General features: G+C 38.6%; 5 protein-coding genes across 9 annotated transcripts; 2 read left to right on the top strand and 3 right to left on the bottom strand.

The window, feature by feature from the left end:
* The first annotated feature begins 20,616 nt into the window (after positions 1-20,616).
* On the top strand, positions 20,617-31,764 carry loxl1 (lysyl oxidase-like 1). Its single transcript, XM_057348585.1, has 7 exons — positions 20,617-22,085; positions 25,288-25,396; positions 25,719-25,856; positions 28,870-29,026; positions 29,124-29,219; positions 29,843-29,958; positions 30,038-31,764. Exons 1-7 carry the CDS (start codon positions 21,050-21,052, stop codon positions 30,042-30,044), a joined length of 1,659 nt encoding a protein of 552 aa, XP_057204568.1. The 5' UTR covers positions 20,617-21,049; the 3' UTR covers positions 30,045-31,764.
* A 5,937-nt stretch (positions 31,765-37,701) lies between these two features.
* On the bottom strand, positions 37,702-44,716 carry scamp5b (secretory carrier membrane protein 5b). Of its 3 annotated transcripts, none has more exons than XM_057347270.1 (7): positions 44,541-44,716; positions 43,651-43,717; positions 43,422-43,541; positions 42,788-42,944; positions 42,593-42,694; positions 42,324-42,441; positions 37,702-41,926 (listed from the first exon to the last, which is right to left on the bottom strand). In XM_057347270.1, exons 2-7 carry the CDS (start codon positions 43,655-43,657, stop codon positions 41,738-41,740), a joined length of 693 nt encoding a protein of 230 aa, XP_057203253.1. In that variant the 5' UTR covers positions 43,658-43,717; positions 44,541-44,716; the 3' UTR covers positions 37,702-41,737. The 3 variants fall into 3 exon arrangements, with proteins under 3 accessions (XP_057203253.1, XP_057203252.1, XP_057203254.1); XM_057347269.1 differs by having other exon boundaries at positions 43,651-43,699; XM_057347271.1 differs by lacking the exons at positions 43,651-43,717; positions 44,541-44,716 and adding an exon at positions 43,319-43,346 and having other exon boundaries at positions 43,422-43,537.
* abcc8b (ATP-binding cassette, sub-family C (CFTR/MRP), member 8b) lies at positions 43,891-70,064 on the top strand. The gene is made up of 41 exons (XM_057347629.1): positions 43,891-43,905; positions 45,746-45,847; positions 46,489-46,648; positions 47,816-47,957; positions 48,104-48,225; positions 48,332-48,498; positions 50,055-50,276; positions 51,046-51,234; positions 52,753-52,917; positions 53,332-53,487; positions 53,636-53,770; positions 53,901-54,063; positions 55,005-55,045; positions 55,210-55,361; positions 55,558-55,660; positions 56,030-56,161; positions 56,645-56,720; positions 56,810-56,915; positions 57,060-57,092; positions 58,581-58,714; positions 58,767-59,011; positions 59,137-59,286; positions 59,371-59,465; positions 60,183-60,281; positions 60,710-60,920; positions 61,018-61,102; positions 61,869-62,113; positions 64,091-64,257; positions 64,354-64,423; positions 64,575-64,732; positions 64,820-64,912; positions 64,991-65,094; positions 66,150-66,262; positions 66,359-66,479; positions 67,152-67,282; positions 67,361-67,439; positions 67,519-67,627; positions 67,836-67,939; positions 68,023-68,156; positions 68,245-68,307; positions 69,707-70,064. The coding sequence occupies exons 1-41, from the start codon at positions 43,891-43,893 to the stop codon at positions 69,842-69,844; spliced, it is 5,229 nt and encodes a 1,742-aa protein (XP_057203612.1). The 3' UTR covers positions 69,845-70,064.
* Positions 70,065-70,245: 181 nt separating this feature from the next.
* mob2b (MOB kinase activator 2b) lies at positions 70,246-111,115 on the bottom strand. 3 transcript variants are annotated; one of them, XM_057348496.1, is made up of 5 exons: positions 110,629-111,115; positions 76,495-76,655; positions 74,074-74,167; positions 73,028-73,152; positions 70,246-71,878 (listed from the first exon to the last, which is right to left on the bottom strand). In XM_057348496.1, the coding sequence occupies exons 1-5, from the start codon at positions 110,643-110,645 to the stop codon at positions 71,607-71,609; spliced, it is 669 nt and encodes a 222-aa protein (XP_057204479.1). In that variant the 5' UTR covers positions 110,646-111,115; the 3' UTR covers positions 70,246-71,606. The 3 variants fall into 3 exon arrangements, with proteins under 3 accessions (XP_057204479.1, XP_057204478.1, XP_057204477.1); XM_057348495.1 differs by lacking the exon at positions 110,629-111,115 and adding an exon at positions 86,393-86,547; XM_057348494.1 differs by lacking the exon at positions 110,629-111,115 and adding an exon at positions 83,821-84,072.
* Positions 111,116-122,033: 10,918 nt separating this feature from the next.
* On the bottom strand, positions 122,034-133,683 carry dusp8b (dual specificity phosphatase 8b). Its single transcript, XM_057348569.1, has 5 exons — positions 132,874-133,683; positions 126,839-127,005; positions 126,143-126,302; positions 125,797-125,920; positions 122,034-125,011 (listed from the first exon to the last, which is right to left on the bottom strand). Exons 1-5 carry the CDS (start codon positions 132,980-132,982, stop codon positions 123,922-123,924), a joined length of 1,650 nt encoding a protein of 549 aa, XP_057204552.1. The 5' UTR covers positions 132,983-133,683; the 3' UTR covers positions 122,034-123,921.
* Between the last annotated feature and the right edge of the window lie 8,566 nt (positions 133,684-142,249).

Genomic DNA, 142,249 nt, shown 5'->3' with positions numbered 1-142,249 from the left:
TTATATTTTATATTTACAAAAATACTGTAGGTATATTTTAGGAGCTGTTTGATTTGGGGTAAGTTTTACTTTTTGATAATATTTGTTTTTCTGAGGGTCTAGACTACATGCAGCTACTATCACTTGACGCAAAAAACAGCGGTGGATGGCGTTATGGATATATCGACATTTTTATCGTTATCGCAAGAAATACCAGAAATTATCGTGATAGAGTTTCAGGGCCATATCGCCCATCCCTAGAACATATCTTGGTGCCCCGAGAAGCCTTTTATTCTGACAGAGATGTAAAGCAGCCACAGAACCACCACTTCTAATTATAGACTGAAATCCTGCACAGATTACACACGTCATATCACGAGGAATCAAATGCTGCTTGGTTTGTTGAGATAAAGTTCTTTGTTCGATACTCAAAATGTTTAGTCATTTTACTATTTTGAAATCAAACAGATGAACACATTTCTATTCATATTCACACATACAGTGAGGGCACACATACAGCTATCAAATGTGTAGCAGCATAGTGAGGCAAGAAGAAAACAGTAGCTACTGTATTATTCTTAAACACATGAGAAAAAGATAATAGATGAATGGGAAGGGAATGCAACTCTCGCAAAGGAAGTTCCACCTTTCTAGTAAAAAACAACAAACGTCATTCAATAAAGACTCCAGACTGTCTCATGAGGCGCTTGCCGCGTGCGCAGGAGATGATTGGTGTAATTGGAGTTTAGTAAACAAAAGTTATTGTACAGTTGATGTCAGGTTTACTTGTCTTGTCTTGTGTGTGTGTTACGTCTTCTGTGGAGACACGTGGCAGTTTGTTTTGACATTGCGCCGCGTGTCCTCCTGTCTTGCAATTCATGACATTACTTGTTGATTTTAGAAATATCAGGACAAATAGACAGGATATAGACTTGGGCTCATAATGGACGTGTGTGTCTGCTCATCCATGCTAAGGATACCAGCATTTGAAAACCAGTTAAAGATAATAACATGCTTGAATATGATAATATAACAGATTGCAAAAGAAACTGTTACTGAATAACGAATCAGTTAAAAGTATAGGGTTTGGCGATGTCATTGACAATTTGGCAGACATCGCCAAACCCTATACTTTTAACTGATTTCAACCTGTGTTGTTATAAAGTGAGGCGCGTGTAGACATGAGCTGCACAGAGACACATCTTTATACAGCATGAGCTTCACAGTTATAAAGTGAGGCTTGATTGTATTGGTATTCTTATGTTATATTCAATAAAAAAAAGTTAGAAAGTGAGGCACGTCTTCTTTATACAACGCGGGCACCTGTCTTGTATAAAGACAAGACACCTGTCTTTATACAACGCGGGCTGCGCAGACACCTGTCTTTATACAACGAGGGCTGCGCAAACGCGCATCTTCTTTATACAACGCAGGCTTGCGCAAACTGCGTGTCCTGATTTGCAGTCCGCAGCACAAATCAGCGAGAGTCACGTGATGAAAGTGAAACATTTGTTGGAATCATCTATCGGCCCAACCCTATATTCTGTTCAAAATGTGGAAAAATATGAGAATGTAGGCCTAAGTGTTCTAACACTTTTGACCGGTATAGTGTCAATAAAAAAGCATCTCAGTTCAATGACTGGGAAAAAGATGGTAAATATGAGCATTTAGTCTCTTGCAAAAATTGTTAAGACCCTAATTAAATGTCATCTTAAAATAGTGGTTGGCATCCTTTAAAAAAAAGAGTGAAATATGTTTGTATGATATACAATTTAATTTATTAAACAGAACATCATGTATGGGATTGAGGGCATTGTCACAGGTTGGAAGACCTACATGAACCTAAATTGACTAAATTAAAGCTGTGATTTCAGGTATGAATTCTATGATATACTATTCATCACTGAATATCATCGTCTTCGTAAAGAAAATCTTGTTACATGAAAAAAACGAAAATGAAAAAACTTTATGAACTTCCTTGGCAGTCATCTACGAGAAAAAGTAAATCCCCATTATTAAGCTTCCCATTTTCAACTTGCCTCTAGACATTTAAAGAGTCGCTCTCGGACAGCTGCGTGAATGTATCGAAATGTGCTCCTGTATCTCACTCCTGCCTCAAAGATGGATGACGTTCATTTCTCACGCACGGGTCCTGCCTTTCTTCACCTCAGGGCTTTAAAATTAATGTATCAGAAATCTGATGAATGTAAGCTGTGAAGGTGATGTGAATACTCTATAGGTATGACCTTGTGTTATATTGTCTATATTGTTGTCTATACTGTCAAACCATGAACCTTCAAGCAAATTTACATTTAAATGTATGCCATTTCAACTAAACAGCTGTAAGTATTAGGGAGATCTGCTAAAACTCTTTTTGTGTTTGAGGTTATAGAAACCCCAGGTACAAAAGGGAAGAGATTCGGTGAATAAAAAATTCAAGTCTCAAGTGTTACTAAAGAATAGACAATCTCCACCTAGGACCCATGAGCCATTATCTGCAGTGAGTTTATATGTAAGCAGCCTGCATCCGCAACCTACAAAAAAGCATCCCTATACCTGTACTACCAACTAGCTCTCTGTAAACAATTACGTTAAAGTCGGAGACAAATGTTTAGTCGGTGAGCTGAGCGCAGTTGGTTTTATCTCAGCTCAGCCACTGGGTGGATAAGATTAGCGTTGGGGCCGCGGCGACCTCGGCTTTGGGTTCTGGAGGACTAAATAAGACTCTGGATGACAGAGCTGCACCTCGGTGTAATGAGTAAACACATCACAGCGGTCAGTGATTTATAACGCAGCTCGTAGTGACATTTTTGCGGCGCTGCTGGGCCAGCGTGCATCATCCTTGATCTCGCTTTTACTTCACCTCTCTCTCCCTCATTTTCTCCAGTACAGACGAGTGTGGAATTCTGAGTGCACTACTTCAGCAGTGAATAAAGGACACTGCCCTTGAGTGTGTGTTAGAGGTGTTGGCAGTGTGTGTGCTGTGGGAGGGTCTGAGAATGCGGTGTGTGAATAGTGATGTGCATTAGACAGTAATAAAGACCACAAAATAAAGGGGAAGAATAACGCTCGTATCTTTGACACTGCCCTCCATCTCTCGTGTCTTCTGAAGGACGTTCGGCTAGCATGTGCGTATATAAAACCACTCTCTCTCTCTCTGTTTTGTGATTGAAAGTATGCTAGTATCTACACACTCTACAGGCACCTTTCCACAAGTCCTAGATTTTCATTGCAAAAAACAAAATCTTGATTTGTGTTTGCATTCCAGCAAAATAGTGATTAAAACGTGATTAATTCATTGATTAAAAAGACTTCAGAAACAAAATACCACACACTGAAAAAAATTTGGAGTGAAGTTTACTTGAAAAAAGCTAGGAAACGTTTTTCACTCAGGAAATGTTAGTAAATTGATCAGAACTGTCCAAGTAAAGGCTAAACCCATGTATAAGTAGTTTTTACTAGAAATTCCCAAGTACGGGGTCAAGTAAATTTTACTCATCCTTTGTTTGTAAATTTTATTTAAGTAATGCTTCTAAATATACTTAATATTTCTTAACAAGAGTCCTAGTTATCTTTTCCTCAGTAGTCTTTACTTGTTTGTTTTTTGTAAATATTACTTGAAATCATATATGAGGTATTAATATGTGTTAAGTAAAATGTATCTGAAGACCAAAAACGCTGACAGGTATTTCACAAAAATACTTTTATTCAATGTTTGAATTCAAATATTTAACAGCTTATTTAAAAAAAAGAGAAACAAATAAACAAAGGTAATCAAATAAATCAATTCAGATCCATTAAACCACCTTCACATTTCCTCTGGCATCAGTTAAAATGTTTTATTGGTGAGAATGGTGAGTCCAATACCTGTGGAACAGATGAACATGGATGTTAATGCCACAATTAGATTATTTGTCATTAATAATTCAAATGAACTTATTGACCTTAATGCATTGAACATAGGCTAACGTTATACCAATTTTTAAATGTTAGAACAAATTAGTTCAAGATCCACCATTCTATCTGTAACAACAACGCCAGTTCAGAGCTAGCGAAGGCAGAGTTAGCTAAGTGTAAGTTAACACTCACATACAGCAGGCTACTGCAAGTTTATCAATATCATATTGGTTATATACGGAGCATAAGCTTGATTTAACTTGATGAATATGCATTACATGGTTAAGTTATTTGTCTAAGTTACGTAATGTTAGACATACGAGACTTGGCACTACGTTGTTTAGCAAACTGAACACTGTCAACATATTAATAGCTTAATTTAGCATCACGTTAATTCTATTATCCATGTGCATAATAAAAAACAACCGCGTTTGCAAACGTTGTCCAGAAATGTTAGCAATACCGAGACTCAAGAACAAGAACTAGAACTCAAACAAACCAGCGAAAATAAAGTTTATTAACGCTGCACTATGCTGCAAACATTACTACATTAATTAAAAAGAAAACATTTAATGACTTACCATAGTTTAATCCTCTCAGCGACAGGCGCTAAAAAAATGTTTTGATGCGCAAGCTTTCCTCAGGCTCTTCGCGCCAGTTGCAATGTTCGAAGTGCGCATGCGCATCTATTATATGGCTGTGTGGAGTATATTTTACTTGCATTCATCAGTTTTATACATCGCTTAATTTAATTACAAAACACCAAGTAAATATTACTTGGCATTTTCATTTAAATTTACTTATGTATTAGAGCACAAATAATTACAAAAGAACCTCAAGTAACGCATTGAATTAAACTCGACATTTTAAAGTAGAAAGACAAAATACAACTTGCTTGTAAAACATACTCAAGTAATGCTAGCTTTATTTACAAACTCAAAAAATCATTTTTTACAGTGCAGTTAATAAGTCTTGTTTAAAAAAATCTGCATCTTTTTATTGTATTTCTAAATCACTGGGAAAAAGTTTTTGCATAAATATAGCCAGGCTTATGCTGCAATCAATTTCCATTTCATGACCGTACAAAAGGTACACAAAGAAATCATTTTGAAATGTATATTTGGAGACAAAGGCAAAGTCATATCGGTGGCACAACTGACGCATTTTAAAGCTGAACACTACTCTATCATGGGTAAAATGATATAACCACTTACAAATGACTTTCATTGATGTTAATTGGTAAATGAAAGAAATAATAACGCTAGATGTGTAGAAGCTGTAGTTCTGTGTTCTGTGACTGAGAACACAGTCATACATATGATGCTCAGTCATACAACTTTCTGTTTACATTCATATGCATTTAGTTTACAGTATTACAATGTACATCCCATGAAAAAAATGTTGATACACACAAAAATTATTAGCGCTACAAACAGAAAATTTCAGTTTAATCCAAGTACATTGTGTTGGGAAAAGTGCAATAATACAATGTTTTAGAATGCAATGTATTTAATATTTCTATTTTAATGTAAAGATGCTTTGCAACAATGAAAAACAACGAAAACAAAATGCTATATAGAAATAAAGGAACTGAACACTTTTTTAGATGCCCAGTTCGAAAAATGTATTATGCGATGCATAATCGTTAACTAATATTTGCTTTACATAATGTTCCCCCTCCACAACACTAAAGCCCAATTTATGGTTCTGCATCGGACCTACACCATAGCCTACGCAGAGCCGCGTACCCTACGCCGTAGCATGACGCCCACCTCTCCAAAAATGTAACAACGCGTCAACTCAACGCAGACCGCAAGCACTGTGACTGGTCTGTTCGAACCCCTCCCTCAGGTCAAAAAACTCTGCGATAGAGTCATGTTTACTCAAACGCATTTCTGAATGAATTATCTTATAAAATTATAGAAGAACCTGGATGTCTAAATGGTTCCATAAAGAACCTTTAACTAGGGATGCACCGAATGTTCGGCCACCGAAAATGTTCAGCCGAAAATAGCAAAAAATGTGATGGCCGAATATGTGAAATGGCAGAATAAATTTTACCGAACATGACTCGTGATACGATCAAACAGCAACCAGCGCAGAGAGAGAGAGAGAAAAATCGGCCTAAAAATCAGCGCGTCAGGTGGTTTTGGTCTGGCAGTGAATGCACTAAAAGAGAAAGCTAGACGTGCGTTTTACGCCATCAAAGGCAGATTCACCCAAACAGATATTCCAGTACCAGTCTGGTGTCAAATCTTTGATAGTGTGATCATGCCTATAGCTCTATATGGCTGCGAGGTTTGGGCTCCACAGTGTCTGACAGATTACTCCAAATGGGATAAACACCCCATAGAATCCCTGCATGCTGAATTCTGTAAAAACATTTTAAGAGTTCAGAGAAGAACACCAAATAATGCATGCAGGGCTGAATTAGGCAGATACCCCTGATAGTATACATCCAAAAACAAAAAATTAACTCAAGTCCTCCTAACACACTTCAATATGAAGCACTTAAAACCCAAGAGCTGAGACCTAAAGCCAGTCCCTTCTGCCAGCTGGCTCTGAAACTTCACACCGGCACAACAGAACAGAACCAAATCAGAATAAACCAAATGATCAAAGAAAGTAAAAAGTCATATTTAGATAATTGGGAAAAGGAAAGTAAAAACCAAAGTAAACTAGAATGCTATCGGACCCTAAACAGAAAATACAATCTGGCAGATTATATCTACACTGTTGGAGATGTGAAACAGAGATGGATCCTGAACAAATACAGACTCAGTGATCAGTCTGGCCGTAGAGAGAGGCAGACACAGACAAACATGGAGTCTGTGCACACTGTGACACTGGTGAGGTGGAGACAGGGACACACTTTCTCCTTCATTGTGATCAATTTAAAGATGTGAGAGAGAAACACTTTCACAAAATGTCAAAGGTCATGCCAGAGTTTGATAGGTGTTCAGAAACAGAGCGAGTGCAGATGTTAATGGGGGAGAAGAGACACACATCAGCTGCTGCTTCATTCATCTATCAGCTGCACAAACTACTGCCTTCATCTGCTACAATCAATGCACATCTACACTCTTGACTTTATTACATTCTCATGTTTCTGCCTGAAATATACTGTTGATATTGAGATTTTATTTCCATATTTCATTTGTTTACTTACATATACTTTATTTTATATTTCATTCTATATGTATGCCTTACTCAGCACCTTAGTTTAAGGCGTGCGTGTGTGTCCCCATGGAGATAGTAAACCAGACATGTGTGTGCGTGTGTGTGTGTGTGTTCCTGTTTGTATATCCCAGTGGGGACCTAAACCTGAATGCACACCAACTCATGGGGACTCGTGTACAATTTATAATGCACACATTATAATAGAATATACAGTTTGTACAGTATACAACTCATTACGCCTATGGACTGTCCCCACGGAGATAGTAAACCAGACGTGTGTGTGTGTGTGTGTGTGTGCGCGCGCGCGTGTGTGTGTGTGTGTGCGTTCATGTTTGTATATCCCGGTGGGGACCTAAACCTGAATACACACCAACACATGGGGACTCGTGTCACCGCGGGGACCAAAATTGAGGTCCCCAGGGGCAAAAAAGCTAATAAATTGTACAGAACAATATTTTTTACAAATCTAAAAATGCAAAAAGTGTTCTATGATCTTTAGGTTTAGGGATAGGGTTAGGGATAGGGGATAGAATATACAGTTTGTACAGTATAAAAACATTACGCCTATGGACTGTCCCCACGGGGATAGTCAATCAGAATCAGAATCAGAAGAGCTTTATTGCCAAGTGTGCTTGCACACACAAGGAATTTTCTTTGGTGTTGGAAGCTTCTAGTACAGACATTCAACACAATGACAATACAATATAATACGATTTACAGTCTAAAAGATTCTAAATTGTGCATATATAAAAAAATATATGCACAAATATACGCACGCACAACCAAAGCGTGTGCGTGCGTGCGTGCGTGTGTGCGTGCGCGCGTGTGCGTGTGTGTGCAGCATTTTAAAGTGTCAGAGAAAGACACAGCACGGTACTTGCCGCACGGAAGTAAATTTCCGAATGAAAGCGTCTTTACCGGTCGGTAACTTTACTTCAGACGGAAGCGGGCTGTCTGACAGTAGCCCCGCCGCTCGCGACATCCTTTGACATCATACAGTGGTCGCGTGCACACAGTTCCCTGTACTAAACAACTTGTCAAAGTATGTTTTTTCTCTCAAATCATTTTGCAATGTAGCCTATAATAATCCAACAGTTTTAGTTTATTCGTATTTTTATCTTATATGCCTAATGTTGAATGACACTTTTTAAAGAACTGTTTTGTTGTAGGGGTACAGAGTAACTTACATTACATTCTTTTAGCAGTCAGTTATAGGCCTAATTAATATAGGCTATTCATGAAGGGAGAGGGCTCAATTTTTTGTTTGAATTTACTTTGTTTTGCTCAATTTTATATTAATAAGTTGTATTGTATTTTATTGAAAAGCAAGACAAATTATAAAAAGCACATTTTGACTATTCAGTTTGTGCAATAGTGAAAAAAATAGCTTAATAAATAGAAATGCAAAAAAAACGTGTTCGGTGTTCGGTATTATTCGGCCTTCGGCCCAGTGTTTCACATCATGTTCGGCTTCGGCCAAGAATTTTCGTTTCGGTGCATCCCTCCCTTTAACCTTGGCATCAGTGTGAAAAACCTTTTAAGCACTTTAAGAGTGTATGGTAATACAAAAGGTAATCAGTCTTCTAAAAATACAGTTACAACACTTACTATAATAAAACCGCGGGTTATTTTCCTCAATGTTCAAAAACCTGTTCAGACCACCATCTATATCTGGACTGGTGTACTTTTTTAACACAACAAAAGTGTTGACTTAACACTGCTGCCTGCAGTATTTCTATGTTGTAGGTGATGTATTGTCCCAGCACAGCACTGCCCAGTCAGGAGAAATCGTACAGTATGAGGAAAGAGCGACATATGGGCTTAATTAATGAAGTGGCACATTGACTACAGGGTAAGACTTTGATGGTTAGTTGTCCAAAGCCTAAGAGAGAGAAATGAGGTGATGCTCTCCTCCTATGAGAATAATAAGAAAGAATTAACATGCCGACATCAGCCAGTTTTAAAGCACTTCAGAGCTGCTCTTTCCTGTCATCTGTACTTTTATTTTCAGAGCAAAGAAACAGCCAGCTCAACACTTCCACATGCAAAGACCAGAAAACGTTGGTCTAAAAGATGCAATGGGGTACTTCAACTGAGGGCATTTTTATGTCTCAGCACTTGACTTTTATTCAATCAGATTATGTTACATAAAGATCACATCAATCAGATTAAACCTGACTTGTTATTTATGCTCATTTATTTTTGCTAAAAATTGCTATTTATATTATTTACATAATATATATACACATGCATGAGTATGTTTTTGTGTTTAAAGTACACAGACATACATTATGTAAACAAACTTTTATTCTGGATGCGATTCAACCGTTTGACAGCCCTAAAATTTGATTAAATTACACTTAAATATAAAAATCCATCATAAAAATCTACATTTAAAAAACAATAGATTAACAATAAGGCATGTGTAAATAAAAATGTAAAATCATTTGTGATTATTTTATAGATTGCATTTTTGGATTATTTTTAGGATTTTAAATGCTGGCTACAGGAAGGAATACGCCTTAGCCAGTAAGAATAAACTGCCATTTTATTAAAAAGAAATTTCCATCATTATACCACTATAGACAACCCTCACAAACATTTTTTTGTGATGTGGAAATTACTTTATGTTGAAAATATAATACTTCATGCTAAAGTGTAAAATGACTCCTATGCTGAAAAAACAGTAAACACCCAATTGTTACTACACACCAGGCAATATATTTAATTTTACATAAGCAAGATAATTGTACTGAGGATATAAAATTACAAAGTACTGTGAATAGAAAATATTGTTGAAAAAATTAAGATATCATTTTATCATTTTAACATCATTTTAGCAACGCTAATAAGTACCAAAAGCAAGACTCTAACTTATAGGACAATATTTTTTACCAAAGAAAAGCTTAGTGGACATTCTTTAAACACCGTGGTATACTCTGAAGTAACTTGGTGTTCCATACCACACTGTACAGTAAATGAATATGATAATCAATCAGTAAATATCCAAGTACCATCACAGTTTTTATAAGGGTTATCTGCATATAGGAAAAAGTGTGTGTTGTGTGTGAGTGTAGGGCGGCTAACAATGTGTTTGAGTATTGAGGTTTGTTTAGCACTACAGATGTGTTTATGCAATTTTTGTGTTGAGCAACTGCACTGTTTACTATGGGTGTTTCCAATGACATGGTTTCCCCTCAAGAGAGTAAAAAACTGAGGTAAACATTCAGCTCAAAGTAGGAATTGCTCTGAAGTCCAAATAGCTGACTGCTCAAAATAAGAGTAAGAACGTCTGTGTGATATCCATTTGTAAAAACTGTGGGTATAGTTATACTTGCAGTATTACTCTTGCCAGAATGTAGGCTATTACAAGCCTGGAGAGAGAACAAGAATAGGGCATTTTTACATGCACAAACATAAAACACTCTCATAAAATACAAACTGCCTTTGGGCAGCATAAGATACTAAAGACGTGTCAGAAACTCTTTTAACATTTATGTTTTAAGAGGCATTTAGAAAGCAATTCAGAAAGAGTGCAGTAAAAAAGCCTTCTGGCGTACATCTCAAACATTGTAGTGATTGTATTGATGAATGGAGAATTAAACGGACAGTTCACCCATCATGACTTGCCTTCATGCCTTTCATGTGTTTTACCTCAATGACTTTTTCGCTGGAACACCCAGAGTTATTATCTAACAGAATGTTCAATCTATACTTTGTTCTATTATATGAAAGTGAATGGTGACTACAGCCATTCCAAGTCCCTATCCACCTCCATTGTATGGAAAAACAGTCATGTAAAGTCTAAAACAATGGCAGCCTAACCATGTGCATTCAAACTAATGACTGTAGTTTTTCCATAAGTATTTCCATAGGAATTTATGGAAGACAGCATTAGGAATCTTGACTGAATCCCTTGACCTTCATGACCTCTTGAGAGTAAGAGAATTTCAAGAAGGGCCACTACATTCAACACCCCCTTGAAACACATGGAATTCATAGAAGCCTCAGACAAGGCAAAATACTGTCGGTGAACCCCCTTGTATAACCTTCCTTTCATAACACGCTGATGTAAATGCTTTTAAATCATTTAATCTGACAATAAAATTACAAATGTGTCTAGGTTGGAACTGTGCCATACTGCATCATATAGGCCATTTAGATCTAAAGCAAAAGGACTTGGGAAATCTGTCTAATCATGTTGGATTTACTTGTATGTACACGAGCCAAAGAATAAGCAGGAGGCATTTATGATTCAGGGGGGACGTTTTGCTTTTGTGAGGTAACCTCCTGAGGGAATAACTAGCTGTGTTTGACTATAATTAGCCATTCGCAGGTCACCAAAGGTTCGGTGCTTGTTGTGTCAACCTACTTAATAGAAAACCACGGTGGATGACTAAAAAACATAGTAGTACGTACCATATTACATTAGATGTACTTTACGTATGGTTTGCTGCTGTAAAATACCAGGGGCCAGTTACACAGTACATTCTTAAGAAAACTCTGCTTCCCTTTCTGTAGGTCTCTCGACGTTGTGTCGAGCCGACAGATGGGGTTCGCTCTTGAGAACCTATCAACTTCTGACTAGTTTAGAAAAAGCCAATGAAATTGGCGAATGAAATTTGCATGCCGGACTCCGCCCCCAGATATCCGGGTATAAAAGGGAGACAGCGTGCTGCATTCATTCACCTTTTGTTCTTCGGAGCCTTCACACTGATCGACTTTGAGACTTCAAACTCTACGCCGAATTACTGCTGGAATCTTACGACGTGGTGCAGCGGACGGTCCCTTCCTGCAGCGACTTCCCCTGGGCGTCTCGGCAGTACCAGAAATAAAAGAGTTTTTTTCACTAAAAGAGCAAATTTCTCCAGCATGGCATGTCCCGCTGTTCTCATGGGTGCAACACACTCATCGAGGAGGGGGACGGACAAGAAGTCTGCTTCCAGTACGCTGGGGCAGACGTTGTGGATACGTCCTGCCCGCACTGCGGGCGGTTGACGATTCAGACGTTGCGTCATGGGTGGCTGTGTTCCCACGGGACTCAGCCACCACCTCGTCTGCTCCCCGTTCCGTGACGGCAGGACTACAGCCCGTCCACTACGGCAAGCAGCGAGGGTGATATGAGGGTTACTGTGAGCATTAATCCGCCAGCCACTGGCACACGGACCGTTCGCACTTTGTCTCGCTCGTCTGACCGTTCCCCAGGAGACGGTCCCACCGTCTTGTTCCTCAACCACGTATTCGGACATGATGCGTGATGATGAGATGTCTCTTGCAGCATAGGGGGGTGACGTACTGCCATCCGACTCCGACGATTCCTCGGGCTCCCTCCCTCGGGGGGTACCACCGTGAGCGTTGGGTTGCAGTGCCCGCACTGCCTCTCCCAGTGCTCGCGGCTGGCTACATGGCGCCTCGGGTTTGAGCGCGGCTCCAAGCCGTTCCCGCCCCCAGTGCTGTTTTTTCCGGAAGTGAATGAGGAACTTAGTAAGACCTGGAACGCCCCCTTTCCGGCACGTTTCACGTCAAACAAAGTTCTGTCACCCTCTCTTCCCTCAAGGGTGAGACAGCTAGAGGATACGTTAATGTCCCCAGGTGGAGTATGCCGCCGCAGTGCACTCATGCCCGCAGGCGGCGGCAGCCTGGGGGGCTCGACCTAGACTCCCGTCCAAAGCATGTGGGGTCTCGGCATCTCTGGTGTCGAGAGCTTACATTGCGGCGGACCAAGCTGCCTCCTCTCTCCACGCTATGACTCCTTCCAGGCCAAGGCATTGAGAGAGCTCCACGAGGGTAAGACCGACCCAGCACTTATGCAGGAACTCCACGCCGCCACCAAGCGACCAAGGTGACCACGCGGGCCCTGGGTCGGTGATGTCCACACTTGTGGTCCATGAGAGACACCTCTGGCCGAACCTTGCACAGATGAGTAACGCCGAGAAGGTCCGCTTTCTCGACGCACCTATCTCGCAAGGGGGGGCTGTTTGGTGATACTGTCGAGCCGCAGTTCTCGACAGTAAAGAAGCAGACAGAGGATATCAAGCATATCCTCCCCCGCCACGACTCGGCCGTCAAGTCCCGTGCACCGTCTGCTTCCCAGCAGCCCTGGTCCTCTTCGACGCCCTCCGGCTCTGGCTCCCCCCACTCAGGCGGCCCCCCCGGAAGAGACATCGAAGAGGAGACCATCGCCCCGTCAGCAGCTGTGGCGAAAGCAGAAGCGGCTCTCATGGGAAGACCCCAGTGAGATCGAGAATACAATCGGGCCCGACCCCAGCCATTCCATCGCTGGGTGGTCGATCCGGGACGGTTCCTGCCCCGTCCCAACAGCCCACTCTCTTAGGAGTTTCCTCTCTCTCTGGGTGTTTATCACAGCTGCTCTCACCCTCTACACGACGGTGTTCGGCAACTCGACATCTCGCATGGCGAGACCCAATGTCGAGGATAATCAGCAGCCCTCAGCACTCTCAGTCGACAGTGCGTTGTGCTGCATTATCGCCAGGCAGGTAAGTCAGCAGAGCCGATCTCCTCCCCGGGAGCTTCCCCACGGCAAGGAATCCGCACCGCCAGCCATCGAACCACCCCCTGGGAGGTCGATGAAGCAGATCGTACCCCTAGCCCCGGTATCGGTCCCTGGGAGCCTGACTAGAGCACCCAAACCGTCACGGTGGCTACGGGATACAATCCGTCTCGGCTACGCGATCTAACTCATCAGACGCTCGCTCAAGTTCGGGGCATCCTCCCAACCTCAGTCAGAGGCTAGGATGCTCCCGTGCTTCGGGCCAGGGTCACCACCCCTCTGGCAAGCGATCGTGCTCGTCCCTCTAGTCGAGATGTTCAACGGGTTTTGCAGCCCGTACTTCATCGTCCCCCAAAAAGGGGGGGGGGTTGCTAGAACTGCATACCCTGAACAGGCAACTACTCAAGCTGCCGTTCAGGGTGCTCACACAGAAGCGCATCCTGGCGTCTACCAGATGTCAAGATTGGTTCATGGCAATTGACCTGAAGGACGCTTACTTTTATGTCTCGTTTTCGAGGGCGAGCATATCAGTACAGAGTCCTCCCTTTCGGTCTGTCCCTGTCCCCACGAGTCTTCACGAAGATCGTGGAAGCCGCCCTCACTCCCCTCGGGGAGAGAGGTGTGCGGGTACTAACTATCGCGACGACTGGCTCATCTGGGCACACTCACGAGATCTGTTGTGTACACACAGGAACCTAGTGCTCCGGCACCTAGATCGGTTGGGACCACAGGTAAACCGAGAAAAGAGCAAGCTCTCCCCTGTGCAGAGCATCCTCTTTTTCGGTATGGAACTCGACTCTGTCTCCATGACAGCGTGACTGACTCAGAGCACGCTCAGTCAGTGTTGAACTGCCTGAAACACTTCAGGCAGTCAGCGGTCCCCCTGAAACTTCAGAGGCTCCTGGGCACATGGCATCCTCGGTGGGGGTGGTCCCCCTCAGGTCGATGCACATGCGACCGCTCCAAGACTGGCTACAGAGTCGGGTTCCCTGGAGAGCGTGGCACACCGGCAGCAGGCGTATGGCCATCACACCTGTCTGCCGACGCACCCTGACCCCCTGGTCTTCAATGACCTTCTTGCGGACAGGGTCCCCTTAGGGCAGGTGTCAAGGCATGTCGTGGTGACGACGGATGCCTCCCTGCAGGGTTGGGGTGCCGTGTGCAACGGGCACGCAGTGTCGGGGCGGTGGACGGGCCCCCGTCTGCGCTGGCATATCAACTGCCTAGAGTTGTTGGCTGTGCTACTTGCACTGAAGAGGTTGCAACCTCTCGTGTAGGGCAAGCACGTGCTGGTCCGGTCAGGACAGCACAGCTGCCGTGGCTTATATCAATCGTCAGGGTGGCATTCGCTCACGGCAGCTAACACGACTCGCCCGACGCCTCCTCAGCAGGTGATCAGCTCCCTGCGAGCCACACACATCCCAGGCGACCTGAACCAGACAGCCAATGTGCTCTCTCGTCAGTCGACGCCTCGCAGAGAGTGGCGACTCCATCCCCGCGCAGTCCAGCTCATATGGGAGCAGTTCGGCCAGGCGCAGGTGGACCTGTTTGCCTCCCCGGACTCCTCCCATTGCCCGCTTTGGTACTCCCTGACCGAGGGACCCCTCGGCACGGATACCCTAGCGCACAGCTGGCCGCGGGGTAAGCGGAAGTACGCCTTCCCCCCAGTGAGCCTCATTGCACAGGTCTTGTGCAAGGCCAGGGAAGAGGAGCATCAAGTGGTACTAGTTGCGCCCTATTGGCCCAACCGGACTTGGTTCTCGGAGCTAAGGCTCTTGACAACAAATCCCCCCTGGCCGATCCCCCTGGTGAAGGACCTGCTTTCCCAGGGGAAGGGGCACGTTACGGCATCCCAGGCAGACCCCTGGAACTTTTATGTCTGGACGGGAAGAGGAGATCCTGCCTCGGCCACTAGGTGGCTATGCGCCCATAAGTGGTGCCTCTTCTCGTCCTGGTGATCATCTCGAAGAGAAGACCCACGGAGTTGCTCGATCGGGAACGTGCTGTCCCTTCCACAAGGGAGACTGGAGAGTAACCTCTCCCCCATCCACACTGGGAGTGTATGTAGCCGCTACGGCCGCTCATCACGACCCAGTTGCTGGGAAGCCTCTGGAACAGCACGACCTGGTCATTAGGTTCCTAAGGGGCGCGAGAAAGCGACCGCCTCATCCGCGCTCCGTACCCTCTTGCGACCTAGGTGGCGGGCCTCAAGAGTCCCCCCCGCCTTCGAGCCCCTTGGAGCTGCTGCTCTTTCTCACCTCACGATAAAGACGGCTCTCCTGATGGCGCTCACCTCCAAGAGGGTAGGGGACCTACAAGCACCCTCCATGTCCACAGATTGCCTAGAACTCGGGCCCAGTGTTTCTCACGCTATCCTGAGACCACACCCCCTAGAGACTAGGTGGTGAACCTGCAGGCGCTCCCCACCGGGGAGGAAGACGCAACCCCATCCGTGTTGTGTCCAGTACGCGCACTGCGCCTCTACTTGGACCGCACGCAGAGCTTCAGAAGCTCTTAGCAGCTATTTGTCTGTTTTGGAGGTCAGCAGAAGGGGAGGGCTGTCTCCAAACAGAGGCTGGCGCACTGGATCGTGGATGCCATCGCTATGGCATACCGATCTCAAGATCGCCCCTGCCCGTTAGGAGTGAGGCACACTCCTCATGGGCACTGGCTCAGGGCACCTCTCTGGCAGACATCTGCAGAGCTGCGGGTTGGGCAACACCTTTGCGAGGTTCTAATACCTACGCGTGGAACCAGTGTCAGCCCGCGTCCTGCAGGGCAACATGTAGGACCGGCAGCCGGTAGGGCGTACGCCTGCGAAAGCCTTTCCCCCTTCCTCTAGGGGGATCAGCGGCTATTTACTCCTCCCTTCTTTCTCCACTGGGTAAAGAACAGGCATTCCATCCATCACTAAGCACCTTCCTGGGGGCAGGCTGAGCAGAGCAGCCCTGCCCCCTTAGGCCGAGGAACAGTTGAGTTTTCTACCACATAGCTCTAATCGGACCTAGTGCTCCAGACGTGGTAAAAATAATGTTATCTCACAAGCAGGCAAGTAAAATTTTAACACAGCTAAGCATATGTTTATTATAAAAAAAATCTAAAGAAAATATTTGAGAACTTTTAAAGAAATGTTCGAGAATCACACTTAGGAACATTCTTAAGTACTTCCTATAATTTATTTTAAGAACAATCTTATTTTCTGTATGAAGAACAGTTTTGAGAATCCGGTCCCTGGTGCCATGGAGTCATTTTCATATAATGGTATTACAAGATAAAACAATCACTGCACCATTAAACCACTTAAGTACATTTTCGTAGAGTATATCTATATTAAAACATACAGCAGTGCCATTTATAAAGGTAATCAAATGACAATATCATACTACTGAAAATAAAATAGTACAGTCGCGTATAGTATTTTCATGACATTCCAAGCTACTAACACTACCACTGCCAGAGCTCGCATTTCAGCAAATAATTTAATGAATTGTGTTTGAGACCATGGACGTTAATAAAAGCTGCCCAAATAAAAAAAGTAGCCACAGTTTACATTAGTGTACAACTCATGCAGCTTCAAGTCATGTCTGGTCAGTATTATAAATTATTCTCAGAGGATGAATTGACATAATAGTTTCTGAGCACTTGTTCAATTGTGTAGAGCCAGATTTCACACCTGCCTCCCATTACCCAACACAATAAATGACTTTAAAGGAAATAAGAATTGCCTTTTTAAGAGCAAACATAAAACCCGGGTACTTGCCGCTGCTGTAAATGAACACTTTTGTCAGCACTAGCCGTGGCCTAGCTGCTAACTAACACAAGCAAATTTGAGGGTAATTGCTTTGGACTTGTGATAGGTTGCGCAAGTGAATGAAAGGTTGTTGGCATTTTAACAGCACGCCGGGGCTGCTCAGAAAATAATGAGCTTTGCATTGACAACAATGGTCTGGAGAGAGAAGTCTGGCCGATTAATCAAACATGTTTTTGGGGCAGGAAATTCTGGAATACGGGAATACGGAAATCACGCTGCGGAGGTCAAAGCCCCGTCTATTTATGTTGTGAAAGCGCTCCTTATGTTGGGTTGATCGGTTGAGAGTTTCCTCGGAGCAGAGCTTCCCCAGGATTTGTTTTGCTGACCTGGGAAATGTAGAACTGAACATTGCTGATGAATATTTCTACCAAACACACAGATAACAGGATGTCGGGACATTTGAAAAAACAGCAGGATATTGTGTCACATTTTCTGTTTCACTCTTTTTACTGTCTGTCCTATTACTGATGAAAGCCACTAACATGTTTAACAATTCCTAAGAGGACTATCAAAAGCATATTCGCACATTTCCTCTTCATTGCACCTAATTCCGTCTCGCCTCAGCTTGTTTTTCTCAATTCATTTTTGTCAACAAACCAGCGTGATTTTAGCAGCACCTGGAACTGATTTGGGACCAGCCAGTGAAGTGTTCGACAACACTGGATGTACTGTAAAAATAAACATCCTCCACATGCATATTGATGCCCTTTGCTGGAAGAGTGTGGCTAGTTTAATCTCCATCTCAACCTTCTCTCCCTCTTTCATCCTAAAAACATCAATATAAAGCTTCACTTTGAAGCACGTTGCTGTGCGTCTGCCAGAAATGTGCTGCTAAACCGGACAGTTATCCCGTACGTGTCTTGGTAAATTGAGTACGATGAGCAGATTTAAAACGATTGCGTGCAGCTCATTAGTTTAAACATAATCTGGCAAGGAATGTTGTTGTGTCCTGTTCTCTGGTACATTCTGGACGATACCCACAACGTGCACGGCCAATGCAAACAGCTTGGCAATTGATAACAAGTGATGGCGAAACGTGATATTTGGGACCGTTTGAACTCGCTGTCCCAGAATTCATTCCAATGTCATGTGGTAATCTGATCCTCTCTGTATCCGTATTTGGAAAGTAGTTACAAAGTAAATGCCTCTTCAGCTCATCTGCCTTCAATGTGTTTTATACATACAGTATATATAACACACAATAAAGCAATAACAAAATAAAGTAGTATATTTTCATATTCTGCAAATATAACCTAATCAAACCGATATGGCTCTGCGAAAGACAATGTTACAACAACTTATGTAAGATTCATAAATGCTGTAAAAGTATAATGTTTATCGTTAGTTCATGTAAGCTAAGCTAATACATTTTTTGTAATGTGTTACCAAATTTTTCTCTTTCATGTACATATAGATACATGCCATATACAGTTACCCAAAATCTCATCGGATGCATAAACTGACCAATCATCATAACAGTCATGCAAATGACAGAACAGCATATATTTTATAACCATTACTAAGATATGAATTATTGTTTAGGAGAGCATGTCTGATCAATGTTCATTTTTACATCAACTTTCCTGGAAAGTTCTTTAACAAGCTGCCAATGCATTCCAGCATGTTTCAGACCTTTTCGCGTGATGTGTCAAATACCGAAGTGAGATCACAGCCAATGGTTTTAAGAGCAAATGCACAATCCTATAACATTTTCTGAGCTGTACAGTTGCCAGTCCACATGATGGTGGTGAACAGGTTTACAAGACTTTCTCTTATGCTTTGTAGATCCCCTAGTTGTAAGCCAATCAGAGCCAGATGAGCACTCATCCCTCTTCAGATGTCAATTAGCAACTCTTGAAGTAAACAGACATTCAGACTAGCTGTTAATTGCAAATGAGACAAAAAAAACCGCATTCACTGTTTCCCAAAATCAGCCACAGATGTGTTCAGAAAACATACTGTACAACATAAAACAAGTGATTGTGTACAAAGAATACTGAAAATAACTGATGACAGTTGTGATGTGACATTGCAACAGGTGGAGCAGTGTTGCATCTGGTGAAAACACAGGGGCAGATTAACATAAAAAAATGCTTCGCCTACATGGCTGGTGAGGACCAAAACTATAAATAACATGGAAAATAAACCTCTTCTAATGTGTTGCAATGTAGCGTCTGTCTAGGTAATGCATTACAGATTGACACATCGAGAGAACAATAAACAACATTTCAAAATCGTATGACTAAACTGAAAACAGTGATAAACATAAGCATTCATCTGTAAAATTACTAATATTTTTTATTTACATTGCTACAAGAAATAAATACAATGCAGCGCTGTATTCACATCATAAAAATAAAGCAAACTTTTCAATGATTCAACTGGCGATAAAAAGAGAGGACATTATAGAAAAGTGAGTTGGATTATTGCCTCCATCCATCCATAAAGCTACATACTGCTACACAAATAGCTTTTCACTGGGGAAGCTTTGTTTTAAAAACAGACCAAAAAAATGTTTGGATAGCAACATCACTGCTATTAGCATGCTAATCAGTTTACAGAAAAAAGACAAATTTGAACTTTCCATCATGCTTATGAATCCTACTAGTACAAATGTTATTGTTTTGTATTGTAACAATGTCATAATATTACAGTATGTTTGTGTAATTAGTTTTCACACATTACAAATACAAATGTACAATAAATCAGTACTCCCTCTGCACACTCAAATAAAGCTGGTAGTGTTTTGTGTTTTTTCAATGTTATTTCACTCATTTAACTCATTTTTATTCTGTGTTTTCAGGAAAGTACTTTTCTATTAAATGGAACTCTTTGTTCTATATTCTGGCCTTTTGGGTCCTCCAGAATTTTTGAATATCCTTCCTTACTGATGCTATGCTGCGGTATGCTTACTAAATGACGATGGGTGCAAACGACACCTGGCTAGGTGAACGTAGGCCATGTACCAGACATCCCTGAATGATCAAAGGAAGTCAACACAGGCACACTAGATATTCTGTAAAGTGCCTTCACAGATGGTGACGTTGACTCTGGAAGCCTGTGTAAAGATCTGGCATTGCTGTAGTTTCGGAAACAGCTCTAGCACTAGGGCCATGTGGGATCTCACTTGATGAAAAAAAGCATATTAGAATGAGTGAGAGAGAGAGAGGGGGGGGGAAAGAGAGGGAGAGAGAGGGAGAGAGGGAGGGAGAAAGAAAGAAATAGAGAAGGAGGGGGTGAGATGAGAACATTTTTCTTTTTTCACGGACCATTGTAAGCAGTCAGAGAGGCAAGCAGAGAAGCGGAGAAGAGAGCAACAGGCAGTCGTGTCCTGAGAGAGCTTGAGAGCAATGCTCAGTCCACTGACAACAGCTCAACATCCGGAGAGTAAGGAAGAGGAAGGTATTTCATACTGCTGTCTGCCCTGGGGCCTCAGAAAGAATCTGCCTTCACAGCCATGTCTGTACCACATACCAAACCAGGGCCAAAGTTTCTCTACTGCATGTAGTATGATTTGCACACGGACCCTGTAGTTCATCTACCTTACCATCTTTAACCTTCTGGATCAAAGGATACTACTTACAGTTCATCACTGTCCAGTCCGCTCAACTTGTGGAAGTCACGGTTGCTGCAATTCCTTTTTAGGACTCTTCCATGCAAGTCTTGTCAAGATGCTACCGGTAGCTTTCGTGACATGGTGGGTGTTTATTGGAACCGCTGGAGGTCAGTCACAATCTCAACAACAGTCTCAGACAGAGGACTCCAGCCCCTGGAGACAGATGATACAATGGGAGAATAATGGACGTGTGTACAGTCTTCTGAACAGCGGGGCTGAATACGTCCCAGCTCGGGCTCAGGAGCGAGAAAGGAACCCCAGGGTACTTTTGGCTGACACTCCCAACCGCAGATCACAGGGTGGAAATGTACGTAGACAAGCACCTTCAAGAGGAATCTCAGAGACTGTGAGAGGACAAGCCAGGCATCCCTTCGGATTTGGGCAGGTGCCAGACAATTGGCGTCAAGGTGCTGTAGGGACAGGTGAAACGAGTCGCTTCCAGTCGCCTACTGGCACTCGTTTTAGACAATCCTCTGGATCAATCTCCTCCTCCTCCTCCTCATCATCCTCTAATGTCCCACCTTATCCACAGTATCCATTGCCTCAACAGCCTTCTTATGGTGCTCCTTATGACCCTGTTTTGGACAGGTCACATGAACCTCCTTTCCGTGGAATAGGGTATTCCACAGGCACCGGTGGTGGCCTTACTGGAGGAGGTTATGGAGGGGGTGGGTACTCTACTGGCAGTTTTGGAGGAGGTAGCTACAATGGAGGGGGTCCCGTGTCTCCAGATGAGAGATATCGCTACTACCCCCCCTACGGTCAACCATACCCTGCCGTTCCTCCCCAACCTGCACAGCAACCATTCTCAGATGGACTGGACCACAGATATAGACACAGTCTGTACAATGAAGACTCTAGAGACTCTGGCAACATTGCAGTACCTGTCCCTAACGGTGCATCAAGCAGCACAGGGTCGGCAGTATTCCAGCCTGCGGTGCAAAGCCCACAGTATGAGCAATTCCCACCCTTCGGAAGGCCCCAACCACAGCCTCCATTCATGCAACCTCCTCCACGGAACCCTCTTGCCTCCAACAATGCAGAGAACCCTAACACCAATGTCGGAAGTGTTTATCGTCCTCAGCAAAGAGGTATGATGTATTTTCACATCACTCACAAATATCTGTATATTTAAGAACATTGGTTTTCTTACAGTATGTGTTATTTAAGTTTGCTTAATAGCTATAACACAGACCAGAAAACCAGAAAGGTCACTTCTCTTATTGTCTTTAGCCATTTCTCATGCCTTAAGTGTCATGTGGTACTATTGAAGTGTATGCTACAGCTAGGTTGAATTACCTAATTTCACTTTTTATTACTGCACCAGACTTACCAAACTTTAGCTCGCCATTTATGTAATGTTACGCTAAGTAAAGTTAATCACAGTAGGTACTTAAGTTCTCACACGAGATTTAGCAAAGTATATGCACGTGTGAAGCTTGTTTCAAAGTCTCCTTTGAAGGAAAGGAATCGAGAAAAAACAGAGCCATCTAAAATATGTAGTTTTTCTGCCATCTCTTTGTGTTTTCTGGCAGTCACAACCCCTTTGGATTTGACAAATGTTAACCCAAAGGACTCACAGCTATGTGCTTGAGCTGCTGGTAATAAGTCTTATTTTATTTAAGCAGGTTTTTTGCTGTTTTTTTATTACAGGCAGCCTGCAGGAATAACTCTCTAATGACATCAAAAGTCACCCCATCATCATTTCTTTCCATCCGTCTTCACATTGTGTTTCAATTTACAATCAAAGTTCAAGTTCATATTTTCAGAGTTGGTGTTATTGAAACCAGGTGTTGTGAAACGTGAAAGTGGTAGTCTGTGTGTGTAGCTCCTATGTACACTCATTCTGCACAAAGAGTGTTCATTGTTTAGAGATTTGGTCTGGTTTTGGTGATGACTTAACTGCGGGGGCTAAGGGGTGAATGATCCCAGGATTTGCCACATAAGGTGGGGTGAAGGGCTCAAGCGACTTGGTTGTTGCGTGCTGGGCCATGTGAGTAGGGAACATAAGGGGTGAAAGGGGGTTTGCACTACAGGGTGTTATTTCAATGCAACTTTGTGGAGTAGGGAGATGGAAAGTTTCCAACACACATGGGAACAGGAAACAGAAAAGATTTTGCTAGTTCCTAATTAAAAGTGTGAGTGTGCATACAATATGTACAAATGTGTGTGGATGAGTATGTTGGTGTGAGGAGAGAGGGTGTGTGTAGAGCCTTAGGGACATTGGCGGTCATTGCCAAGAGTGCAACCTCATTTTGTAACATGAAATGCTCTTTGTCTCACGGCTAACCATCTCAGGTTATCAAATGCAGACATAAGGCAAAAGCTCAATTCACTGGAAGGTACAAATTAGGGCTGAAATGATTCCTTGAGTAACTCGAGAAATTCGAATACAAAAAAATCAGAGGCAAATTTTGTTGCCTCGAAGCTTTGTTTAATCCATTTAACTACAGTACACATGAAGCACTGCGTTTCCCCACGGACCGTTATTACTGACGCACAGCCCGCTAAACTCTATTCATGTTACAGGGCTCTCAAGTCTCATGCATTCACCGTGAGACACACGCATTTTAGTCTGTTCACACGCTCACACGTATTTCTCATGCTGATAAATAAGTGAGAGCTTATTGAAATGGTCAACTGCTATATTACTGTTTTAGTCTTTTTTGCGAGTGAAACTTGTTTTCCGGCTGCATTGAGTTTAAGATTCTGTCATCATTTACTCACCCTCAAGTTGTTCCAAACCTTTGTAAATGTATTTGTTCTGATTAACACAGAGTAAGATATTTGAAAATATGCTTGTAACCCTTGACCACCACCATAGTAGAAAGAATTGCGTTGTAATACTGGTGTTTTTGAAAAGGAAGATATGTTCTTTTAATGACGATTTACCAGTAATTTACTAGTAAATAATGTAACTGTAAAAAATATAGTCTCATTTTAAAGGTGAGCGTTTTTAAATACGCCAATCTATTGGAAGTGATACACAAGGACAGTACAGAAACCTAAGGAATTTCAGTCATGGCTTTCCATTTCGAAGATCTGTTTCACATAAGCTCTCTTTGAGCACGTGCAAATCCATTCTAGTAGGGTTCATTTGGAGCCTCAGTGTCGTGCAGGCAGCCAAAGAACAGAGAAAAGTGTAGATTGTTTGAAGAATTTGCCGCTGGAGAACCACAGCCATTCACACTCTCTTACCACTGTTTACAAGAGCTGACCAAGGAAACTTCCTGAGGCCACAAAATCTACCTCAGAAAGAACTGGCCAAGTACTCAACAAACACCAACATCTCAGTGGAGTGAAGAAGTGGTACTCTAATGCCTGAAATGAGAATGACCAGCGCTGTCATGTTTATAGATTGAAAGTTGCTCCAAACATGCCTTTAGCATAACTCAGATTAGATCTGCTCTCTAGGTTGTTATTTTGAAAGCCTCTCTTCAAAAGTCACTGCATGCAAAGCAGGAAACCAGATAAACAGATTTCTAAAGTGAACACTCTTCCCTTTGAAGAAATGTTAATATCCCCAAAAACATGTGATGCCAGAGTTGCTGTAAGTTTTGTGAACATTAGCCGTCGTCACATCTTCTATTTTTCTTTTTTTATTTATTTATCTGTTTTTAACAGAGTTTGGATCAGGGAAATGAGATCATTTTTATTTCTATGTCACCCCTCCCTCATTCTTTGTACACTCTCTCTTGCAGCGACGTGCAATACTTGTTCTTTTTTCTTATTTTTGCGTGACCTTGAAACCAGATGAGAAGCAACATTTGATCTATTATAATATGAGGCTTTAGCATGACCTCATCAAAAACACTCTTCATCTCCTGTGTATGCTTACAGTATTTGGATCCGTGTTCAAATATATAACTATTACATTCAAAAGTAAGTCACATCAGAACAACTCTGTGATTAAAAAACACATTTGTCCCCAAGACAGCATGTTTTGAGATGTTCTGACCTTGTGATTACCCTGCTGAAAAAAACAGTAAACCATTATGCTGGTTTGCTGGCCTGAGTTCTGAGCACTTGTGTGTTCAGAGAGTTTGGGGGTTGCAAATTGTGGAGATGTGCCATGTGACATATCTGGGAGGGCTTTTGTTTGAATGAAAATCTAGATAAGTTGACCAACCAGCAAAACTAACAGATAACTAGGTTGGCCGAGCTGGGAGGGAGACCATCTTTAGCCAGCTTAGGTTGGGCTTAAAGATTTATGCTGGTTTATGCATGGTCATTTTATGTTGCACGCTTCAGCATCTGGTTCTGGAATGTGACTCACATGAATTCTGTCTGCAGGTTTGCCTGACCTGGTTCCTGACCCGAACTATGTCCAAGCCTCAACATACATTCAAAGAGCCCACATGTACTCATTACGCTGTGCTTCAGAGGAGAAATGTTTGGCCAGGTGAGAACTGTCAACTGTAGGGCCTGTATTATTCAATTTATTAAATGGCTAAAGGAAGCTGGGCAGGCTATATATTACACAATGTAAATCTAACACTCACTTGTGTAAAACACTTTCAGAATTGTTTATACCACAAAATTCAATATCGGTTTAAACAGCCAATGAAAAGAAAGTAATCTGGGAGAAAATGAGTTCTTCATATAAAAATATGGGTGGCGTCTTCTCGCATAAATTCCAGGCTGCTGTTATGAGCTCATTTTATATACAAAGTGTTTCATCACTCAATGCTTCAGTACCTTATTATTTTTTGCCCTATTCTCAGCTCCGCCTATAATGCTGAAACTACAGACTATGACGTCAGGGTTCTGCTGCGATTCCCTCAGAGAGTGAAGAACCAAGGAACGGCCGATTTCATGCCTAACCGACCTCGTAACACCTGGGAGTGGCACAGCTGTCACCAGTAAGTTGAACTTTCAGACCACATGACTCTATAATCTATACATACTATCACTCTCTATGATGTACATGTGGTGACCTAACAATACACAATACACAAATACAATACAATGTCACCTTATCCTTTACAGAAGAACTGAAAGGATCTAAATATAAATCGGAGAACGAAATGAGGAATTTGTGTGTTTCTCAAAACATAAAATAGTACATAAATTAAAACATTTGAGTATAGTACACTCTAAAAAACGTTTTCATATTAATTATTAATATGAAGGAATTTTCCGTATTCACTTTTACAGTTGTTTTACCTGAATTTTACATTTTGCACTGCAATAAACTTAATTTTAGCATAAACAGAAATGTCCGAAAAACAAAGGAAACTGTACCGGTAATTTTCTCCCAGTAATTTACTTAATCCGTTTTTTAACGGGATTTTTTGTTACAGTGTACTTAAAATGGGGACCTACAAACAGTTCATTCATATGGCTCTGTACGTATTGTAAATATAGCTTATATCTTTTGCATTTGATTTTAAATACAGACCTTCAGATAGTGTGTACAAGTGTGTATTGTACATGCCACAAAATTTAGAAGTACACAAATTGTTTAGAATGTCTTAGATACACTTGCTATGCTCAGAAGTCAGGAACAAGTTACAGAAACCCTTCAATGCTGACCCTAAAAAAGCACCAAAAACGCCTACTGTAGAGAGAACAGTAAAAGAAAATCTGACATTTGGCTCTCAAGAACAAAGAAATTGTTACAATACAAACTAGTTTAAGTACGAATGCTCATTCATACACTGCCTACATACTATTCATGTTATTCACTTCTGCTATTATAATAAAATAATAAAAAAGGTGTCTCGCGCAGCAGAAAACAACCACCTCTGACCGCATTACATCCCGTAAGAAAACTTTGCTGTCATGCTCACAGAAGATTTATCTGACAACTTATTTGATTCACCTTGATAATTAATGACGTCGCAATCTTTGCGATCACCAACTCAACGTTTGTCAGTAGTAAACAACAGGCACATAACGCGAATGAATGTAAAATATAAAGTTTACTTACCAGCAATGCGTAATCCATCTTCCGATCCTTTACTGTGACAAATTTATTCTGCATGACGATGTCATTAGTCTTTTAATTTACTTGTTTTGATATCGACATTTGACTACACGCACCTCCTCATTTCTACGCGTTTTCACACCCGTGTATCGATTGCTTTGTTCCGAAACCGGGGGTTAAATCGCTACAATATTAAAATTTATTTTAGTTCGGTTAGCATTCACAAGGCAATATTTCCAAACGGACCAAACTTTGTTAATAAAAGTCACGTGCGAGTAAACTCTCCTTCGATTGGTCAGAGTGCATCTGTTTATTTTCCGGTCGGTAACGCGAGTGATAATGAGCGTCAGCTGCGCGTTGCGCGTCTCTCACGGCGGAGCTCGGGAAGCATAAAAGGAGGAGAAGGAAGAGAGAGAACCAGGCCTTGATTTTATGTTATGTTTTATTGTGTTTGTGTGGCCGGCAGTCGACTGTGAAGGAGCTGTCAGCACTTTACTTTCGTTTTGTTGTTTGTTTATTTTATTAAAAGTTTGGTTAAACGTTCGACGGTTCCCGCCTCCTTCCTTCCTTACTTTGAACATTGTTACAGGGAGCCATTAGCAAAACAATCCCTTTTGCGTCACGCAACTTTACATAATTACCCATCATACATTGTGATACTGTCTGGTTCGTTGGTCCGTTGGTTCGGATGGCATTCACACGTCTACCGAACCGCTCCAGAGTTCGTTTGCAATCGGGTCGAGACCACCTTGTTCAGGCGGTCTCGGAGCGATTGTTTTGGGGCGGATCCTAGCGCGATTGCCGTGTTCACATATGCCTAAACGAATCGAACCAAGAGAGAAAACGCACCAGGTTCCGAAACAAACCCTTATGTGTGAAAACGCCCAAACGTTACCCACGTTGAACAAGCGGTTTGATAACGCGCTGAGTAAAGCTGAAAGCTGATTGGCTTAAAGTCACCATGAAACGGAAGTTGCGATTGATTACTTTGACGTGTTTGATATTTTATATAGATTAAAAATGTTCTGTCAGTTTCAACATTAATGGCTAATATTAAAACTTATATATTCAGCGTTTTTGAAACTTTTTTAATTTGAGCAGCAATAAAACACGTATGTTTACAATATTTAACCAGAACCCAGCTCACATCATTTCTCAATCTCATTTTGTCCTCCTTCACATCATGTCCTGTCCATCATGTCCCATGTCCATTAAATCAACCAATAAAATGTCTAAAAGAACCAAAATATGAGGTGAGTGCAGGATGACAGCAAGTCCTCTGAGCTAGTAACTTCACAGTTACACAGATCACAGATGGTCTTCCCAACATCGTTCCTTTTTTTTACGTTTTCTAACTTAAATCTCTTTGGGAAATAAAGAAGTTTCAGTTACACTAGTAGAAAAAAATACTTGCCTTAAGTGATCAACTGGCCCAATTTCTCTGTGGTTAGCATTCGCCTGTGTGTTCTCTGTCATTCAAAGTGTAGTTTGCTCAGGCTGTTGGGATTTGGCTACAGGCCTCTAAAATGTCTGTCATCCCCTCATCAAATGGGATTTTAATATGGCTGGCAGTAACAGGCATAACTTATGGGAAATATACTATCCCTGTGGAAAATATGAACTCTTTCTCTGTCAGTGGAAAGTACCTGTGTTTTCCCTGCCGCAGTACTTCAGGTATTACCACAGCTTTCCAAGGAAGTGCGTTTGCCAGAAGACCAAAGAGAAGGTAAGGAAAAGCGGTGTAGACTGGAGTTCTGTCGGTCCAATGAAGAAGCTTTTACCTCACCAACTGAAATATCCATTCGGTTAGAAAGAGCTTGATTGAAAAAGAAAGAAAAATTCATGCTGAACTTCGGCTTGGGTCACTGACACATGTGTGACCACTACACCATTCTTGATTTAGATTTAAGATTGATGTTCATTCTCTCTCTCTCTCTTTTTCTCAGACATTACCACAGTATGGATGAGTTCAGTCACTACGACCTGTTAGAGGTGAGCACCGGGCGCAAGGTGGCAGAGGGACACAAGGCAAGCTTCTGTCTGGAGGACACCACCTGTGACTTTGGCCACCTAAAACGATACGCTTGTACTTCACACACCCAGGTGGAGTACCACACACATACTGCCTTTCTGTTTTCCCATACCTGTTTGGAAATTTCTTTTAGTTCATTTATTAGTTTCATGATTTCAATTTTTCCAGGGTCTCAGCCCGGGTTGCTATGACACATACAATGCAGATATTGACTGCCAATGGATTGACATCACAGATGTTCAGCCAGGAAACTACATTCTTAAGGTAACGATCTGCACGAAGACCACAACATTTACAACCCGTCTCTTATTTCAAGTTGATATCAGAAATAATCATTTGCGAAGACATTTTTCATAATCCTACAAAGAGATGTCTTCACAGAGGGTATCTTGTATCTAAGGCATGTAAATACATCATGACAAGTCTTGCAAAAGGTTTGGCACAAGGAGCTTTTTGGTGTTCGGTAAACCATCGTGCAGCTGCATCAGACATGCCATCCAGCTCTTACGAATTGTATTGTTGGTGCTGGTGCAATGTGTTTGGTATGCTTCTGTTTTGTACGGTACACCCTGTACTCATTAATAAAACAGATACAGACATGCCCTACTGCCATTTCAAGCAGACGCTATCTTCGCTTTTTTTGACCCTTTGAAGAAACACAACACAATCTATTGATAGTTTAAAAATGTTGCTTTTTCCTAACGCTAAGTTGGCAAAATACTAGTGTCGGTGATGTTAATGTACTGTACAGTAAAACACATACGGTATACTCTTGACCAAACAAAAGAATATAGTTTAATATGTTTATGTGACTCTACATGTAGTTGGAATCAATGAGAGATATTCCAATGGCGTCTCAATTCTCTGTCTTTTCCGGTTGTATCCAGCTCCAGGTCAATCCCAAATACTTGGTGCTTGAATCTGACTTCACCAACAATGTAGTCCGGTGCAATGTCCACTACACGGGACGCTTCGTCAAAACAACAAACTGCAAAATCTCTCAGTAAGTACTTCATATTTTTTTCTCATTAATCTCATCCATTTGTTTTCTCATTGTATAACGGTACGCTCTGTTGTTGTAGGTCATGATCTGCCAGGTCTGGAGGCACAACGTGGATGAATCTCCAAGCGCTGTTGCATTGCAATGTGAATGGTGTTGTTATGACTGTTTATTGTATTTGTCTTGGTTCTTTTTTATGTGCTGTTCCGGGCATGTGAGTCCATTGTGAATCCGTGCCAAGATGAATAAACACCAACACAGACACACTGAACCAACTTCCAAAGCATATGGCAAACCAATGTCTATTTTCCTTCCAGCCAACCCATTAATAAATAAACACATACACATTGCCCTCAATAACTCTGAAATCTTAAGCATTTTTAAAGTGATTACATCTGGAAATTAATGTAAAACGCTACCCAAATGGCCAGGTATGGTGCTATTGAACTATAGGTCTGTAATTCAAATTTGGAAAAAAACATCATGTACTGTTTTAAGGAGTAAAAATAACTAGAATGCATTCTCTTCTTTCCCCGAGCTTCTCTCCTTTGTACAGTTCTGTACCGCTTTGGCAAAGATACAAAACTGAATAAAGCTGATTGAGAGAAAGACCAACTTGTCAATCATCATCCAACATTACCAAATAGGTAAAAGTGGTTTCAGCAAAATAAGGGATCTGCAAAAACGGATTAGGGAGTAAGGCACTTTGAATAAAAGCCTTGGATTCAAAAGTCTTCAACTAAACCTGCTTCAATTTACATTTGGTTGGAATGTTGCATTGTATCAGTCCAATAATAACCCAATAATGCAAACTAGTAAACATTCAAGTGGATGCTGAAGTGTCAGTATAGCAAAAATGTGGTTTCCATTGATTTCGTTGGGCTTGGAATGAGTTTAAGAGGTGATTAGCTTGTAAATCTTGAGCTATACATCTACTGTGTAAATGTTGACGTCCATCATGTCTGTTGAACTGCCAAAACTGGTCAGATGCCACAAGTCAGCGTTTGTTTTCTATGCTACAGTTAACCCACTGATGCATGCCATTAGCTAAACAAAAGATGCATTTATTTAAACTGATTGAATTCATATACTCCGTTTTTTATGTACTGTGTAGGGGGAAATGCTGTTACATTCCAGGAATTCGTATTTGTATCTGAAATCTAGATGTGTGCCTTGATTTGTTAACTAGAATACAACTAAGATTATACTACTGTTGAAAAGCTAACATTGCATAACTTGATGTTACAGACGATCTTAATAACATCCGTACCTACCTCGGAATAAGAGACATATGACTTCAGTTTAGCATACAGTGAGAAAGATTCCCCTCATATGCTACACTTGAAGGGCATCACGCTTCCATCTCCATATTCTGCATCATATGCTAATAAGTAGTTACTCTATAATCATCAGCTATACATTTGGTGAAGTGTATACAAACCTTAGCAGCAAGTTTTCTATGATGGTCGTCGGAGATATGACGTTCCTTGAACAAAGCAGTTATGTTATTGACTCCACCTGGTTTCTGGAAACAAAGTCAGATCGATTTCCATTATCAAGATACAGATCAAATTCAGAACAGAATTTCGGATTTATATTCTTTTATATCCTGTATAAATGATTATTGTAACATTGTTTATAATGTAGACAGTAAATCGGTGTCCGTCTGATATCTGGATTGTGGTCCAATACAGGTGCACACATCAGACCACACATCGAGCTCCTTGTGCTGTTTTTATTGTTGTGATTTCTTTATTTGTGGAGAGTTCATACGGAATCTTTAAATAAAGACTAAAGTGTATCAATTCATCTGACGTCTGAATCTGTATGTCCATATCACTGTGTTTATTTGAACTATTTACAGTACATGATTTTCATCTTTTGTGATGTAGGAAATCAAGCTGGTTTGTGGAAAACCTGACGATCCATGCTATACCAACGTTGACAGTGTTCCAAAGACATCTTTATGTGCTTCAATGAAAGCAAAGAGTTGTGGTTAGTGTTGCAAATTGGCTTATATTTGTTTAGTGATCTAGAAATGGTCTCAAATGTTTCTTTGTCATTTGATTTAATGTTGTTTCTTATCCAGGATTTAAATGATAGTAGATTTTGATGCCCAGATTTTAATGTGGTCTCAGACTTTTGGACACCACTGAAAAATATAGCGAAATTTGCCATCTGTACAAAACGTGTACTGTACTGTATACCATGCAGTTTGGATAAACCAAAAGAAAAAGTGAAAAACCGCTTTGTGAGCGGTTAAGAATTATGCCAGCAATAGGAACTCATTTGTATCTCAAGACAGAAAACAAGAGAACACTACTGGGTCTCCTCCCTCTACAATCTTAAAAATAAAGGTGCCTAAAAGGTTCTTCACAGTGAAGCCGTAAAAGAACCATCTTTGGTTCCACAAAGAACCATTCAGTCAAAGGTTCTTTAAAGAACCATCTCTTTCTAACCTTTTTATAATCAGAAGAACCTTTTTAGCCACAAAGAACCTTTTGTGAAACAGAAAGGTTCTTTGGATGTTAAAGGTTATGGAACCATTTAGACAAAAAAAGTACCTTTATTTTTAAAAGTGTAAACACACACACACACGCACGCACAAAACATTATTGGTATAGTGATCTTTGTGGGGAAATTTGGAGTTTTCAGGATGGTGAACATGATTTTCTTTCAATTACAAATTAATAACAGATTTATGTTTTGCATCAGTTGGCCTGCATACTAGAATAAACAATACAAACTTAGTTTATGAAAAACATTGATAGCAAAGTTCACAAAAGCAACAGACCAGAACACAATAATATTTTGTGTTTTACATCATTAGCATTCTAATGCTGGCTCAGCAACTCAATATTTTTGGCATGTACAATATTCTAAACTAAAAAAGCGTTCATTGTACTTTTTAATTGGCTTATTTGTGTAAAAAAGTAAGGTTTTTGAACTTTGTCTGAACACATTATTACAGTAATCTAAACGTTTTAGGGAGTGTGAACAGTTCGATTTATAGACTACATGCTTGTAAATTTTCAGTGAGCAAAAGTGGCCAAATAAGAGGGGCAAGATCATAGACCTATTAGTAAATTCCAGCAACATGACATCAGATTTAAAACAGAACGAGGAGCCATATTCAGCAGAGCTTCAAGTCTTCTGTGTGGTATTGAAAAAACACGTGAACAGTCTTAGCGCATGGTTTTACTGTAGGAGAAAAAGAGAGCAAAAACAAGAAAGAGAGAGAAACCGGCACTCATGTGGTGACATGTTAAACAACTAGCTTCTTTCGAGTTATTTAACATTACAGTAAATCGACCTGAAAATATTGGGTAGTCATTTTAAAAGGTCAGATCAAGTAGAAATGCCTCCTTAAGATGACAACAGCACTTATTCCTTATCAAATCACATTCAAACTGCTGTTTTTAATAAAGGAATAGTGCATTTCATGCAAGAGCATGACACATACTGTTCACTTTTTCCATTAAAATAAAAAGTAGGCCTTGAATTCTTGTAACTCAATGTTAAAAATCTTCCATTACGAGTTACTGAAGTGAGGAGTGTGCTATGATTCATTGATTTACCTGACCGAATGATTTATTTAGAAATCCAGTTACTTGTTTGATCTGTTCTTCATTATTTCGCGGAGCGTGACTTAAAATGTTTTGATTTATAGTTAAAGTTAAGGGAAAACACATCAGCAGGCAGTGGACCTGAGATGTTTGTGCAGTGACAAAACACAAGCCTGCCTGTTCTGCACCCAAACAGCAACACGACATCAAAGTGGCGGTGGTCCTGATGTCTCAGTGATTTATCTACAGGCTAGTGCTGTTCTTCACCATTAAATCAAATGATTAACAACGTGCACTCAATAGGAGATTAACTTGAACTGTTCAGATGTGAAGAGGAAAAGCGAGAGGGGGAAAATGATGGAGAACGGAGAGGCCGTCGAGCGCTGTGGTAAATAATTTAACTATCACTTTGCTGTGAAAAACAAAAAGCTTGAAGATATTTCACTTCAACCTCAGCGGCCGGCTTGTTTACTTTAATAATAACGGCTGCTCGCAAACGCGTCTCCTGCAGCGCGGGGCCCGTTCGGCTGAGCTAATGAACTTCTCATCATCCTTATTCTGTGCGCCATTAGATCGAAGTCTGGGAATAAAGGAGGTGAGTTGTCATTTCAGTCAGACTCACACTGCGCTGCCTCACAGTTAAACGCCGAGAGTTCACTTTACATGACATCAGTCCTGTGTTTGGTGAAGATGACTTTACAGTCTCAGCGTTTCGCTTCAGCTCTCGTTTGAATGCAAACGTCAGCTCCTGAGGCAACATGGGAGGCCATACGGAGGCAGCATTGAGGGAATAAATTCTCATTACAGAGGTGCTGCTAAGAGAGGGCAAAACTGTAGCAGGAATACGCTTGTTTATAGACTCAGACAATTGGAACAAATGACTGGGAAAGGGAGAAGAGCGTGCTCGCAGGTTTTTAATCAGTGTCTTGTTAGTTCTGATGACACAAAGGTCTTGAGTTCACAGATGCTGATGCTGACAACAGCGAGGCACTTAATGTATAGCATTAACACCGCTGGACTGCAGTGTCAATCTGCTCACTCGAAAGGGGTGATCAAGAACCAATTCTCACGTTTTTAGATATAAGGTGTAGAGATGATCTTCTGTAGGCTTCTGCATGAATGTTTAATAAGAATAGTGACAAAGGTCCTAGAGGCCTTGTCCAAATCCAACACTGGTCCAGAAGAACTTCAGTCCAAGCTTTCTTTTTTTTAACACTACACAAACGTGTGAACAAAATACAGAACAGAACATTTAAACTGAATCAAAATGTTAAACGAAGATCAAATTAGATTGAATTGTATCTGTAAGATTAAAAAAAGAAATAAGATAAAAATGAAACTGGAGGGCTCCCAGACTACTGCTCACATCTTGCGAAGTGGTCTATAAGGTGTTATTAATGATTTTTTTAGTCTTTCAAGTGAGTCTTTAGTTTTATTGTAGTTTTATTGTTATTTTGAAAAAAATGTTTACTTTTATTCTAAAATATTTGTAGTTTTCATTTTCGTTTTATTTTTAGCACATTTGTTATGTGCTTTTGTCATTGTGTTGTTTATTTTTTATATTGCTCTATATATTTTATTTTCAGTTCATATAAACAATAAATAATAATGAATCATTTAAATAATTTATAAAAATTTAAATAATTTTAGTGTCTCAACAGTTTATTGCTAGGGCTTTTCATAGTTTTAATTTTTAAAATAAAGTATAGTATAAGTTTTATGTATTTAAAAATATTAAAATATTCTGTTTATAATATTTCATTTGATTTCAGTAAACAAAAAAATGTTAATAGTTTTATTTTACTTAACTTTAAGAACCTTTTGTTTTTACTTAACATCAAAACAAAAAACATATTTAACCATAACATTATGTCTGTCTCTAAAGACATGATCACATTCATTTCGCAGGAAGTTATAAACTTCCGGCGACAGTGACTGTTTGTAACGGTGAGTAGAGGGCTATAGAAGCCATAGAAATTTATGTCAGGTTATCCCTGCCAAGTGTGTATTTAGGTTTACTTTTTCCATGGGGACACAAAACAGAAAGACATTATTATTTTTGTGTACTTTCTTATAAAACAGAGTTTAAAGTGTAAATAACATTGATTACTTGCTGTACAGTAAAAATCATTTGACCCCAAACATGCAGAAGTTTCACCATGTTTACTGAATACACTGTAAGCATTTAGCCACATTGGTTTTTATTTGCTGCTTGTAAGGCAGTCATAGCAGTAGTCAATAGCTGGAGTCAGCCAGAGGCATCAGTTAAGAGTTGATGATTACATTATCTGTCAGCAGGTGTTCGCAAAAAATTGATGAGTTTTGTATACGAGTGGGAAATATGAAACGAACAGCTGATGTAATGTAACATTACTACAGACAAACTGTTTGTTTGCAGAGCATGGAGATACCAGATGTCTTGGTCCACCAACTGTAAACAACACAGCGCTTCTCTGGCATCCACTTTAAAACAATATTATGGAAAATGTATATCGACATGAGTAAAGAAACATCAAGGAAAAATCTGTAAATATATACAGCAAATATATTCCACTCAGTATCCCGACACTTAAAGGAATAGTTCATCCAAAAATAAAAATATTGTATTATGTACCCCCCCATGTCATTTCAAACCTGAATGTCTTTCTTGTGTGAAAAACAAAAGAAGATATTTTGAGAAATTTCTCAGTGGGTTGTGTCTATACAATGAAGGTCAGTGTAGGCCAATGTTGTTTGGTTACCAACATTCTTCAAAATATCTTCTTTTTTTGTTCTGCAGAAGAAAGCTATACAGGTTTGAAACGACATAAGGGTGAGTAAATCCTGACAGAATTTTCAAATCACAATGAAAACGTATATACAATACTGTGTGTCATTGGGTTTGATAACAAAATATCATACAAAGTGTCATTTACAAACTAAAAACTTTTCTAGAAACACACTTTTCTTTGGGAATTACTTTTTAACATCTGGTCCCAATGTGATTTTAAGTGGATGTATGAAGTCAATTTCCTGCAGGTTTACACAGGTGCCTTAGATAAGCATGTTCCAGTTATATCCAGTCGACCAGAAACTGTTCCATTTTTTTATTTTTATTATGAAATTACAACCAACAACAAATGCATATACACATATATATATATATATATATACACACACATATATATATATATATATATTAGGGCTGTCAAACGATTAATCATGATTAATCGCATCCAGAATAAAAGTTTGTGTTTACATAATATACTGTATATCTGTGTACTGTGCATAATAATTTTGTAGTTATTAACACATACACATACATGCATATATTTAAGAAAAATCTAAAAAATTATAAACATTTATATATAATTTAAATTATTAGTAAATATAAAAAAATACATGTAAATGTTACCTAAATATTAAGGGTGTGCAAAGCAGCCGGTATTTGTATCTGTATTTGTATTTGTTGAGGGGGGAAGTATTTGTATTTGTATTCCGAGTAAAATTCAAAATAGGCGTAAAAATCCATTTTTTTTGCGTTACACTTCTAATTTACGTTATAGTGTACGTAAACAGAGCGAACATGAGAGCACCCGACTGCAGACGTCAATAATGCAGCGTAATGGAATAATCTCCCGATCAAACTCCGCTTCCCAAAAGTTATAAACTGTCTCCGGAACCCAGTTAAGGTACAAAAATCTATTCAACAAAAATAGTGATGCACGCAGTGAAGTCTTTTTTCGCTCAGCCGAGCCTTCTCTGTTGCTGTGTGGAGCAGCCTGTGTCAGTCACCTCTTTTACCCCCCACCCCCCCGACTCCTGAATGTCACTCACTCACTCACTCATGCGGGCATGCACTGCAGTCTCATGAGAAAACGCAGCTTTTTGATATAAAGTTTTTCTTGTTCCCGAATACAAATATTTTTTTAAGTATTTGTTCGAAAAAAGTATTTGTAAAAAACACGCTATTTGTGCCTTTCCAAATACCGTATTCGGGTTCGGCTCCACCCCCACTAAATATGTATTCATGTGTATGTGTTTGTATTTGTATTTATAAATACAAAATTAATATGCACAGTACATAGACATATATTATGTAAACACAAACTTTTATTCTGGATGCGATTAATCGCGATTAATCGTTTGACAGCCCTATATATATATATATACATAGTATATAGTCACATTGGGACCAGATGTTTATGTCAACTTGTGACCCCAAGAGTGTGTAAATCGCAACATGAAAGAAAATTCCAAAAAAGGTAAATCAAGACAGGGTGCATTAGACATGTAAACCGAAAACAACATAACAACATTCATACTGAGCACACTTCACAGTCATATGGTTGTGTTAAAGAGAGTTTGTAAGTGTGCATGTGTTTTCATAACACAAGGATAAACCTCTCTAACCCTTGAGTGAGAGAATATAAAGCCCCTCTGTGTTCCCTGGGCTCTGGGATGGAGAACTGACTCCCTCTGTGTACCCCGTCGCCCCACCTATTCCTGCCACTACACTCAATGTTTGCCCTTCCTCCCCTATATCTGACCTCTCCGTACCCTGATCACAACCCAAAACCATGTTTACCATGTTTTACCACGATCATGTTAATCACATAAGTAAAGTCGTGAGGGGCAACCCAGTCATTCCAGAATAAAATGTAGTTTCTTTGAGTAATGACTGTTCATTTTAGGTGGTACACGTAATATTCTGGAATGGCCAGCTGTGGTCTGAATCCTCACGTTTGCCATGGTGACCCAAAAACCAAAACAGAGGGATGAAGTCATGTCCCAACCACTCTGCTTTATCATGCGTCCACGCCTGAGTCAAGAATATTATACAGAATGTCTAACGGCTTTCTCGAAAGCCAAGAAACTGCTCTTTAAAGAAAAAGTATATGCTGTCACTTGGCCAACTGATAAGATACATTTATATTTTACAATGTTTAAAAAAAAAGTCAATAAAATACAATGCACTGTGCTGTGTTCTGGGATTCCACAATAGGGAATTTACAAGGGCCCTTGCACTTGAATAATTGAATTTGGATACCAAAGGATGTCAAAATAGATGTTTAAGGCAAAGTTCACCCAAAATTGAAATCTGTCAAAATTTATTCACCTTCACGTCATTCACAAACCGCATATGACTCTTTTTTTCTGTGGAGCACAAAATATTTTCTATCCTTACAATGGAGATCAAAGGGGGCCGATGTTGTTTGGTTACCAACATTCTTCAAAATATATTATTTGAACACTGCAGAAGTAATTTCTTGTCATTCCAAACCTGTATGACTTTCTTCTGGAGAACAAAAAAGAAGATATTTTAAAGAATATTGGTAACCCATTCACTTGTATTGAACAGACACAAAAACAATGCAAGTTGTTCAGTTAACAACATTCTTCAAAATATTTTTTCCTATTTCATTTTTTATGTTGTTTTTAAATGAAAGATGGATCACAGAGGCACTTTTGTAACAGGACTGAGTTTTTAGCAGAATATTAACAAATACATGAAATATAGCCACATGGCGAACATGCTATTAGTAAAAAAAACCAAATAACTTCCAAGAAATAATATAGGTAACTAGACTGTATTTTTAGATTGACCCTCTCCAGTCATATTAAATATCACAAAATATACAAAAAAGAAAATGAGAAAATTAACTTCTGTTCTTCACATGACCTTCATAACGTTTTGCTCTGAATGTCTTGTGCAACGCTTTCAGAGACAAGGATGTGTAAGGGTAACAGGACTGAGTGAAAACAAATGTATAACATATCTAAAATATTAGACTTTTTTTTCAATGAAAAATTGAAGCATGGGTGGAATATGGAATTACACAAAAAAGCAAAAACAAGTTTTTGAGGGATTTAACCTTTAACCCTTAACCTAGGGATGCATAACAAATGCCATTTTTTCAGTGTTCTATGCAGCTTTTATTCATGTTTTAAATTTTAAATTTGCAGTAAGCTTAATGTGCAGGGCACTTTGTTTAATAATAAAATGTATTTTAAAGTTAATATTTATGCATTTTTACACATATAATGGGCTGTAAATGTGACCGATTTGGTGTAATAGCTCAATGGTGATGCAAGCAATTTCCACCATTTGACAACCTTCAGCTATGCCCTCTGCAAACGTTGATTCCTGTGGCAGGCCAATTATCTAAAGCAACTTTGTTTTTACAAGTTATGTAGTTTATTACTCAATGTGCTTCCTTGATAATCAAACTCATGACCTTGGCGTTGGTAATGTAATGCTCCACCACCTGAGCTATAAGCTTAACAAACAGTAGTTCTATCTTTCTAGAGAAATTGCTTTTAGTAATATACAGCACTTTCACAGCATACAACTTTGATAATACACAGTAGTCGGTGCTATAAGCAACATATGTTTCACTGTGATGGTGTTGACTTTATTGGTTATACTCCATAAAACAGTTTGATTTAAGTTGGAAGCTGGAAAATATGTTCATCTTCATAATACTATCTCTGAGTTTTATTACGTCGCCTTTGTGTTAGTGCAAATTGAGTCCCTCATCTTGCTAAGGCGGCGGGCGTCAGCGATGTTTATGGCTGTGGTGTAGCACTGCTTTCTTCTGGGATGCTCAGTGTGTCTAACTCTAATGTGAATGATTATATAACCTTTCTGCAGTGAGAGACAACACGGCGGTCTGAGAAAGAGAGAGAAAGAAACAAATACATTATTGTGTTCAACCATCTGATCTGGATTCATGCATGTGCTCGGCAGATGTCCAAGGTGTAATGGGCTTGCTTAAATTTGTGTCTAACTGAGAATAAAGTTATTATCCCGACAACGTAGTGTTGTTGTCTTACTGCAATCTGCAAGTCAGGGCTATGGGCCCTCTGTGATGTCTCTAGGGAAATCCCAGTTTGGAAAGGAAGAAAATGAGAAGCTATAAAAAGTTGATAAGAGTGTTCTACAGTCCTAACATTGAACAACACTGCACCCTGCTGGACAAAGAAGGGTTTTCATACATTAATACAAGACGCTCAGTAAAAGACAATGGTTTGCTTGTTTTATTTCGTCCTGTTGTAAAATTGTAATGTTCATTACTTTCTATTTGATTCAGTGTTGTTGTCATGAATTTTGTAACATATTTTGGTGTTTCGCAAAAAATGTAACAAATAAACGTTTTTCTTTAAAATGCACTTGCACAATTTACTATTATTTTACAAAAAACATGGTGCATGTGATGTTGCCTTTTTAAATTAAACAGCTGAATCTGTGGTACTACTTTTCCGTTCAGATAAACATTCAGTACTGTATTTATACCAACAAATAATTTCAAGTCGCCCCGAAAAGACAAATGAGTACCTCAAACTAAATACTATATCTATAAATGATACTACACATATTAAATTATATACTACATGAACATTAATTCACTTTACAGCCTGTTTACATTCTGTCTTGCATAGGGTTCCCTCACTTTTCGACTAAGGGTCAAGGTGTTCATGACAGATAACTTGATTACTAAATTAGACTGTGCTCACAAAGTGCCAATTCTAGCAAAAAATATTTTAAAGACGAGCATAACTAGAAAAAAACATTCACTATAGAAATTATATTGACTTGTTTACAAACATTTACAGTACATACACTTCTAACTAAAATATTTTATAATGTCACACAAATGACACAAGTTCCCTTAAAGGAACAGTTCACCCAAAAATACATATTCTGTCATCATTTAATCACGCTCGAGTTTTTCCAAATCTGTATAAGTTGATTTGTTCTGATGAACGCAGAGAAAGATATTTGGAAGAATGCTTGTAACCAAACAGTTCTTTGGCCACATTGACTACCATAGTGGAAAAAACAATGATAGTCAAAAGTGCCCCAGAATATTCTTCAAAATATCTTCTTTTGTGTTCAACAAAACAAAGAAATGTATAAAGCAATGTTCCCAGTCAAATGTTCCCAGAACTTTTGCTTTCCAACAAAAGTTCAAAATATCTTCAGAACAAAGAAATTTATAACGTAATTGATCCTTTTATGGTAGTCAATGGAGGCCAAGAACTGTTTGGTTACAAGCATTCTTCCAAATATCTTTCTCTGTGTTCATCAGAACAAAAAAATTCATACAGATTTGGAACAACTTGACGGTGAGTAAATGATGACAGAATTGTTCGTGTCAGAAATGACATTTTTCAGTTGCATAGTCTCATAACCCAACAAGATGTTTGTTTCATTATGAATTATTCGTACTGTATTACACTGTATTATCATAAGTGGGTGTGGAGTACTGAGGTGACGGAGGGCCCTGCATGGCCCCTGTGGCGGCCCCCAGAGCTGCCTGTTGAGCTGCCTGCTGAACGTGAGGATTCTTCCAGGCCCCAGAAACCCATTCCTCCTGAGCTTTATTCAAACTGCCCCCACTGCCCCGGTAGAAGTTATGAACCTGCCATACACAACAGACAGTCAAGGACAAAACTAAAACAACTAAACGTTTTTATCGATATTTATTTTGCGTTTTCAGATCAAAAACTCAAAGTCAAGAACTGATTACATCAGCCAATCAAATTCTTTTGAGCTTGTCAGCCTCACTGCTTTGGTAAACACTTTCCTAAAAGCTGTTATTTAGTCTCTTATCTAATTAAGAACCACAACATGCTCCAGCATCACAATTAATGACACATCACACGACAGACAGCAAACCAGACTCAGTCTTCTATATACATGTCAGCCAAATGAGCTGTAACTGCTGCCAGACAGGCCGACCGAACGAGCAATGAGGCAAACAGAGGCCTGTCCCGGTTTAATAGATGTGCCTGTGTCAATCGGTAAAGGACTTGTACCTTAGTGAGGACGATGAATGAAATGCCAGCAACTGCGGTGAACATGATCGTGGGGATTAGCATAATGATGGAAGCGAAGATACTCGTGCCAAAGAAGGAGATGGTGCCCAACCAGCCGCTGAAACCGAGTTGGCAGAGGGAAATATATTGATACGTGTGAATAAAGTAAAGTACAGTTTAATACAATTAAACAAACCGTATGTTATTTTAGCATTAAAAGGCATAAATGTATGTGTCATAATGTACATATGGTTTAAAAAGGCTCTTACCAGACGCCCCATCCTGGAATACCAATGGCTTGTATTATGGAAATGAAAAGTTGTGCCATGAAGACAAAGAAGAAAGCCATGAAATAGAACGAACTGTCAGTCCTGAGAAAGCAACAGATCAAATATAATACAAATGTGAATGAAATACACATCAAAATAACAGATGCAAAAATCTACTAGTGGACTGATGCTCACTTGAACGCATTGTAAATGGGTCGGAACCAGCAGACATAGGAACACGGGGTGAAGAGAATGACCCACATGATCGACATGCCAAAGTTAGTCACTCCTCCACCACCAAACATCCACGCCAAACAGCCGAAGAAATTCACCAGCAAGGTGGCACAATACACTGAAGCACAGAAGCAATAAGAAAGAGAGAGCTCTTATGCGTTTGGAAGAAAGCGCAACTGTCAACAAACAGAGTAAAGGCTTCAGCAAGTGGTGCAACCTGAAGACCCGCTGTGCACAACAGCTGAAGTGATGCGTTGCATTTGCACAAAGGTTATAAATGCAGACTGCCATACAAGCTGAAAACGTATTCTTTCTGAGGAGATAAAGCCACAAAAATAAATAAAGAAGTGTTGACAGAAGAAAGGTTAGAAAGTATAAAAGCACAACAACAGTGACATGCAGTCTATTCACGGAAACCACAGAAAGAGGAAAAATAGACTTCATGCCATGGAAATGCAGTTTCACTCAGATGCAACATGTGTATTAAAATACCTTTGGTGGGATCAGCTACAGGGAACATCTACAGCAAGAGACGACAATAATTAAATGGATAAACATGTTAGCTAAATGAACGACTGCTGATTCACAGACTCACAGATCCACAAGTAGTAGAGTCTCTTGCACATGGTGCGGTGCTGGTCGGGGATCTCCTCAAAGTCCTGGTAGAAGCATGGCTTCAGTGGAACAAAACCAGGCAGGGGAGGAAAGTTGTTTTCTGTAGACAAATAAACAAAGCAAGACATACCACCTGATATTGTTGCACCTTTAATGTAATTCATTATACTGTATGTGATATATGCATACGGGTTGATTGGAGGTCTTACCAGCCATTGGGAAACTGGCGGTGATTATTTGTTCTATAAGGATATGAATCTACAAACAAAGAAAACACTTCAAAAAACAAAGAACAGTTGATAAGAGGTGAAGAATGGTATTATAACATAAAATACCCTTAAAATTTAATTTGCCTTATATGCCAGAAAAAAATGGTTAACACTTTACATTTTGATGTTCAAATTACACATATTATATTATAACATAAACGGCTATTTCCTATACTTGGAATGGGTGTGGAGGCTGTTTGTGAATGTCTTTTGAACTGCATGCAGTTTGAAGATATCCTACACTTCTGGAAATACAAAAAACATGAATGTAATGTAAAGTTTGTCCATCTATATTTCACATATTACATTGTTTTAAGCAATTAAGTATAGCTTAAATTTTCTCATTTTAAGTTTGTTCGTTTGTCATGTACACAAAATGTCAGTGACAACTTGCATATTGAAAAGCTTGATCTGAGGCATTCTACAGCAAATCTGTGTAATACATTATAAAAAGCAAAGCAATACAGAATGAACATAAAACAGTAATGTAAGCAATTTTAAGTTACATTTGAGAAAACGTCTTAAGAAAACCCTTTAGAAAAGTATTGTATTAAGAACTCTTGGTTCACGAATTAGGAGCTTTTCTGAGTTCACCCTAATTATGGGTATTTTCTATAACTGACCCGTGTTGACACATTACCGTGCATTTCAACGCTAAACGCAACATTTATCTCTGGAAAAATGTACAATTTACAGCAGTTTTGATGCATTGTCTTGTTTTTTGGCCTTCACTGCAAAAAAATGAATACAAGTGAACAAGCAGCTCGAGCTAAGCCTTTCGGCCTGGCTTTACAAGAGACTTTGAATGGATAGGAAAATAATCGCCTTACCTTTTTCACACCGCGCTCACTTCTCTAAAACACCAAGCCTTTCCAGTGCATGTGCACGCACACTTTGCGAACAATAATCTACTGAATAAAACACATTTACGACTAGATCGCACAGAAAACCAGATATGTTTCTTAAAATTGTTTGTGGTAATCCTTACTGGGTGACAGTTATCACTTCCGACTACCAAGATTTAGTCTCAATGCCGTAATCTCCAATAGAAAGGCTGCGTTGTCCTGTAGACACACCCTCTGCCGTCTCGTAAGCCAATCATCGCTGTGACTCGTGTTGCTGTCCCAGGTGCTGAAGTTCGGTGGGTGTGTTAAGACTGTATAGAATCAATGAGCCATGTGTGGATATCAGAACATTTCCCACCTCATCAATCAAACACTATTCCTTTAGATAACAAAGATTTCTAGTATCGAAGTTAAGGAATTGCGTTGCAAAATGTCACACAAATACGTTAGCCTATATATTCCTAAACACAAACCTTTTTGATGGTTGAACAATTGCAAAAAAAAGGTTAAAGAGATGCCACCACTGGCTACATCAGAGCGATCAATAAATTATTACTCTCTTAAAAACGATGGCGTTATAAAGATTTGAGAGTCAACAATGGAGCTACGGAGCTCTCTTAGGTGTTATTGCGGTTATATTTTTTACCACCGAGGGGCAGAGTTTGCTCACACGAAGCTACAACTACTTAATGGTTTATATTTTATCTATTTATAGCTTTAACGTTTACAACGTACTGTATAAATTCCCGTTTGTCTTTTAGGTTGTTTTACTACACGCACACGCACACGCACACGCACAACTCATATTGTAAAGGTATAAGTGATATGTTAATTTAGTAAATTATCTGGTCAAAGGATCTGAAAGTTACTTTACATACAGAAAGAAGGCTTTGCTTTCATTTCGAAATTATTTGTTTGCTTATGTTGGGAGAAGTATTACCTGATCACAACCAAATACTCTTGAAAAATATCATGGTGGCGAACGGGCAAAAAAAATCACACTGGACTTCTGCGCCAGGATGAAAGGCTCATGCTCATAATCTCGCGCGCAGATCATCTCATGTCAGTCACTGAGCACAACTGATGCAGAGCGCTCTTCCCACAATGTAGACTTTACTACTACAACCCATACAAAATATCACTGGTATCGTAATTGCATAATTTATTTAAAACATTATTTTCATTGATAGAGAAACACAATTTTAGTAGCCTATTTAGAAAAATCCATTTTCGTAAGGAATGTGGGAAAAGCGAAATCATCTCTTTTCAAAATGATGCGAGGATACAGACCGGTGAGTTAATTTTTATTGCATCACCACTATTTAAATATACGCATAATTTTACATTAAACTGTTTTGGCATATCGTCAATATTTTTGCATTATGTTTTAACTTGTTTAGAATTGCTTGTTAATGGAAAATTCAAAACTTTCTTCTTAAACGTAGTAAATGTTTGTTTAAATAAACATAATCATAATTTTACCGATGAAAACCGAGCTTGGATTGATATCATAATATTTGTGTGACAACTAAAGTACAACAGAATACACATCGTGCATAGCTTCAGTTGTTGTACTGATGACGTCATCTCACTGCTAGAGTAAACAAGGTAAATGACATCTAAATAAATACAGATTTTTGCCTCAGTGCACTAAATCAATTAAAAGATATAGCTACGTGTGGACATTAAAACACAAAAATCTATTCTTATACACTAAAACTAATAAAGTGGATGGTGAAGGATGACTTTAAAGACGCACTCGGTGAAAAGGGCAATGCATGTATTTGTAACATGACTTTATATTTGTGAGCTCCACCTCAAAAAACCCCAGCGTTCAGACACAACAAATCTTTTAATGATTGCTTGCATGCCTATACGTAGGCTTGCGACATTTAGTGTTCAAACATCTTTTTTGTCTCTCTTGTTTCTTCAGTCTCCCGTCTCCAACAGCACTATGTCCTTCTGTGGCACTGATAACTCCTCAGCGTATAAAGTTGATAATGGTCTACTGAATAACGGCTGCTTTTTGGATGCTCTAGGTGTCGTTCCACATGTATTCTTACTGTTTAGCACTTTCCCCATCCTCTTCATAGGTGAGATGTTTCTTTTGAAAATATCATGAACATTTCATAATGAAGTGTTATGAAACCTCTTATGTCCAGATTCGCAGTTGTTCAGGAAATGGAAAATACACTATACATTTTAGATGATTACATAGTGTGTTGTTAAATTTGACAAGCACTTTTTGAAATGTTTTATTGGTAAAAAATAAGCAAAACCTAATTGATGATTTATGGCAAAAAATAAAAATCATGAAATATGGAGATACACGGTTTAAGAAGGACAGCAGCGACATGTTCCTGGAATAACATTTATGTTAAAGAAAAATACCCTACCCTAAATCCAAATTATACGATCAAAATAGTATACAAACCCAACCCAGTTTTAAAGGGGATCATATGACACGGCTAAAACGAATATTATGGTTTGTTTTAGATTTAATGCAATGGGTATACACGATTTAAGGTTCAAAAACGTTGTATTTTCCACATACAGTGCATGTTTGTATCTCCTCTTTGCCCCGCCTCTCTGAAACGCGCAGATTTTTTACAAAGCTCATGGCTCTGAAAAGCGAGGTGTGCTATGATTGGCCAGTTAACCAGTGCGTAGTGATTGGTCGAATACTGCAAGCGTGTGACGGAAATGTAACACCTCTTACCATATTTGGAACATCAGGTTCCAAAGCAATTGTGCTGACAGGTACGCCCACTTTACTTGCGTATACATTTGGGCGGTCTTAGTCAACTCATACCACGAAGTGACGTAGATTTGTGGGGGTGTGGTCACACGAGGCGTTTCAGGCAGGTCTGGGTGAGCATTCGCTTTTAGATAGAATGCATCTTTTGTTCCGACACTTTAATTTTTGCAATTTTACGTGTTTAATACATGCATGGGCAACTTATAACACACCAAAGACACAGAAAAACATGTGTTCATATGACCCCTTTAATCCTAACATTGACCCAATGGCAAATCTAATTATGCAATCTGATTGAGATAGAAATGTTATTGTCCTGGATAAAACACATTCACCCATAACAAACACTTGGTCATAATAAAGACTTGGTTGAAAATAGTTCTGTAGCATTAAATAGACCTCTATCTAGCTTCAAGTAAATAAGTACTTTGAGAGAGGATCACAGCTAAATAAGAGCATAAAATAAAACACGAGGGCATCATTCTGTGTTTATGTTGTTTAGGTTGGGGTAGTCAGAGCTCTAAGGTTCACATTCACCACAGTACATGGCTTCATTTGCCTGGACATAACTTCCGCTGGCTTCTCACCACCATTCTGTTGTTCGTGCTGGTGTGTGAGATCGCTGAAGGAATCGTCTCAGATGGGTGAGAACTGTAGTTTACTGATCATTTGTGCATCACTGGGTTACAGACACAGTGGGGTCCACATAGAAAATCATGTTTTGAAAATAAATCGATATTTTTATAACTTGTATACATTAATCTTAATGTAGATATACCTCTTTTACCAGGTTCAATCAGTCCCGTCATCTCCATCTCTACATGTCAGCGGGGCTTGGAATACTGGCTGCTATAACATCGATTGTCTATTACCATAACATAGAGACCTCCAACTTTCCCAAGCTTCTTATAGGTACTGTAAAGAAAAGAAAAACACGCTTCTTTAGCAAAAATCACCGAAGCAAACATGCTTTTCATAAAGTGGTTAATAATCATGAAAGATGTCTCTTTTTATCTAGCATTGCTGATCTACTGGATCTTGGCCTTTATCACCAAAACTATCAAGATCATAAAGTATGATGATCACGGTATTGGCCTGAGGCATATACGCTTCTGTATCACAGGACTGCTGGTGCTCATCTACAGGCTGCTGTTGGGCGTAGAGGTCAACGTTATACTGCGGAGGGTGAGCGTGGGATTATAGGGATGTGTTCATGTATATTTTTAACACAGAGAGAGGATTAATGGAGACATCTATATTGGATACACATTTATTCCTTTTTTCCAAGCCTCTGATATCAGAAATGCACATTCAAACTGGTGAAAATAACAAAGATGTGTGAATGCATCACTGTAAAAATCACATAAAAAAGGGAAATTTTCTGGCATCTGGGGTACCAGAAAAATACTGTAAAATAACATAACGCGAAAAATAACAAATACGTGAAAAATCTGTAAAAAATCTGTAAAAACAGTACAATTTTGTCATATTATTTAACAGTGTACGTGCACTGCATATAGACAATCATTTGTGGTCATATTCATTGTCCAGGAAAATGCTTACTAACTGTTCGACTCCATGTCAAACAGGAACAAATGAAAGTCGCAGGGACAAGCTCATCATGTAGGCACATCATGATTCCCTCTGTCTGTTACATAATAGCATAAATGCTCGGTGGGATTAATATCCTGCAAACTTGGACTATCTGTAGTTTACAGAGGACTCAAATGGCATCACAGTGCACAATGAACTTCTGTTTGTCTGACAGATGTTTGCTACCCTGCGTGAGATCATGTTAGACGGAAAGCCAAATCCCTTGCTTTACTAAGCTGTTTATCGGGGTAGATTGTGTTGTGTAGCTTCCGAGGTGAATAGAGGCTCAGTCTAGAAATTTTTTTGACTGCTCAAAAATAAATATTTATAAATTATGAGGGATAATCTGGTATTGTAATGTGTAGTTTCAGATTATTAGAGTCAAGTTTTAGGCAGTTGCTGGGAAAAATAAAGCAAGAGAAAATGTTTTTAATTTCATTCGATTTCTGTGATAATCAAGAAGTTGAGCAAAATTATCTTTAGTCTCTTCACAAAGCAAACAACTTAATCCCAGTAAAGTTTGACTAAGGTAACAAATAAATTTAAATAGAGTTACTAGGTTGAAGCGGGACATTGAAGCTTGTTTGTAAGACTTTAATTCTTACATCACAGTAAAACCAGATGGTAGGTTTTCAAAAAGACAGATGGTACTAACGGAAGGCATATAGTTCACCAAAAAAATTAAATTCCATCATTACTCACCCTCATGTGGTTAAAAATATAAAAAAAGAATATTTTGAAGAACGTTGGTAACCAAACATTGGCTCCTATTGACTTTCATTGTATGGACAACTCACTGAGACATTTCTAAAATATCTTCTCATGTGGTCTGCAGAGGAAAGACATACATGAGGGTGAATAAATCATGCAAAAAGTTTTGTTTTTGGGTAAATTTGGGTGAATCCCTTTAAGTGAGACCCCATCACTCAACATCAATGCCAGACCTCACCAAAGCTATTGTGTCTGAATGGATACAAATCCTTACATACATTTTCCAACACATATTAAAAGCTTTCACAAAAGATTGTCACAACAGAAATCCAAAGGGGAATTCGAAGAAGAACCAAGGTGTGCAGTGCACTGCAGTACTTACATGTATGTCTCTGTGACGTTCTCTGTTTGGCTTCATCACTATGTGGTTTCCACAGTCCACAGAGGTAAAGCCTCCAGATGATCTTCAGGATCTTGGCGTTCGATTTCTGCAGCCATTTGTGAACCTGCTGTCTAAAAGCACATATTGGTGGATGAACACCTTCATCACCTCTGCACACCAGCGTCCCATTGACTTGAAGACCATCGGTAAGATGCCCATATCCATGAGGGCGCTTACCAACTACCAGAAGCTCCGCAAGGCTTTCGACACACAAGTGGTACATTCATTTGAGTTCTGAATTTTTCACTTCTTATTAGATTGTGTATTTTAATTTTTTTGTGTTAAACTTTTCTTTTATTATTAATTATTATGATTTTCAATAATATACATATAATAAATATTATATAATACATATTCAATAAAAACTCAATGAGGGCTTTTGAAAAAATGAATTCCATTAGATGGCAGATCAATTTACACTAAACACAAAAATATATATTACAGTTCAGTACCCTGTTTCCTTCTATTGTGACCTGTTTTTGGTAAAGAATATCACAAGGTAGCACGTAATGTTCAGATTAATGTAACCAGATATTACGTAAATGCAGTGATGTCTCTTACCCTTTCAAAATCATTTTGCAAACTCAAGGTGCCAGGCTAGAGCTTTTCTGACTTTTAGTGGCCTTTGCTTTAATGCTTTTATTAATTTATTTTGTGGATGATTCTTGCTTTTTTTAATGTAGACATCAATTTAAATTTAGTGTAACCAGAATGAATATTCTTAATTCATCAAAACTGTTTTTATCCCATTTGTCCTGAAAACACAGAGCGGACTTCTTGAAACTCTTCCGATTAATCTCATGTAAAACGCTGCCATGATAGATGCTACAAAATGGGTGTTGCTTTTACATAATCTGAACATCAGTAACTAATTTACCAGATTAAAATTAATTAGTCACCAAATCTCATAATTTTATGTCACAAACACACTGGTCATAAGAGTTTCTCTGGTTTGGTCACTTACTAATCACTCTTTGCATGTGTAGGAGAAGTGCCCTGTCCCACTGAAAGGGTCGAGGTGGATCTGGCATGCACTCAGTCAGGCATTCGGAGGACCGCTGATGCTGAGCATTACTTTCCGCTTCTTTTCTGATCTGCTGGGTTTTGCTGGCCCTCTCTGCATCTCTGGGATTGTTCATCATATCAGCAGTGATAACCACACCGCTCTGCCCTCGGTACAAATGCTTAAATTACATCACACATTAAAGAGTGTTTTTGTAGTGTTGTGATTCAGCCCTCAACCCAGACTAAAGTGATGCTGATGTTCAATATAATGGTCGCTACTGCTCTTATACAACATTTTAAAAATGCATCTTGCTTGAGATGTTAGTTATCAGCATCGCACACTAACAGATTTACACTTAGATTGATACACTGTAAAAAAACAACACGATCTCATGGCAAAACATAACTATTTTACGATGTGGCTAATTTTGGCTAATTCGTATATGATCTTATTCGTACAATTTAGTTTGATTTGCTTTAGCACCAGTGTCATTAGGGTTTGGGGCAGGGCTGGGGGGGTTAGTATTGCTTTTTTCTAGTAATCGTGCATATTTGCACGTTTGCAATTTTTTTTCCGTTTGATTCAAAACGTACAAATTCATGCGAATAAGCCATCTCGTAAAATAGTTATGAATTCCTGTGAGATCAGGTTGAAAAAAACCACAATAAAAACAGTAAATCCGACAAAGCCAGAAAAATGTAATTTAACATTTATGTATTACAAAATTTAGCTGTTTTTTATGTTATTTTACACCCAACATGTAAATTTGCAGTCTATTCATGTAACTTCACAAACACGTTAAAATTCTGTTCTATTTTGCAGCGTTATTATACAGCTCGAACTACAAAGTCATATACAATACATTTACCATACATAAGTAATACATCAGTTTGGGACAGATGTTATTTTTTTAATAACAATAAAAAAATCAAAAAGCAACAGCCGGTACCAGTATGTGATGTCTCACCTCAGGCTCATTTTACGTTCCACTTTCAAGTGTATTATGAATAGTAATAATCAATCACTTGGGAAAAATGCTCTTCTGTTCCTTCATTCTGGGAACTGAATGTGTGCTGCTGCATAATATCTTATCTAATACACCAGACACACATTAGCATATAGAGATCTTGATGATTTGTAGTATTATTATTATATATTGCTCATTATGTGCCTTTATAGTTTTGTATAAATTTTACATGGAAAGAAACACTGTAGGTGTCTTTAGGTTCTTTTCTCCTGGTAAAAACAATACTTCAAACACAGAGGATTGCATGTGCTCCTCACATCCTAAAACCCCGTTAAGAGGCTTAATGAGCACAATAATTGCTGTGATATATGACTTCAGGAGTCGTTTCTGTGCCTTCAGGTCTTGAAGGTGTATTAAATGCTATTAGATGACTAGATGCTCCAGACAGCTTTAATAATGAAATGTGTGGGGGAGAGCAAGCTTCATAATTTCTCTTTTTCTTTCTTTCTTTCTTTCTTTCTTTCTTTCTTTCTTTCTTTCTTTCTTTCTTTCTTTCTTTCTTTCTTTCTTTCTTTCTTTCTTTCTTTCTTTCTTTCTTTCTTTCTTTCTTTCTTTCTTTCTTTCTTTCTTTCTTTCTTTCTTTCTTTCTTTCAGAAAAAAAAATCATTATTTGTCTGGTATAAGACATTGTTTACAGGTAATTTACGTGCTCTTTTACAGGTCATGTTTCTTGGAGTGCACTTTATTTCCTCAGAAGCATTCTTAGCCAACGCATATGTTCTAGTTGTGCTGCTTTTCTTGGCTCTACTGCTGCAAAGGACCTTCCTACAGGCATCTTATTATGTTGCTATAGAGACTGGAATAAAGCTTAGAGCGGGCATACAGGTACGACTAGAGGATTGATCTGTCAATAAACTGTATTTGCAGGAGGGCCGTGTAGACATTTTAAGGGGCAGGTACTTAAACGGGAAATTATGCCACCTATCTCATAAGTTTTTATTGAAAGAAATCACTTAAATATTTATTTACTTGTTTAATTTTATTGTTGTGTCAAATTCTTAAATGTAAGTGTCGGGCAAGCGTAACATTTTTTTATTTATTAAAAATGACTTTTTTAGCAGAAATACTAAATCCTACTAGCGTGGACCAACGACTGGCTGTAATGTAGATTGTATCTGTATCTACCGGTTGAAACAGGATTTGACAGTGTTAGCTCTCATAATCTTCTATTAGTTATAGTGAGGAATGATGTAAACTGTAATCAATGATACTTATACATTTTTCTTTATTTTCTGACAGACTCAGATTTACAATAAGATCATGCGTCTGTGCACGTCTAACATGTCTATGGGTGACATGACAACAACTCAGATCTGCAGCCTGGTGGCCCGTGACACAAACCACCTCATGTGGTTCTTCTTTCTCTGTCCAAACCTCTGGGCCATGCCAATTCAGGTTATCATGACTTTGGTCTAAATTTCACATTTTGGTTTATCAATAGCCTATCTCCTATTATCATCTAATAAAATCTTAAGAAATATCATTTTGGCCCTCTTTTATAAAATGCTTTGTTGATTTTAATGATTTTTTTGGTCTTGAATAGATTGTCATTGGAGTTTTACTCCAGTATTATCTCCTGGGAGTGAGCGCTCTGATTGGTGCGACTGTCATCGCTGTTCTGGCTCCTCTGCAGTATTTTGTGGCCACTCGACTCTCACGAGCTCAGAAGAGTACTCTGGTGAGTTCTGGATATTTGAAGTGTCAAATCTGTAAAGTTGTTGATCACAATAGATTCGTAAAGCTTCATAAAAGCTTTGATGCAAGAGCTTGCAGAATGACTGCACAGTGATGCTGGACGTGTTTTGCAGGAACACACCAGTGAAAGACTAAAGAAAACCAATGAGCTGCTGAGGGGAATCAAACTCTTGAAGCTATACACATGGGAGCACATCTTTAGATCAAGTGTGGAGGAGACACGCAGGAGAGAACTGACCAACCTCAGAACATTCGCACTGTATACCTCCCTCTCTAGTGAGACTCAACATCTTAGTCTTTTATGAAAATGTTCTCTGTCAAGCTGCTTGAAACCACACTGTAAAAAATGTAAAGTTGACTTAACTTAAAATTTCAAGGCAACTCGCTGCACAGCTTTTTGAGTTTACTCAACTTTTGGCCAAGTATTTCACCTAACTCAATTAACTGAGTAATGTCACATGACTGTCAATTGGAAAAAAATAATTGAACCAACTTAAAATAAATATGCAACAATTACATTTCTGAGTTCACTCAACTATGGACTTAGTTGACCCAACTCAAAAGATGTTTTATATAACACTGAGCACATGAGCCTCAAGCATGGTAGCAATCATCAAACATCATTAAACATCATATAGTTAAAAAAGGAACTCTAAATACTAAAGGTTACAATGACAACAAAAACAAAAAAAATAGCCAGCAAACACTAAAATAGCAATCCTTTTAATAATTTTAACCGGCGATTTGAAAATTCTGCAATGTATGCTGGGAACTTTCAAACACTAGAATTGTTTTTTGAGATTACACAGTTGGCAAGTTGGTCAAACTTCTTGACGCGCTTCTGACAGTACAGTCAACAAAATAATCTTTGTTGGTACCACATTTAGACTTTAGAATTTTTAGATTTTGTTCAGCATACTGAAAATAATACATTCTTCTTCTATACTAAAAAAAACTTTTTTTCAAGTTACTTTATTACTTTTGTTGGGAGAACAATTTGAAGATGTATTTTTTACAGTGCAAAATTATGTTTATTTACATATGTGAACATTTCTACAAATAGAAATGAGATCCTCCTGATATTTTAATCCAAAAGTTATCATTAGAAAATTACAAATACAGTCCATTCATTTCCACTTGAACTTTTCCAAAAATCAGGAGACATAATTATTCAGAAACTTAATCTGAAGTTGATTTTTCTTTTCTATTTCCTGCAGTTTTCATGAATGCCGCCGTTCCTATTGCTGCTGTTCTCACAGTGAGTTTGTTACTATGGTAATAATTCTTCCCCCTTGACCCCAAAAATTATGATCTTTAAAACCTAAAGTTACTTTCTTCAGGATCACAAACAAACAAAAACTACTCACACATAAGCAATACTTGTGTGATTTGTAGTCAATTGTAGTATTCTCTACTCGACAGATATTTGTGGTTCATGTGCACGTGCACAGTGCTTCAGACTTCGATCTGTCTCCCGCTGTGGCTTTCAGGTCCCTTTCACTCTTCCACATCCTGGTCACGCCTCTCTTCCTGCTTTCCAGTGTCTTACACTCCACGGTCAAGGCTCTTGTTAGGTGATTGACAGCCCTTGCCCTAACGTCTTTCAATAATCAGCATATGATGCATTTGTATTCAAACACAAGAATACCAAAAATCTGTTTCATTGTTTCTTGTGTTTTTTGTATAGCACATTGCATAGAATTCAATGGAGTTTAAATGAAAGGATAGACGTAATAATCACGGATATTTCCTCTTTCTACATTTTCTCAGTGTGCAGAAGCTGAGTGAATTTCTTGGCAGCGCAGAGATTGAAATCGAACTCGATCCCACAGCCCAAACTCCAGCGAACAACAACGCCAATACAAAGTCTGTTGTGAGTAAAACAGTACAGTTATAGTTTACACTTGAAAAGGAAAAAATGAATATGCTTGTGTCATTTAAAGAGGCATTCGTACTACACATGATTGACAGAGGATGTCATCAAGGAACTCACTTTTGTTAGACCAACAAAATAGAAAGTGAAATTAAGGACATAGTGGACAAAAACTACAAAATGTTTGGAGTTTATTATTTTATTCATTTAGACATATATTACTGAATTAAAAAGTTGACTACTATAGTATCAAAGTTAGATAAATTTCAAAGCTTGATCATTAACCAAACTTATTTTCAATGGTTCAATAGTTGGAACTCAATACAAGTATTTGTGAATTTACTGAATCATTTTCCACTCCATCTTTAGTATGCGTTACAACTTCAGGCCAATCTGGTGAATAGTAAGAATAAAGCCAAACAGGACGTTAACAGAAACTTTCAGCAAGACGACCAGGAACTGAGACAAACATCTTCCCAAGAGGATAAAGTCTGTATGAAGGTTAGATTTGTGTGACAGTTTCTTTAATACTATTGAAAGATATAGAGCGCTACAGTAACTGTGCAACAAATTGTTGCTGCACTTCTGAAACCTTGTATGTCCAAATTTGCCGTTTTTCAGGAAATGGAAAAACACTGTACTTTTTAAATGATATACAGTACTGTGTTGTCAAAGTTAAAAAGCAGTTTATAATACTTTTTATTGGTAAGATATTTGCAAAACCCAGTGACAAACATAAACGGTGACTAATAATAATGATTTTTGGCAAAAAACAATATCACGAAATATGGCGATACAAGGTTTCAGAATTACAGCAGCATAATGGTAAATAATAGTTCAAATCAACTGGAAAGCAACTAATAAAATAAATTATTAATTGAAATATTTTAGTAACCTTACTGTACAAAGGGTTTACCTTTGTCTTTGCAAATTGCACACATAAACATTAACAGCTGTGTATTCTTCTTGTTTACACTTTGCCAGATTGTAAACGGCTGCTTCACATGGACACAGGGATGCCCGACTTTAACCAATATTGACATTATAAAAGTTCCCTTCGGTGAGGTTCTGTGTTTGAATCTGTATGAATTTTATTGTCATTATATTTGTATTTGTCAAATGTAATTGTTGTCTCTTTGTGTGTATCAGGTCAGCTGACCGTGATTGTTGGGCAAGTAGGAAGTGGAAAATCATCCCTGTTGCTGGCAGCACTTGGAGAAATGCAGAAGATCTCTGGAAGCATCACATGGAACAGGTGAAACAGAGACAACAATGAGCTGTATTTTTACATTATACTCGATCAAATGTATTTGTTAAATAATAAACAGGGTTTTTTTTCTCTTTTGGTAATTTGCATGTTATAAAATCGAATGCTCATACTTTTGCTTTTTTCCCACAGTTTGCCCAAGACTGATTCAGAAGACAACATGAGGTATAAAATAATGTTAATATTAACTTACAACTTAAAACAACTTTAAAGAATAAATATTTTGTAAATAAATTAATGTCTTCTTTTTGTCTTACAGAGCGCACACTATGAATGGAAGACCCACGTAAATGATACTTTAATTTGCATTATGTATTACGTTTAATTTGATATATTTATATTTTAAATATCGTCGCTGTCGGGCGGAAACCTCCTATGTCCACATTTGGTCAATTTCATATTTTTTCACAAATCGATGCTATTGGTCAGTCCCCATGTGGGTCTGTTATTTTTACAAATTATTAACCAATCTAAAGTGTTGAAAATAGCTTGAGAGCAAATCTCTTAACTCCATTGGACACTTCAACTGTCTGAGAAGTCTCGTAACTCCACCTCTTCTTCACTCCGCGGGGCTTCTCGGCATTACGTCTCCTGATTGAACGTTTTTAGACAATTATGAGTGAAAATAGTTAGGTTAGATACATTTGAGTAGGTCTGTTTTGTTAAAAATCGATAGCTGTAATGCTTCGGTGCAGAAGGAAGTCCGTGAGCCACGAAGGTAAGTTTGCGAGCAGATTCGGCTAATTTCCACCTATTAGACAGCCTAGTCAGCTCATCGTTTTTTGTATTACATCACTTATAGTTCTTAAACCTTTAAAATAGAGTTTATGAAGATGTATGTAACCACAGTCGTTAGCTTTGGTTAACTATTGAAGCCTTTTCTCTTGTCAAGAGGCTCAACGCGACCGCCGACTTTATTTGCGTGCAGATTAACTTCCGCCTATATTAGACAGCCTGTTTAACGTTTTATTTTGGTATTGCATCACTCATAGCTCTAACATTTAAAATAGAGTTTAAGAAGATGTATGTAACCACAATCATTAGCTTTCATTAGCTCTTAAAGCCTCGTCTCTTGTCAAAAGGCTCAACGCGACCGCAGACTTTGATGAACACTGCTGGCAGCAGCGACGTCTGTGTCCGTACCATTCTTATCAATAACAGCGTAATCTCGTATCTCCCTGCTCCCAAGTCATAAACCTTGTATCTCCGATTAAACATGGTTTTGGGGAAATGTTGTGTTAATGTTGGTACACAACAGTATATGATAGCAATATAAGGTATAATACCAACTTTAACGATACAATTTAATAATTGTTTAATAACTCAAAAAATAAGCAGTTTTTTTAACTTCCTGAAAAATAATGGTTTTGGAGATACGAGGATTCCGCCCGACAGCGACGATATATAAAATGAATATACATCTATAAATGTATATACTGGTTAATGCTAACCAGTATCTTTTTTTCATGATGGCAGTTTGAAGTTGTAGCTGCACTCAGTTACATAATGCCTCTACATTATCCCTGCCTAAAACAACCCTCTGTTGTTTGATATCGGTTGCAAAAGCAGTCTTAATAAAATCAGACTTAAACAGCTTCAAACTAATATAAATTGAACAGATGCCAATGGGGTCCCCCAAGGATGTGTGCTTAGCCCCCTCCTCTACACCCTGCTTACCCACGACTGCACACCGTCACACGACTCCAACCTCTTCATCAAGTTTGCGGACAACACGACTGTGGTGGGTCTCATTAGCAACAGAGATGAGACAAACTACAGGAGAGGAGGTGAGCCATCTGGCCATGTGATGCAGTGACAACAATCTCTCTCTGAATGTAGAGAAGACAAAGGATATTGTTGTTGACTTCAGGAGAGTACACACTCAGCATGCTCCTCTGACAGTCAATGGTGCGACTGTGGAGAGAGTGAGCAGCACCAAGTTCCTGGGGGTGGACATCACTGAGGATCTCTCCTGGACTAACAACACCACAGCACTGGCCAAGAAAGCACAGCAGCTTCTCTACTTCCTCCGCAAACTGAGAAGAGCCAGAGCCCCAGCCCCAGCCCTCACACCTTCTACAGAGGCACCATCGAGAGCCTTCTGACTAGCTGCATCACTGTGTGGTATGGCACCTGCAATGCGTCCTGCCACACCACCATCCAACGCATAGTGAGAGCAGCTGAGAAGATCATTGGTGTCTCTCTCCAGGACATTTATGGAACCCATATCACCAGCAAAGTTGCAGGTGATCCCACCCACCCGACACACAGCTTCTTCAGGCTGCTACCATCAGGGAGGAGACTGCGGAGTCTCCAGGCCAGGACCAGCACACTAAAGGAGAGCTTCACCCACCAGGCAGTCAGGAAGCTAAACTCCCTCCCCACCCTGCCCCCCCTCCCCTCTCTTGCCCCATGCACCACTGAACTCTGACCTCATCCGCAGGTCCTTCCACAACCAACCCCCCCACCACAACATACACTGACCCGCACTAGTCACTTAGTGCAGCATTGGACTGCTCACTACCTCATTCAGCATAGGTCTGCCCCTCTTCAACTACCTCTTCTGACAGGTTAAAGAAACCCTGCTACTGTTATTTGTATGCACCATGCGTCTGAGAGTAAAGCAATTTCAATCCTCTACATGTATGTACAGTACATGTGGGAGATTTGACAATAAAGCAGACTTGGACTTTAATTTGCCTTTGACTAATAAGATCTCCTCACCAATCAAAAACATTTACTCAGTAACTTTTAGTTAAAGTAACTGAGTGCAGCTGTGACAAGTCAGAGGAGACCTGGCCCTCCAGGCTGAGACTGGTTTCTCCCAAGATCTTTCATCATTGGAGTTTTGGTTCCTCACCACTGGGCCGCCGTGTTGGCTTGCTCACTGGGAGACTGCTGATATTAGATGAGCTCAGGGTTCTGTCAATTGGTCGAATGGTCTTACTATTTCTACACCATGTACTGTACTGTATTTCACCCTTTTCTGTGTTTTTCTTTTTTGTTTTGTTTTCTTCCTGTAGTGCTTATTTGTAACATTGTTAAAAGCGCTTTATACCATGGTCTGTTTGAATACTCGATTCTGATTGGCTGGAAGGCTCCGCTTCTTGTCGGGTGGTTCTTGGCCTCCACATCGTGCATTAAAGTCCTTTAATGCACAGCTAGCCATGGATTATCTCTTACATATAAATACAATTGAATTGAATTGAATATATGTTTATAAATCAAAAATAATTTTGTATTGTTGATTTTCAGGAAGAGAGGTTCCGTCGCCTACGTTTCCCAGAGGCCTTGGCTCTTAAATGCCACAGTTGAGGAGAACATCCTCTTTGACTCGGCTCACAATGAGAAGAGGTATCCTGAAATCAAGTATAGCTCCGTAATGTCCTGAAATCTTTGTACAGTCATGTGAAATACACATATTTTTCTAAATACATTGTATTGCTTGAAAGTGAATATGAATTTGCAATACTTTGCAGAATTTGAGGTCTCGAAACTACAGAGCATCTTTTCTGTTAATTTGACATGTTTCTTCAGTTTTCATTTTCTGCAAATAAATGCTAATAGAAACAATATTTGTATATGAAATTTGGGCAAAATATTGTTAATGATTCACAGACCGATCGTTTTACCTAAACCCATGCCCACAAGTAGTACATTTTAAAATCAAGTAAACAGATTTTGAAATGGTCTCTTAATTTTTCCATGGCTGTATATTAATATAAATTATCCATAAATTTGGATTGTCAGTGCATCATTTAGTGTTGTATTGCATTGTTAAGTATCGTGATACAAAACAACTTGGCCAATTGTGCATTTCCATTTACTCATTTAGCATATCATTTTATTCAAATTCATGAAACTATTATGATGTCTCAGATTATAGCCATGCGAGATGGGACGGTGCAGACACAAGAGAGCTTAAAGGACATCCAGTTTGCCGAGCCTGAACTGTTCGAACAGTGGAGAACGCTTATGAACAGACAGAACAAAGTAAAACTTCACTTCTTTTGTATTTAAAAATCTACTTTAGGAATGCAGGAGCATTCACGTCTTCATATTGCGTTGTGCTTTTGAAACATCTTCACAGGAAAACAGTACAGAACTGAAGAGAAAGAGTTTCAGGAGGGCCATGTACTCTAGAGATACTCTGGCCACGGAGGATGAAGAAGAAGGTAAAACATCTCAGGCATTATTCCAATTACATTAATAATTCATTGACAGTGCTTTGGATGTTGTGATATCACACAGTATTCTGTTCGGTGTGATGGATGGTGACATCTAATCTGGACTAAATGTACATTTCAAAATGACATTGTAGCCTATGTGTAATTGTGTCATGTGATTGCAATGTAACTTCAGATGTTTTTGTCTTCATCTATGGTGGCTTCCTCCTGTGGACTTGTGTGCTTTACCCAGCTGCTGATATTACTGTTAGTGAAGTAAAAAGTATTCTGATGAACAGAGAAAGATATTTGGAAGAACGCTTGTAAGCAAACATTTCTTGGCCACCATTGACTACCATAGTAGGAAAAATGACAATGTTTGTCAAAAGTGCCCCAGTACTGTTTGCTTTCCTACATTCTTCAAAATATCTTTTTTGTGTTCAATTTATCAAGCAATTTTTCCTACCATGGAAGTCAGAATGCTTAAAGGTGAAATGTGTACCTTCTTTGCCTCTGGTGGAATTCCCATAACCTCTCATTTTTTGAACAAACAGTGTCCCGCCCCAAACTCTCTCTCTCTAGCTTGAGCCATGTTCTTACTCAGAAATTCTGTGTGGTGTCACTACAGCAGCTCAGAAATTACACGCTTCACCTTTAAATAATTGAATAGTCGGTTTATTCCGGCCGATCTGAGTGTCCTCTTTGGGCTGAACAGGCTCAGATCTGCTTAACCTTTTCCAGAATGAGATTGGATGGCTTGTAATTGTGTTTGCAGAAGGCTCTACTACAACAGACGAGGACAGCCTCAGTGCGGAGCTGCGTCACAGGACCACTATTCCCTGGAGCTCATTAGCCACGTACCTGAGAGCTGCCGGCCTGCTATTGCTTCTTCTGTTAGTTCTCTCTCAGCTGAACAAACACTCCCTCATGGTCGCCATAGACTTCTGGTTGGCTCACTGGACATCACAAGTCATAGCAGCACAGATCGAAAGTGTGGAGAGGAACTGTACTGTAACACAGGTGAGAGAAGCTGTAAGATGGGAAAAAAGGGCAAAAAGTGAGCTGCTATTAGTTTTAGTATTAGGTATTAGTAACTTTTTTTCGACTGAAAAGTTTAACACTGACACTATGAAAACTTTGTCTGAGGGTTCCTGTATAGCTATGTTTACTCAACCAGTAGTAGGGATGTAACAATATCAAAATCTCACTGTACGATAATACCTCGGTGTAAAGTCCACGGTGCGGTATTTATTGCAATATTTAAAATGACAACTGATGACTTGGAAACGTGCCATAAGCATCCTCTTTTCCTTATCCCCCAATCATAACTGTTGCTTAGAGGTATGAGTTATAGGTCAAATGACCTAAAAATCCCTTTTATAAAATAAAATAATAAATTAAATAAATAATAATTGCACCAGACCTTGACAAAGGTAACGTCTAACACACACAGTGTCACACAGACATGAAAACATGCACACACACACACACACACACACACACACACACACACACGCGCACGCACACGTTTGCGCAGCTATCTTTATGAGGACATACATTGACGCAATGCAATCTCTAGCCCCTACATGCCTGACCCTAACCCTTACCCTAAACCTAACCTAAACCTAATTAAAACCTAAACCCTAAAACCAAGTCTTCACCTTCAAACAGCCCTTCAAAGGGGTCTCTGGAAGTGAGGACCGGCCAAAATGTCCTCACTTCACTCTTCTTGTCCTCACACCGCTGGTCTACAACTCAAACCGGTCCTCACAAATATAGATGTACAAGTACACGCATGCACGCACACGCACACACACGCACGCACGCACAATAAGTCCAAGACTTATTGTTTTTCTTGGATAAGCGTCTTGTTATTTTAAATGATTCAATTTTATATGAATACAACAATTATATTGAATATTTTCTAAATGATGAAATACACTGTAAAAATGAAACCTAAAAACTTTTGAACTGCCTTAAATCTTTAAGACAAATCAAATTAGCTTAACAATTCAATCGATTTAAAATGATGTTAAACTGACTTAAAACATCTAGGCCTAGTTTCACAGACAAGGCAGCCAGGACTATGCCTTAGTTAAATTAGGATATTTAAGTCACTTTTATAAAAATGCCTTAGAAAAAACATTACTGGTGTGAATTTTAAGACAAAACATTTTCACTGACATGTTTTAAGAAATGTCAGGGAACGCTATTTTCTGTTAAGACCGCTCAAACGGTCATTTTAGTCTGGGACTAGCCTTGTCTATGAAACGGTATTAGTGTACAGATATGTTTGTTATCGTTTAAAGAGGTTTTGTTATTTGAAAATGCAATTTGCTTTTGATTTAAAGTTGACAAATTCTGCAGCTGGAGTTCATAATTAGTCTGGCCAGTCACATGTAATATTACATTTATATAATACTGTATTTAGTAAAACAGTATAGAGATTTATTCTACGCTAAAAAAATCTACCGAACTTTGTGCTGTTATAAGCTCTACTGTTATTTTACCTTGTGTAAATTAAAGGGATAGTTCACAGAAGAATGAAAATTCTGTCATGAGTTACTCACCCATGTCGTCCCACAACCGTAAGACCTCTTTTCATCTTTGGAACACAAATTAAGAAAGTTTTGAGATCCGAGAGCTTTCTGATTCCCCCTAGACAGCAACATACTGTACAATCAAAGCGCGGAAAGTTAGTAAAGACTTGTTAAAATAGTCCACGTGACTACAGGGCTCTAACTTTAATTTATGAAGTGATGAGAATACTTTTGTGCACAAACGAAAAAACAACATAACGATTTTATTTAACAATTTCCTATCCAACAAGAGAGCACACAGCACATGCATGACAAATGACAATAGTTTTTTCAAGTGAACCACCTGCAAAATAAAAAAGACATGCTATCATAATGACATTACAGTACATAACAAATGTATGTTATCATGATGACATTAAATGTTATTATGTTTCATCTCTTATGTTTTCTCTCTCAGGACTGTGCGTTCAGTCACTCCTCATACCTTCAGGTGTTTAGTGTGCTGTGTGCTCTGGGTATCGTCCTGTGTCTGGTCACGTCTCTGGCAGTGGAGTGGATGGGCCTGCGGGTGGCCAGAGAACTTCACTGCAGCCTCCTGCGCATCATCGTCCTCGCACCCATGAGGTCTGTGTGTGAAAACCCCTTTCATTACTCAACAGTTTGCAAAACGTTCAGACACTTTTAGATAAAGCTTACTGTTGTTTACTTTTTTATCCTCAGGTTATTTGAGACGACTCCTCTGGGGAACATTCTGAACAGGTTCTCAACAGACACTAACACAATTGATCAGGTAGAGACACATGAACGTTACACTATAACCTAAACTATTGTATATATAAATAAATTCCTTTTTTTAAATAAATCCATTAGATCCCTTTCACTTTTTCTTGTTCCTCACGCTTTTTGTTTTAAAACTCACATTATTTGTGTTATGATTTCAGCATATTCCGGTCACCATGGAGTGTTTGAGTCGTTCCACACTGCTGTGTTTGTCTGCAGTTGGTGTGATCTCTTATGTCACGCCTGTATTTCTCATTGCTATGCTCCCATTGGCTATCGCCTGTTACTTCATTCAGAAGTATTTCAGGGTGGCATCCAGGTTAGCCTTTCACTAAACGATTCTGTTATCCTTCTATTATTATTATTATTATTATCTCAATCTGTAAATGTACCCGGTGTGTTTTAGAGATCTGCAGCAGCTGGAGGACAGCACTGAAACGCCTCTTCTGTCTCATTACTCACAGACCGTAGAGGGACTTACCACCATCAGAGCTTTTAGGTAACAAACACACAGAAATATAAACAACAGAAGCAGTGGTCGGATTGGATGTTAATTTAACTCTTTTTTTAATCTCAGGCATGAGCACAGGTTCAAGAAAAAAATGCTTGAATACACGGATACAAATAATATCTCCTCCCTCTTTCTCATGGCAGCCAATCGCTGGCTGGAGGTTCGCATGGTAATAAAAAATCTCAAAATTGATCTCTTTTGGCATGAACATAAACAGTGTACATGATCAACATCAAATTCAAACATATTGACTTTTGACTGTTAAATGTATAAGCATACTTGCAATCTTAAGTCTTAGTCAGATATCTAGATATTTATCTTATTTAATCTAAAGATGCGCCGATATATCGGCCAATAATAATCGGCATTGGCTATTGGCAGGTAGTTTTAAAACCGCATCGGCAGATATCGGTCAGAATAATCAGCTATCAGTATCAGTGGAGAAATATAGTATTGTGCATCTCTAATTTAATATATTAATTATGCATAAAACAATGTAACACAATTTGTAAAAATGTATCGCTTACATTTTTACTGTTTCTTTATGAAGTACTTCACAATAAATATTTCCACACATTTATACATTTCGGTATCATTACTCGTACGCAGAAATTACAAGATACTGTCGTAACGATGAGCTCAAAACAGCAGTTTAACATAACAGTTAGTAAAAAGGAGTCGTCCAAAACTTCAGAAAAGTATGGTTTTTGTCTTTTATGTCTAATACTGTCCCCACGAACCAAGTTCCAGACGTAGTCACCCATCATCGCTTCACCCCACCTTCCCTGTGCTACAGATATTTTTAGAATTTTCTGACAGCGACAATTGGAAAATAATTTTTTAAATATGTGAAAATTTGTACAGTTTTATTAATTTAAAATATACCGATATATCGTAATTAATGAGATAATGATATAAGCTCAACATTTACTTAAGCTAAATAGACACTAAAACATTGATGCTATATGAAAATAAATATCACCACAATAATTACCACCGAAAGAATTGTACAAGAACTATAAAAAAGGTCGGGCAAAACAGCAATTTGTACAATGTACAAGTGTTATTTGTACAAAATAAAAAATAATTGGGACTCAAATGTGTATAAAATAAGAGGAATTAAACTATATTTAGTATAAATGGTATAAAATATATATATTTTTCACAATACAGCACACCGTATAATCCCTCCATCTATTCTCTTTACAAATTTGTTGTATTATTTTGTACATTGGGGCATTTATTGTTCTCATAGCCGCTGTGGCCTCTATAAGCAATGCATTATACAGACAGCTTTCAGCAGGACTGGTCGGGCTGGGGCTCACATACGCGCTCATGGTAAACTAACCATCCAAGCACCTGCTCGCCAGGGCGCTTAACAGTCTTCAGTAGTGTGTGCAGATGCTGAATAGTATTTCACTGATATCTGTACAGGTGTCAAACTACCTCAACTGGATCGTGCGTAATCTGGCAGACATGGAGGTGCAGCTGGGCTGTGTGAAGAGAGTCAACAGTCTGTTACACACACAGCCAGAGAACTACGATGGACTCATGAGTGAGTGAATGATTGAAAACTTCACAGCTGGGCTAAAAAATTGAAGAGAACCGGTACCACAGCAGAATACAAATAGAAAGTTTTAATGATACTAGATAAAGAAAAATATGCACTGTAAAAAAAATCTGTAGAAAACTGAAATTATGTGTCAGCTGGAGCGACAGAAATATACCGTAAAATAACGTCGTTTTCCTGTAAAATGACAGGATATAAGGATATATAATAAATTGTTTTCCCCGTTTTCTTGTAAAGTTGCTGTCTTTTTCTGTAATTTTACAGTTTTTGACCATATTTCAAAATAAAATGTAAAAAATAAAATCCTGTTAAAAGCTGGGGCGCCAGAAATAAACTGTAAAAAAAGTTTTTCTGTAAAATTACAAGTTTTCCACGCTTTTCTTGTAAATTTGCTGTCTTTTTCTGTAATTTTACAAAAAAGTTGTAAAAAAAGTTAAAATTCCCCCCCCAAAATGTACATTGAAAATCTGTGAAAAATGACAGAAAACTCAACTTTTACAGCGAGGTTATCATTGTTTAAGGAAAACCCAGAAAGGAGGCGTTTTTTCCCTGCCTGTTCTAAAATATTATTTCTTTTCCTTATTATTCTAACGTCTATATCTTTGTATTCTTAGCAGTGTTTTCATTAGCAGATTTAATGTTGCATGTGATTCCAAGCTCCAGCTCAGATTCCCGCAGGTTGGCCGAAATACGGAGAGATCCAGATCAAGAATCTGAGCGTGCGCAACGATAGCACCTTAAAACCTGTTCTAAGACACGTCAATGCGCACATTAAACCAGGACAGAAGGTAATACTCAGCAACAAAATTCAGAGTTGCTTATGGACTGACACATTTTTCTAGACCATAATTTACGTTTTTATTTAGGTGGGAATATGCGGGAGGACAGGAAGTGGAAAGTCATCCTTTTCTTTGGCACTCTTCAGAGTGCTGGACACGTTTGAGGGTAACTAAACATTTCAAAATGATAAGACGTGTATGTTCAGTTGCTTTGCAGGTTTACGAGTAAATGTGTTTTTTTCCAGGGCAAATTATCATAGATGGTATTGATATCGCCAAGCTGCCTCTTCAAACTCTCCGATCAAAGTTTTCCATCATACTGCAGGATCCGGTTTTGTTCAGTGGAACGATTCGGTAAGGCCCTTCATTTTTTAAACAATTTTTCTTTTTTGATGATCAAAGTATGAAAAAAAGCGTGTTTTTACTTATTGTAGGGATTACATTATTACAGTTTTTTTATCTAAACTTGCATATTAGATCATTTTAGACAAAAAATGTTGTGATTAGATGCGTGTCCTAGTGAAACCTCAACAAGGATTCACGGACTCATTCGTTCTCTTAGGTTTAATCTGGATCCTGAGAGAAAGGCCACAGATCAAATGCTTTGGGAAGCTCTTGAAATTGCTCAGCTATTGTCTGTTGTTAAAGCTTTACCCGGTGGTTTAGGTGAGCTAGATTTCTGTCTGTTTTAAAGAAGCTGTAGAATTTTAGGGGTTGTGGTATTCACAAATATTCTGTCCTCTCTACAGATGCCATGGTCACAGAGGGAGGAGAGAACTTCAGCCAGGGGCAGAGACAGCTGTTCTGTCTGGCCCGAGCTTTCGTGAGAAAGAGCAGCATTCTCATAATGGATGAAGCTACAGCATCTATTGATATGGCCACGGTGAGAACAACATCCTGTGCATATTTAAAATGTCTCTTTTTTTCTCGTCGATCTAAAGTTGACTTAAGATCTTTGTGCGTTCTTACAGGAAAGTATTCTGCAGAAAGTGGTCATGACGGCTTTTGCAGATCGAACAGTGGTCACAATAGCAGTGAGTATGCACTTGTCTTATGCGTCTAATTTCTGCGCCGTGAGTACAGTATTCGAAGATTGTATAAACAGCATACAAAATACTTAGATGCATTTATGTAAGAGTTCATAGTAAAACAGGCTGTCAAGCTCCAAAAAGCACAAAAAAATAAAAAAAATAAAAAAAAAAAAATATATATATATATACACAGAACTATGCAAAAGTGCAATAAATGTTTTACAAAAAAATCTCCAGTTTTCAAATATAAAAATGTTTGCTTTAGTGCGACACTCTAATGTCAAAATTACATGGAGAAAAAAACGGAGACAGCATAAATCCAGAACAACTGTGGCAAGATTTCCAAGTTGCTTAGAACAAACTACCTAGAAACTATTTAGTAATGTAAAGATCAGATCTCTGTGTGGGCCATACTGTCTGTTGTTTAATACTTGACTTTTATAGTTAATAGCAAAGAATGTTTGGAAATATATTTTGATATATCCACTCCAAAGCAAAATATTGAATTATTAATATTATGTATTAAAATAGATAAAAAAACATTTAATGTGCCGAGACTAATATACAGTACTGTATGATACTGTAAGATTTTTTCCGAAATTCTCCCTCAAAAAACAAACAAATAAACAGCATCAAGGAGTGGAATGACACAAGGGTCAGCAAACAAGAAGTTATTATTCCTTAAAAACATGTTTTAAAGCTCTTAAGAAGTGTATGCATTGCACTACAACTAATGCTATTATTAATGACAGGAAGTGATCAGATTATCTCAAAAATGTACTCCAGCAAAACTTAATATATTTAAAGCTTAAATTACATTTCAAGCCACGTGTAATGTTGCTGTGTGTGAATGTAAGCGGTCTGCCAAGTTGTAAAGCCGAAACTGAACGAATAACAAAGTTACTGGCCTGGGAAAAAAGGAGTCGACTCTGAATCAAGTGAACGAGTCATCTGTCGTTCTAATTTCAGTTCCGTGTCAGATTTGCGTCACTCCATGTAATGCCCGCCTACATTCCATTTGCGACACTGCACGCGGTAGACCAATCACAGCAGACTAGACCATCTGACCAATCAGATCAGAGTGGGCTGACAGAAAGGAGAGGATTAGACAGATGAATCGATTCAATTCAACGAATCAATTGAGAGTCAGTCAAGTGAGGTAATAATAACTGCCTATTAGAAATACTATTATTAGAAAATGAGTATGTACATAAACTTGTTGTTGGACACTCCATAAACCAAAGTAGGACCTTAAAAATCACAAAATATTTACTCTTTAAACTTACATAAACCTCATGAAATCCATCCGTGTTGATCTTCAGAAACAGAATAGATAGTGATTTATCTAAAGACTCATTGGCATCTGTGAGAGTGATGGTCAATGTCTTCTGGTGTTCTACAGCATCGTGTTCACACCATCCTGGGCTCAGACGTGGTGATCGTGATGAAGCACGGTGGCATTCTTGAATATGACGAGCCAGACGTCCTATTGGAGCAGAAGGACAGCGTTTTCTCTGCATTTGTCCGAGCAGACAAATAGGATAGACGTTTGGATAGAGACATTAGGTGTGGTTTATATGGCTTGTATAATATTTGTATAATACATTTATTGTAAAATAATAATCAAATTCTATTAAAATGAATTATAATATATACTAGAGGTCGACTGTGCAAAGTGTGAATTTGATGTGAATAGCATTCATAAAATGTCCCATCTACCTGACACATAGTAATATGAAATCACACCAGTCTTTGCGACCGCTCCAGACTGTAAAAAGTAAAAAAGAAAGTGTCAGGGAATCAAGCTTGCGCTTCTTCTCAAATCTGAAAACTAGCCCAACAAGCCAAATGAGGCCAAGTTCATTTACCATAACCCAACAAATGACATTTCTATTGATATAAAAAGATACAAAAAGAATTCCACAAACAAGACCTTTTTGTGACTTTTAAATATTTTATTAGGTTATAATTTGCAGAGCTTAAAATATTAAATCGCTTTTAACTTAAGTATTATTAAAATACATAAAACAAAAGCCAGAACCGAGGAGCCCTGAAAAACGTCAACTAAAACCAAAATGGAAAACAAGAGAAATAAATTAAAAGGAAAGAAGGTCCAATCTTCTCAAAAAGAGGTCAGCCTGGCATTACTCTCTTAACAGTGATGAAGGGTGAACTAAAACATCTTTTGCTCTGTCTTGCACGCTTCGTCTCGCCTGCTCAGTCACTCCTACATAATAATCTTTGCCATCAATAACATAGAGACTAAGTTTACATTCTTTTCCATTCAGAAATGGTCTTTTCAAAATAAGTCTAGACATGATTACAAGCCCACGTTCTCCTGCATTCTACTGCACCCAAGACACTTTACTCTTCGAAACGTCAAAGCGTTTGGACTTTTCAATGGGACACATGGCTTCCCGAGCCTGAGTAGCAGCGTTTCCATTCAAAAAATGCTTCAGCAGACAACACAAATGTCTTTGTCACTCGAAAGAAAACACACGAACCCAGGCCGTGAAGCCACTGTGCAACCCTAGGTAGAATCAAAATGGCGGGCTATTTTTGTCTGAGAGTGACCTACGACCATCTCCAGTGGTTAACATGCTTATACGCAACAGAAGTCTATGCCGTAAGTATACGGACGTGGGCCAATGGGCTGAAAGGATTGTGTAAGGATGAGTAAAGTGACACTGAGAGGCTTATGGGTAAGCAGGTAGCATTGACAGCTCTCTCAGTTCCTGAGTGCAAAAGCCTTTAACACGCACGCACGCAAACGCAGACACACCCCTTTTACCCTATAAAATAAAAAAAGAGAAACCTTTATATCATACATGAGGCTCTGAAGAACCAGGCCAACATCTCACCCTTATAAGAACCAAGAGGGGAAAAGTGCTGCTATATTACGATAGATCTAGCATCTTTGTGTTATACTAACAACAAACGCTCATAAAAGGTACTTATTGTCCTACGGGGCCGGACATGAGGGAAGACGCAAAATAAACCACGAAACGGCTTTCTTTCGCTGAACGAAACCACTTGTGAAACGAAATCAAAGAGGCTAGAAAGAAAATAATCGTGTTCTTTGTTAAAGGGTTAGGCTCACAGAACGGGCAGACACAGCTAGTGCTGCCCCCTGCAGGCCTGGCTGACCACTCCTTACTGGGTCCTAAAGAGAACAATGTTCTGGAAGGGTGGAAGGTCTATGAGTCCCAGCAGCATTGTGACTGGTGTAGTCCTTCTCACCTCCCTGTCAGGGGCAAGGGTGAACCCCGGCTTGGCAGGTGCAGAGAGCGTGACCCTGGGTCTCATCTCTCGGTCACGTGGTTCTGTGGCTGAGGAGGAAGCGGGGTGCAGAGAGCCTCCGTCAGGTCGTCCATTATGGACGTCTCCTTGGGGTCCATCAGATTGAATTCCCTTATAAAAACCATGAAATGTGTGTACAGTGTGTTCAGATGTCCGTGCAGGTCCATCGCCACCGTTTCCTTGTTGTGGGACCAGTAGATGTGGCCCAGCACGTGGAAGAGATACTTGCAAATTTTTTTCACCAGTGAGTCGAAAGTGTTGGGGAATTCTTTACCTGCACGGGGAAGCAAACAAGAGAGAACTGTGAAGTGATGCACAATGGATATTTATCAGTCTGTACTGTGTATTTGTTTACAAAGCAACATGGTCTCACAAAATAAAGCAACGTTGGGTTTGTACACTTCTTGCATATACAGGGATCGAAATCAGTTTAACAAATTCATTTGAACAACTTTTGATGTGGCTAATGATCACTATTTTTATGTTGCCATTTAGCCATATACAGCCATTGGGGACATATCACCTTATTCACATACAGACACAGACAAACATAAATAAATAAATGTACAGTATAAATGCAAAAGTAAATGTAGAATTTCAAAGTATTTATTTATTTGTTTCTGCATTTATTTATCTATTTTTGCTTTATTTCTGTATTTATTTATTCATCCATTTATACTCAAGTAATAAAACACAACAGCAAAACAACTGAAATATATATTATTTCCTAAAATGTATTTATTATATAAAGATAACATTATATAATTAATATGATAATATAATGTAATAACTATATATCATGTTTTATTATTATACATGTAAATATGTTTATAATACATTATAATAATACTTAAAGCATTTTTGAAATAATATATTAAAGTATTCATTTATAATTAATATATTAACATTTATAACTTAAGAATTAAATTCACATATTTTTTTCTAGGACTGGAAAAGTTTTTTTTTTTACAATATATAACATTTTTTAATGCCCGTAGGAACTAGAGGAAGGTTGCAACACAGAAATGTTGCTGGTTAAATAAACAGACAGAATTGTGAAAAAACAATTTCAATTTCCAACACATATGACTGTGTCTTGTGCACCTGCTAGCCCAGCCCAGGCTGTTTATCACTTATTTACTGTATGACTGTCAACTTGCTCAAATAACCAAAACAACATATTCAGATTCGCTTAATAGGACTAGTTGTTATAATCCCACTATTTCAGCACAATAGAATTGAATTGCCCAATAGGACATTTCCCACGCCTTATGCAGGGGAGAGCAGTCAAGAATATGAATAGAGGAAACACACATATTCTAAACATATTTATTTTAAACTAGCATATTGTTATATACAACAAACTTGTCGTTTCATTAATGCAGTTCACATATTCGTCCACTAGGTGGTAATAAAGACTCACCATATTTTGTGGGAAAGATGTCTTCATCAGTCACAAGCTTCTGAACTGAGCTCATGACAAAGTCCACATACTGTGGTGCTGTGCATTTCGTCTTCTTCCCTTTTTCATCATACCAGTAGTATATCCTGAGCAAAATAAAGAGATTATTAGCACAAAGCCTCAATTTAATCTGCTCAGTTTTAGCAAGTTCTAAAGTATTAAACTTTCACAGGAATGAAACGTCAAATACTTTTCTAAGTGATCAAACTCAAGAGTTTCATTACAGATTTACAATGAAGAAGACGTATAAAGATACAAGAATATCATTTACTTGAGGGTTTTATTTGAACACCGGTTATTTTCCCAATGCAAATATAAACTGCAGACGTGACATGTTAAATAGCAGGTGATTGGTGGAGAGTTCAACATCCGAGTGTCACAATGAGTTCACAGCACTTGTCTGACATGCTTTCAGCTCTGTGGTTGTTCATTAACCAAACCGTCAGCCCGAAGCAAGATATTTATCATGCGTTAACAGTTATTTACTGTCTGTAAACAGTGCTTCTGTCTTTTCCCACCAGTCAACAGGTGACCCAGATCTAGTGAACATCCACTGAAAACCTCATCATAAACCAAATCATCACAACAGCCTTTTATAGCCACGTGATACTAATAATATTTTGAAAAATAAAAACTCATAGAAATTCTCTTTTCCACCTTTAAAGCCCTCTGTCAAACAAATCGGCAAGCCATCTTCATAAGGGTGAGACTTGGAGTAAACTTTTACTTTCATTTGCAGGACCATGTGGTTGTGAAATCAGCCATCACAACATTTCTAGTAGTATTAATACTCCCGTTGCCCTCATCCAAAGAAAAAAAACGACACCTCTCGCCTCATCTTCCTGAGGTCAAACACGACTGCGGTCTGTGACCTCAGCCTCAGGACGGACCCCTGAGAGTCACCTGTCAAAGGACAGTGTCGAGTTGCCGCTCTGCATCTCTCTGCAGGTTCAACAATGGATAACAGAGCCAGGACGAATAAAAGATCACACATCCGCGCTACTTACGTATTGCAGGCCGTCATGGCAGGACACGTTTCGCCCGTGCAGAACTCTGAGATTGTGCTGTACTGTAGGTTGATGAGATTGAAGAAAGTCGTGGCTGGAGAGAAACAAAGATGAGAAAGAAGGTTTTTGGCAATCGTTGAATAGTGACATGCATTTAACAAAATAACTTTATAATATGTTACTATTATATATTATATTTTCCAAAGCATTGCAAAATGTTTACTCTTAAAAACATCTGACAGAATGTGTGCAGATGTCTGTCATCCATGAAAACATAAAGAATTAATATTAAATTACAAATATTGAGTCCGAAATGCTGTTTTAATTCGAATAAATGAATGCTGAAGAGTTAAGCAACATCCCCAACTATATAAAATAACTGTTCATCAAAGGGAACACATTAAAAATAAAGCTGTAAAGTGAACTGGATTCAGATTAACAGCTTCAATTATTAGAGCTGTGGAAAAGAATCGTTTTTACGATGCATCGCGATGAACGATTCTGCATCGATGCATATAATGAAATAATCGATTCTTAAAAATGTAAATAAAATATAACACCACACATTGTTGTTTCTGTTAATTATAAAGTACTTTTAAAATATTAAAGTAACAAGGACAAGTAACTTGAAAAAAAAACAACAACAACAACACTGCGACATACATGTAGAATAATAAGAATATGTGCGTTACACAGAGCTGTGTGTTTGTGTGAAGTGCGTTTGTTGTGCTTGTTTGTGTGTGACAAAAATCAATGGTGCACCGCACTGAGTCCATGTAACTAAATGCGGACGCGTAATCCTGTTATTTAAATGTCATCTGGCTGTTCTGAGTGTCTGAGTGAATTACGTGCACAGTTTAACATACAACACGAGTGATGGTCAAGGATTTATCTGCGTCTGCACTGTATGAGGATGTGAACACATGAACTTCATCTCCAGAGTTGCTCTGAGAGTTTATTTTACGAGCGTTTTACTGTTTGAGTGAAGCTATCTGCAAACACAAAAACTGAAGCGTCTCCCCGAAGACCCGTCAAAATAAAAGTCCTGTTAAATTGAACACTCAGACAAAAAATACAGTAGTGTACTATAGTTTTAATTTTTTAATGTATTTTTATGATATTAAAGTATATTTATAATGATCATGTTTGACGATGTTGCTTTTTCAAATGCACATTATAAGCGACTCAAACTCAGGCACCCAAAGCGCACACTAGTTAAAATGCTTAGAAGCAAACTTGACCAATCTAAATCCGAAACAATTATATTGATTATATTATATTATAATTCAAATGAAATATATATATTTTTTATCTTTGGACAAGTATTTTTTGTACTCGGACAAGTGAATGACAAATTCACTTGTCCGAAGGACAACCTCATGACAATGCTTAATGTCAACACCCTGCACGATTAAATACGTTGAAAACACAACAAATATGAGGAATCACATCTCCCGTTTTCACTCAGAGCTATTAGCAACACAGCAAAACAGAGCCGTGCATTTTATGTTCATTAGGTTGAAACCTTTTTGATAATATATTTACTTTGCACTATAAAGAGGTTTTGTGTTTACATACTGTTACAAACAAGTTGTCATGTAAGTTGACATTGTTTTGTTTCAAAAGCTGCTAAATAAGATAAATTGTAAGAGAAAGAGGTTCAATTTTTAATAACAAAAATGGCGGACAAGATGCATCGAATCGTGACCCTCTGAATTGTAATCGAATCGTGAGGTAGGTGAAGATTCACAGCTCTATCAATTATCCAGAAAAAAACAGCAATTTAGTTTAAAAGGTGTTTATGGCATTTGCAAGAGTAATAAAGTTTTCCAAATGAACTGGTATTTTATAGCTTCTCACATGTGCTTTCTTTCAAGATAAAATCGAAAGAAATGCAAACAATGGTCTGATGTGTGGATTCATGCATGAATGTTATTTTAAACTCAATCATTCCACAATTATATAACTTTAAGGTGATGTCATGCATTCTCTATAAAGGAAAGAAAGGATGTTTTCAAAACACCGCCCAAAACTAGACACAACAAGAACAAAACAACCAGATCACTTTTCCCAGGCTAACAACAAACCTCCCACAATATGACAATTCTACAAAGCATCTAAATGAAAGACTTGGAAAGTAAGTTAGTTTCCATCTCTCTACATTTCCATTTAATCCTTTGGTAAAAAATGACAAATACCGAGGCTTTTTTTGATTAATTTGCACAGATTAAAAGTGCTGGTCGTTTAGATTTTTAGGATTAACTAACTGGTATTGATTGTGTATATTTATCATATGCTTCTAATGCACAAAGATGTAATTTGCTATCAAAGAGCGAAGACTACAAACACCAAATTATGTTTCATACAGTCTCATTCTTAATCTCATTTAATAAAACCAGGATGAGACCACGAGACACCTACTGTTGCAGGCGAGCCATTCATTCAGGTCGATCTCCCTCGGTAACACCACTAGCTCCTTGAGGTCAAAATCGACGACTCTTACTTTGGTGTACTCTGCATCCAAGTAATGCTTTTTCTCTTCTGTAGGTGGCTTCTTTCCATTGGGCTTCCCTTTGCCCTTCCTGTTTCAGGAAGAACACAAGAAAACAGAGGTTAGCAACACTGCAAAGTTGGGAAGTGTCATAAAGCAAATCATTGGAAAAGGTGCAACTCTAAATGTTACCGGACAAAATCCAATACATCGTACCAGGTTGGAGGGCTAGGTAGCAAAAAACCCTGCTACATATATTTACGTATTAAAACATTTGAATATATAAAGATTGCATTGTAGACACCTTTGATTTTATTGTAGTGTGATGATGCAAAAATGTTAAAACAATGCATTACTTAATTGCAAATAAGCAAGTACAAAAAAAAAACTTGTAAATATAACAATCTTTAATAGAGTTAAAAAACTGCTCTCTAGATAAGCAAATCGAACTGTAACTATGTAATAATGCTTTGAGGGGCCCCAGTACAGGGCCGTGTGGTTCAATTTGCTATTTCTCACATAATTTTGGTTTTATAGTTATTAAATAGTTACAACTGTCCTCTGTTTCACCTAGTTACAACTGTCCTCTGATACCTTGGATTTTATTTGCATGGTGATGATGCAAAAATGGTAAAACAATGCATAACTTAATCATAAAAATCAGCAAGTAGAAAAAAAAATAGAAACTAACTTATAACTAACTAAATATAAGCTTAAAGTAAAAATGTATAATTGAATTGAAGCAGTCGAGCACAATTTTTACATGAAATGTCAATTTGACGTAATTTAACAATAAAAATAAGTACAAAAAGTAACCTGCACTTTCATGTTTCAAACAGAGATGGCAATATAGAGGCAAGTTACAGATTGCAGCTTTAAATCAAAGTTTGAAATGCTAGTACAAGTTACTCGGTTACGTAACCACATGCGAACACCTCTTGTTGCTGACTAACTTACAACAAACTCTCATTCTGCACACATCCATTTTTCCACTGCAGGTCTACACACTTGCCCTGTAATTAGCGAAGCAGACCACAGACATCCAGGCTTTTCCTTCCACGTTTATTTTTAGCACATGCGGGTTATATTACCAGCAGGCCCACCGCCCATTTCCAGTCGTCTGCACCACACCCGCTCCCAACATCAAACGCTCCACTGAAGCCCACATTCTGGAGGGGGAAGTAATACATGTAACAGTCCAATAGTCTCGCAACTAGAAAGTACAAGAGCTGTTTTAATGGAAAACCAGATCTTAAGCCAGCAGTTACCTCACGCTACCTTCAAAACACATGACGATTTCTGTGACGATGTGTGAGACGTTTATTGTTTAAGGGAGCACTGTTAACGCCAACTATTTTTAGGACTTTTTCTGATATCAGCTTTGCAATGAACAATATTTGCCTTTGGTACAGAAAAGTTTAGTTTGTTGGTTTTAATTCCACCACACACCCATCCAATAACAGCAAGAGAAAATAAAGCAGCGTCTGTTTGCTTCTGAAAGGACTGGCCGTGCTCTTTAGCCAGCTGCTCCCATGTTGTTTGACTCTGGGGCCGTTGGCCAGTTTATCCTCTCCGCACAGAGCCCGGCCTTGTCACTCCAATGCCAAAGAGGCTGGCCCCAAAACCTCTGCCGGAGGCCAATGCTGCAAAACACACAGGACCCTACCATTGAGCCCTTTAGCCATGCTTACCACTAACTACCACCATCAAAAACCCTTCCAAAAACCTAGCGCTAAGAGCTGCAAGTCGCTGGATCCTGCCAAGTTCTCCTCACACAGTTGTGTCTGTAATAATGGCGGAGGAGACCGTTTCTGTGCAAGTGTTTTACGAATCACTTCACTGCTTACACCAGCTGGTCCATTCCGATTGCAGGTTCAGAGGTCAGATATAGAGTAAAGGAGAAGATGGGTATAATATATAGAACGACTGTGTTTATCAAGCCAGCATGTGGCTTACACAAATGCATACTGTCTACACAAAGACACTTCCCTAGAATGTCCTTAGTTTAGTTCCATTTTTCAGACCTTTTGAACAAACTGTTCCCGATTCCTGGAAAACCATGGCATTAAAGCCAGGAAGTGTAGTCTAAAAACTGCTTTTTAGGAAAGGAAACTGAACTGAAGCTGTCTCGTTGGAGTACTCGAGTAATCGTGCCCATCCCTACTACATATTATTCTGATTAATGCTGCAATTTATAAGTACATAAAGCACGGCCATTGCTTATGGGCAAACACCACAACCACCCCCTCATACTACCACATAAAGTGAAACAGAGGACAGTTGCAACTATTTAAAAACTTTAAATCCAAAATGACATGAGAAACTGCAAACAGTTGGGATGTCCCGAAACAAAAAGTTTTTATGTTTAATCTAATCCTGCTATTTGAATAAATTGAAAAACCAAATTCTGTCATTCATGTTTGTTACAATATGTTGAGCTATTAGTTTTAGTATAATGCAGGATAAAGCTGAACTGTTAAATAGTCATTTAATAACTAATATACCTGGAGCGTGCACCTAGCACTAGGAAAAAAACAAGTATCCAATCGGGACTTGGATCGGCAGATGCTCAAAATTAAATCACTCGGATCAAGGGCACAAAAAAAAAGTGATCGGGACATCCCTAGCAATCCGCACCACATGGCCCTGTGTTGGGCCCTCTCACAGCATTATGAGCTAATTACAGTTCGATTTGCTTATCTAGAGCAGATTTTTACACTACAAAAGAGTTACTTCTATAAGGTGCATAGCCTGTACACTTCCACATACGTCCTATGCCACACAGTGGTGGCCGAAATGTATATACACAGAGGTGGCCAAAATGTATATACACAGAAATTACAATCACTTGAAACAATGTTTCAAGATTTTAAATATTGATTGTTGAAATTCATACAAAGCGGACAGAGAACAAAATTAGTTTTCCAAGTCAATTTTTAACTAACTGGTTCAAACTGAACCATCTATAACATGTCCAAGCATATCAACACCCTCTCAAGACAGAAATCTTAATAAATATGAAAAAAAAGGAAAACAACTATACTCGTAAGCAAAACCATTTTGCCACTGACACAAGCACTCAGACCCGGCCGATCCATTCCACACTAATGCGATTTTGTTAGAAACACATATTTTTCTCTCCGTTTTGTCCTTTTGTCCACAATGAGAAGGCGTTTTTGTCAACGAAAACCGAGCTTTTCGAAAACACACTCGAAAGTGGATAAATTTGAAAACGCCGTTTTCACGTTGTAGTGTGGATGCAGAAAATGGAGGGGTTTAAAAACGATGACACGTTTTTCGTCATGTGACGCAGTTGTTTCGGCTTCTCTCCTGTTTGATAGCATTAATGTCTGTTCATGCATACTTTAGATTGCATTTTAGGAGACGGAATATTTAATCACTCGCAGTTATTGTTTGGCAGTGGAGCGCGAGATAAGTTTTACTTTCGTAGATTTATAGTCTTTATTACCTGCAGCAACATCAAGTTACCTCATTGTCCGTCTATTTAAAAAAACTGCGTCTTTGCTCCACATTGTCGCGACATAATAAGGCAGAAAGTAAATAAATGCCTGACAGAAATGAAATATGCTGACGTGTCTTAGGTTTTACTAATGGGCAGTACATAGATGTAAGCATTTTCAGACGATTCAGTGTGGATGGGCAGCGTTTGGGAAACACTTGAAAACACGAGTGTGGACGAAGAGCGTTTTGAAAAAGAAAACTCCGTTTTCAAATGAAAACGCACTAGTGTGCAGAGGCTTTCTCCTCAGATTTAAAAAGAAGAGTTTTTCCACTGAACAGGAAAGCACAATAAGCAATTAGTAGATAATTAGTAACACATTTTCCACAAAATTCTAATCCTAAAGTTACGCAGTTCATTTGTACAATACATTCTAATATATTGTAATTTCCTGTATTCATAAACTGTACTGTTCATAGGTTTTCAGTTTTTTACCCAGTACTCAGCATTCCTGAAAAAGCCTCTTTTAATGTCAGAAGATTCCTGCTTTACCAGAAACAGACATGCCTCTTAAAGGGACAGTTCACCCAAAAATGAAAATTCTGTCCACATTTACTCACCTTCGAGTTATTCCAAATCTGTGTAAGTTTCTTTGTTCAGGTGAGCCCCCCATTGACTCCCATAGTAGGAAAAATAACTTTGTTCTGTTGAACATAAAAGAAGACATTTTGAAAAATGTAGGACAGCAAACAGTCCTGGGGCACTTTTAACTACCATTGTAATTTTTCCTACTATGGGAGGCAAAATCTGTCTGGTTATACGCATTCTTCCAAATATCTTTCTCTGTGTTCATCAGAACAAAGAACTTATACAGATTTGGAACAACTCAAAGGTGAGTAAATGAAGACAGAATTTTCATTTTTGGGTGAAGTATCCCTTTAACCTTAACGACTGCTTATAAAAATCCTTCGAAGCATTTGGTCGAGCAAATAAAAAGGATAAAATTGAAAAGTCACTTTCCTACAAGAAATACAGAGAACCAAGGAACACAATACAGTGTAATACAATCAACCCTCTGATGGTTAAATACCCACAGCAGGCCGAGTGCAGTACAACCACAAGTGCTAGTATACAGAGCAAAATTTAATTTGAATGAAGAAGCAGTTATTGCACAGCATCCATGACTCTACTGCCCAATTCAACCACCGTATCTGCTTACTGTGGTCGGATTACTGACCTGGCGGCATTTTACTCCATTTAAGGTTAATAAAAGAGGGTGGAGAACGTCAGACCATAAAGATACTGGCACAGATGTTTTCTTTTCCTCAGAATAGTCTAAGCCATGCCAGTGGGTTGCAGAAAGGTGAAATGATGCAATGTACATGCTTAATAGCTGCAGTCTACTTGCTTTCTGAATCTAAAATGAACTACAGACCGCCAAAAGAAAGTTGTAGATTGCAGCTTGTTCCTCAGTGGATACTACAAAATCCCTAAACTAACCCCACCCCTCAAAAAATTATAAAATAAAAACAAAAAAATCCCAAACATTTAACTCTTAAAATCACTTCTTTATGGTATAAAACTTTTTTATCTCAGCGAATGTTGTTTGGCAAAAAAGTAGAATCGACATGCCTTGTGCATTATGGGCCAGACATGTTCAAAGACATTTCACCAACATTGCTGACGCTTTTTCTTACTTTTTTTTAATCAAGACGAAGAAAAAACTAATTCCTACGCTTGTATATGCATTAAGTAACTTAAAAAAAAAATGACAACCCTCTAAAGCTAACATATAGAATGTTGATGTTTGATTTTCATATGTTGACAAGTATGTGTGTGTGTGTGTGTAGTTTAAATTAAACTGCAAAAATCTGAACCACCTCTTAGGCAGAATGTTAACTATTTTAGCTATTCAAAAATAGTAGCATGCTACGCATGAGCTGACCTTTAAGTTCCAAAACGAAGTAAAAAATGCAAACACATTGATATCCTGACAGAAAGGGTAAAAATACAAAAAGCAAAATGAATAATAAAAAAATTACACTTAACATACCTAACACTTTGGCTAAATTTACAATATATACATTAAAAAAAAAAGATGTTTTAAGAATTGCTTTGCTAACTGTCAGCTGGGTTTACTTAGAAAGCCATCCTTTTGCTCTGTCAGACGCCTTAACAGTCAAACAGTTTAAAATTAGCAAGTCTTTACATATTTTGCTTAAGGAGCCGATCCCGACATATTAATAAATATAGGAGACCGAGTTTAGCATGCGAGCTAAAGAAACACTATTTTGTGAGTGACTCCAGACTGGCTGACCAGCCACCAATGCGTCATGGCATTGAAACTGCCATTTAAATGACTATTTTAGAAACAAGAAATTATCCCTTTCTCTGCAAAGCCACAGTCTGTGGGAACACACAGCCAGTAAGACTGTTTTTAGAGACTAAGATTAGATGGACAACGTACAGCTCCTACCTGTACTACTATTAAGGAAAACAGCATTTTAATTCACCTGTTATGAATGTCTAGTAGTTTAAAGAAACATTATTTAAAGTCTGCAATGTTGATATATACACATTACACATACACGTGTATGAAAGGAGTCTAGAACTGCATTCCGGGGCGTCTTTACACATACACACACACGGACACACAACAAACAACACACATATTCACCTAAAATAAATGGACTGCAAGAGCTGGGGAAGAATTAACGGCATTTATCGGGTACTTCATAATCCCCGGCGTTATCAAGTGTCTGTGAAAGACTGTTGGGAATGTTATTAATAATAAAATGAATATAACCGATTATGTATACTATATGCAGGGGTCCATCATATCATGAGAAATACGCTAATGACATAATTGATAGGTGGTTATATCTTCCCCATAACAGTCCCTATTTACATACGTTTGTACATGGGCCAACAGACCCTTAAGGTTGTTAAATGATTAACTGATAGGAAAGGAAGAGCAGTGTTCCTCTAGTAGGTGACTTTACAGTTTACCTGAGGCCACAGTCCATCTTCTCAATCTCTATCCACTGTGGCCATAAATATTAATAAATACGTTATAAGCCAACACAGTAATACAGTTGAACCAAAACCTCACAGTAGCCTCTTTAACCTCCAGAGAGCTGTAAATCACAATCACACTCTCTCTGTAAAAACGTAAATAATACAAGTTTAAAGACAAAGCCTTTGACATTTTATGCATGCACAAAATAAATATTTAAATACAGTGGGTTCACTTAAGTCTGTGACAAGACAGAAAATCTAAGACATGGATACTGTAGAGCTCCAACGCATGCTACGTTTTTAAATGTAGTTTTAAAATTCATGACGCAAAATTTAGAAGGGCTATTCATGATTTTACATTATTTTCCTCATGTTCTCTGTATTGTACAAAATGTCAGATTTGCCTGCTTCCGTTGAAGCACACACGATGCTTTTTAGAGCATTCTCAAACCATGCATCACAAATGCTGTCTAGGTAACTTGGGCAGCTCACGAGGTTTTGACACACGGCCTGCTACCCCAGTGAAGGACCACCGGTACAAGAATAACACTGTTATTTACCGCAACAATTCCTCTATGAGGACATCGCACGAGGAGATATGATCACAGCTTTGAACACGCACACTGAAGCGCGCGGTCATAAAGTTCAACATTGGTGGAAACTTCCATTCTGTCAACGGACTCGCGCACATTCCTCTGGCAAATTTAGACTCGCGTCTGACGCACACGTCACGCACTGTGGAAGACTTGAGTAAAAAATCGTTACAGCAGACAGTTACCTCAAAACTTTCCCGACCGCCTGAAGCACCCTTTTACAGCTCAGACCGTTTTTAGGGGACCTCGGCGATATCGCGCTCTCGCCGCTTACGCTGTGATCTCCGACCATGTTGTCAAACTCCCGGTGTCAACGGTGGTAAAGGACCCGTCCGTGAACGCGATCATCGGTTCTGATCAACTGAATCCAGATTCTGCTGTAGTGCTGCTGCACGCAACACAGTCACGCTGCTGTGTTTCTCTCTCAGCCCAACTTCCAGCCAACGGCAGAGCGGGTGGGCGGGGCCGAGGTGAAACATTAGGAATGTGAAAAAAGAACTCCATCCTCCCCATGTGACTCGCACTGTACACTGGAGATGTGCTTGATTGAATTGTGTACAGCATTCTTGCATTTCCCCCTAAAACAGTCTCACAGTTGACACTTACACAGTGGAACAGACTTTTAATACTCAAAAAGTTGTGTTGTGTATACTTTTATAAAACTAACTGTTGCATTCTTTTTTTAGGTATACATGATCTATAGCTTTTCTCCAAAGCAAAAACATAAAAAATTTAAAGGGACATTACATACATTTTATTATGTATTGTCTATTATGCAACATTAACTTTTTTGTCAACAAGTTTTATCTAAATGCATCATGAGACTATTTTTTTCAGCATTTTAAATCAATCAACGTTTACCTTTACAAGACGTACAATATGAAAAATTAAAGTTATTTCTTTTTTCTTTTTTAACGCCATGTCAGCTTCTATGGCTATGTTCATGCAGAGAGGCGAGTTTAAAAAAAATATTAAAAAGTATTCATTTGCTAAAACTCTAAGACTACATTTGGATTAACTTGATGAAAAACCTTCCAAAAGTTTAAACTGAATAAACCAAGTTCCTCACAGGGCTAGAAATAATACAGTCTATGCTTAACGGATCGTGCGTTCTGATGAACACTTTGGGGGGTTTTCTCCTGATAATAAAGACTTGTTTGTAAGTTTTCAGTGACGAGATCGTGTGTAATTGACTTGATGTCTATCAATTATTATGAGGTCATATAAGCTCCATGTATAACTTGACAATGCTGTTACAGTAGTTTTTTCTGTTATGACAAAGTAATGTACATTGGAACAACGGACTTGAATTTTCCTGTAAAGCTTGCAGGCATGTTCAGACTTGACACTGGACGGTCGGTCTGGCCTCAAGACTAGTATTTTCGTCATCTCTTAACAGCATGCCAAGACAGACAACACATGGTGGAGACTCACAGGCTGCATGCATGGGCCCTCTTTAGAAATTCAGTTTATATATACATAGGTTATATATATATATATATATATATATATATATATCAGAGTGTGAATAAATAAACACAGAGAATATATATAAAACCACCATAGCACCTACACATCCTCCTGTTTTTAGGTCTCCGCAAAACATATTAAAAAAGGTCACAAGGCTCAATGGGTTCTTTTGCTTTATCAACCACCCCATTACTTTATGGGTTCGGTTCTTCTACCAAACACCAGCACAAGGCATCAATCATTACTGTATGAGCATTAAAAGGTCAGCGTGAAATAAGTGCTGGAAAAAAATCAGAAGACAGACTGCAAAAAGTGCTTTCTAAATTGAGGTCTGGACGTCAGGTTATACGTGGGAGTGATGAAAATAATGAGGGGCTGTGTAAGCGGACAGGACGGGTGGGAGTAGATGGGTCTAACACTGACTTAGAGCCTTCACAGACTCAGGGTCCAAAAAAATCAGGGGCAGGGAGGTAGACCGAGGCGAAACAGAGATTTCTTTCATTGCCTCTACAGGTGAAAGAAAATGAGAAGCTTGCTTGCGAAAGCATTGACGCAAAAGCGTGGATGGCATACGGGCCGAATGTTTTCTTAGTAACTCTAATGCTTTAGGAATTTGAGATAACTCCCTGCCTTTAGTCCACCAAAAATATCTTGATTGGATATTTTTAGTCAAAAAGGATGTTTAATTCTGACGCAGTAGAAAATCGTATAAGGACAGGGCAATCAAGAGCAATAGATTTAAAGGAATAGTAGTATACACCTTAAAAAAATCATTTAGTCATCCTCATGTGATTCTAACTCAGTATTGAAGCACAAAAGGTAATGCGAGACAATGCTCAAGCTGCTCAAGCAGCTTGTTCATATGAAAGTGGATAGTGATTTTTACCACCAAGCCCTAAAACTAACAATTAAAACAGTCCATACAACTAACAGTGCTATTTGCTAAGCATGGTGTGAGGACCAGAGCAGAATTTAACTTGTTACTTAACAAACCTTTTACACAAAGTTATGGCATGACTTGTACTGTAACACTTATATACAACTATGGCAAAACAAAACTAAACAAAACTACCATTTTCTCTCACTGTATAGAAAAATAGAGGAACATTTTTAATATGAGCGAACTATTATTTTTACAACAAAAGAGGAACCTGTAAAAATACACAACTAAATCTATAGCATTGTTAACATAGTGTCTAAAAGAGCTGACCCCACTGAAACCAAAATTTTCAGCAGGACAAATTCTCCTTTGCAAACATGCACGCATGTATGAACAAAACTTAGTACCTGTGGAAGATGTTCCAGAGGCGACCACGAGGGTTATCAGGTAAATCAACCGCTGGATCTTCCTCGGTCTCCGCCATGTTGAATAGCCCTCAGAACATTCCTCTAACACGGAACAAGAGGTTTCTCACCCTACCTTTCTTAAGACTTTGTCAAAAATAAACACAGTGGCAAACATCAACACAGTCTGTCAAACCAGCAATACGTTCTCTGAGAACTACACAGCGCTGGGGTAAAAGTGTTTGCTGTGGTCTCTGGATAAGTTCCTGTCTTGTCTGGTGGAGCTGATAAGAAGGCCTATAGGCAGCCAAAACCATGTAGATTACCATGCCCTTGACTAGATGATGAAGAGTCAATGTTGCACTCCGCCCAACATGCAACATGATGGACAGCAATATCCAACCGAGGAACAACAAAGTGCGCAAAAGTTCTGTTGAGGGTCAGCAGTTTTTCAGACACTTGAAGGAGAAACAAGAAAACTGTGAAACTGTAATTGCAAGGTTTACCACAGTTGCTATACTCTGAGGTTTGACTGGAGATGAATGAATATTTGGCAATGGCAACAAATTATTTCACAACAAGATCCATTAGGTAATGCAATAGTTAATATGAAACAGCTAATAATCTTTGTTAATATCAATTTCTACGTACACTACCGGTCAAATGTTTAGGATCACTTGAAAAAAATGTTTCTCATGATCTTAGAAATCTATTATTCTGAAGGTGTGCATTTTAATGCTTGAAATCAATTTTGTAGACAAAAATATAATTGTGCCAAAATATTAATTTATTTGATTAGAAAAACAAATTTGATTAGTTTTTATGGATTATTTGGAACAAATAATAACTCAAAAGCAGTCAATAAGAGTCCAGCTAGATGGACATTCCTTCAGTGCTGTATAAAAAGTAGGGGTGTAATGGTTCTCGGTAAAAAATTGAACAGCACGGTTCTCCACCAACGGAAGACGCATTTATAATATGGTTCGTTAAAAATGATAATGCATAAAACAGACTGACAAAGTTCAGCTAATGTATGTTTGTCGATCGATACACATTTAATACCTACAACAAATCAAATAACGTAGACAAATTTCAAAAGGATTGACGTATGCTGTAATATGACCAGTCATTTATGCTTTCATCACCCGGGTGTTGTGAGCGCGCGAGTGCAGGTGAGACCTGAACAGCAGATGTTGCTGTTTAAACTAAACTCATTCAAGCCTTGCCAATTTAAACATTTAAGTGCAAGATGATGCACAAGAAAACTCGCTTGCGTGCTGTGAGAAGATCCGAAGCGCGCATAAGGAAAGTCTTGAGACATGGCGCAAATATTGAGTTGTCTTTGAAGCGCTTAAACGGACAAATTCACACACGAAGTAGGTCAACATGCCCCTCTTGTCGACTACCTTAACAAACATAGTAGGTTATGTCTTAAGTGAACGGACAAAACAGACGAAAAACAACGCATGTGTACAGCATCAGTGTACTGGATCGGTTTCATTCCTCTTAAAGTGACAGCAGCATATTCCTGCTGTCTGTTAAAAGTCAAGGAAATCACTCACTGCTTGTGACTCAATAGCTTCTGTAATTTCAATTATGATTCATCTTTATTTAATTTGTACATATGCAATGTTATGTTTTATTTGATTACGTTAATCCATTTCTAGCTTGAAAGGTATACAGTATACACAGTATCTTATTTTATTTTCTGCTTTGCTCTGTTGTTTTATTGGTGCTGTTACTTGTAGCTTGATTATTTGTTCCTTTTTTATTTGTCAGTAGTCCCTTTTCCCTGAACATAGCACAAACCGAACCGAAACCGTGACCCTAAAACCGTGACACAAACCGAACCGTGAGTAATTTGAACCGTTACACCCCTAATAAAAAGCTTTCCAGGTAGAGACCTGAATGATAAAATGCGAAGTTCACGATTCTAGTCAAAGTGTGGCTACTTTAAAGATGCTAAAATATAACAAGAGTTCATATATTTTATATGCTTTTAGTCACAACATAATTGCCACAGCTACATTTGTGATATTTCATGGTTTTGATGGGTTTATTATTATTATAAACAGTGAAAAAATATGAATAAAGAGTGATCATAAACTTTTGACCGATAGGGTATATTAATATATTTCCCACAAATCTCTAATTGCAACCATTGTATTACAAAGTTCATGACCCAATGCATTTACTTATTAACCAGTTGAACCCCATTGTAGCGTTAGCGAACATTGTTGTGTAACATTGTTCTAAAATCACTAGTACATATTTTGTGAATTATATAACATGTCCCTTACTGTTGTGGGAATATTTGGGGTTAGAGTTTGTCTTTTGAGGGTCTGTACTTTCACTACTTCCTGTTCCTTAAGAAAAAGAACAGCAGGAATGTGCCAATACATTGTTTGGGCCCCACGGAGCCATTTCCCGATACTCTTGCAAGAACACGAACAGCTTTCCTGTGTTTATGTGCTGCCTCAATAAGACGCAGCCAAGCCTTTCTGTTTGATGGTAAGCCTCAAGCACCTTCCTCAAATATTATTGTTAATGAAACGGGTGTTATATGCTGTCTGGGAATGGGATGGTTTACTGAAGGAGATTAGGCTGATGGGATGGCGCACCTGTGTATCGAGGATCTATTTGATTCTAAATAACTTGAAACGTGATTCAAAGTTTATATATAGCAATACTTTCAAAATTTCTGTTTTACTGAAAATGTATAAACTCCACAGTGGGCGTGTAGCCATAGTAAAACCAATGTACCTTAGTAAAAATGTATTTTATTAGGGAGCATGAAATCAAAATAAACTCAATTTACATTCCTCAGATACCACATTTCTAATTCTTAATGTGCTTGAGTACACAAACACTACCACAACTAATAAGGAATATTCCTTTAGCTTTCCTGTGGCTCAGTGGTTAGAGCATGGCGCTAGTAACGCCAAGGTCATGGGTTCGATATCTGGGGATTGCACATTGTCAGAAACAAATGTGTAGTAGAGTGTAATGTAAATCGCTTTGGATAAAAGCGTCCGCCAAATGCATAAATGTAAATATTTCACAAATGAAATTAAAATGACCTAGCGCACCCTTTTTTAAAGCTCTAAAGAGTGCATCCATCCATCACAAAAGTAATCCATAGGGGTTTAATGTCTTCAAAAAGCAAGATATGTTTGCCAGTAAAAATGTTTACGAGCTTATTTAGAGAGCTATTCATTGCATTCGAATGTAAACGTGACACACGACTGAGGTGCACCCAAAATGGCGAAAATTTATCTTAACTTCAAATCTCATTGGTTCATGCACATTTCATCATATGTGGTTAGTCATGAGACATGCAAGAACTAAATAGATTTAAAATTATCGACCCGTCACCATATCTGTATTTAGCGTTCGGATGTGCTTTTATTGGTTTCAATTTCCATAAATAAGCTCAAAATATTGCTTTCTGACATATAAGGTTTTGTTTAAGAGGATATTTATTAACCCACTGGAGTCATTTGGATTACTTTTATGATCCATGTATGTGATTTTGCAGCTTCAACATTTTGGATCTAAATATGTAAGGTATATAGACCACTTACGATGAAGCAAACAACACTGGTTTAACGCTGGTCCAGAAGAACTTCCTGTTTCACTACACAAACGATTAACGATTAAACAAAATACAACCACTAGAATATTTATAACAGATTTAAAATGTTAAACAAATACCTTTAGGATTTAATAATATTGGTAATAAATAGAATAAATACTTCTGGTCCAAAGTTTACATCTAGCAGAGTGGTCCATAAAGTAATAAATATTACTTTAAATAGGGAATTAACAGTATCAAAATATCACTGTACGGTAATACCTTGGTATAACGTCCACGGTACAATATTTATTGCAATATTTAAAATGACAAATGATGACCTTGAAACGTGCCATAAGCATCCTCTTTTCCTTATCCTCTAATCATAACTGTTGCTTAGAGGTATGAGTTAAAGTATGAGATGGGTCAAATTACCTAAAAATTTATTTTATAAAATAAAATAATTGCACCAGATAGACCTTGACAAAGGTAACGTCTATTATTTTTTCTAACATTCTATATGGGCGTTTTCACACATAAGGGTTTGTTTCGGAACCTGGTGCGTTTTCTCTCTTGGTTCGATTCATTTAGGCATATGTGAACACGGCAATCACGCTAGGATCTGCCCCAAAACAATCGCTCGTCTTGGCCCGATTGCAAACGAACTCTGGAGCGGTTCGGTAGACGTGTGAAAGCCATCCGACCCAACGGACCAACGAACCAGACTGTATTACAATGTATGATGGGTAATTATGTAAAGTTGCGTGACGCAAAAGGGATTGTTTTGCTAATGGCTCCCTGTAACAATGTTCAAAGTAAGGAAGGAAGGAGGCGGGAACCGTCGAACGTTAAACCAAACTTTTAATAAAATAAACAAACAAAACGAAAGTAAAGTGCTGACAGCTCCTTCACAGTCGACTGCCGGCCACACAAACACAATAAAACATAACATAAAATCAAGGCCTGGTTCTCTCTCATCCTTCTCCTCCTTTTATGCTTCCCGAGCTCCGCCGTGAGAGACGCGCAACGCGCAGCTGACGCTCATTATCACTCGCGTTACAGGCCGGAAAATAAACAGATGCACTCTGACCAATCGAAGGAGAGTTTACACGCACGTGACTTTTATTAACAAAGTTTGGTCCGTTCGGAAATATTGCCTTGTGAATGCGAACCGAACTAAAATAAATTTCAATATTGTAGCGATTTAACCCCCAGTTTCGGAACAAAGCAATCAATACACAGGTGTGAAAACGCCCTATGTTAGGCCCGGAAGACCTATCGTTTCATACAGTCATGTGACCACAATAATATTGAGACAATTGTGCTATTGCGATAAAAGGATATCGATAATATTGTTACATCCCTCATTTTAAATAATTAACAAAAGTAAGTTCAGCCGAAGAAAGGAAGTTTAGATCCGGGATGGCATGAAAGCTAATAAATTATGCGGTTTCATTTTGGGAGAACTATTCTGTTAAGCAGAGGCGAGCTACAACCTGAAGAATTTATCAAGAGTAAATTTCCAGGGAAAAGTTTTTTTTTTTTTTACCGTTTCCTGGCAGTCCATCAGAGAGATCTCATCAGGAAGTTATGCAACTGTCTAGGTACTTTCAACGTCTATCAATAGCTGCAAAGCAACACCCATGGGTGTAGCTGGATGTTCTCTTACTGTGCAACACAGAGCACAGATACTGTACAATACCACATTACAGTAGTTACTGTTTGGGCTGTAATACAGTGTTTCTGTTTTATACGTAAACCAAACCTTATCTAATCACTGAATAGGACCACAACACCAAGCATCAATGAAGCTACATGAAAACAACAAATTATTTCTTTTGAATGTAGCACAGATTCTAACACAATCAAAACAATTAGTCAGAATATCAATGAATAATCAGTGGGGAAAGTTGGCAAGGCAGTTGTTTCCACTACATCCAACAGTCTTAACACAGACTTATACACACTTGTAGCTCAGTTCACAAAAACAATCCAATTAAGATCATTAATATCACCGTCTGTATTGATTAGACTCAAACGCCTATGTGGTTATAGCAAAAGTTTTATGCAGATCTTTGTGAAACAAATTAAACAAACTTAAATATTACAGTATGGTACATATGTGTTGAGCTATTGCAACAGTCAATTTCAAAAAGTCCAACTCAAAGAAAATAACCTTTCAGCTTTAAAAGAAATCCATGAAAGTACAAAAAGGTTTTTCTGGAGGTGTTGGATTTTTAATACTTATTATAAAGGAGCTCTGAATATGGGACACACAGCTCACTTTGTTCTCACAAGTGAAAGGGAGAGGATGAGGTTTAGAGGTGTGGGCTCAGAAAGAGCTCCACCCAGACCAACTCACTGCACTATAAAACTAAACATGGCCAATTTTAGCATCAGCACATCCCAAACACCCACTGGAAAGACGTCTACACTGACTGGCAAGGAACTGCAAGAACTGAGCACTGACGTGCAGAAATCTGATTGGTTGAATGGAAGAAAAATCTTAGATAACTCAGCAGCCCTGCAAATGAACCTAAATTGAATATCGGTCAGGGATGTTGTTTAACTTTGCTGCAGATTATTTTAGACAAAACATGATATGAATCAAACCATCAGCCCATCTCTGGGTCTCGGCTAGCACGTCTCTCATTCTCAGTTTATAACGACACAGATTCCAAAAATAAACCCATGTTAATGAATTCCACACCCTGGAAAACAACAGAGATGATTTGACTACAGTGCGCACACTTTGTGGTCCACTTAGTCAGAAGAAATATGATTTTGAAGAGATGCAAAGTGATAGCGTCTTCACATCAACACTAAAACATTTTTGCACAAAAATTTTTTTTGATTAATCATTTTAAATTCTAAAAGAAAATCACAATGGATTCTGATTGAGGTATATAATATGAGTGCAGGTCTTTTGACCAGGCACGTAGTAGAGCTTAAACTAGAAAACTACGAAGCTTTAACGTATAGCTTCATAACTGCAGTGGAAACAAAAAAACAAATTCTAAATCTGCTTTATAGCATGGCGCTAGCAACGCCAAGGTCATGGGTTTGATCCCAGGGATTGCACATACTTAAAAAAAACTAATGTATAGTACAATGCAACTCGCTTTGGATAAAAGCGTCTGCCAAATGCATCAACAAAAAAAAATTCAGCTGCTAATACTTCTGTCCCACTTTGATGACATCACTGGAGAGGTCAATGGCTGCACACTGCACAAAAGAGTAAGACGCCTCTCTGAATTTATGCTGACAGAATTTAGATATGACAAATGAGCTTCAGTGGTCATTCTCCCAGAATGCTTAGCGGCTCTTCATTTCCATAACATTGAGAGGAGCATCCTTCATCCTGATATAAAATCTCTCTGCACTTCATCCATCATTCCTGCATTATGATTCTCTAAATGCTGATCTAGGTTTTGAATCTTCATGGCTGTATGGCATACAGCCATACAGTGTATGCTGAGTATTTTATCAGAATGTAAGGCTTTCTGAGAATGAAAGGCAAACCCCATGAAATCAGTATTAAAAGCTCTGTAATATTATACAGATTATATTTAATCTGGGATAGAATGCAAATGCACATATACAAAAAATACATGTTTGGTGTCTTTTTAAACGCTCTCATTGCTCCCCAAAAATCTCACAGGGAGGGAAGTGTAAGGCCTCCCTGTTTCACCCCCTTCCTGCCATCATGACGCGCCCACTCCAAAGCCACAGCGGAAAAGATGCAGCCTTTTATCAGCAGTTTGGCTTGTTTGAACAAGCAGCATGCATTTTTAAAAGAACTGTAATTACTTACCACCATGAAAATAAAAAACAAATGTTACAAACTATATTATAAATATGCACCCTGTGACAAGTAAACCCAGGGCTCATTTCGCTTATTTTCACAGAATGATAACTACCAAACCAACATATGGAAGAATGTGGGTAAGAGTTTCTATACCCAAAAGGGCAAAGATTATGTCTCAATGTTAGAGCGCCATCTGCTGGGTAGGGCCCAAAGTACATCTGCTCACAGCAAAGTTGTTGGAAACTGTAGGAAAATATCTCGTGGTTTTCCTCATCCATGTACAGGTCTGTTAGGAATGGCATACTCTCATTCTGTTTTGTACATTGTGCACAATATGCTCGATTTTATACTACATACTGCCAAAATGAATACATAAAGTATCTCACAATGCAGAGTGGTTGACTTGAGCCTCCATTTCAAAATGCAAAAGACCAAAGATAAAAAATTAAGCTTACAATATACTGAGGTCATGTCACGTGACATATTGCTTGAAACGGTCTCATTAATTTTACATTACTATTATCAAATAAATTATTAAATAAGCATTATACTATTATTATAAAAATTACTGTATATGAGAAAGCCTGAATTGGTAAATTATCTTGTTAGACTCATCGATTGAATCAATTGGATGCTGGACGTGATGCTGTCTGCTGTGTCATTAATTCAAGGTAACTGACCAAAAGCAAAGCAACAGCACTGAAACCTGCACCGACCTGAAAGCCTTTTATATAGCTTGAAGCTGTACGAATCGAGCCAACTGTAAAACACGTGTTGGGAAACACCAACAGCCAATGACGTTCCAAACCCTATTAACAGCCAATCAGCGATGACTTCTCTTCCTTTCTGGCAGGTGGCTGAGGGCATGTTGCCGAGACAAAAGCACAAGAGACTGTGTAGATATATTCCTAAATAGCAAAACAAGCTGAACTTGAACAGGGCGAGGACACCATATGTGTCTTAGCATGCCCAGACAGGAGCAGGGAGTGTTTATGGTGGAATATCAGAAATAACAACGACACTAAATGCAAATTAAGCATATCATTTTGATAGAATAATTTAGGATAAGGTTAGGTTTCCTGTATGTCTGCAAGATACATTGAAATTAATGAAACCGCAATTTGCATACCGCAAAATGTATAATAATTAGAGATGCATAATAATCGGTATCGGTCGAAAAAAGGCAAATAGTTTAAAAACAGCAGATTATCAGGGCCGATATATCCAGTCAATCAAAAGCGGGAAGGAAAATGCATTGAATTTGTACTCTGTATATAGAACATTTTAAAAAACATCACCAGTTTGTTAATAGTCATTAAATGAATTAACATTCGGAAAGTTAAGAAATATTCATTTAATCGTCAGAATCGGTATCAACATCGGCAGATATCACTCAGAATAATCGGCTATCGGTCTCGGTGCATCTCTAATTATAACTGGATGATTTAATACTTAATACAAAAAGTCATAGCTTCATGAATCAAAAACAAATGTATGCCTTGGGGAATGCCAAGAAAAGCATGAATACGACCACTGCCTCTTTAAATCTATGCAAATAAGCTGTTATGACTGTTGATGTGCAAAAGAGATTGTGACATCATACCCATGCCGATTTTTGAATGACCTGCTTTGTGTCCATAAATGATGTTTAATGGACCGGGGAGGAGCTTGCATTGTGAAACTTGTTTTCCATGACACACAAAAATCACAAAAGCAATGCCGTGCTCATGAGGAAAAAGAGCAAAGTCAGGGGGACTGAGACACAACGATCATCAAGGGAGCACTTCGCTCGCGGTATTGTAGTGCTGGGGACTGCTCAATTCACTAATCCTTCAGTAAAAGTGTTGGCATGGGAGCTGTGAGGGTCGAAAGCTGGAGATTGATGAAAGAGGAGAGCATTCTACATGAACATCAACAGCAGCGGTGCTGGATTACACAGGCATTAAGTGGAGTGCATTCCACAGCTGGCTAACACTTACATAACATTCATATGATGCTGCGCTCACTTGGGGGCCCTGGGTCAATATACTTAGTATGGAACAGTCACAGTGATATGCACAGTATATATACACACAGTGTATTTGCATTCTTGGTGAGTCACGCAATGTGCAAATACTTCACAAGAATTATAAATCCAAGTTTGGCATGTGTAACGCTAATGAGGGGATCCTAAAGTGTGTAAAATAATTTTGGAGGATCTATTCACAGAAATGTAATATAATGACATAACTATGTCTTCAGTGGTTTATAAAGACCTTACATAATGAAGTGTTACAGTAGGTTTTTATTACCTTAGAATGAGCTATTTCTATCTACATACATTTCGGGTCCACTTACATGGAATTCACCATGTTGATTCTACAGTAGCCCTAAACTGCTCTACAGAGCGCGTTTCTTAAATACGTCATCTCCTTCAGCAAAGAAGCAAAAACGCAATGACATCTTTGTACTTTGAGAGCAGCCGTAGTGCTTCGAAAGGAGGGGTGGAGTGAGCCGTTGGTTGCAATTCGCAACCTCACTGCTAGATGCCACTAAAATCTCCACATTGCACCTTTAACGGGTTAGTCCACCCAAAAATACAAATTTGGTCATTATTTATTCACCATCATGTAATTCAAAACCCGTAAGACTTTCTTTCTTCAGTGTAACACACACGAAGATATTTTGAGAAATGACTTTGTGTCCATACAATGGAAGTCAATGGGGGACATGCTGTTTTGTTATCAGCGTTCTTCAAAATATCTTCTTTTGTGTTTTCCAAAAAAAAGTAATACCGGTTTGTCATAACATGAGGTGCGGATGGCAAAGCAAAACTCAATACTGACACAAAATGTAGACTGTTCTCTACACAAACATATCGTCTCAATTCATATCACTGTTTACATCGAATACAGTTTACTTTCTTACCGAGAGCCAATAAAGCCAAAAAAACGGAAATAAGTTCCTCTCACAGGCTGACTGTGAGGAAAGTGCTCAGCACAAACGCAATGCAGAGTACACTGACGGTAGAGATAGCCTACATAAAACCTTGTTTTCAGTAACTCTAGTTTCTGGGTCACCCCTTCCTGACACTCACCCTGAAACCTTTGTGTCAGCAGCCCAGGTCCTTTACCATAAAGAGCGGCCAGCCACACTTACATCTTATATTTCCTCGCTGTCCTTCCAAACCCTCAGATGTCCAAATTTGTTGTTTTCTCATGGAAATCACGCTAATAAAGAAATGATATCACCCTGACTAAACCAAAACAAAACTTCATTATTTACAGTCCAACCAAATATTCAGACACCTTCAACATTTCTCACATGATCACAGTTTATTCGCTAAACTTTAGAAATGATAATAAATATGACAATTCATCTTGATAATGTTAGATAACCTTGATAGGAAGTTATGTAATGGATAAGGTTGAATAGCTGTCAGCAGTTAAATTTAAATACACAATAAGATAATACCAATTTAGGGCAACCAATTACCAAGCAATGCTTAATTTTGTTCAGTCTGTGGTATTAAAAAGGTCACAAAAGCAAATAAAAAAAACACTTGGTCAGGTCACAGTGTTTGAATAATTTGGTCCCAAATTTTTATCAATTTACTGGTAGTCCACTGTATAAAGAATTTTGGGGTATAATAATATGTTTCCTTTATTTCGCTATCCTCACTTACATTAATTAACTACAGTCTCCTGCACCTACTAATAAAAAACATCAAAAATAATATATGGTGTCTGAATTTTTGGTTTGACTTTAAATGCTTACTTTATGAGAGAAAACCAAATTACATGTCATAGAGCCAGTCTTATTCAACTAAAATACATGAGGTTTTTAAAACTGCAGTAATATGACATTCTCGGAGGGCCAGGTTGAATTGGATGAAAATGCAAACCAATCAAACTGCATTGCAACACTGAAATACGGCTGATCCCTGAACAGCTAAGTGAGTGATTTTTACAAGAGCTTATTTAGTTCCCTTTTTCCGTTCTCACAGTGAGAAGTCTACTAAAGGTCAACAACTTGTCCAACCTTCCTGCCTCTTCTTGACACAGTCACGATAATCTTATTTAAGACAGTTCTGAACAGTATGTGCATGTGTGTGTGTGTGCGTGGCTTACTTCAAATAGACAAGAATTTTAGTCTATGGTTAGCACAGATAGATTACATCAATACAAACAGCTTTTAAATCCTGGCCGTGACCTCCAAGGTCATTCGGTAAGAATTACACACAGGCTTTCTTGATGCACAATTATTTACAAACGATTAAAGCAACATAAATACAGACAATATGTCAAAGAATAAATATTTCTACACTGAGGGTTCTTCACAGACATCCATTGATCTTCAAGAGCACTTCTGCCACCTACACAATGTTTAATTGGTGTTACTGGCCAGAACAACCATCACTGCGTTTCTGCTTCAGGTTAGAAACCTGAACAAAGCAGAAGTTTTGCATGGACTGGCACAACTCCCATTTTCATCAGGGAATGTACAAATCGGGTTTTTGCATCTTTTGTGGGAGTGCACCAGGATTTGCACAGGTAAATGCTGAGAAAATGCTGTTCATTATTTGGGTGACTCTTATCCAAAGTCATGTAAATGTTTTTTCCCCACCATATGCAAGATTTAAACAGGATCTTTCAATTATCAGACTCAAACTGTAACCAACGAGCTACACAGAAGTACCCATAGTGTGTGCATGGCTGCGTGCACGTGCAACGAGGCGCTCCAGGACCGGTGGAGCTTTCCTTCAAATTAAGCTGCACTCCTGTAGAGAAAGACAGGCCTAAACTTTGATTTAAGAACTTTTGAGATGGTGCCAGCGAGCGAAGAAACCCGGTCTTAACCTACTGGCTGCTCACGGTGGATCTGTGGGGTACAGGGAAAGCTTGCAGGAGGCCTGAATAGGGCTGGGACAGTCAACGGTGGTAATGGACAAATGAACCGCGGTGGTTGGGAAATATATATTATTAATATAAATAGTAAAAAAAAAAATTTATATTATTATATTTGCATGTAGCAAACACATGACGAGTGGAACAGAAATATAGACCTTATTTAAATACTTTTTGAAATATGATATCTGAAATAAATGACGATGAAACATCCGTCCATTTTTAATGCGCAAATCCATCAGTGAAACTGCACACTGACTAATGCAAATAAAACATTTAAATAAACATCAGTAAATAATGAAAACTTAAATAATATAAGAAAGTTAAATATTAAATAAAAAAAGCTATTCGCGTATTCCAGTCGGTCGCGTATTAAACCTTACAGTCCTTAACAATTCCATTTGAAACAAACTGTGTAAACCTACATTGGCTTTCCTATTCAGATTACCATAAAAATCTTACTTTTCCTCCTCATTGATGGAAAACTAACATGTTGACATTGTCAAGATTAAGTATTGCACGAAATGCGCGTTCAGAAGATGTGCTCATAGCGTAAATGAATACATGTCTCTCCACAACTGCGGCAAAACCTGCGCACGCTCCTACACCATGCAAGCGGGTCATAGCCGGTTGTATCTGTTCATTTCACAACAAGCACAATCGCAGAACCCGCAGAATAACCTGGGTTTTGCCGTGCAGGCCCGCGCTCGAACGCACCAACGGAAACAAATGCCAATAATTTCTGTGTTAAAGCAAATTTTTTTAAATAAAACCAACCACAAAGGAAAAACTGCAAATAGCAATCCTTATCGCAACTGCCATTTTTATTACACTTAACGTTGTATTTGTCACAGTGACGTGCACTACCGCCGGTGGCAGGTTCATGACCGTCATGTCACTTTACCACCGCGGTGGTGCGGTTGTCACAGCCACCGTCACAGCCCTAAATAATCCAATTAAACCCATTGCAGATCCATACAAGGATTTAGTTGGCCTTGTCCGTTTCTGTCTCTCACACATTTGCTTCGCATTTTCCTCAATGCATTTAGTTATGCAAACCTAGACCTAGTGATAGTTCACCCAAAAATGTTCTGTCATCATTTACTCACCCTATTGTAATTTCGAACCTGTATGACTTTCTTTCTTCCGCAGAACACAAAAGAAGATATTTTGAAAAATGTTGTTGACCGAACAGCGATGGCAGCCATTCTCTTGCATTGGTTTTGTGTCCATAGTAGAGGTCAATGGGTGCCACCGCTGTTCTTATATCAACATTTTTCAAGATATCTTCTTTTCTGTTCTGTGGAAGAGAGAAAGTCATTCAGGTTCGAAATGACCAGAGGGTGAGTAAATGATGACAGAATTTTCATTTTTGGGTGAACTATGCCTTTAACTGTGCCAAACCTAGTTAAGCAATGCTACAGTAAGACATTCACTTGCAATAATCCTGTCACACCAAAGCGCAAGAAACAAACTGTAGTGTGCGGGGCGAGAGAGGAAAGGGAAGAGGAAAAGACGAAGAGAGAAAGAAACTGTCGCTTCTGCCTGTGCTGCTTTGAGGATGTAATGTAGGTCAGCAGAAGCGGTAGGAACTGAAGAACATGTGAGAGGAAGGAAGGAGGAGTGATATAAATGCCACCTATACTTAAAGTCAAAGACTCTGTTGACTTGACTTGCACAGTTTTTTCTCTATTGACACATTTCATACTGAAATAAGTCTGGGTGGGACTACACTAAAGAGCTTATTGGGGGTGCCAACAGGGCTGAGAAAATTCATCCATTTTATAAATATATTTTTAAAACCATTTGAATTTAAGAAATATTTTGCTATAAAGTAGAGGCATTTTGTATTCTAGATGTTACACACCTAAACACTAAATAGTTTACAGATTTTGTTTGTTTATAGGTCCAGTTTATGAAATTTAGTGCCATCTAGCGGTGAGGTTGTGAATTGCAACCAAGGGCTCACTCCACCCCTCCCTTTCGAAGCACAATGACGGCTGACACAGAACTAAGATGTCGTCACGTTTCCGCTTCTTTGCCGAAGGAGAGAACATAAAAAACGCGCTCTAGAGCTTTTTGGCCGTTTAGGGCTACTGTAGAAACAACATGGTGAATTCCATGTAAGGGGACCCGTGGTGTGTGTAGATAGAAATAGCTCATTCTAGGGTAATGAAAACATAACGCTTCATTATGTAAGGTCTTCATAGTTCATACATGTCTGAAGACAAAGTCATATATATTGCATTTTTGTCAATAGACCCTCCAAAAATTACACACAGCACATTTAACCATAAAAATGAATTCTGCAAATTTTAAATCTAAATGTGAATTTTGACACTTGCATATAGGTGGCATCAAAGCTCAAAGCTAACATACATAGACCACACAGGATATTACATAACCAAATTAAAAGCAATTTTGACTCTCTCTCTCTCACGTTATACATGCAGTCTGTTCTATAGTTAGAAACTTCCTGTCGACAACAAACTCAGAGTGAAGCACATCACTTTAACAGACAGAAGAGGACAGAACAAGAAACACATTTTTATCCTCCCGTCTCATCCTTCACCAGCATCTCCAGGACTCTTTTTTTAAACGGTCTCAGTTTAGCTGGCTGTTCTATTAAAAGCACCCGGGCCTGCAGGGAGGCCTGAGCTGTGTGTTGATCTCCTCCTCTGTGCCCTGGCAAAGGGGACACATGTTCTCCACCAATGGCCACAGGCTGCAAGTGTGACATCACAGAAATGACGTCTGAGCGGGAAAGCAAGGGATGCAGGAACAGAGAGGGAAAAGGATGTCTGACTCACAGGCCAGGGCGTCACCGGCTTACATGAGCGAGATGAGACAGCACATCTCTGTCTGCAAGGCACAATTTTCATCCAGCATGCCTTCATGATACACAATTACACCACATATTGTGTGAAACCCAAATTGTAGACTTGTAAGCAATGCAAATGTTCAAACCGTTCTTTGCAATTAGGAATCCACATGGAGCTCCAAAAATGACGAAAAGTTTATATATTGTAAACCACTGCCTTAAAATAAAAGTTAACCCAAATTTAAAATGATCTTAAAATGATCTCACCCTTATGCCATCTCAGATGTATATGGCTTTCTTCAGTTAAACACAGACTCATTATTTTATGTTCAAATGTAATGCAGGCTGTACGTTAACTTTTTTTTGCACATAGCAGGCACCGGTGCTACAGAGGCTTAACGTTTGTAGCACAGGCCAAATAGTTTCAGCACAAGTATAAAAAGTGCAGTTCATTACAAAATAAATAGGCAGGTAAATGACAATTACATACAGATGGATAAATTAGGGCCATATAATTTTAAGTTTTTCCCAAATTCGTTTTTTTTCCTTTTTAATTGTTCCGAGTTCTGTATTTTGAATGTTTTGCAATACAATAGTATACTACAGTTTTTTATTACTATAGTATTTATAATATATAATCATTATTTTATTATAGTGAAACTCTTGGGCACTAAAAGTATTGTTTAACCGTAGTATAGAACATATTAAAGTATACTATAGTGTTTACTACAGTTTATAAATTTACTGCAAGTAAATCATTTTTTTCAGCTGACTTTTATTTTGGCGGGTCGTCGCAAAGACGCTTGAGGTTGAACAGTGAAACGCTTGTAAAATAAACTCAGAAGAACAGCTCTTTGGATGTGAAATTCACGTGTTCATGTCCTCGTATAGATACAGACAAACCCACAAGTGTCTGTCCCGCTTGTAACATTTTAAAGGCACAGTTCTTGATTAACAGCGGCCACTAGCGTTGTATTATAGATTTGCCACGAATCGCTCAGTCCAAACATGACGGTGGCCACCACAGTACAAAAAGATGTCGTTCTCATGTTGACGTAGGGAAGAGATTTTGCGGGCATTAGAAAGACTGTAGAAAGAGCTGTCTTATATGTATTACATAAATAAAAGGTTTGTGGATTTTAAGTTTAAAAAAAAGGATAAAAGTCAGGCAGGAGCTAGGACCTGCGTTAATATTATAAAGTCTTTCCAGCAGAGACACGTTAGGACCCCGCGGTATTAAGGCTTTTAGCAGAGATACTCACAGATATCTATGGAGATACTTTCCAGCAGAGAGAGAGAGATCGTCTAAAAATCACCCCCGAGCAGGTTGCTTTGATTCGGATCAGTATGTGACAAAGATATGTTGTTGTTGTAATATTAGCTGTGTGACGGAGCAGTTTTGAGCATACAAAACTTTTGGGCTGCTTTACAAAACATGGCGGCGAATTCAATGTATGTAGGGCCGCTATGTATGTAGATATAAATAGCTTATTCAAACGTATTACAAACTTAATGGTTCATTATGTAAGGTCTTTATACACCTCTGAAGAAGTAGTTTTGTATATTATATTGCATTTCTGTCAATAGATCCTCCTAAAAATGCAGTATTGTTCCTTTAAAGTGTGCAGCTCATTCACTCGTACACACGCAGATAAAGCAGATGACATATTTAAATAGTAGGATTACGCTAACGCTATTCCTTCCATGTTTTCCGAGATCGCGCAGATCAGGGCTCTAGATAAATGGACTCAATGCAGCCGGAAAACACGTTTTAATCGCAAAAACTCAATAAACGAAAATAAATAGTGGTGCGCCATTAGTTAACCTCACACACGTACAAGCAGAACGACAAACGCACTTCACACAAACAAGCGCATCTGTCTACTGCATGTTCAAAACTGTATCGCATGCGTGCTACACTATTACATTTATTCTTAGACCAAGTTTTTCGTAGCACGTGCGATATATGTCGCACTGTACAGCCCTGCACTTATAATAATGATTTTCTTGTATTCTTACAGTGTTCTCAACAGTGTTGATAACCATACATCCATCATTTAAGTAATCCAAATGACTCCAGTGAGTGGACTATAAAATCTCCAAAAAATAAATTCTTGACATTAATAACTTTATATCTCATTTGTCCTCCTGTGTTGTGACTAGTTTGTATTGGTTTGTATTGATTTGTGTTTTCTTTTGGGTCTCTTTCACTAAACAAGCTTTATTTATCATTTTCTCTCAAAAACAGTTTTTTTTTCAGAAGACATTTAACGCACTCAAGTCATCCGTGTTACTTTTATGATGAATGTGTGTGATTTTTGGAGGTTCAATATCCTGGGTCTTGATAGAATTTAATATAAAATGATGTGTTCAGCTGAGGAAAAAAGTCCTATGCATCTGAGATGGCATGAGGGTTAGTCAAGTATGGGAGAATTTTCATTTTTGGGTGGACTATCCCTTTAACAAACCTACATCTCGAGAAGAGCAGAAAGATTGAATCACAAAGTGCATTCGAACCCATCTAAAAATCTTTTTTACATCCGAAAGAAAAACTATCTGTGAAAATACGAGCAACAGCCAGAGAGGAAAAGAGATTCTAGCCACACCTAACTGAAGTTGTTTGCTTTTACCACAGGCACAGATAACCAGAGGTTGTGTGTTTAGATTTGGGTATGGCAAGACTAAATCAAACTTTGCATCCAAATTTGCACTTTTGTAATGGCATGTGTAGGTTTTTCAGGAACTGTTGAAAAAAAGGTAGCACAAGATAAGAGTTATTCTGCACATATTCTATAATATGAATAGGAAATGTCGAAATGGTATACAGAATGCTATTTGTTCTGTTGTCAACATGGCAATTCAAACATATGAAGATAACAGAGAAGGGACAACTTTGCAAGTATAATTTCACTTTCAATACAGTACACACAAGCCATAAAATCTTTGCAAGGCCGTTATTTAAGTTATGAAATGTGAACTGATGTAGAACTTCCTGGTTTATAGGTTAGACCATAAAAACAGATTAAGCCTGATTGACATGTAGCTCTTAAAGGAGTAGTTCATCCAAAAACAAAAATTCTGTCATAATTAACCCAACCTCTTGCCATTTTAAACCGGTATGACTTTCTTTCTTCTGCAAAAGGTAAAAGTTGAAATTTTGAAGAATGTTGGTAATCGAAAACCATTGGTCCCTATTGACTTGTATTGGTTTTGTGTTCATACAATGAGAGTCAATGGGGACCAATGTTTTTTTTGTTCACAACATTCTTCAAAATATCTTCTTTTGTGTTTTGCAGATGAAAGAGAGTCATAAAGTTTTAAAATGTCAAGTAAATGATGACAGAATATTTGTTTTTGGGTGAACAACTCCTTTAAACTAGTTCATCCAACCGATGGTAATGCAATGATAAAAATATGTAGGCTACAGATACAGAATTTAAATGAACAATTGTTTTACACAATTTGTACATAAAATAACCTAAAGTATATGAAAAATTGTAATTTACATTCAACATCAGTCTCTAGAACTAAACAGGAAAGCATAACTCAATCTTGTTAAACAATAAGCGGGTTTCCATCACTCTAGTTTTATTCGCATTTTGAAGTTTCGCATCAGAAACGAGTGATGGAAACGCCAAATTTCGAATTAAAAACCCTTAATTGGGCTTGCGCAAGTATTATTCTATATGAAAATCATTATATTCTGTGGCTTCTCTTACTTTTCTTACTGATATTTAGTGGCAGTTTATTAGGAAGTGACGGTTGACTATTTGGATGGAAACGATGCTTATTCGAAAATGTTTTATGCAATATTCCAATTTTGCGCATAAGCTAAATTCGCAACTTTGGATGGAAACCCGGCTAATTACGCATACGCACTACGCAGAAGATGTATCTAGGCATGTGTAAACCACAGCTGTCATAAGAGCACCTCAGGCCCTGACTCTTGAGGTCTGTCATGTCCGGCTCACCGCTCCAGACCACGCTTTTCCCTTCTTTGGCCAGAACATGGGTGCTCCCGCACCTCTTTGTTTTACCTGCTAGTGAAGGAAACTGTCAACTAATACCCATCAGACTTACACAGGCTCGCATCAGAGCAGAACAGACAACAGATCGGATCCACATGAGGACACATGCGGCAACAGTATTCCTTCTGTATCCCTCTCTGAACCAACACTACATCCACCAGCCCAATTATTCAGCCCTAGGAGGGGTGGGACTGGAGACAGGCGCTACCACAGCCATTCAGCTGGGTGCTGAGATGGGAATTGAACGCTCTCAAACTGCAGAATATAAACCTACTTTCTATCAGGGTCAACTGGAGGTACAACTTTAAACTGAGTATTGCATATTGTCAGGTACTGCTGACCATATGAGAGAAATGCCATAAATTTACATTTAGTCATTTAGCAGACGCTTTTATCCAAAGCAACGTACAAAGTAGGGGAAAACAATAGAAGCAATTTGTGCAACAAAAGAACAACAATGCATAGGTGCAGTAAAAACGGGTCTCCGTCAGCCTATCACAGTATACGAAGCTAAGATTTCTTTTCTTTTGGGGGGTAGGAAAGTAGAAAAGAAGTAGAAGACTGTACTTATGGGTCAGATGTTGATGGAAGAGATGTTTTTTTAGACGATTCTTAAAAACTGCTATAGAAGGTGGATGCAGTCCGCTTTTCTGTTAACTGGTGTTTTAAAACATCAGTTTGAACATTAGCTTTATATAAGAGAGAGAGAGAAAGAGGGAAGAAGTAAAACAACTTTATCTAGACATGTAGGTATAATTTCAGGTGTAAGAGGTCCGTCCTGGCAAGCTCTCAATTAACGCCTTGGGTCAATAGTTCTCTAGTGGGTTGAAGGTTCACAGCAAATACGGATCACGGGTCACAGACAGCAGGACAAAAACAGAATAAAATGTAACTAACCATATAATGTGGCATAGTTAAAGGGGTCATATGGCGGAAGTACGTGTTTTTCTGTGTCTTTGGTGTGTTATACAGTAAGTTGCCCATGCATGCATTAGACACATAAAATTGCACAAATGAAAGTGTGGGAACAAAAGATGCATTCTATCTAAAAGCGAATACTCAACCAGACCTGCCTGAAACGCCTCGTGTAACCACACCCCGGCGAATCTACGTAACTTCGTAACATGATTTGACTAAGACCGCCCAAATCTACACGTAGTTAAGGTGGGCGTAATTGTAAATCTCATTGTATCGTCTGTCAGTACAATTGCTTTGGAACCTGATGTTCCAAATATGGTAAGAGGCGTTACATTTCCGTGAAATGCTTGCAGTATTTGACCAATCACTACGCACTGGTGAACTGGCCAATCATAGCACACCTCGCTTTTCAGAGCGATGAGCTTTGTAAAAAATCAGCACGTTTCAGAGAGGCGGGGCAAAGAGGAGATACAAACATGCACGGTATGTGGAAAATACAGCGTTTTTTAAACTTTAAATGGTGTATACACATTGCGTTACATCTAAAACGAACAATAATATTCATTTTAGCCGAGCAATATGACTCCTTTAAAGGTGCTGTTGTGTGTAATTTTGGGGGGTATCTATGGACAGAAATGTCTGCGCTCATCTTCGCAACGCAAATGAAAAGTTTTGACGGAGTTCGGGAGCTTTCTGACAAGAAAAAAGCTCCCGAACCTCGTCGAAACTATGTTAAAGGAGTAGTTCATTTTAAAATAAGCCTCCATTGACTAGGGATGAACCGAAACGAAAATTCTTGGCCGAAGCCAAACATGATGTGAAACACTTGGCCGAATAATACCGAACATGTTTTTTTTTGCATTTCTTCTATTTATTAAGCTATTTTTTTCACTATTGCACAAACTGAATAGTCAAAATGTGCTTTTTATAATTTGTCTTGCTTTTAAATAAAATACAATACAACTTAATATAAAATTGAGCAAAACAAAGTAAATTCAAACAAAAAATTGAGCCCTCTCCCTTCATGAATAGCCTATATTAATTAGGCCTATAACTGACTGGTAAAAGAATGTAATGTAAGTTACTCTGTACCCCTACAACAAAACACTTCATTAAAAACTGTCATTACACATTAGGCCTATAAGATAAAAATACGAATAAACTAAAACTGTTGGATTATTATAGGCTACATTGCAAAATGATTTGAGAAAAAAAACATCCAATGCAAGCAATTCTGACTGATGCTGACTGACAACCATTTCAGTTCACGTCTCTCCTCCAAACTCCGCCCACAAAAGCTGACAGTTCTCTCAGAAGGTGTACAGAACATACTTTGACAAGTTGTTTAGTACAGGGAACTGTGTGCACGTGACCACTGTATGATGTCAAAGGATGTCGCGAGCGGCGGGGCTACTGTCAGACAGCCCGCTTCCGTCTGAAGTAAAGTTACCGACCGGTAAAGACGCTTTCATTCGGAAATTTACTTCCGTGCGGCAAGTACCGTGCTGTGTCTTTCTCTGACACTTTAAAATGCTCCACGCACGCACGCACACGCACGCACTCACTCGCACACACACGCAAGCAATGCCAAAATGTTTGCGGAAGTAATAAAGCGCACACGTCTCTCTCTCTCTCTCTCTCTCTCTCTCTCTGCGCTGGTTGCTGCTTGATCGTATCACGAGTCATGTTCGGTAAAATTTATTCGGCCTCTTCACAAATTCGTTTGTGATCTCGTTGACATAGTACATGCCATATACATTTTTATTAGGGATGCACCGAATGTTCGGCCACCGAAAATGTTCGGCCAAAAATAGTAAAAAAACGCAAGTTTGGTGTTCGGCCAAACATTTTCGGTGGCCGAACATTCGGTGCATCCCTAATAAAAATGTATATGGCATGTACTATGTCAACGAGGGTTTATTTTGAAGTGAACTACTCCTTTAATTTGTGTTGCGAAGATGAACAGATGTCCTAGGCTTGCCGAAGGAATTGAGGGTGAGTAATTAATGGCATTCAATTTTCATTGTTCGGCAGAGTTCCCCTTTAAGGGATTTGGGATACATATTGGTATTAAAGGGATAGTTCACCCAAAAATGAGAATTCTGTCATTATTTACTCACCCCATGTCATTCACAACCTGTGTGTGTGACTGACTTTCTTCAGCAGAACACAAACGATTATATTTTAAAGAAGGCTGGTTACCAAACAACACTGGCCTCCATTGACTTCCATTGCATGGACACAAAACCCCTGAGACATTTCTTCAAAACTTCTTCTGCGTTCCACAGAGGGAAAAGTCATCAAGCTCTGTTTTACATGAGTGTGAATAAATGACTGTTTTTTGGTGAACTATCCCTTTACCCCATTTAAATGTTTACACAAATTTTGTAAAAAACACAATTGGACATTAAGTGTTGACCCAACAATGTAAAGTCTTTTTTTGTCTCTAGAAGTACCAAATTTTAAAGTGTGATGTTTTAGACCAGTTCCCTGTAAAACATACAGATTATTAGTATTTGTTTTTAAACCTGCACACATTCTTGTTGAGGAGCACTGAACTGCCCAAACCAGTGCTCGCTGGAGACACACCCTAACATCAGAGTCGAGTTCTGAAGAACTGATAGACGGTCACTCGTCTGTGCCAGGAGTGGGAGGAATGAAATAATCGCTCTGCAATTCTTCTACACCAGCGGACAGAGGGAGACATATTTGGGCATGGCAAGCACATACTCTATGACCTTGCACGTGCCTTCATGCTAACAAAAAAGACAAACTTATCTTAGTTGTATTACAGCCAAAAAAAAGCTGTTGCCATAATACTCGAGCAAGGTTTCAGACAGGCAGGAATGGTTACAATTTGCTAATAGTTTCCAAACTGCAGGTTGAATGCTGCAACTGGAAGATGTATTTCCTTAATTAGTGCTAATTTGCTAAAAGACAGAATCATTGCTGCTTTTTGGTGTCCATTTGAGAGCTTACTGCCAGGGTGTTTGAAGGAGATATTCACAAATGGATTCTCATCAGCCGTCTGGAGACAGATACAGCGAGCGAAATACCACAAGACATCGTCATGTAACAGACATTATCGGTCATCCGCCAAATTATGATGCCAAATTATGATGCGGGCTGACACAGGAATGTAAAGCTTGGTCATACTGTTGTCTGGTGGCATTCCAAATATGTTGTGATTGTGAAGTACAGAGGTTTCTAGTACAATGTGCTCAGCTCCATGACACAACCACTTGAGTAGATTTTTGAAATCACCTCAGCTTATCGGTATTACCGACAAAAGCCTAATGAACGCTGCAGTGCAATGCGCAAAAAGTCTACCATTAAATCCGAAGATACATAACAAAACATGAAATCTAAAGTTAGGGTCAAAAAGCATATTTGATTTGAAAGACCAGATCTAACTGATCCAAGAAAGAGTTGCAATTTTACAGATTTCATAGCAGCCAAACTATGGTAAAAGTTCATTTAAACCATTGTGAAAACTTGCACAAGGACTGAGACCTAACTGCTCTCCATACTTTGGACCACACACCTAGAATATGACTAAACTTTATTTACAGAATAGTTTATAACGCTAAGAAATAAAAAAAACAACACAATTCATCAGATTTGGCCCAACAGAGGCACAATGTCCAAATCAACAGCAAATGCAAGCTCTTTTTTTCTGATGTAAGGTCAGCACAGAAGTAAACACAGGCCACGGCCATCTGACACCCCCACAGATGTCTCTTCAGATGAAGGTTACAGGTCAAAAACTGACGAACATTTATGCGACATCCAGACGCATGTCATGCAATAAAGAAATCCCTTGATCGATTACTTTGCATTATGTTTAACAAATGTTACAGATTAGGTGCATAAATGTCGCACTGAAGATAATGATGCTGACAGCGCGCGCTTCATATGGCACGCGATCGGTTCAAACGCGTTGATACTGTGTAACGTCATTGCGTCACAGTAACTGTAAATGCTACATACTTTAAACGTATTTTAGCTACTACCTGCATGCAAAACGCAAGCGCTACATTAAAAGCTCAGTTAGATTTGTTTTGTGGTGAGAATGGGGACAACAAAATTGTCTCGAACATCCCCGTATAGGTTTAGCGTCAGTGCAATTGGTCACCAAATGCAATCAGAGTAAACACAGCGAGCCGACTAATCGAGAATTATCGCCATCATCATGTATACTCACCCCATTAACCACTCCATGACGATTGAAAGTGATAAATCCAGCAAGAGTCGCCGTCCCCCTCTATTTATCCGGGTAGCCCGAGCTAATAGTCCGGATCTGGTCTCTTTATTCGGGCTGGGAGGTGTTTAAGCGTCTTTTGCGAATGAAAGTGTGTTAATAACGAGCGTATGAGAGGTGACGGCGGGTCCGGTGGATCAGCTCCAGCTCTCTGATCGAGGAACGCATTGACTTTGACGTTTGGCGAAGGATACTTTCTGTCTTGAATGGTCGTCTAAAGCGGCGGTAATCTCTCTGCCGATGTCCTGGAGTATGGCCGCTCTCCGGTCACCAAACCATCAGGCTTCGACGGAGAGAGGCTCGAATCAGCGTTTTCTGGGCATGGAGCTCTCGCTAAGGTTGTAGGGCAACTGTAGTGGCTGTTTTCAAGCTCTGCCATATACAGGAAATCCGGAAGTAAACACAGGTTAGACGCCGACCCCTTCTCTCCCGAGATGTGGTAGGTTCAGAGGGGCATGCTGGGATATGTAGTTTACCCGGGAGCTCTGGACTACACGCAGACGTAATGTACCCGTACGTTCTGCGCAATGGCGTAAGACGCACTGACTGTTGAAAAAAAATCATCAAAAAAAACACAGCGTCTTTCTGTTCATTTATTTTTTTTGTAATATTCATGTTTGTAAAATTAAAATTTGTTGTTTAATCACATTCTCAAGAAAGTGACGTGTTTTTTTTTTGGCGCAAAGACCAAGATCATCGCACTGTATGCTGGTTTGTCTCACTTATTATACAAATAAATTCACACTGTAGATTATACGTAATTTTGCTAACGTCTTAAATAAATAAATGAATAAATAAATATATATTCTGTGGAAAAAAACAGCTCAAGCTCCTACTGCATAACAGGACCGTATTCTATAAATACGAAAATGAGTTTCTTTGCGTTCCTGCGCAAATGTTCTTTACTATGTTATTACAAATACATGTATTTATATACTTTATTTACACATACATTTTCATTTGTTACAGAAAGATTTAAAATTAAGTTTGCAGTTCACATGTAAAGCTAGGTACGACACTCCATACAATCCACCAGAGGGCGCTGAGTGTCGTAAAAAAAACTCGTTTCTCAGTAAATTGCAAAGGATGAAGCATTGCAGCAAATGACTTGTGCTTTTTAAGTAAACATTTACGCCATAGCTTAACTGTTTGTTGTGAACATTTTCCAAGATAAGACAACTTCTGGGCACAATAAGTCAAAAACTAAAACAATTTGCCTCTGAAGCTTAACAACATAAGTAAAGTTTATCTGTTAGAAGCTTAGTTTAGTCTAGAGCAGACTGCTTCGTGTCTTTGCTACACACCACCTTTTGACCTCCCCTGTTCCTGCAGGATTTCATAACACAGCGTCTGAGGACAGAACTGCTGTTAAGATTCCCTCGGGGGGAATGATGACACCAGGGCCTTGGTGCCAGGTTGGTGCACACAGGCAGCACAAACAGCCTGTTTGGAATGGCATAGCTGAATATAACACCTACAGGGCAGACAAGGTCGTTCGTGGGAGCCATCTCACTTCGGATCGATAAGAACACATCTGAGCCAGCAGAGTGAGGTAACTGTTGATTAGAGCTCATTCAGATGTATGACCTCATCCCGTCTCTGCATCCGATCTGTCCCTTTCCGTCATTCATAAACATTCAAAGACATGCACACGCACAACTGCATGCTTGCTCAAATAAACGCAATCATTGTAAAGAAAAAATGCTTTTATATGAAAAACAGATATTAGAAGTGGTTCAGGAATTAAAAACAAACAAAAATGGAATAAACAAAGTTTGTCGTACGTAATGGAAAAGCAATGGAGTGATGGAAAAGTGAGATTCCTTTCAATTGTTCTAGGGTGAAAACACTTTAAAATGTAGTTTATAAATGTAGACTTATTCAAATATGCTGTGGTCTCTTCAGTAAGGGTGGTGACCCAACGATGATGTCTGACTGTGCATGCCAACTATTGGTCTCCACTGCGGAAGCTACAAATCGTTGAGCTAAGCTCCTACATTATTATTTATTCATAAATGGTGGTTGTTGTGCAGGGCTCCATTAAAGGACATGAGACTTGAGATAGCATTGCATTACCAACTCATACATTATGAATGAAACAAGGAAAGATCACTCTTTGCTGTTACGGCAAAAAAGAGATGCACTTTAGAAGTGTGAAAGTGCTGTTGTGAATGATTTAGGGCCTGTAACAGACTCAATCTGAAAGTGAGAGCCAAATATGATCAATGTTGCCCAACGTGTTCTGTAAGGAATCGGATCTTAAGTCTACATGAAATCAAAACGGGCCTGTTTCTTGGATAAATGCACACTCTTGGCAAAGCACAATATTCCTAAATAAAGTAAATAAAGAACAAAATGTTCATGTTTGTCATCTTTTATCAAAGTGAGGACAAAAACACGCACATCAATCTCAAATGGGTGTATAAGGTAGGTATAAATTGGGGTTCATTAGTGTTGTTGAATTGTCTGATGAAGACCTTGTGTGCTCGAAACGTCACGCGCCATGCGAAAGGTTTTTAAATAATAAAGTATTTTTGATATTTTTGGAGCTCTGGTGTGCCGACTTTTGTCATCTTTTATCAGTAATATTTATTTAAGAACTTGTTCCACCTCTGGATCAGCTGTCAATTTAGATGATGTCATACAGACCAACATTTATCCTCATAGAATATTCTGTTTCACATGAAAATATGTTGTAATGTGGAAGTGGGTTGCGATTTGTGTCTTACTTTGACATTGCTGACAATAATCCGATACAGATCTGATTTGTATTTCATGTCTGATCATTACGACTGAATGTCAACACTTTCTTTTTGCAAGTGCTGCAGTATGATGCATTAGTTCAGAATGTATGTGCTTACATATGACATATTGTGTAATCAACATGTTAAAGTACAATAAATGAAAGAAGCTGACTGTGTGGAAACAGAACAGAAAACAGCTCATGTCTATCAAGACATCTTGCCGCAAAGAAAAATAAGCCACAGGTGCATTATATTCATTCATGCATATATTGTGTTTAAAAATCTTTTAGTAATTTATTATTCACCACACGGAGACTGTCACATAATATGAAATGTGAGAGGAGAGTGCGTAAAAATGTGTTTATTGGAACACAATTTGAGAAAATGCTTGGTGGAATGTACTATAGCCTACCTACGTGGCATGTCCTAAATACAGAAGTCAGAGAACTGGGTTTTAAACTACATCTGGTCTGGATCTGGTTTGTGCTGTTCACATTGCAAAAAACAAACAAACAGACAAACACGAAAGTCATTTGAGTTGGACGCACCACCAAAAAAAATAGTGAACCGTGTGTGTAACGTCATAAAACTCGAAAATATGCAGAACGTTGTTATAGTCCTCACATCACAATAACAAAAACAATCTGATACTTTTCACTTCGAGTCGACTCAGTCATTACATGAGGACAAAGTGGTAAGATCTAGAAACTGAGCCAAATCATAATTTACCTGTTGAACTTCATGGGCCTTTGCAAAAGTAACAAACCCAAACTCCAAAATCATCTCCCAATCTATTTTCATTTTAAAAGATTTTTTGTGAAATATTGTGAAATGTATACAGATGCTTTAAATTAAGTATTCATTCATTTACAAATTAATATTTTTGCACTCTCTATCCTTTGAAAGGAAAGTAGAGCACTGAATGATGGTTATGTAAGTCAAACGAGGGGTGGGGGGGGGTGTGAGAAATGTTGTTTATTTTTAAGGCAGCATTTAGTCACTTGCTCTAGATCATGGAATAGGAAAAACTGGCCTGATGACATAATCATTCTTTAACAGTTTCCATATAGAAGGCCTGGATCTGGGCGCCGGCAGGCCACATTACACAGTCACGTCTGGATGTAATCAAACATTCTCTTTATCTGCTGTTAACACACTCTCACGCACAGGCCCACAAACACATGTAACCTTACACTCCGTTTTGTCATTGTAGATTAAACCTCCTGAAAAATTCAAACCCTCTCATGATTTGATGAAAAACTGTTCTGTGAGTCTGAGTACTGTACATGAAGTAATGTACTTGATTTTTTAAGCAAAGCAGATAACGATAGCAGTAATAATACATTTTTGAAACAATAATCAGCAAAAATGTATTTTAATGTATTACAAAATCATTTTCGAAAATCATGTTTTTTAGTGTGCATTCCAAGTAATATGAATCAATCTGCAGTTGGGTTGTTTTGATTAAGTAATAATAACTAAAAAATACTGCTAACTAATACAAAACACAATAAAAACACGATAACACTATAAAAACATGTTTTTGAAAATAATACAATTTTACATATATATATACAAGATATCGTCGCTGTCGGGCGGAAACCTCCTATGTCCAAATTTGGTCAATTTCATATTTTTCCACAAATCGATGCTATTGGTCAGTCCCCATGTGGGTCAGTTATTTTTTACAAATTATTAACCAATCTAAAGTGTTGAAAATAGCTTGAGAGCAAACCTCTTAACTCCATTGGACACTTCAACTGTCTGAGAAGTCTCGTAACTCCACCTCTTCTTCACTCCGCGGGAGCTTCTCGGCATTACGTCTCCTGATTGAAAGTTTTTTAGACAATAACGAGTGAAAATAGTTAGGTTAGATACATTTGAGTAGGCCTGTTTTGTTAAAAATCGATAGCTGTAATGCTTCGGTGCAGAAGGAATCCCGTGAGCCAAGAAGGTAAGTTTGCGAGCAGATTCGGCTAATTTCCACCTATTAGACAGCCTAGTCAGCTCATCGTTTTTTGTATTACATCACTTATAGTTCTTAAACCTTTAAAATAGAGTTTAGGAAGATGTATGTAACCACAATCATTAGCTTCATTAGCTCTTAAAGCCTCGTCTCTTGTCAAAAGGCTCAATGTGACCGCAGACTTTGATGAACACTGCTGGCAGCAGCGACGTCTGTGTCCGTACCATTCTTAGCAATGACAGCGTAATCTCGTATCTCCCTGCTCCCAAGTCATAAACCTTGTATCTCCGATTAAACATGGTTTTGGGGAAATGTTGTGTTAATGTTGGTACACAACAGTATATGATAGCAATATAAGGTATAATACCAAATTTAACGATACAATGTTTAATAAATCAAAAAATATGCAGTTTTTTTAATTTCCTGAAAAATAATGGTTTTGGAGATGCGAGGACTCTGCTCGACATCGACTATATGTTAAAAAATGCTTTTAAAAATAAACATTTAAATAGAATAGCACATTGTTAATATATTACATATTACAACATATTGAATAATATAAAACATAAGGGATTGCAGGTTTTCATATTATATGGGAGTAGTTTCCCGGACAAGGTTAGTCCCAGACTAAAATACATTTTAAAGCTGTTTAACTGAAAACTTCTTGCAATGACAGATCTTCAGCTTCATGTTCACGCCCAGCCAAGTTGATAACAAAAGTTAGACATTAACGTTAATAGCGCGGTCAATGTGGATATTTCTCTTAAACAAATGCATGGAGCCGTGTCGAGCAGTTCTTTGATGGATGGATGCACTTTTTGGAGCTTCAAAAAATTGCCCCCCATTCACTCCCATTCTACCACTTGGAAGAAAAATGATACTTATAACTCCGACTGCATTATTCTTCAAGAAGAAAGTCATATTCATTCAGGATGCCTTGAGGGTGAGTAAAACGTGGAAATTTTGTTTTGCCTCTGAAATATCCCTTTAAGTACATCCACAACAGACCGCACTCGCTTTTGACTGCCCTGACAACGTTTGCACAATCTCTCTATTACTTAGTGTGCCTTTGCCAAATGAAGCCAGTGGATGATGAGTGAATTATATCTCTCATACTCTCATCATTATGTCCTGCTCCTAATTACACTCTAACAAGGAATCTGGCATGCAAAAGACAATTAGGACTCATAGATTTTAAACCACTCAGTCAGTCAAGTGCGGCTATAAATTTCAGCGCCAATGGTGTGTGTGTGACATCGGATCATTATCGAGTGATTGGTCACCTTCGGTAGTGCTGAGCTGTCTGCATGCACCCACAGTTAATGATGTGAAAGTCTTTTCATCGATTGCACAAACACGCCTATAATGATGAGAACAGACACACATAAACACATCCAAAATTAGATTCTGCACATATAGCATACAGAACACAAATCTTCGCCTGTCAAGTCTATAAATGGATAGTCTATAACAAAGCATCACAAATCAGTCTAGCCCAAACAACACCTACCACAGCAGTCTCTAACACTTAGCAATGAACGTCACTTATACACATTTAGATTTAGATGTTGATTGCAATGTTAATATTGGAAAATTAACCTCAGTGCTCTACTCTGGTATTGGTTATATTGTTGTTCGTGTCTGCTTTGAGTGATTCAGTAGCCGTTCTTTGTTCGGTTTTTAGTGTATAGGCTACTAAATATGTAATCTATAATATTTGGGGGTTAAAAATAAACATAACATAAGTGTTTGAATAGTGTAAAGCTCTTGGGGGGTCCTCTAACCAGCCCTCAAAAAAATCATGATAGTTTGCGTCACAGTAATTTGATCACATTACATGCATAGATGTCCTTAAAATGTTGATAATCCATTAAAAGAGATCCACATGAGGGAGAGATATATCTAGAAATATATCTTTCTTATTTTTTTTGCAGTGACCATACTATCGATCTTATTGTTATTTTTTATTGTAAGTTTTTTATTCACAAGATTTCGCTTTTTGTAAAATCTCTTAAATTTATTGATAACAATAAGAATAACAAGTTTTTCCAAATTTATGATAACATTTTTCTTACTAATTGAGATTTTCCTTCACTTCACTTTTCTTTTCCTTTTTTTAATATTTCTTTTCCTTTGTTTCTTGTTAGGGGCCAAGCCCCGTAGGGGTGTTGGTATTATTATTATTATTCTTAACCGATGGGAGTCTATGGCAGCCCTATGAACTGTACATAGGAAAATGATGAAACTTGGCACACTCGTAGAGGTGGTCCTCAACAGTCATGTGACCAAGTATGGGGTCTCTAGCTCTCACTCTACAGCACCAACAGCAGTTCAAATATTCACTTTTCAAACGGCTGTAAATTTTGAACCCATTGATCTACAGAAATTCTACTCAGCACGTCATTCACTCGTCACGTTCATCGCATTGCATGCGTTACACTAAGACTCTCGAAAAGTACAGTATTGCGTTTTCTCGCTACAGACTCAGACGATTTTTGGACTGAGCCGCACAGACATAGTTCTACTGACTTGCGATTTTCGTCGTTGTTTAAAACTTATGAGCTCGCAAACATTTCGAAGTTGACCCAAAAATGGACTGGAGGCTTTAACTCGGCCATTCTTTGATCTATCGGCATGAAAATTTGTACGCTTCATCAACAACTTGGACTGGGGGTCCTTGCCAAAATGGGGAACAGCGAGATTTGAAAAATGCCTATTTTTGCTTGTAACTTTTGAAATGTTTGTCAGAAAATCGAGATCTCTGTGTCTGGGGTGATTTTTCGAGAAATACCTCTGCAAAGTTGACTGTGCCTGTGACATTGTATCTTTCTCGTATTCAACTGTTCTGACGGTATGTAACGTTTTGTGCATTACTGATGATATTCTTGCATTCATTGTCACTTCTGATATTGTTTTTGTTATTTTTGCCCTACGCTCCAGTTTCAGCCCCTTGGAGATTGGCTCATGTCAATGTTTGAAGCTCTGGAAGCTCTCCTCGGGATGCTGGGTCTAGCATGCCAACTGAGTGGCACACCTGATAAACCGCAAGCCTCAGGTCCAAGAGGTTGTGGGTTCAAACCTTGTGTTGTGCATTTCTATTCAACTTGATATTCTTGCTTTCATTGTCACTTCTGACATCTGGTTCTCCTTTACATTGTATTTCCCTTACTTATGCTCTACTGTGTCATCTCAGCCTCTTCGGGTATTGGCCTATGTCGATGCTTTAGGCTCTGAAAGCTCTCCTCTGCAGGCAGGGTGCTCTAAGTCAACTGAGTGGCTCAACCTAATGAAACCAACCCCCTGAGACCACAAGGTCGCAATGTTCTTGGGGAGAGCAAATATTTAAAAATATCTTTACAAAAAAATATTTTGGGTTTTTAGTAGTCTAGTTTTAATTAAAAAGCAGGGGACCCTCCAAGTTCATTATTTTAGACCTTATAAGAGGTCCCTTAAGGCTTATGAGGGGTCCGGGACCGGCCCAGCTCCCCCTCAATTCAAACCCTGAACAAAACTCAGTTTTGAACCCAGATTTTTATGTATGCGCTCAATAATTATCTCCTTACCTATTTTCTTAATGATAAGATTATAATATCCGAGAATGCACTGCTCTCAGTCATCAAAGCCCTGACACTGGCAAGAGCCGCCTCTAACTCATCTGTACTTATCCTACTGGATCTGTCTGCTGCCTTTGACACTGTTAACCACCACATACTCCTGTCGACCATCAAGGCTATGGGTGTCTCTGGAGTGGTGCTACAATGGTTCAGGTCTTACCTCACAGGTAGGACATTTAGAGTATACTGGAGAGGAGAGGTCTCTGAGTCCCAACATCTCGACACAGGGGTGCCTCAGGGCTCAGTGCTTGGTCCGTTGCTATTTTCTGTATACATGACATCCCTAGGCTCTGTCATTTGGAAACATGGCTTTTCCTATCACTGCTATGAGGATGATACACAACTCCACCTGTCATTTCATCCTGACGATCAGACTGTTTCTGCATGCATTTCAGCATGCCTAGCCGACATCTCGCTCTGGATGAACGACCATCACCTGCAGCTGAACCTTGCTAAAACAGAACTGCTTGTACCCGGCCGACACAAAAAGTCATCACAACTTCTCCATTCAACTGGGCTCATCAACCATTACATCTTCCAGAATGACAAGAAACCTGGGAGTGGTGATCGACGATCAGCTTAACTTCACTGATCATGTTGCCAGCACGACTCGGTCCTGTAGATTCATCCTCTACAATATTAGGAGAAATAGACCTTTCCTTTCTGAGCATGATACGCAAGTTCTTGTCCAAGCTCTTGTCCTGTCCAGACTGGACTATTTCAATGCTCTACTGGCTGGTCTTCCAGCTTGTACAACCAGACCTCTTCAGATGATCCAGAATGCAGCGGCAGGAGTAGTCTTCAATGGGCTGAAGAGAACGCACATCACTCCTCTCTTCGTTAGGTTGCACTGGCTCCCTATAGTCGCTCACATTCAATTCAAATCTCTGCTCTTGGCCTACAAAACCACTGGTTTGGCTTCACTCGGCTTCACATAAATTCAGATTTATGTACCCACCTGATCCCTGCGCTCTGCAATCGAACAACGTCTTGTTGTGCCATCCCACAAAGGGAAAAGATCACTCTCACGCACTTTCTCCGGATGTGTTCCACGACACATGTGTTTCGTCGTGTTTCCTATCCCCCCCAAAAGAAAAAAATCTAAGCTTCGTATACTGTGATGGGCTGACTGAGACCAGTTGTACTGCACCTGTGCATTGTTGTTCTTTTGTTGCACACATTGCTTCTACTGTTTTCCCCTACTTTGTACGTCGCTTTGGATAAAAGCGTCTGCTAAATGACTAAATGTAAATGTAAATGTAATAATAGTTTATAATTTTACCTCAGGTATGATTTTGCGAAAAATGTCAGTTTGATGTCATTTGATTTTAACAAACAAAAAGAAATGTATGTAAACAGTTTTCAAACAGAGATGATAATGCAGAGGCAAAAGTTAAGATTTTTTTATAAACACTTGAATCTACTTATATTTAATGGCAGGTTTCCACACTGGGGCATGTTGTCACAAGTCTTTAGCATGTGCAAATTTAGAAATTGACTTATAGACTTATTTAGAAATAAACCCACCCTGAGAAATATTTAGAGTAAAAGTGTAGTATAAACAAAGTCTGTTCACGGAAGTCGTGCCACTCGGCGGCCATGTTTGCAATGCGCCTCCAGGCAGTTATTACATAATTCAAGCAAGACGTGAATGGGGAATACTGATTTTCCACAATCGCCGGCTAAATTCCCAATTAAATGACATATTTAGAATCACCATTAAAACCTACATGAACTGTACCGTAACATTGGTTTCATAAGCCTGGATGGCACTAAAAAACATATTTTTCTAGGTCGATTCGGTTACTGCACAGCATGCGCACAGGCTGACAAGCGCCTCAAGAGAACCCGCTCCAGAGAATCGCCATCTTTGTCGATTGATGATTGGCAGTTTTTACTGGATGGCTGGACTTCCTTCACCGGAGTGACCATATTGAGCGTTGCATTCCATCCCCATTCATTGTAATGGCAGTGGTGCATCTTGTTAATATTTATTATCATTTGTATAAACAAGCCCCAGTCTAGGTCCCTATTAGTACAGTATACATGATTTACACATGTTTTTTTTTAGTATTTTTCATGGCATTATCTCTAAAGCTCTACCTCTAACAAATTGTAGTGCATATGTCTGAGCTATTTTATTCATTAAACCATACGGTTCAATAATCATTTTATGACTTCCTGCAGTGTGGTGAACTATTAGCATGAAAATTTCTGATGTGAATCCCTGCAGGGAAATAAAGATTTACAACAATCTCCAAACTGCAAATCTACCAAATTGCCATATGCATTTGAACTTCAGATATCCAGACTTTCAATGGATAATTTAACTGTTTTAATATTGTATACACTGTTTTATTCTTATGCATACATACTTAAGTATGAGAGAAATACATAGGGCCAGATTTACTAAACATAGCGTGAGAGCGCAATTTAAAAAAGCGCAGATGGGCGCGGAAATTTCTGAAGGTGATTTATTAACAAGGCGCACATTAAAAAACACAAGCGCATATCTCATTCCCATAATGACCAATGCAATCTACTAAGAGCAGTGCAAATTAGTGCAGTGTTTAAGACATGCTCTTTTTGGGCATTAAATAAAGCTGCAAATACCAGTACAATGATGAGGGCAAACCTTAGAAAATCCCATAAAGTTTGCGTCCGAAGAGGTAACTCCTACAAATGCATATGCAATAAGGTCATTTGCAAAAACAGCTGTGTTCACGTCTTTTCAGCGCTTACTTTAACTGTGTGTCTTTAGCAAATACAGACAGTAGGTTTTTTTCTACGCCAAAAGAGGCGTTTGCGCTGCCGCAAGCTGTTAGTAAATCTGGCCCATAGTTTTCATTTATGTAACTTTTTTGGTGACTCTTATAATTCTATTTATGCTGTTTCATAGTTTTGATAACTGTAATAATAGCAACAGTTATAGTTCTGGATGAAAGGACATTATTATGTTATGTTTATTTCATGTGTGTATACGTTGTGTTTTAACCAGACACTCAAACACAGGCAAAAAACACAGACTTCTTTTTCAAATAATATATTATTGCTCATTGCCAGAATGAAACCCATACAATAAATTAAAGCAACAAATGCGTGGAACTTTAAATAAACCATTAAAATCAAAGTAAATTTCTTTTACACATACTGTATATATGCAAATATGTCTAGATTTACAGCTTAGTACATAGTGCTGCTGAATGCAGCTTGTCTTGTAGGTAGCCAGCCGTTCTGAGCATGCTCAGTGCACAGTAGTGGTGCTGAGAGTATCTCAGCTTGAACACACACTTCATATTTTCACTCAATTATATAACACTGAATAGTGACGATATTGAATGCAAATGCCATTTATACTCAATTTATAGCTAAATAGAACATCGGGCAATTACATAAAATAAATGTCGCACAGCAATTACATCATCTTGAAATTGGGCATACTGTACATGTACAGTTTCACCTCAGGCAGAAGGTAAGAAGTTTAAGTGTCGTTGCCCTAATTTGCAATCAAAGCAACATGAATACACACTCATGTCATTCATTGATTTTTATTGTCTTTGTGTGGTCATGCTAGAAGAATAATGTGTGCTTTTATGTCCTTCATTACAATCGTACAAGTGCATGACAATTCAGAATAAGGTCGCTCTGTGAGGTCTTTGGTGTGAGTGCATATCTCGCAGTCAGTCTGTCTAAAATTCACCAGTACACCAGCTCCATAATCACAAACTACATCACTAGGGATGGGCAATATGGCCCTAAAACTAAAAATCACGATAATTCCTGGTATTTGTTGCGATAACGATAAAAATGACAATATATCCATAACACCATCCACCGCTGTTTTTTGCGTCAAGTGATAGTAGCTGCATCTAGTCTAGACCCTCAGAAAAACAAATATTATCAAATATTATCAAGTAAAACTTATCCCAAATCAAACAGCTCCTAAAATATACCTACAGTATTTTTGTAAATATAAAATATAATAGTGAGATTCGACTTCAAAAGGCTGTAGTAAAGAAAAGTTAAATGAACTAAAGCTCAATAAACACAACATGTCATACCTAAAACTGTATATATTCTATTGTTGGGTGGAAACGATCGATTCAATCACGCTGTCAATCACTCTCTCTTGAACTGTGTGAACCTTCTCTTCTCACAGCAACATACACTGAATCTATCTATGACTTGCTACAGAAAGAGAACAGAAAAATGCGGATAAAAGAAATCTAATTAAATAATCCATGCTTTTATACGCTCATAAACGTATTTAAAATAACGTAATACAAACTCGCATTTGTACTGTATGTAAACAGGCAGCAGTGCTGTGCACGCTGTGTCGCTATGAAAGCACATGTGGGCGCGAGCTGCGCACGGGACGCTCCGTTCATCCTGTATATAGGCAAGAAATCGTATTAAACAATTTGCTCACGAGCGCATAACATCTAACGAATGTTTAAATAAATACTTTTAGCCAAACTAAGTGTTGTGGTGTAACGTATTATGACTATCAACGAATACTTAACAAACGAATGAAATAAAACGAAAGTGAAACTAAACATAAACTCGGATGCATCTACAGTGCCAACCTAAACGAGATTTAGAGCTCGTCTTTTAGTGCAAACTCTTTCTCAGCTTCACGTCCGCCCTCCGCTATACCCGTTTTCGCTTCACATATGAGCTGTGAATGGGTCTCACAAAGAAATACGTCATCAAGTAGAATTTATCGTTTGTATCGCGGGAAGACTAATTCCTATCGTGTGGGGAATTTCTACCGGTGTATCGCAAACGATATAATATCGCCCATCCCTATACATCACACAGCAGACTGCTTTTCCACAACTGCACTGTCCTCAGTCATGTCACTCGTGTTATTGCTTTAGTGTCGGCCAAGAGCGATTTCTTCTCATCTTTGTCACGATACCTCAATGACCTCCATGCTGCCGGAGAAACTGGACTGCTTCCCCAGCTTCCCAAATTCCTCATTGCTTTGTGTCGTGTTAATACCCTCTTCAAACTCCATCTGGCAGCTGCTCCGCTTGTACTTCGTGTCCACTTGCGATACGCTACACACCACCACTTTTCCTTCCTCCAGCCAGCTGTTCTGAAAGTCCCGTTGCTCCTGCGTTTTGTCTCTTTGATGAACGCCGGAGCTGGAGGTGTCAGCTTTGCCGCCGCGGCTAAAAGCCACATAAGCAGGACTGCTGCCAAAGTGCAGGGAGCTCCCCGAAGCCGTTCCAGATGGTGCCAAATTAGAGCCGAAGAACCAAGGGCAGTCGCCCGTGGGTGTGATGGGGGTGGTGGCCTGATTCGTGCCTCTGTGCGTGGTCCAAGTACCAGATGTACTCAACGGCAAGCTGAGAAAAGAGGGGGTCTTTAAGTTGGTCTCACAAATGGAATCTTGGGGTCTTGGCCCCTGGTTCAGATTCAGTGACATCGGGGTGGCTGATAACCTCTCAAAGCCGCCGGATTCTCGCCTCTCTCTTTGCGGGCTTATTCTAGACTTGCTATACACACCAGTGCAGTGTGACTCCGTAGAGCTTTGAAAGTCCGCCGTCGAAGGGTGTCGACACACATTATTGCTGTTCTTTAAGCTGTTGAGTCTGCACAGCTTGTTCTCAGAGTCCGATGTTGAGAGATTAGCAGAAGATTGCTGGTTTTGACTTGAGGAGTAGACAGACTTTATGTCGAGGGAAAAGGAGCACTTAAGCCTTTTGTTTTGAAGGATTCGCTCTGAAGACAGGTGAAGTGAGCTCAGGTCTTTCTGCAGTGAGGTAGGCGATGGAGGCTTTGCGGTGATCTTTGTAGGTTCGGGAGTCCTCTGCTCAGAGTGATCGGTCTTCTGTTGCTCCGTGCTTCTGACGTCCACCTCCTCATCGTGCTTCACTGCTAACCTCATGGGGTCACAAGGTACTGTCTTCATCTGCAAAGCTCTCTCGAACTCCAAAAGCTGACCGAGGAAGTTGAAGTTTGGAGATATCGTTGGCCGACGATCTTTCACAAATCTGATGAACATCAAATATAAGCAATTATGCCTCTGTTGAAGTCTGAGTAAAGATTATTAGTTATATAAAAATTCATTCTGTGCTGATTTGCGCTGGATTTTGATTACTAACAAATGCACTCTCGCTATACTTTAAATAGTACTTTAGTGATTAATCGCAATTAATCGATTCCAAAATAAATGTTTGTGTTTATATAATATATGTGACGGCATGTACTGTATATGTATATTTATATGTATATGAATACACACACACACGTGTATTTACAACAAATATTTACATAAATATAAATACATTTATATTTAAATATAAGTTACATTATGTATAAATATAACTCATATTTCTTAAATATATACATATACAATGTATATGTATGTTTATATACCTATATATAAATATGCACATATATTATGTAAACACAAACATTTATTTTGGAATCGATTAATCGCGACTTATCGATTTGACTAATCTTAAACCATACGGCATAGGCCTATGTGCAGTTAAACTGTAATAATGTAACAGCTAAACATGGTTACAGTTTTACTTTCATAACACAATGGTTGTTTTTCATAAGGGCAGCATAGTAACAATGCTTCTTAGCACAACATTTCTATTCAACTCTGTCATTCTGGTGAAACTAGTTGAACAAGGAAATCTTGAAAGAATAAGCTAGTTATAAAAGCCTGGCATCCTATGCTAATGCTAAAGGTGAGCATCCAATATGCAACAACAATGCTGTTTATTCAACATCAATTGTGCTCGAATGTCAATAGAAGTGCAGTTACCTATAGGCATCGTCTGATGACAGACCCATAGTTTTCATTATGTAAGCGATGGCGATGGTTGCAGAGCGGGATATGCCAGCCAAGCAGTGGACGATGACTCTGCAGTTTGATACCTTGGCTTTATCTGTGGATAGACAGAAATGGCAAACCGGTCAAAAGCAGCTCGGCTGTTAAGACAAAGCATGAGGTGATCTCATTCGCACACCTCAAATGTTGACATAACTCAAACCTCACTGCACACTGCTGATGCACACATGGTTTGTGTTTAGCCAGCTGGCTTTAATCACAACCATACGCTAAATAAGGTAGAGGTTTATCGTAAAGAGTGTCAGTACGGCATTCTTACCAATAAACTCGTTGGTTTTCTCCAACCACGGAAGCAGCTTCTCACAGTAGCTGTCGTTGACGGGAATGCGCAGGAAGTGGTTGTCGCTGATGAAGTCAGGTTTGGGACAAGTGTTACTGGCATTCAGAACGTAGGTGATTCCATTTTGTTCCATCAGTTCCTGTGAAAAGGTTTGAAGAAATTCCATACATCAAGAATATCTAAAAACTAAAAATAGACAGATGTGGAAAAAACCCAAACAGATCGTTTCCAACACACATTTTTTTTGTATCCTCCTTTACCCCAGATTCCAACTGTATGTGTGTCTGCTTGTCATGCGTGCCAAAGCTCTTTTAAGTAAGAGAGATAAGGATATGTCATGAAAACATATTTTACCGGTGAGTCTCATTTCAACTTGACAGGGCTAACATTTAAGTCAAGCTGACATCAATGAAAATGTTTTTCTGGAATGCGTTCGATTGCCTGTTATCTAACGTTGAGAGATATGATACATCTCACTGATTCCATGGTATGCGCAAACACCCTCCAGGTAAAAGAAAAGTATTTTCAATTATCTAAAGATGCCATGTGAGTTTGTTATGTCTTCGCGATGAAAATCGTTGAGGAAGAGTGAAAAAGAATGGCCTTTGATAGTTTTATGTGTATGGAGGCAACAGTAACACAACCAGCTTTTTTTGCTGTTGTTGTTGTACTGACCTTATTGAGAACATCTCTTTGGGAGCCCAGGAACAGGTGGGGAAGTATGCGAGTGGGACCAATGTTGGCCACAGGTAGGCAGGGATGGGACAAGCTGAGGGGCACAAGAGTGGCTGGTTTACTCTGACACAAATCGGGAAAACAGGATGAGAAAGCCGCAAAGCCACCTGGACAGAATACAGAGTAGAAAAAAGTTTTAGGACAAATAAAACTAAAGTGAACAAACCGAGGGCAAACAAAGTAACCAGAACATACAGTATGTTGTATTCCTCTTGAGCATTGTATTTTTTTACACACACAAACATGAACGCGCACACACACACACACACACGCACGCACGCACGCACGCACGCACACACACACACACACACACACACACACACAGACAGACTTTGGTTGACTATCCCCGTGGGGACAGTCCATAGGCGTAATGTTTTTATACTGTACAAACTGTATATTCTATCCCTAAACCTAAAGATCATTAGAACACTTTTTGCATTTTTAGATTTGTAAAAAATATTGTTCTGTACAATTTATAAGCTTTTTTGCCCGTGGGGACCTCAATTTTGGTCCCCACGGTGACACGAGTCCCCATGTGTTGGTGTGTATTCAGGTTTAGGTCCCCACCGGGATATACAAACATGAACACACACACACACACACACTTTACTGCAAACTCAGTTACTAAACCATAAGAATGGAAAAATAGCAACAATGAAGGGGGTTTCCAAACATCCTACCCAACTGAATTACACATGAACCCCAAACACAAACTCCACAGGGGCTGAGAAGCCTTTCCGCCGCTGAAGAAACATCCTGTCCTTTCTGTTCTGACAAAACCAAAGTACAGTAGATCTAATAGAAATACAGTACGTGACAACCTCACCAGGTTGAAACATGTTTTGCTCCTTAAGAATATGTGGTCATTTTTTACTCCCTTTAATTGTCCGAGGAAACACCACTGAAGTTAAAGTTATAGTTCACCGAAAAATAAAATTCTGTCATCATTTACTCGCCCTCTTGTCATTTTAAACCTGTATGACTTTCCTTCTTCCGCAGAACACAAAAGAAGACATTTTGAAGAATGATGGTAACAGCTGTTCGGTTACCAACGTTTTTCAAAATATCTTCTATTGTGTTCTGCGGAAGAAAGAAAGTCATACAGGTTTAAAATGACAAGAGGGCGAGTAAATGATGACAGAAATTTCATTTTTGGGTGAACTATCACTTTAAGTCCTTTTGTACAAAACCTGCTGTATATAGCTCATTTTCATAGCTGCCTACTTAATGACTTTTAATGCTGGGTTGCAGAGTGCCTAACCCCCTTCACGAGAAGGAAATGGGAAAACCAATGGGCGGTGAAAGACAAGTTCTGCCACTTTACAAGGTAGATTATGTGTCAGTGTCTGGTTCTCCGGTCTTCTACTTCCTGAATGATCTCATCTCCTCTCCCTAGAACCAACAGCCCTCTGCGGGAATAAGGCAGGCCACAGGAACACAGACACCCAACCAGAGAAACACACACTTTATGACACACATGCGCTCACACACATTCATTCTGATAGTTCCAGCTTCTGAGCATTAGAAAGCCAGTGTATTGCCAAAAGGGCACACAAACATTCGCTTGTGTACATAAAAGTTGACCTGACCTGTGTAACAAAATATTTGATAAAAAATGAATAAAACAATACAATATAATATAAAATAAAAGTCCTTTGCTGATCCCGCTCCCCATCTCTGCCCTGTCAGCTCTTGTCTGTCCTGTCACAATAAAAGCATAAAAAAATAAAAATAAATATCAATAAATAAAATAAGAGGTTGGGATATTAAAACTAATCTTCAGACAAAAATGGCTACCAATCTCTGGGTTAACAATCAGGAGTCAACAACATTTCTGTAACTAACAGATTTTTCTGTAACTAATTTTAATTTCATGTAACATTTTTCCCATTTGTTTTAATGTGGCACGAAGATATGTTAACTAAATTATACAAAGAAAATTATATAAATGTTACATGATAAATAATATTTAAACTTAAACTTCAGAACTTGACTCAGAACTATATTATTATATATTAATTAAATAATCGTTCACTAAAAACAATTGTTTAATCACTAGCTATATGTACAAATATATACAAGTATAAATATATCATATTTTATTTTGGTGATCAAATGTTGACACAAATGTTACGTCTTCCATGCAAACATAGTGGCTCCTGTACTTTCAGGGGTCTTGCTATTCGGGGGTCTTGCTTCTCTAATGCAGCCTATTTGATCCCAGCTTCTTTTCATTAGCCACAGATTACATCAGACCCCAAAACAGCATCATGCAAATGCACATTCAAATGACTCACAAAGAATCTTTGTGATTCTACTAAATGAATGTCAAGCCAAATAAAGACAGCAAAGGAACCTTACTAGTTCTAATCACGACCAAGAGTACACATGGCAATTGGTGTCATTTTAAACGCTTATTTAGAATCCCTACTCGTCTCAAAATCTGGGTCACGTTACCTCACGCTCCATGAAAGGACAGCAGGCAGGGCAATGACATCATTCTGGGTTAGTGTATGAGTTTGACTGGATCATTTGTCTTACACACACAGCTGCATGCAAAAACCGAGGGAAACATTTGGGAGATGACTATATTATGAAACAGAAAGAAAGGATAAAGTGACCAAAGGGGTGAAGTTAGGCAAGCAGATGAGCTCAGAGACATGAGGTAAGCGCCTGTAAGCAAATGCATGTGACTGGAGAGTGTTGACACAAAAGCACACTTATTCATACATTCCATTCCTAATTTATTAATTCACGGATGCATTCGTTTGCCCAGCCATCCATCCATCTAGTGTACCCAACCAATTCAAATATTTACTGTATTATCTCAAATCACAATCTTTTTCACAAAAGACTGTTCTCTTTCCATGTAACGTTGGCATGACATCATTCGGCGAGGCCATTAGATATGCTGTCAAACCAAACAGACCTGTTTAAAAAACCTTTTTCACACACTGACTCACAGATGACATCACGACATGGAAAAAAGTGTCAGTGTTACTCAAATGACACCGGTGTAACCTCAGGGCATTGGCGTCATTCCTGGAGTTTAATGAGCTTCCTCAGACTAGTAAGAAGGTGAGCTTCCATTCACTCGGCTTGGCGAAATAAATCATTGTGATTATATGAAAGAACCCCAGAAGACAGAACGTTAAAGGATATTCAAATCAGTGCTTTGCTTAAGAGAGCCCAATGTTCCAGTTGTGTGCATGGCCCTTTAAGGCTCAGCTCAAGGGTTGTCTGTTTCCAGCTATTAAAAGCAACCGTCAAGCAGGATGACATCATTGCTCAGCACGCGGGTGGCCAGCAGCCTGTCTCTGGGCTGCTACACTTTAAGATACACACGCACATGTGCCAAACTCTGCACACTACCAATTTTAACTATTATTTGGTGCACAGGCAGTATAGCAGGCTACCACGCTCTGAGCTGAGGTCCTGTGAAAATATTAGCCAGTTTTTGACATCACAGGTCAAGGTGAAAGCCATTTGCATGTCCAAATGAAAACAGAGAGTAGCAGAAAGGTAACAGAGAAGACTCGTAGCAGAGCTAGCATTAGCTTTAACTGAATTAGGGCAGACCGGCCTCGCGGTCCTTATGGCTAACATTCCAGAAGTGCGATGTCACTGTGTTCTAGTGTACAGGGCTGGGGCTGACGGAAGGCCAGGAGGATCTGCTTTGAATGAAGAGGTGCATTACATGGGGCTACCTCGCTGTAACAAAAAGTATTTTATTGTTTTCGTTCATTTTTGTTGCGTATAGCTATACTTAGGTCAAGTGAACATTTCAGAGGAAGCAATTTCCACACAATTTGAACAACCCCCATACAGAAAGCATATATTTTGTATATGCGACTTATGCAATCATATGCAGTGACATTAAATATGAGTATAGAAATCCTTGCTCAGTTTACCACAGTTTAACATATATTGCACATAGTATTGTTTTAAAATGTATTGCAAGGGTATCATTTATATAATACATTTACGTATAATAACTGTCGCCTACTCTTGATACACAGTCTAAACCGGTGGTTCTCAAACTTTTTTGTTGTAAGGCCCCCTTTGTGAAGAGTGCATCGCTTTGCGCCCCCCCCCCAAATAAAGACGTACAATCTTAAACTTAGAATTTTAATGAAACCAAAAACATATTCAGTTATACAATGCAGGAACATTAATTCTTTTGGGTGGTTGTCTTTTTATTATTATTGATGTTTGATTGCATAAAATTTATGATCAATATCTATATTTCATAAAATGACATCAAATTTGAGGCCCCCCTGGATCCATCTTGGGGCCCCCAGTTTGAACACCACCGGTCTAAACAATGCTACAAGATCAACAAATGAAGTAGCGTATTGCATACTTGAAATTTGCGAATTCAGCAACATCACAAAAATATGCTTATGGTCACACACAAAAATATGCTTTGCTTGGTTGTGTGATCTGAACTGTCAGAATTTCCGAATCTGATACTTTCTCACTAACCTCTCTAGGGTGCTCTGACATCCACAATTTCATTCCCAAAAAATATCTTTATTGCTCTGCATGGTGCACAAGAGTTACACTAACCCACTGTTTTCAATCAAGAGTAAAACAGGTCAGTACAACCCTGCACTATACTCTCCTTCAGAACGCTTATACTGTACTGGGGTATTTCTTCTTTTTCTTTCTGGAACCATTATAACTGTGGGATACGGTTAATTTTAGACATTCCTAAGTTAAGTTTGAAATAATCAGTATACTGTAGCATTTGGGGGTTAAGTAAGCTTGGCAGAATAAGAAAAAATGACCGGTTCCATGAAAGAACAATTTTAGAACAGAGTAAAAGTCTGACAGTCGGGTAGCATTAGCAATGAAACAAAACCAATGTGCAACTGTGGAAAGTGCCCATTTACCTGCCCTAAGAAAATCAGTTCAGAGAACTCCTGGAAAGTACAATGTGTTGCTTGATCAATATTCATGAGGCACACCCTACACACTTTTAGATGGTTCATACAGTACACTGTAAACAAAATGCTGTTTTACTTTTTTTTTTTTAAGTAGGCCTATAATAATATTGGGTGTACAAGCCATTTCATATGTTGTGTAGACTTATTGATCACATTATTTTTTACATTGTACACCCTAGAAAAGAAGAGCTGTGCTATGGTGTTTACAATGAAATATGCATTAGCCGTGTGTGTGTGTGTGTGTGGACTAAATACAGATCTTTAGTATTTAGGGCCTTGCTTTGCAGGGGCTTATGACAAGCATGCTAAATTTGTTCAGGGGGACATGATACTCCAGCAAGTACAGACACTTTCAGGCTGATGGTCCAACACAATGTCACATTTCAAATCTCAATGTCATCTTGTGCAGTTGATGTCAGTGCACGACGCAACTGAGGTCTGCTCAAAACCTTAATCCATCTTTCACTAAACTTACCTGCAATGTTTTTGGAAAAACTCCATATAAAATATGTACTGCAACCAATTAGCTGAGATTATTGGAACGCATTAGGGTCCCACTTAGAGACAAGAGCACATATTCAAAACCACCATTTTTAAATGCCAATGAAGATTAATATGCATTAAAAATAACAAAGACAGGGACAGAGCTCTAAGGCCTATAAACAAAATACACATCGAACAGTTAGAGTGAATGCTATTGTGTATATTGATCATAATAGATTTTCATTAAAACAATACTTTTAAAGAAAAATACCACACATTTTGCATTTACTTTCAGCTCTTTCTTAAGGAGTACCACAGTAAGTTCTGTCTGTGTGAATGGTAAGATCTTCAGTCATTGTGCAGCCATCGCATTAAGCCACATGACACCATATAATATAACTATATATAAATACAGTAGGCTATATGCCACGCATACACATAAAACAAGGGAAAATGTTATGAGTTACCTGACAACTGGCAACATATGAATGCAAAGTACTCACCACCATATCAAACACAAATTCATATCTAAATCACACACACCTCTCAGATCCCGTCCCTCCTTGATGCGCCTGACACGCATCTTCAGCCTCATCTCGCTCTCGTGCATGTCTGTCCACAGCGGAAGAGGGATCACCAAGTCTACGGGCATACAGGCAACACGGGGAGGCCGCCGGTCTATTTCCCACAGCAGAAGATAATTCTACCCGACACGCCTCTCAATCTCAGCCCTGTAAGATATCAGAGGGATAGATGCTTCCTCCAAAGATCAGGGCTTAAAAACCAACAAGGCTTTCTGTCCACGCTCTTTCTGCTTGATGCGTCTGCTCACTTCTGAGTTGAGCCGAGAGTGCTCCTGCCTCTCTATTGATAAGCCACCTCCCTCTCTCACCCTCCCTCTCTGTGAATGAGCGTGCTGGCTGTGCTCTAGTGGGGACTGTGTTCAGTAATAGCTCATGTTTAAGGCATGTAACCACATTCTTGACTCATCAGACAGCTATGCGGCCACTGATGGGGCCAGCGCGGCACTCAGAGGGAAGATCACGCTCCTATGGCTGCTGGACGGCACTGTGCGCCGCGTGTCCGTGAGTGTTTTGCAGTCAACAAAGGAACTAGTTGTTTTGTTAAGAACATGTTCTCTGCTTGATAGTACATCACTTACATAAGTAGCACATTATCATAGGCAAAATCTAGGTCCAGTCACCGGAAAGTCCATGTTGACTCATTCAGAGGAGCATCACACTCTTAAGCAAAGGCAGTGTTGTCCTTGATCTAACAATAATCAGCTTTAATCACGGGTGACATCATAGCTCTTAATCATTCACACTGACATCATCATGAACCCATTTTCACGCTTTAATCAAATTTCATGTCATGTTCTTTCATGATTTCTGACCTTTGATGCTAAATTATAGTATTATCTTGTAGGTATCTTATTAATATATTCTCTTATTAATATTGTATTATCTTAAAACATCTACAGTGAATATCGTTTATATATCGTCTCTTACTGACTTTAATGTTTATTTATAAAAAATAGGGCTGTCAAAGGATTAATCGCATCCAGAATAAAAGTTTGTTTGAATACTATGTCTGTGTGCTATGCATTTTAATTTTTGTGTTTATAAACATATACTCATACATGTGTATATTTCAGAAGAAAAAAATCGGTAAAACGTTTAGAATTTCAATTATTGGTCAAAATAAATCAATACATCTAAATATTTCATATATTTCTATATATATATACATACATACACATGTATGTGTATGTTTTTGTGTTTATAAATACAACATTAATATGCACAGTGCACTGACATATATTATGTAAACACAAAGTTTTATTCTGAATGCGATTGATCGCGATTAATCGTTTAACAGCCCTGATTAAAAACTTGAAAAAAATGATGTACATGCAAACTTTTATGCTGAAGTATCTTTAAAATTATATTTTTAAATGTAATTTTTATATTTTCTTTGAATAAAATCATATTGTCATAAACTATGCTTTCTTTTTTCTATATTAAAAAGCACATTATGTCACACCATTCCATGAAAGAATCTTTGTCAAACTGCAGAATGAACAAAGTTGTTGTTTGTTTCTGACCTTTAATACTAAAATAGCTTATCTTAAAATCTAATTTATAATAGCAATATCTTCTCTTATTTATATCTTACAATATCTAAATGGTCTTATCATCTCTTTAAAAGCACAATCTATTTTCTCCCACTGCCTTTCGTGAAAGAAGGGTATTTATTTGTTTAGTGCTGAAATCTGTTAAAAATGCAACCCAAGGTCAAGTAGCAAAGTAGCTTTTGTTTGTTTCTGACCTTTTATACTAAAACATCTTCTTGTCTAATTTGTATATTCTCTCATTACTATCTTAAAATATCTACATTTTATTTTTATCTCCTATATATTGTGTCTCTCTGCCGTTCATGAAAGAATCGTATATATTAGTTAAAATGACTAAAATCTGTTAAAATTGCAGCCCAATGTGCATGCAAACAAAGTAGGTTTGTTTGCTGTTGCATGCCAACATGCAGTTTATCTTGCCTTATTTCTTCCACCGTCTCCCCATTGGCTGGCTGCAATGGAGCAGTGACATTTTTCAAGGTTGTGCGGGTTGCCAGATCAGTGAAACTGGAGAAGGCAAATTAGGACCCTGTGGGATCATGTTCCAATTTTAATTGAGGGGCTTTTCGCTGACCGACCTGCACGTTTCTGTCCGTCCGGAGATCTGTGTGTGAGATTACTGCAGTGCTGTAAATAGGTGTGTGAGTAAGGTGGCTATTTCAGTATGTGCAGGTGTTGAGGGAATATACCACAACTTTACTGCAGGAACAATGACGCTGAGTGCTGGATGGTTGCCAGAGATCATAACACACCCCATAGACAAAATTCACTCCATCAGTCACACACGTCACTCACACTTTTGCGTGCAATTCTAGGCTGATTCGCACTTCTAAAAATTAAAAAATGTGATAATTGCAAGAATGTGTGCAGGCTTGTGGAAACACAGGTGCTTTTTCACACACACACGCACGCACGCACGCAGGCACGCACACGCACACACAAGTAGGGTTTCTATGTTTTATGGGGACATTCCATAGACGCAATGGTTTTTATACTGTACAAACTGTATATCATATTCCCCACCCCTAACCCACCCCCTAACCCTAAAAGTCACACACAACTGTCTGCTCTTTTAGATTTTCAAAAAAGTTAATTCTGTATGATTTATAAGCTTGTTTCCTCATGGGGACAAAAAAATGTCCCCTCAAAGACAAGGATTTTGGATATTGCCATCTTTGTGGGGAAGCACACACACACACACACACACACGCACGCACGCACGCACGCACGCACACACACACACACACACGCACACACGCACACACGCACACATTGAGAGAGAGAGACGCTGCTTGCTGCCCAGCAACAGAGGACAATAATAAAAAATCACGTGATTATTTTTTCTGCAAACTGAATGTAAAATTCATAATAACCACTAGATGGCAGTAGACTGACACAACTGACGTCTCCCTACTGTAGCAACTGTTGGAGCACTCATGTTCGGTTGTGGCTTTTAAGGGATACAGCTACCTCCACTGGGCATGCGCACTTCAATAACGCATGTATTTTTGTCACACTGACAACAGTTAATTACAATTTTTTATTATTGTAAGGTTTAGGGTTGGGGTAGGTGTAGGCATTAGCTAATGTAATTTATTGTAATTTAATGGCGAGATTTTGCATCACTTCCGGCCGTAGCTGTATCCCTTCTAGCCACAACCCTCAAGTTTCTTGTATTGACTGACTGTGTTTAGAATTGAATTATGGCTCTTTGGCTACTGTGCATCCTTTACTGCTACTACAAATAGTACACTACTATCATTTAAAAATATAGTACATTAAAATAACACGTTTCTTGCTTGCAGCAAATTTAAGATGTATGTTTAGTCAAATCTAAAAGGTCACCCCAAAATGAAAATTATGTCATCATTAACTTACCCTCACGTAATTTTAAACCTGTGTGGCTTTCTTTCTTCTGCAGAACACAAAAGATGTTTTTAAGAATGTTGACTTTGGCATTGGTTTAGTGTCCATACATTAGAAGTGTGTGTTTTTGTTCACCGACATTCTTCAAAATATCTTTTTTGCGTGTTCTCCAGAAGAAAGTAAGTCATACAGGTTTAAAATGATAAAAGGGGTGAGTAAATAATGACATAAGTTTTATTTTGTGGTGAACTGTCCCTTTAAGGTATTCATTCAATGTATTTGAAGTATACCATTACTAATCTGAACATAGCTTATGCCTTTCAAAAAGGAGCTGTGGTCAAAAATAACACAAGGCTATTAATTCAATCCACAGTCAATTAAAAACAGCTCAAAACAAGAACAACCCGGATGTGTGATCTTGTTTATTTCTTGACTATAAGCCGGAGATGTGGGCAGAAAGGAGGTGTGGAAAGAAAGAGTGGAAGGTTGAAGGGAAATAAATCATGCATTCTTACATAGTGAGCTAAGCTCAGTACATCTTTACATGCCTTTGCCAAAGACGCAGCATTCACGCCACCCACCATTTCTTACAAAGGGCATAATTTTAGTCTGCCATAACATTATACAGATTCAGAATGATGCATCTGGTGAGCATTAATGTTCCAGAGAACTGTGTGTTTGTGTGAATGTGTGAGATAGAGCTTGTTTAAAGAAAATGTATTCATCAACCAGAGCAAAAATGTGTGGCGTGTGTCCACAGAGAAGCCATGAAAGCACTGTCACGTCCACCCTCCCTCGCCCCTCATAAGGCTATGACACCATCTCATAATCTTTGCATGATATCAGCACACGGCAAAGCTGCACAGGTTTCGCCGTAACTATCCGTCTAAATAACCAGAGCGGCTACAGTGCTCTGCCGTATCATCCTATGAGTTCTGTGTTGACAGAGTCAGTTGTTAAGGCTCTGGCAAACAAGCCATCAATATGTAATTCCAGCCATGACGTGCTTCCCAGACGCTCTCCTGTCATACCACAGTTGTGATGTAGTATCCCAGAGAAGTGACCCATCAGTTGAAACGTACACCCTCTTGCCCCACTAATAAAACCCTCAACAGCTGCAGAAAAAAAAGATCTGAGCTCCAGTGACCAGTGAGGAGGCCCCTAAGGGTCACTGACTTGGAAGACATTTAAAGTGGGGGAAATGTTATTTTGCTGGCAGCTCTATAGGAATTTTGATGTGTTTTGTTGGGCTCTGTCAGTGCTTGCTGAGGGATGTGGTCATGTTTTGATGTTAGACAGCAGTCACCAACAAAACATGGCCTGAAACATACTGCACGCATGTAAACACAGATGGCGATAGCCGATTCATTCCGAGCGCCCCTGATAAACATATACAGGTACCGTTTGTCACGGAAGCACGGTGAAGAAGAACCCAATTGCAGGCAGCGGGAGTACAGGGAGAACAAAAAAACTTTATTTTAACAATAAACATAAAACAAAAACCCGCGATGGGGTGAAAACAAGAACAAGATAACAATACAAGCAATGGAGACGTAAACTAACTTAACACTAGACTCAAATAAACTTGACAAGGACTAAACTAAACTAAACTAAACTAAACTAAACACTTACTACAACAGACGAAACAGCAACAAGAGGCACAGGCATTACCGGGAACGTAGAATGCACACCATACACATACAATGACCGACACAGGACAATGAAACATGAGGGTATTATATAGGGAAAGACAAACGAGGGATAATTACACAGGGCAGGTGGGAAACATTAGACACGGGAGGAAGGCAATACATGAGACGAGAGGGGCGGGGCCAATGACAAGACACGAGAAAACACATGAGAGGTAAAAACAAACAACTCATGGTTTTCTCACTTAAAACCTAAGGACTCTGCCCCGATCCCGCCACACGACTAGAATTTCATAAACAAGACGGTGGGACCGTGACACCGTTAAAGATGGAGCGTGTCATTTCAATGCCAACCAAATCAATGTCACCAAATCAAATTGCAAAAATAGACAGAGGACACCTACCGTGGTCTGCCGTTGTTCAGAAAGCCCATAATGTACTGTGTTTGAAAATGATGTGTGATATGTTTGAGTTCAAATCTTGTTTTTCATGCCTAAGAGCAATACAACATCTGCAAAAACTTATCCTGTTGAGGTTGTCATAATTCATGCATGAAAGAGTTCAAACCTGAATAAAACTAGGCTTTATTATTAGTCTTTGTCAATAAATGATAATGTTTGTATCATAACCGATGGATATGATTATCTGAACATCAGGACATAACAGAATTTTGAGGTGGGCAGAATCAGGTATTTGGGTTAAAATGATATATTGAGAGCTTGCGTGTTTGTGTACACAGCCCTATTAAATAAACACAGCATCTAGCAACAGTGATAAAGAATGCATTCCTCACACAGGATCCATGCACTCCAGATTTCTGACGCATTGGAACACATGGAAATAATATATATATCACAGTGAGAGGAAATGTGTGTTCAGGCCTGAACGAGTGGACGCGGAAATCTCAGCTTGGAGGGAGAGAGAGAGAGAAAGAGAGAAGAAGACGTTTATTTTATATAGCGCCTTTCCACAAGCTCAAGGTCGCTTTACAATGAGCACTTTCAAGCAAAAATACATTTTCAAACAAACATACAAACAATATACAGGAAAAGATACAAGATTATTCATAATACATTTCAAACAAGTATGTTTTCAATTGTGTTTTGAAGATGGATAGAGAAGAAGAGTTACGGAGAGATGTGGGTAAAGAATTCCATAACCTGGGGGCACTAAATGAGCTTCCACCTGCAGTGGACAGTCTAAACTTGGGAATGCTAAGAAGCCCCAAATCAGATGATCTAAGAGACCGAGTTGGAATATATGGGTGAATTAGGTCTTTGATACAGCCAGGTGCAAGACCGTTCAAAGCCTTAAATGTCAGCAATCAATCAATTCAATATTACAGTAAACTGAATGCGTGAGGAAACAGGTAGCCAGTGAAGACTGTGAGTGTAATACTGTACAGTACTCTGTACCCTCTCATATTGAAAACCAAAGCTTTAATAAATCATATTAATTATTGAGGTACATTGAACCGGTCATTAAAATGAACCCCCTACAGGGTGATCAGGACCCCCGTAAAGTGTTGGCTAATTATGCCGCCTATTGCATGCATACTTTAAGGGATAGTTCAACCAAAAATGAAAATTCTGTCATCATTTACTCACCATTTCATAACTGTAAAATTACTTTGTTCTGATGAACACAGAGAAAGATATTTGGAAGAATGTTAGTCATTTTCAGTTCCGGAACATCATTGACTACCATAGTGGAAAACATTAAATGTTAGTCAAAGGTGCCATAGAACTGTTTGTTTTCCCAAATTCTTCAAAATATCTAATTTTGTGATATCAGAAGAAAAAAAAGATTTTTCTACTATGGTAGTGGATAATGTCCCAGAACTGAAAATGGCTAACATTCTTCCAACTATCCAACTATTTCTCTGTGTTCATCGGAACAAAGACATTTATACTGGTTTGAAACATCCTGAGGGTGAGTATAAACTGATGACAGAATTTTAAATTTTTTGGTTGAACTGTCCCTTTAAGAAAAAAAATGAAATATTGATTTAAGATGAATTTTTAACAAGAACACATTGCTAGAAGAGATACAACTACTGCATCTATAAAGAAAACAGTCTGTTAGGGTCGAAAAAATTCCAGGGTCAAGTATTCCACAAAATATGCCAAAATAATAATTAAACAAATATAGGAAGTGTACATGAAAGACTCCTTCACTAATTTTGCTGAGAAATGGTGGTGAATTTGTAGGATCTGCTTATTCCCCACTGAGTGTTAGCTTTAGAGGTGGGATCTAATTTTTCATGTCATAAGGATTCATAAAAATATATTTTAATTGATACAAAGGTAAAATAAAGATACTGTATTTTATTTTGACTTCTTTGAAATATATATTTTTTCTTATAATTTTTATTTACTATATATATCTTATAACTGGCGTTAGCAACATGACTTGGGTCTGATTAATTTTTCCACACCCTGTATAATTAATACACAACACTACACATTAATAACACCAGATGTGACATTTCGCACAACATTTACAGAAATAAAATGTTACACAATATAGTACTAGTATAATATAGTATAAAATAATATAGTTACTAATAAAGAATCCATTGTTGCGTATCACCTAACATAAAAAAGAAACCTTTTAGTTCTTTGTGAGTCTGGTGTAGAAACTGTAATACTTAAGAATAAAACAGACAACATTTCACATTTCTTCTACATGTTTATCCCATACACAGGACAGAGTAAAAAAACAACAACAGGAAACTAGTAATATAAAACGATTCGCATCTCATGACTAAAATGATCTTTGTATAACAGTGAAACACATGTGATAGACTGAGCTTCTGCAGGCTAGCATCATTATGGCATATAAAACAATACTTTAAAATTCTCCAAAAACTGATGCCAACTAAATGCTCTTTCCCAGCACAAGATAAGTTTTCCAAGACAAGATCCACAAATTGTTGACTTTCACGTCACTTGTTGTATTTGGGTATGATGTTTAACGCCTTGCAGTTATTCAGTGTGGTCTGGTAATCTTGTAAAGAGAAAAGTGTGGCAGGGTGTCGATTTACTTCAGCGCTACCGGCAGCTGTCGGCGACTCTTGATGCTGTTTTCAGACTGATGATAACAGTGTTTGTGTTGCCCGGGCAACTGCCGTGAACGAACAAGATGCCTTACGTGCATCGTGAATGTCAACAGATGCACTTCTATTTCAGGCCAGCAGAGATGGACCAATCCACATTTACTTACACATCATGTCACTCTGGTCTCGACAGTTCAACAACTTGCCCCACATCTATATGAACCAATCACATCAAACCCGGAGCATGATACCTTCGACTTCTCTAAAAATGCATTGGATGTTCACCTCCAAATGAACTTAAATCTGGCATTGATTTCCCTCTGTTCTGGCTTGCTACAAGACTGCTGTATATCGCAAGCTGTTCCTATAATGAACTTATTACACCATGCCACATGCTACGCTGTCAATCAGCAAAGTGACAGAGCTTGGTCAGCATGCTTCCATTTTAAAGACGCAATCCATTTTGATTTCGCTGTCCCACAAGATTTCATTAGTAACAAAATACATTTCATTGCCAGCAAATGCAAGCTTTACTGATTTTCATTTGACGAGTCAAACATTGAACCTTGAAACTAAGTGGACTTTAAAACCACTAATGCGATAGTTTACCCCAAAATGAAAATTCTTTCATCATTTACTACCCTCTTGCCATTTCAAACCTGTATGGCTTTCTCTCTTCAGCAGAACACAAAAGGAGATATTTTGAAGAATGTTGGTAACCAAACAACATTGGACTCTATTGACTTCCATTGTACGGACACAAAACCACCGAGACATTTCTCAAAATATATTATTTTGTGCTCTACAGAAGAACAAGGTCATACACAGGTTTTGAATGACAATTTATGATTTTTTGGGTAAACGTACAATGAGATCTCAACAGTGTCTCCAACCTCCTGCTTTGCCAAAATATCAATGTCTGAACAAATTCTTTCAAGATTAAATCATCTTATAGCTTAATATGTCATAAACGGTCTCATTTCTTATTTCATCAAAAACGTTCAGGTTTTATTTCATTTAAGGACTTCAAGAAATACACCTTAGATATAAAAAAGTTGAGATGAAATAAAAAAGTCAGAACCTCAAAGTAGCCTACCTCTGATAAAATAAAGTTTCTTTGGGATTCACAGTGGCATTTCAAATAAAAAACAGAAATAATAAAATACTAGTCAGTGGGTTTTTTTTTTGTTCTTTCAATTTTGCTTCCCC

The sequence above is a fragment of the Triplophysa rosa genome, linkage group LG12, assembly GCF_024868665.1.
Source record: "Triplophysa rosa linkage group LG12, Trosa_1v2, whole genome shotgun sequence".
Lineage (NCBI taxonomy): Eukaryota > Metazoa > Chordata > Actinopteri > Cypriniformes > Nemacheilidae > Triplophysa > Triplophysa rosa.
The sequence above is the reverse complement of the archived record's forward strand: the minus strand, read 5'-3'. Positions and strand labels throughout refer to the sequence as shown.

Bases quoted from the DNA above. Each gene is read 5' to 3' on its own strand.
- dusp8b (XM_057348569.1), bottom strand. From the start codon at position 132,982: ATGCCCGTAGACTTGGTGATCCCTCTTCCGCTGTGGACAGACATGCAC. The intron at 127,006-132,873 runs GTGTGTGTGATT...TATTCTGTCCAG, and splicing joins GGAGGGACGGGATCTGAGAG to GTGGCTTTGCGGCTTTCTCA. The intron at 126,303-126,838 runs GTCAGTACAACA...ACCTTTTCACAG, and splicing joins AAAGAGATGTTCTCAATAAG to GAACTGATGGAACAAAATGG.
- loxl1 (XM_057348585.1), top strand. From the start codon at position 21,050: ATGCTACCGGTAGCTTTCGTGACATGGTGGGTGTTTATTGGAACCGCT. The intron at 22,086-25,287 runs GTATGATGTATT...TTCTGTCTGCAG, and splicing joins TTATCGTCCTCAGCAAAGAG to GTTTGCCTGACCTGGTTCCT. The intron at 29,027-29,123 runs GTGGAGTACCAC...CAATTTTTCCAG, and splicing joins CTTGTACTTCACACACCCAG to GGTCTCAGCCCGGGTTGCTA.
- scamp5b (XM_057347270.1), bottom strand. The intron at 42,695-42,787 runs GTGAGCATCAGT...TTGCTTTCTCAG, and splicing joins CCCATTTACAATGCGTTCAA to GACTGACAGTTCGTTCTATT. The intron at 42,442-42,592 runs GTAAGAGCCTTT...ACTCGGTTTCAG, and splicing joins ATTCCAGGATGGGGCGTCTG to CGGCTGGTTGGGCACCATCT.
- abcc8b (XM_057347629.1), top strand. The intron at 48,226-48,331 runs GTACTGTAAAGA...CTTTTTATCTAG, and splicing joins CTTTCCCAAGCTTCTTATAG to CATTGCTGATCTACTGGATC. The intron at 55,046-55,209 runs GTGAGTTTGTTA...TCTACTCGACAG, and splicing joins CTATTGCTGCTGTTCTCACA to ATATTTGTGGTTCATGTGCA.
- mob2b (XM_057348494.1), bottom strand. From the start codon at position 83,927: ATGGTCGGAGATCACAGCGTAAGCGGCGAGAGCGCGATATCGCCGAGG. The intron at 76,656-83,820 runs GTAACTGTCTGC...TTCCTGAAACAG, and splicing joins GCGGTCGGGAAAGTTTTGAG to GAAGGGCAAAGGGAAGCCCA. The intron at 74,168-76,494 runs GTAGGTGTCTCG...GTTTCTCTCCAG, and splicing joins TGAATGGCTCGCCTGCAACA to CCACGACTTTCTTCAATCTC.